The 129167-nt window shown below is 31.3% G+C and overlaps 9 protein-coding genes and 1 long non-coding RNA gene across 15 annotated transcripts; 8 read left to right on the top strand and 2 right to left on the bottom strand.

Annotated features, from left to right (window-relative positions):
* Positions 1–14135: 14135 nt before the first annotated feature.
* Positions 14136–18637, top strand: LOC122722492 (disease resistance protein RPV1-like). Of its 2 annotated transcripts, XR_006349410.1 has the most exons (5): positions 14136–14802; positions 14971–16039; positions 16226–16525; positions 17361–18407; positions 18495–18637. XR_006349410.1 is itself a non-coding variant. In XM_043953259.1 (4 exons), the coding sequence occupies exons 1-4, from the start codon at positions 14321–14323 to the stop codon at positions 18279–18281; spliced, it is 2772 nt and encodes a 923-aa protein (XP_043809194.1). In that variant the 5' UTR covers positions 14136–14320; the 3' UTR covers positions 18282–18441. The 2 variants fall into 2 exon arrangements, 1 of the variants encoding a protein (XP_043809194.1); XM_043953259.1 differs by lacking the exon at positions 18495–18637 and having other exon boundaries at positions 17361–18441.
* On the top strand, positions 18438–19318 carry LOC122722400 (protein SUPPRESSOR OF npr1-1, CONSTITUTIVE 1-like; the record flags this gene model as incomplete). Its single annotated transcript, XM_043953093.1, has 1 exon — positions 18438–19318. A coding segment is annotated over one exon (753 nt), but the record flags the coding sequence as incomplete, so codon positions are not given.
* A 1917-nt stretch (positions 19319–21235) lies between these two features.
* Positions 21236–26700, top strand: LOC110606215 (disease resistance protein RPV1). The gene is made up of 5 exons (XM_021744972.2): positions 21236–21963; positions 22422–23490; positions 23892–24212; positions 24404–25849; positions 25953–26700. The coding sequence occupies exons 1-5, from the start codon at positions 21362–21364 to the stop codon at positions 26604–26606; spliced, it is 4092 nt and encodes a 1363-aa protein (XP_021600664.2). The 5' UTR covers positions 21236–21361; the 3' UTR covers positions 26607–26700.
* Positions 26701–34134: 7434 nt separating this feature from the next.
* On the top strand, positions 34135–38543 carry LOC110605889 (SUN domain-containing protein 4). Of its 3 annotated transcripts, none has more exons than XM_021744564.2 (5): positions 34135–34344; positions 35125–35339; positions 35957–37101; positions 37205–37290; positions 38289–38543. In XM_021744564.2, exons 2-5 carry the CDS (start codon positions 35180–35182, stop codon positions 38533–38535), a joined length of 1638 nt encoding a protein of 545 aa, XP_021600256.1. In that variant the 5' UTR covers positions 34135–34344; positions 35125–35179; the 3' UTR covers positions 38536–38543. The 3 variants fall into 3 exon arrangements, with proteins under 3 accessions (XP_021600256.1, XP_021600254.1, XP_043809582.1); XM_021744562.2 differs by having other exon boundaries at positions 34136–34344; positions 35837–37101; XM_043953647.1 differs by having other exon boundaries at positions 34136–35339; positions 35837–37101.
* Positions 38544–46074: 7531 nt separating this feature from the next.
* On the top strand, positions 46075–55426 carry LOC110606754 (two-component response regulator ORR3). The gene is made up of 5 exons (XM_021745728.2): positions 46075–46455; positions 46589–46668; positions 52873–52950; positions 53478–53548; positions 54944–55426. The coding sequence occupies exons 1-5, from the start codon at positions 46308–46310 to the stop codon at positions 55137–55139; spliced, it is 573 nt and encodes a 190-aa protein (XP_021601420.1). The 5' UTR covers positions 46075–46307; the 3' UTR covers positions 55140–55426.
* Positions 55427–63346: 7920 nt separating this feature from the next.
* LOC110606136 (dynamin-2A) lies at positions 63347–82527 on the top strand. Its single transcript, XM_021744901.2, has 22 exons — positions 63347–63779; positions 65040–65090; positions 65186–65306; positions 65784–65876; positions 69959–70020; positions 70236–70353; positions 70600–70933; positions 73112–73259; positions 73924–74025; positions 74130–74249; positions 74738–74821; positions 75036–75163; positions 75591–75675; positions 75799–75922; positions 76822–76898; positions 77706–77762; positions 79933–80077; positions 80183–80346; positions 80667–80780; positions 80863–80930; positions 81187–81356; positions 81913–82527. Exons 1-22 carry the CDS (start codon positions 63633–63635, stop codon positions 82176–82178), a joined length of 2778 nt encoding a protein of 925 aa, XP_021600593.1. The 5' UTR covers positions 63347–63632; the 3' UTR covers positions 82179–82527.
* Positions 82528–86299: 3772 nt separating this feature from the next.
* Positions 86300–100189, top strand: LOC110606648 (eukaryotic translation initiation factor 2D). 3 transcript variants are annotated; one of them, XM_043953330.1, is made up of 9 exons: positions 86300–86676; positions 87111–87222; positions 88109–88249; positions 88399–88493; positions 88578–89009; positions 92399–92507; positions 95843–96488; positions 97929–98065; positions 99879–100189. In XM_043953330.1, exons 2-8 carry the CDS (start codon positions 87148–87150, stop codon positions 98048–98050), a joined length of 1620 nt encoding a protein of 539 aa, XP_043809265.1. In that variant the 5' UTR covers positions 86300–86676; positions 87111–87147; the 3' UTR covers positions 98051–98065; positions 99879–100189. The 3 variants fall into 3 exon arrangements, with proteins under 3 accessions (XP_043809265.1, XP_021601246.1, XP_021601245.1); XM_021745554.2 differs by having other exon boundaries at positions 88059–88249; positions 99894–100189; XM_021745553.2 differs by having other exon boundaries at positions 88059–88249.
* Positions 100190–105010: 4821 nt separating this feature from the next.
* LOC110606461 (disease resistance protein RPV1) lies at positions 105011–114239 on the top strand. The gene is made up of 6 exons (XM_021745264.2): positions 105011–105951; positions 106738–107827; positions 107958–108263; positions 108373–109152; positions 109463–109981; positions 113733–114239. The coding sequence occupies exons 1-6, from the start codon at positions 105470–105472 to the stop codon at positions 113742–113744; spliced, it is 3189 nt and encodes a 1062-aa protein (XP_021600956.1). The 5' UTR covers positions 105011–105469; the 3' UTR covers positions 113745–114239.
* On the bottom strand, positions 108400–110621 carry LOC122722377. The gene is made up of 4 exons (XR_006349356.1): positions 109903–110621; positions 109499–109804; positions 108641–109132; positions 108400–108540 (listed from the first exon to the last, which is right to left on the bottom strand). It is a non-coding gene; the product is annotated as an uncharacterized LOC122722377 (long non-coding RNA).
* An 11520-nt stretch (positions 114240–125759) lies between the features above and the next one.
* Positions 125760–126973, bottom strand: LOC110607138 (probable carboxylesterase 18). The gene has a single exon (XM_021746215.2). It carries the CDS (start codon positions 126920–126922, stop codon positions 125909–125911), a length of 1014 nt encoding a protein of 337 aa, XP_021601907.1. The 5' UTR covers positions 126923–126973; the 3' UTR covers positions 125760–125908.
* Between the last annotated feature and the right edge of the window lie 2194 nt (positions 126974–129167).

The raw sequence follows: 129167 nt of genomic DNA, 5'->3' as shown, positions 1-129167 counted from the left end.
ATACTAATCTTTATCTAATCCAACCAGCAGTCTAAATCTAACGTGTTTCTCCTCACTCTTACTCAATTCAATCAGCAGTTCAAGTTCAAACGTGTAAAATTTATAAATTTCGATTTTGATATATTTGAACTGAATTAATTTTTATCGGTTTGATTATATTCGGTTATATTTTAATAATCGATTTAGTTTGATTTCTAATATTTTTAAAATTTAATTTTTAATTTTTTCAATTTAATTCGATTTAAAATCCAACCGACTGATTTCACATCCTATTCCTATTAATTAAGTTTTAAAGTGTATTTAATTTGTTTTAATTTTAAATCACTTAATTATTTGCACGATGATTTAATTAACTTTGACAGTTTAATTTTTTTATTTTAATTATTTAACTATTTGACAATTAAATCTATTGGAATGGAACCAAGAATTTATTATATTAAATTTATTATTAATTTGATTGATTTTGAAATTTTAATGAAATTTTAAAATTAGTTTCGAATAAATTTAATATAATAAAATGAATTTAATTGTGATTAGTTAAAAAAATAATTATTTTTATCAAATGAAAAAAATAAAAGTTTAATGTAATAAATTTTAATTAAGAATAAATTATATTTATAATTTTATTATAATAATAAGATTAAATTTGATTGATAATAATAATAATAATATAATTATATAAAAATTAATAAAAAAATATATGAAAAATCATAATCTAAACAAGAGTTAAATAAATGTGTAAGACATGTTGTAAAAAATTAAAAAAAGATATTAATAAACTTATGCGTAGAAGGTTTAAAAGTCTAAAAAATGATTTTTTATATGTAAGAGAAATTTATTTTACTTAAAATTAAATTAATTCACTTCTTGATTGAAAACATATTTTTTTATTAATCGAAATTTATAATTCTAAATCTAAAAAAATAAAAAAAATATATTTTTTAAAAATACTTTTCATAAAATAAAATAAATCTGTATAATTAAAAGATAAATAAAATCTATATAAATAAAACATAAGTAATCCCATGGAACCTGTGTGTCCTAGAACATTAAAGTTATGAAATAAAACTATTATGTTTTTTTTTTCTTTATAGCATGTGAGCACTATTTTAAATTCTAATTTTTTTTTTTATACATAGGAGGGAGAAAAGAAATTATTAACTAAGGTTAACACTCTAGGCTAATTTATCCATTCTCTATCTCAGCATAAGAAATTAAGAGTCTCCTTTAAAGGGGAGTTCAGAATATGGTGGCCTGCATTTGCAGAGATAGCAAAATTTGTAAGATAATCCATCACACGATTTGTTTTTCTATAATAATGGAGTAACCGAACATGTCATGATCTAGATAGAAGAGATTTACACTGCAAAAATAATTCCTTCAATCGATATCTCAATATCACCTCCTAAAACAATAAATATAAAACCAACTCAGAATATATGTTCACTTTTGCCTAACGAAAATCCTGCTCCTACGCACAAGATAAACCATAGATAAGGTTCTATAACTCCCACAATAGCACTGCATACATCCAATCGAATATAATAGCCCACAACCCAGCCCCCATTTGATTACAAATTCCCTTTACTCGCCCCATCGTAATTAAGTTTAACCCACTCATCATTAAGAGGTTGTCAAAATACAGAAATAATAGTATGTCCTTGCTTACAAAAAGAGAAAGATCGATGCGACCAAACATCTATATTACAATATAGAGAATATAATAAAGATCGTAATTTTCCATCAAATTGTAGACATCAGGAACTTGTTGAAACACCACAATATTTTCTCATTTCCAAATCCACCACATTACAATAAATAAAATCTCAAGAGGTTGACAAACAACTGTTAAAGAAGATGTAAAACCAACACCATAGCGTAGCCAATCAACCATAGTCAAATTGAAAAAGGTTTCACATGTATCGAAGTCCCAAATTTGATTCCAAATATGTCGGACAGTAGGGCAATCTCGTAACACATGAAGAATTGTTTTCTCTCTATGGCCACAAATAGCACAAGTTGTGTTATTAGTAAATCCACGTTTAAATATTTTAGCATTAGTCATAATTTTTCCATGAGCAACCAACCAGTAGAACATGCGACATCGTTGGGGAACCTTGATCTTCCAAAGCAATTTTCACATAGCATCCATAGGCCAGCTATCAAATCTGTCTATGAACCCATATACAGAGTTAACTGAAAATGCACTTGAAGATGTGAACCGTCAGGAGACCTCATCACAAGCTCTAACAACTTGAACAATTGAAATAGGTTATAATAGAAGGCATGCATCCTTATGAAGGTAAGATCATATTAAGTCTTATGCCCAATCTCCCAAAGACCTCAACTGCGCAACATTGAGAGATTGGAAGGACTCGGAAACACGATTAATAGTCAAGGACAACAAAGGAGTATGACCAACCCAATAATCATTCCAAAAACTAGTCGGCACACCTAAACAGAAAGGGAAATGCCTTTTCAAAGCAAAGGAGCACTGTGAACAAGGCTACGCCAAATAATAGACGAATTGTTCTGTAAGACCCCGCTCGTTCAGGCATCGGAATTCCTACCGTCCGGTGGAATCTCGGATGTCGGATCCTTTTGAGGGGTGTAGCAAGGTTTTCTAAAAGGTTTTCTAAAATGTTTTAAAAGGTTTTATGGTTTTGAAAAGGAAAGGAAAAGAGTTTTGAAGAGAAAAAGGCCAAGGAGGAGTTTGCAGCTTCGGCCGCCGAAGGCAAGTTCGGCCGCCGAACATGGGAAGGCTTCGGGAGTGCTTTTGGCCTCTGAAAGCTTTGCTTGAGCGAACCAAGGTTCGGCCGCCGAAGGTGAAGTTCGGCCGCCGAACATGCATGAGTTTAGGGGGCGTGTTAGGCTGCCGAAGGTAGTTGACCAAGCCACCTATAAAGCCCCTTAGGTCGGTTCAAGAGGGGAGTTTTCTTCCTCTTCCCACCCAAGGTGAGCTCATGTCCTCCTTGATGTGTTTTCATGGTGTTGCAAGATCTTTCATGGATTTTTAATGAGTTTTAGCTTGTTGTTCAAGGTTTGAGCAAAGTAAGCTAGTTTTGGAGTTTGGAGCTTGTAGAGCTTGGTTCTCCAAGGTTTTTGAAGTTAGGATCACATCAGCCTTTGTTCTTCAAGAGGTAAGTGATGATCCTTATGTTTTATAGTGTTTTAAGCATGTTTTGTGAAGTGTTTTGGGGGGTTTAGTTGCTGAGGTTGCATGGTTGTGCATGAGAGGGTTTAGGGACCCTTTATGCCTATGTTGCTATATGTGTATGTGTGTTGTTGTTGTTGGGGTTTCAGGTAGTTTTGGACCCCTTTGTGCATATACTTTGGTATATGTATGTTGAGGAGTTGAGGTATGCATGTTTTGAGAGTTGGAAAGGAGTGAGGAGCTGGTTGCTGGTGAAGCTGAGTTCTGGATGAACTCAGGTTCGGCAGCCGAAGGTGTGTTCGGCCGCCGAACCCCTTGAGAGGTGGCTTAGGCTGCCACAGCTCACCCCCGAGAGTTTTGAGGTTCGGCTCTGTTTGGGGGATTCGGCCGCCGAAGGTGCCGCCGAAGGTTAGAGACTTTCGTCTCTGGAGTGTGTTTTGGCCCCCGAACCTTGCCCCCGAAAGGGTTCGGCCGCCGAAAGAAGAGTTTCGGCCGCCGAAGGTGCTTGAGTTTCGTCTCTGGAGAGGACATTCGGCCGCCGAACCTGCCGCCGAAAGTGTTCTGTCCAGCCCTCTTTTGCATGCTTTGTGTGATTGTTTATGAGTTTTTAGGGGGTTTTTGGGGAGATGTTTTAGAGCTATGCTAGAGTATGTTTGGTACCTCATGTGAGTCCATCTGTGTAGGATCGGACCTGAGACATCGAGGTGTCTAGCTGCAATGCTAGTTGGCCCAGAGTCTGTTGAGCAGTGGCTTCAGGTGAGTAGAACTAACTATGCATGTTTTAAAATAAATGTTTTTAAAGATTATGACAGTATGAGCATGAGACACGCATCATGGATGCCATGTGATACTAGATTGTATTGCATTAGAGATCACGATTATGTGCATTGCATTGCATTACCTATTGTTGATGGGATAGACCAAGGCGATCTCAGTAGCCCGCGACCTGCTATGCCTAGATAAGACCTGTGAGTGCTCCATAGAAGGGGGCCGGGCACTAGAGCATGTAGTGCTTTTGAGAGCTCCTTTAGGGGCCGGGCATCGGCAGAGGGAGTCCTGGGATCATGTCTAATCCGAGATGTGATATGTTTGTGCTGTGACACAATCCATAAAAGCATGAATGAATGAAAGAATGAACTATGAACTGTTTTATAGTTTCTACTCACTAGGCTCTTGTAGCTCACCCCTCCCTCTCACCCCAGTTTTGCAGGGCCAGAGTCAGTCAGCCAGAGGTTAGTCAGAGAGTAAGCTATGGGCAAGAAGAGCCTAACATGGGTTGCCATGTCTTGATGTAATAGCATAGCTTAGTTTTGTGTAAAGGGAAAGAATGTTGTGTAAGTTAAAGAGATGTAATGTTTATATGCTTGTAATGTTTGTATGCTTGTATAGTATAGTCATGGACATGATGCATGGACATGATAGATGGACTTGATGTATGGTCCTTATGTATATAAAGGATATGAAGGAATGGAAAGAGTAATGAGCTTGATGTAAAGAGATAGAGCCAAATTAAGAAAAGTCCATGCTTTGTGGTGTAGTGTTGTGCTTTGCCTAGTTTGGGTTGGTTAATCCCTTTAGTTGTGTTGGTTAATCTCTTGGTTGTGCATGATCGTTTGAATGACAAAGATATGCTTTATAAACGTTTTCATATTGTATGAAATGTTTTCAGAATGTTTTCAGGATAGCCAAGCTTAATGTTTCTCCATTGGGGTAGCTGGTATGGACTCCAGAGTGGGGAATGAGTGAAGTGGAAGTGCATGCACAAAGTTAAGCTTGGTAGTAAAAGTAAGAACAGTTTTCAGTTTCAGACCATACTCAGGGTAAGCCTGGGATATGGACAGCTTTAAGTTTTATGCAAAAGTGTGATCATGTATGGGATTATACCAGTTGTTCAGGATGTCTAGCAGGCTTGCTACGGGTTCCGGCGGCCTTAAGCCGATCTGAATTCTAGCGCCAAGCGGTTCGGGCCGTTACAAGAGGGGTACCGGTTTCCGGGCTGTTACATGTTCTTAGTAGGGAAAAGCATCTGCACTCCAATAAGTCACCCCATATTTACCTCGTAAAATGAGACTCTAGAGACTGTTGTCATTATAAAGAAGATGCTAGCCCAGTTTAGTAAGAAAAGCAGTATTCATCTCCCAACAACTATGAATGGCCAAGCCTCCGCGATCAATAGGCAATGTAATGATGTCCCAATTTACTGCATGGACATGCCTTTTACCAGCTTGATCACTCCAAATAAAATCACGAATTTTCTTATTAAGAAGATTAGAAACTGCTCGAGGGAGACAGAAGGACTACATAATATGATTAGGTAAAGCATTGAGAATAGATTTAGCCAGAGTAATTTTGCCCGAGAGAGAGATCATAGGAGTTTTCCAACCTGATAAAGTAGCATCCATTCTCTGGAATAGCGGTGCAAACATATGCTTATGTATATGTCCATGGATAATTGGAATGCCTAGGTACTTCCCAAGATCAGTAGTGATAGAAATCCCTGCAACATCAGAAATTAGCTGTTGTAACTGAGTAGCTGCATTCGGTGAAAAGAAGATCTTAGACTTTGAATAGTTAACCCTTTGCCAAAGCCAGCACAAAACTCGTCAAGACATTTTTTAACCATAGTAATATGCTCAATAGAGGCCTTAGCAAATAACAGGAGATCATCAACAAAGAAAAGATGAGACAGGGGAGGACAACGGCGAGACAATTGAATAGGAACCCAACTGCCATTTGCAACCAATTGAGTAATGAGATGATCTAACCTTTCCATGGCTAAGCAAACAAATATGGTGAGAGTGGATCCCCCTGACGAACACCTCTTGAGGATTGAAATCGAAGGGAAGGCTGATTATTCTATAAGACATGCATAGAGCAAGAGCACATGCAATTAGAAATAATCGTCACCTAATTGCTCGGGAAACCTGCCAGTCGCAAAGAGTCTAGAACAAAGTCCCACCTAACCCTAATGTAAGCTTTCTCTAAACCAATCTGTAAACTCATCCAACCATCACCACTCAAACGTCTCTACCTGGAATGAACCACCTCTTGGAGAATGATGACATTATCATGAAGCTGTCTACTGGGGATGAAACTACACTAGGTAGGAGAAATGAGAGAAGGCATAACCCTTTTCATACGATTCACAATGACCTTTTTTATGGCCCTATAGGTAATATTACACAGGCTTATCGGTCGAAATTGAGAAATAGAATCTAGACCTTGAACTTTGGGAATTAAAGTAATCAGGATCTCATAGATATCACTAGGAATAGGGCCACCCTAAAGGACATCCAGGACCATTGCTACTATTGAACGACCAACCACTTTCCAAGCTTTTTGATAAAAGCATGCCGGGAATCCATCAAGGTTGGGAGTTTTAAAAGGATCCATGCCAAAAAAAGCATATTTAACTTGTTTGACTGAAAAAGGAGAGGCCAACATATAACTATGTTCCACCTTCATGGAGGTGAAAAGATTGATCGAGTTGATAGAGGAGACATCAACCGACTCATCAATATAAAACAGTTTATAGAAAGAGAAAGCCATACGCGACAATTCAGCCTAATCCTAACACCAAACCCTATTGGCATCTTTAAGGCCCTAAATGATGCTTTTACCACTCTTGAGTACTGCATAAGCATGATAGTATTTGGTATTGCGGTCACCATCTACAATCCACTATTCTTTAGATTTCTAGAACTATAGAATTTCCTCCTAGTCCAAAACTGCATCAAGATCTTTTAGCAGCTTCTATTTCAGCTGAAGTAAGCCCACATGAGAATGGCTAAAGGAGCCAATAGCTGAATGCCATTGATAGGAGCCAATAACCTTCTCTTCTGAATATAAATATTTCGAAAAAATTATCGCTTCCATGAACTTAAACTACCATCGAAAGACTGAAGATGGTTAATAATCGATCCATAAGGGGGCCAAGCTTGAGAGACACAAGACAAAAATCCCGGATGTTTAAGCCAAGCAGCCTGAAAATGAAACTTTCCACTGTTATATGCCATTTGAGAGTCACTCAATGTAAGTAAGAGGGGGAAATGATTAGAGGTAGCTCTTTCCAAGTGTTTAATGCTAGCCTATGAAAAAAGGATATGCCAAGTAGCATTACGCAGACCCCCATCTAACCGCACAACATGAATCATATCGATAGAGCATCCATGACACCATGTGAACTTGCACCTAGCAAAGCCCAAGTCTAGCAACCCATGTACATTTACCCAGTCATGAAAGCTATTGCATTTAGTAGTAGTATCAGAGCACACATTAGTAGTTTCATCCAATGTTATTACACAATTAAAATCACCTAATAAAAGCCAAGGAGTATCAAAAGAGATTTGCAAGGAGAACAAACCCAAGAAAAGTTTATGCTGTAAATGAGCCTTTGGACTACCTATATAGCTATAAAATACCAAGAAACACTATCCAGATTATTGACCTGGCAATGCATAAACTGCGGATGAGTGGATAGGAGAGAAACCAAACCCACCAAGCTATTCTAAAAAATCCAAATGCCACCACTAAGACCAATTGTCTCCACCTAAACCAATGATCAAAACCCATCTTAAGACAAATCATATTAGCTTGGAAGCCACTAACCCGAGTCTCCACCAAAATTAGAATGGAAGGTTGAAAACGAGCACAAAAATCATAAAGCATACATTGGCTTATCTTGCCCACAATACCATATACATTCCAAGCTAAAGTAGATATAATACTAAGCAACAAGGGAGAAAACACAACCACTATACTAAGACAAGCTAAATATTACACTCAAAGATCAAAGAGAACCAGGTCCGAGGCCCCTTTCTATAGTAACATCATAAGCATCCATCAAACCAGAGTCACAAATCTGATGAGAAGCACCCACATTAATAATAAGAGCATTCAAAATATTCCGTAAGATCCTTGGATCATGAGACGGTGAGATACCATCTCTCGGATCATTAATCAGAGAATTGTTAGACACTTTGCAGCAATCAACTATACTAATGCTAGCCTTACCAATTACCACCACATGATCATCAAGTTCGACTGCGGAGATGGACTTTTTAGCTCTATGATGAGAGCAGGAAGAAGTACTTCCAGTATCAGCAGACCCAATAGTAGGGGTAGCTAGCACAGAAGGAGTCCTATGAACAGATGAAACTAGCCTAGTCTCAGGAGTAGTAGATTCCTATCGATGCCCAATAGGGATGGAAGAGCGAGTACCAGCTCGAGCTTTGGATTGAAGGGAGTTCATTGATGGAGAACTTAAAGGAATAGACATACAGACAACGTTATTATTACTAGCATCATACACTAGGACATTATTTAAAATATCAAAATGATTAACAGTATGAACCTGTCAAAAAGAGGAGCTAGTCCGACCATGATTACTTGAAACAGCCAAATCAACCGATTTCGCAGCCGATGGAGCGCCAGCAAAATGAGGAAAATTGTAGGGTGATTTCTTGGCCAGCATCCAAGGGCCAAATCTATCAACCACTTCTGCCCAACCACTCTCACCAGAAGAAACTATACCAGTAGTCTGCTCTTTATTTAACTCTGATGGATGGCACAATGATTCCTCACACATATCCATAGGAGCAACCCCTAGAAAGGAACTAGAAAAGCCTCCCTAACCGGCACTTCCTTAGCAAGGCAATTATCCATTATGTGGCCGTAACAACCACAACCAAAATAGACTAAATGGATCCCCTCATATTCAATACACCTAACTCGCTTACGCAAGCAAAACTTAGACAATGATGGTTTTGAGAAGTCGACTTCCATATAAATGCATGCGTACTTCCTGCGAGCAACTTGTAATATGACCTCATCAACCTTGACTAGGCATCCAATCCTACTACCCATTCGCAAAAGAAATCCTTTATCATAATATTCAATCAAGAGATTAGATAAGCGAATCCACACCAATGCCCTATCAATCGCTGTAGATTTAGGGCCAAAATTGGGCTGACATTATCAAACAGTAAGATAATGATCTTCAATTATCCAAGGGCCATCGAAAGCACCTATTCATACTCAGATTCCTTAGTAAATCGTATCATAAAGAAACCATTCACAAGATCAATCAAGTCAAATGGTGATTTAAGAGCCTATAGTTTCAATAATCTCTTTTGAAGGTAGCTGAACCCAATAGAACGACTGAGCAACTTGATAATGAGGGTGGATTGCCACGACTGCCGCAACAGACATTTCTCAGGTTTAGAGACCCTTATGATGGGGCAATCGTCATCAGCCATCACTCTCACAATCGGAGTCATCATCAGACAGATTAGTCGAACCATCTCTCGAATCCCACAGCACAGAATCACTTTGCAAGACATCCTTAAAAGATGATTTGCACCTCCCTTCGACTGCCATCCCCGACTTAGAACCATTCTCAAGAGGAGGCGCCACTGCTTCCTCCGCCATGCCATCGCATAGCTTGACCTTCTTAGCACTGTGGGCAAGATCAACTTTCTCTTCTTTCGACGGCTGCTCCAGAGAAAAAGTCTCCATCACGTCAACGATTGTTATTAAAAATTAATTTCTTAAAGTAATCTAGAAGGAATTCACACTTTACTTGAAGAAATCTAAATTTGAAAATTCATTAATCAAATATTCTTTAAGTGATTTTAAATTCTAATTAAAACATAATTCTTATACTCAATAAATATTTTTTTATTTTAAACATATCATTAAGGTATATATAACAATATTAAAATTAAAATACATTTTTTTTAAAAAATTAATATTAAGTCTCTATGAAAAAACTTATAATCTCTTAATTTTTTTAAAAAAAATATTAAAATACACTTATCATTTTATAAAATATATACTAATTAATTTATCTATTAATTTTATCGGTTAATATTTCAAAAAAATTTAAAATATCATCTATACAGAAAAAATAATTAGTAAACTGTTGACAAAATGGAATGACCAATTAATGAGTTTTTTAAATTATAAAGATTATACAATAAAATATTTAACGAATGAATTAATTAGTATATTTTTTAAAATATTAAAAATATTTTATTATATTTTTTTAAATTAAAAAATTAATTAATGAATTTTCTTATTATATAAAAATTAAATAATAAATTTTACAAGAGGTCCATATACGAGTTTTTTTTTAAGAAAAAAGAAAATTTTAAAAAGGAGAAAGAAGAGTATCACTTAAAATTGGAAAATGCTTCGCTCCATTCCATGGGGGAGAGGCCAAAGATTTGCTTAAAGTGGTGGTTTTGTTGTAATTGCCTAAAGGGATTCCATTGAAACGTCCACTTTAAGCAAGATTTGCTTTCTAACCTAAGACTTTCCTTAACCTATCTCCTTTTCTACTTGCTAGCTACGATCGAAAACCATTTGATTTAACTGTTATATTAATAATGAATAATTCACTGTAATAAATAGTTTATATATTTTAAATGTTTAATAAGTTATGTTTAACGATTATAATTAATATATAAAAATGATTAATAAAAATATATATCAATTTATTATATTAATAAAATAAATATAAAAATATTAATTTATTAAAGGAAAATTTACAATTTAGTACATGAGTATTGTCATTATTAACAAGTCAGTTCCTGTATTTTTAGAAATCTATTAAAACGTCTTTATATTTTCTCTCCGTCAACGAAATAGTCCTTCCGTCTATTTTTACCGTTAAAAATATAGTAAAAAACTAAATTACCCCCTTATTTTCCTCCTCCTCCTCCTTCCTTTTCTTCTTCATCAATTCTGCTTCTTCTCTGCTTTGGCTTCTTCTGCTTCTACTTCTTCTTCTTCTTTTTCTGCTTCTTCTTCTTTTTTTTCTGCTTCTTCTTCTTCTTCTCTTTCATCATCATCTTCTTTTTTTTCTTTGAAGAGGAGGAGGAGGAGAGACTATTTCGTTGATGGAAAGAAACGATAAAGACATTTTAATAGATGTGAGAAAAGATATGAACTATTTCGTTAATGGAAAGAAACGATAAAAACGTTTTAATAGATATGAGAAAAGATAGGGACTATTTTGTTGAAAAAAAAACGATAAGGAAATTTTAATAGATATTAGAAAAGATAAGGACGTTTTAATAGATTTCTGAAAATATAGGGAGGGACGATTTTGTTGATGAAAAGAAACGATGAGGAGAGACTATTTCGTTGACGGAAAGAAACGATAAGGACATTTTAATAGATATGAGAAAATATATGAACTATTTTATTGACGAAAAGAAATGATAAGAACGTTTTAATAGATATGAAAAAAAAAACGTTTTAATAGATTTTTAAAAATATAGAGACTGACTTGTTAATAATAGCAATATACAAGAATTAAATAAGGAGTTTTATTTGAGGGTAAAATTGAATTTTAAAAATTTTCTCTCTCCTCCTTTTAGGGGTGAGCGGTATTCAGTTCAAATCGAAAAAATCGACCGAATCGAATTAATTTGAAAATTCAGTTTGATTTTTTATTCAATTCGATTCGGTTCAGTTTTTAATTTAGAAATTTTAGTTATTTCAGTTCGATTTGGTTTTGATAAAAAAAAATCGAAAAAATCGAACCAAACCGATTAGTGATAATAATATGTTATTTTCAATAATATAGAGAAATTAAATAATATTAAGATTAAAATATTTTAATTAAATTTTAAAATATTAAAAATAAAGTGTAAAAAATAAAAAATTTATTAAAAATCGAAATCGATCAAACCGAATCAGATCGGTTTAGTTCGATTCGGTTTTGACCAAAATCAATTCGATTCAATTTTCATAAATATTGAAATTATGATTTTCAGTTTATTCAGTTTGATTTGATTTTGAACCAAACCGACCGAATGCTCACTCCTATCTCATTTATCTAATTTTAACGGAAAAGAGAACGAAAATACTATTTCGTCGATCAAAATAAAAATATAAAGACGTTTTAATAAGTTTTTAAAAATATAAAAATTGACTTGTTAATAATAATAATATCCAGACTAAATTATAAATATCTCTTTTATTAAATAACATACAAACTATTTAAAATTTATTTATTATGTATATACATAATTTTTTATTATATAATAATAAATATTATAACTAATTTAATTATTATTTATAGTATATTTAATTTATTATTATATTTTATAATTTTAAATAATTTATTAATATAAAAATTTTAATTTAAAAAATTAGTCCTTGCTTCTAGAATGCTTAACAACCCTGGGTGAGGTTATTCCTTAAATAATTGGCTGAAAAGATCTTAGCAACTCTAAGATAAAACTGTGCATAAAAATTACAGAAATAAGGAGGGAGGGCTAGCTTGAGGCAGGAGACCCACATGCACCCTAAATTAGGAGCCGACATGAAGAAAAAAAAGTCATAGAGAAGAATTTCGTCTCAACTGCTATATAAAGTTCTTTCCAAGGGAAGCTTTCATTCAACAACTGGCAGGAGAGAAAGCGCGTTCTTTAATGATTACATGCATTTTTGAAGTTCGTGCTCCACAAGTTACCACGACTTCTCTCCTAGATTTAAAACTAAAAAAAAAATATAAAATCCACGATACTTTTAAATATTTACAAATATTAATAAATACAACTATAAATTTATTAATAAATAAAAAATAAAAAAAATTTATAATTTAATTTCTGAATATTATTTTGTTAACGAGTTAATTTTTATACATTTAAAAATTTATTAAAATAATTCTTTCATCTATTTATAACATTAAAAATATAATAAAAAATTAAATTATTCTATCTCTTCTCTTTCTCCGTTTTTTTGCTTCCTCCGTCCTTTTTTTTTAAATAAAGAAATAATTTTTTTTCTTATTCATTATTATCATTTTTCTTTCCTTCTTGTTTTTTCATCATCATCATTTTTCTTTTTTTAAAAAGAAAAAAAGAATGAAAGAGTATTTCATTAATGAAAAGATATAATAAAGATATTTTAATAAATTTAAGAAAAAATAAAAATATTTTAATAAATATTTAAAAATATAATAACTAATTTATTAATAATAATAATATTTATACACTAAATAAAAAATTTTATTTAAAAATAAAATAAAATTTTAAAAATTTTCTCTTTCATCACTCATATATTTTAAAAAAAAACATAAAAAAATTATTTTATTAACTAAAAAAAAATTAAAAATATTTTTAAAAATATAAAAATTAATTTATTAATAATAATAATGACCGACTTATTAATAAAGATAATACTCACATTAAATAAAAAATTTTATTTAAAAATAAAATAAAATTTTAAAAATTTTCTCCTTCATCACTCATATATTTTTATATTTTAAAAAAAAATAAAAAATTATTGACGAAAGCAAAAAATAAAAATATTTTTAAAATTATAAAAATTAATTTATTAATAATAATAATATTTAAATATTAAATAGTAAATTTTTCAAAAAAATTTATAAATTCAAAATATTTTTTCTCTATTAAAAGTATATTTATAAAAGAAAATACAATCCAAATTCTTATTTTTTTACATACATAATTCTATTTAGAAATGTAAGGGAATAAATTCACTCTTTAAAAAAAAAAAAAAGACGTCTTCAGTCCAGAAGATGTGAAGGATGGCCACTCATTATGGTGACAAAGAAGGTGGACAGCCAACAAATAAGAAAAAGAAAAAAAAGGAAAGCATATGTTCTGTTTAGTAAATTTTCACATATTGAATAAGAGTGACCATTTAAAAAATAATTACGCTATTTTATAATTTTTGTTTTTTTTATTTTTTTATTATTTTAAAATTATTATTTATTTTTTTAAATAAAATTAATTATTACTATTTTATTTTTAAAATAAATATTTTTAGAAAGTTAATAAAAAAATTATTCTATTATCACATTTATAAAAATAGGGGGGACTAAATTTATGAGAGCCAGTGACTAATATTTATAATCAGTTCAAGGTTCATTCCGCGACGTTTCCATTTCCAAACAGATTTTTTAGAAAAAAGGATGAATGTGTAAAAGAAAATGTTTAATTAATTATCCAAAGAGATGACATTGAAACTTCCTCCAATATCCAAAATCTGGAAATTGGTTTGATTCTGCATCAAATATAAAATTACCGCCCAAGTTTAGCATGCTTACTGAGCTTTCTTTTCCTCTGCAATTCCTCTATTTTCTTTCCTACCAAACAAACCACAGCAGCAGCTTTTGTACTTGTCAAAATGGTTTCTTCTTCAGCTTTAGCCTTCTCCTCTATTAGTTATGATGTTTTCCTTAGTTTTAGAGGTATTGATACTCGTCCAAATTTTACTAGTCATCTTCATGCTGCTTTGTGCCGTAAACATATTACAACATTCATAGACGATAATCTTGAGAGAGGAGTAAGCATCTCGCCGACGCTTTTGAAAGCTATTGAAGAATCCAAGATTTCAGTTGTAATTTTCTCAGAAAATTATGCGTCCTCTAGGTGGTGCCTAGATGAACTGGTGAAGATAATTAACTGCAAGAAAACAATGGGGCGAACAGTTTTACCCATTTTCTACCATGTAGATCCTTCTGATGTTAGAAAACAGACTGGAAAATTTGGAGAAGCCTTTGAGAAAGTAAAAGAAAAAGTTGACCACAGCTTAGACATTGTGGGAAATTGGAGTACTGCTTTGATCGATGCAGCCAATCTATCTGGATGGGATTCTTGCAACTACAGGTTAGTGTTTTCAGATGTGGACTAAACTGAGCTAGTTGGATTGGTTAAATCAGAAACAAAATCAGACAACTGATTTGGTAGAATCCAATTTACTTTATTTGTTCTAATTGCCTTTAGAAAAACAAAAATTTCAAATATTAAATTGCTTTGTTTATCACGTTTTGCCAGGTCTGAATCGAAATTAATTGACAAAGTTGTCAACCAAATCACGAAGAAACTGTATCCCGTGTCCTTTAGTGCTTGTGATGATTTAGTTGGGATTGATGCTCACATCAACTTAATTGAGTCATTATTATGTATTGAGAAGGCAGATGTTCGTTTTATCGGAATTTGGGGAATGCCTGGCATAGGAAAGACTACCATTGCTGAAGCTCTTTTTAGTCGAATATCTGATCAATTTGATGCTTGCTACTTTCAAAGCAGCATTAGGGAAAATGCAGAAAAGCATGAGTTATTGCATTTACGTAAAAATATTTTTTCCAAACTTGTAGGGGATGAAGATTTGAGCATACAAATGCTCCATGTACTTCCCACTATTGTTCTGGATACACTTAGAAGAAAAAAAGTTTTCATTATTCTAGATGATGTCAGTGATTCAGAGCATTTAGAGGCTTTAGCTGGAGATCATGGTTGGTTTGGTTCAGGAAGTAGAGTTCTAGTCACAAGCAGAGACAAAAAAGTACTTCTTGGTGGAGTTGATCAAATATATAAGGTTGAGGGATTAAATTATTGGGATGCTCTTCAGTTGTTGAGTGTGAAAGCCTTTAAACAAGAGCATCCTCCAAAGGAGCTTATACAGTTGGCAAAAATGGTGGTAAACTATGCTAAAGGTGTTCCATTAGCCCTTAAAGTTTTGGGTTCACATCTATACAAAAGATCTCCAGAGGAATGGGAAAGTGTAGTGAAAAACCTAAAAAAATTCCCTCACTCCAAAATTCAGAAAATATTACAAATAAGTTATGAAACTCTAGAACAGACAGAAAAGGCTATATTTCTTGATGTTGCTTGCTTTTTCAAAGGCTATGATAAAGATTGGGTAGAAGATCTACTAGATGGATGTGATCTTTCTCCAAGTTTGGGAATAATTCGTTTAGTGGAAAAGTGCCTCATAATTATTGTGAATAATAAGTTAGAAATGCATGATTTGATACAAGAAATGGGTCAACATATTGCTCGGCATACAGGTAGCAGATTATGGAATTTCACAGAAATTTGTGATATCTTGACAACTAAAAAGGTAAGACATAAAATACCTATTCTGTAGTCTGTAATTATACAAGACAAGCTGATAGTTTTTCCCCCTTTTATAAGATCATTTTTCTAGATATTACTTTTATCGTACTTTTAATGAGATGTATGTGAAGTGGGATTCATTAATTCTTTTATCCTATATATATTCACAGTTTTTTATTCTCTGTGTTAGGTGAACAAGGCAGTCGAAGGGATATTCTTGGATATGTCTAAACTTGGAAAGACACGATTGAATCCTGCAAACTTCTCACGGATGCCTAACTTAAGATTACTCAAATGTTTTAGGTCTTCAAATAAAGTGTCTAGCTTCATGCTTAAAAAGAATCATCTGCAGCACCTTCCTAACAAGTTGAGTTTACTACATTGGGAGGAATATCCTTGCAGGTCTATGCCTCCATATTTTTTTATGGAGAATCTTGTTTTACTCAATTTGGAAGATAGTAAGGTTGAAAGACTTTGGAATGGAGATAAGGTATGCTTCAAATATTGAGTTTTCAATTTGATTAATAGAAAAGGTAAAAAAATATAGACAAGCTCTTAGAATATCTTTTTATCCAATTTTATGATAGATTAATGCTCAATTTTATCTTTGTACTTATTGGAAGAGTTCGTTTTACACCATTTCAATTTTTGGTTAGACCAATAGTTTCAATTTAAGCTCTCTATATTTTCAGAAATCAAGCTTGTTGATTTTTGGACTAAATTAAACTCAAATTGAAACTTCTAGACTAATGTTTAGCGAAAATAAAAAATGAGCTAAATTGAACTTTCCAATAAATTCAGGGCTGAAATTGAACATTTAGCCATTTTATAATTTTCAAACCAATACCAACAGCCTTCCACTTCAAAATCTCATTTAATGAAAAATAATTATAGATATGTTTGTTTTCTTTTTTGTTCACACATTTATTTACTTGTATGAACATTATGCTTAGTGAGAAGAAATCCAATTTTAAATATTATATTTATAGTCTAAACTAGAAGGACTCATTTGCATGAAACTGTTCTGTAAAAAATTAATGCTACATAATCATTTAAAATTGACTGTTTAGTTCTAATTAAAATGGTCAATATTTAGTTAATAAAGTCATTAGAGATTGATTGAGAAATTGATGACAATCACTAAGAATTCCAACATAATTATTACTACTAAAATATACATGGAAAAATTATGAGGTTTTTCTTTTCAGTGTGTGTGTGTATATACACGGAAAATTTTAGCTGATATAACATTTCTGGCTCATATGACGTTTCTGGCTGTGTGGAAGACTTATCTTATGTATATTTCTCTGTTTTATTTTTTGCAGTGTCCTAAAAAATTAAAGTCTCTCTGTCTTTCTGGATGCAAGAAACTAACCAAACTCCCAAATCTCTCTTCGGCTACAAACTTAGAGCAGATGGATCTTAAGGGTTGTATGAGTTTGCTCGAGATTCCCTCTTCTATTCAGTTCCTCTACAAACTTGCTTGTCTCAATCTTTGTGGGTGCAAGAAGCTAAGGAGTCTTCCGAGTCTCCTTCAGTTGAAAAATCTGAAGAGTCTTGATCTGTCCTACTGCATAAATTTGAAGATAATTTCAGAAATTCCAAGTTGTATTGAAGAGTTGACGCTAATAGAATGTGGAATGGAAGAATGGTCTGCATCTATTCAATCTCTGGACAACCTTAAAAACCTGCCTCTCGGTATGTGCAAAAACCTTAGAACGCTTCCAAGTAGTTTTCATTTGAACTGTAAAATTAGGGAACTTGATTGCTTCAGATGCTCAAATCTAAACAAGTTCCCTAATGTTACTGGAAATCTGAAAAAAATAGTGTTAGAAGAGACTGCAATTGAAGACTTACCCTCAACTGTTGGAGGACTCTCTTCACTTATTGAGTTACAACTGGGGAATTGCAATAGGCTACAAAGTCTCCCAGACAGCATTTGTGAGTTGAAATGCCTTGAAAGGCTTCTTCTCTGGGGCTGCTCAAAACTTGGCAGATTGCCTCCTTTATATGGTTTGTGGTCTTTGACAGATTTATACCTAGATGATAGTGCAGTTTCAGAAATCCCAGGTGATATTGTTTCTTTATCATCTCTAAGATTATTGAGTTTAAACAACTGCACAAGACTCCGATTTTTACCAGAGCTTCCAGAGAGAGCAAGAGTGCTCCAAGCATTTAATTGCACATCGCTAAAAACTGCCAAATTGCCTTTGTCCTTCGCACTCGTACAAAATCCCAATGAATGAAAGTGGGGAAATAGATATCTATTCAATTATTGCAACTGTGTAAATTTGGAGCATACTACAGTTGGCAACATTTTGGCAAATGCGCGACTAAGAATTGAAGAACTAGCTACTTCTAGGAATATCTCTGTAAGTCTCTTTGCTAACTCTGTCTAATAAAACCCAGGTTTTGTTCTAAATAATTTTTCTCTTCTCTGTCATATTCGCTTCACGCAGGGTTTTCGAGAACTTAGTGGTGGTCTTCTTGTTGGTTTACCTGGACGTGAAATTCCAGAATGGTTCAGCTTTGAAAATCCAGGATCTTCACTGGCTATTGTGCTTCCTCCCTGCTGCGTTAATGCTCTCTACATAAGTTTCGCCTTTTGTGTTGTTCTAGAATTCGAGGTTCCGCTTTCCATGAACAAGTTCGATCATTTGTTGCTTACATGTGGATCTCATCTGAAAAATACTGATGGTAATGAAATGTTCTTGCCGTTTGTGGCTCCTGAGATCAGTCATGAAAGTATGCGTATGGAAACCACCATCGAATCAGATCATGTGTTCCTTTGGCACAACCATTACTGTAGCGAGACTCGGCTCATACAAAAATTTTCTAATGTCAATGAGCTTTTGATGGAGTTTGAATTCAAAGCAGAACACAATATGTACAGTGCTGGTGGAGCAAGGCAGCTGGAAGTAGTAAAATTAAAGGTGAAACGATGTGGAGTCCACTTGATGTATGTTTCGAAAGATGAGGAGTACCAATGCAGCCAAAGCACAATCCATAGCCAGCACTGTTTGCAGTATGCAGCAACCGATTCTGAATTTATGCAACAAGTGATAGAAACCGCTCATACCAACAAGAAGAGAAGCTCCGATCAGGCCAATATCATTACAGATGGCAGACTTGATAAAAGGTTGAAAGATTTTTAATTTGTTTATTCTTTAAACTAGTTACTTTGACTTGCAATTGAAAAATAGCATCGAGTTTTATTTGTAGATTATGTTTTTCAAACAACTTGCATGTTTATTTATATATAAATTGGTTACAATAAAAACCGAATGGCTAATCTGAAAATCATAGTAATTAAAAGTATAGAATTGAGGTATGAGAGACTTAAGAGAATTGGAGAATTGGCAATTTAAAATTTGAGTGAATTGGATAAATGAAGATTTTAAATAATATTGTTGCTGGCTTTGTTAGCAAGGGAATGTAATGCAGTAAAATTAAAGGGTGAAAAGATGAGTAGCAGCAATGCAACCCCAGCATAATCCAAACCCAGCACTCTTTGCAGCTAACCCGTTTTCAGATTGTGCAGTAAGGATTGGAGAAGGACAATCACTTCCGCTTCAAATTTTATGCAACAAGTAATAAGAACAACGGGAAGAGAAGCTCCAGTCAGGCCAACATCATCGCAGATGGCAGATCTGCTAAAAAGATTGAAAGAGTTATGATTTGCTTACTCTTCAAGCGCTCGAGATGACACAGATCAGTAATTGGGTAGTTGCTACTATGGTAAATAATATATTTCTGTTAAAAAAAGCAAAAATCGATCTCATAAATTAAATATTTATATAAACAAAATGTCATATTTTCTCTTTAAATATAATAAAAAGCAAAAAATAAACAAAATGTTTAACTAAACTATGTTTTGCTTTTGGAGTTCTGAATTAAATTAGAATAAATTAAAAAAATATTTATATTTTCTTAATTTTTTCAAAATTTATGAATAAAAATTACTAATTTACAAACGTTTCTTTAATTATCAATTAGTTAGTTAAATAAAGTTAATATAGAATTAATTTTTTTAATAGTATGTAAATTTTTATATATAATATACTTTTTATATTTTATTTTATTTATCTTATAAATTCATTTATTTTTTTATTTTAAAAAATTATTTTTTAATGATATTATTATTTTAATTAATAATCTATACTATATATATATATATATATATAAGTGAGAATTGGAAAATAATGATAATTTTTAAATTATTTTTATTTAAGTTTAATAATTTTTAAATTAGTTAAAAAATAATATATAATTTTTATTATTTTAAAAGTTTACTTTATTTGAAGATAGATTCTTATTTAAATTCAAATTATATTTTTATCTATAATTTAATTTTAATTAGCTATATAATTTTAAAATATATAGAAATTTAAAGTCTTTCTTTTACTTATATTTAAATTCAACTTTAAAAAATTTTATTATATAATTTAAAATAAAATTTATAAAAAAAAGCTAAAACTATTAAATATTTTTTAAAAAAATATATTATTTCATACTTTATTAAAATATATAATTTAGTAACAATAAATTAACAATATTAATATATTTTAAATTATTATTAATAAATTTTAATAGCAATTATTCTGTCAATAATAACATTAAATAATAAAAATTTATACAGAATTTTACATATAATTGTTAATATTATTATCATAAAAATTAAAATTATTTTAAAAATAATTCTAATTATACCAAAAATTCTATTCTAATTTATAATTTAAAATTTAAATGATCTTATCATCTAAATTTAATAAGTAATATTAATTAATTTAAATTATTTTATCTATTAAAATAAAATTAACAAAATTATATATATATATATTATATAAACGTCATAATTAAATTATTAAAATTACTCATAATAATTTAAAATTATTTCAATAAAATTAATTATAATTAAATATTAATATAAATTTACTATTAAAAATTTCAAAACTATTATTCATCTACATAAATTTTAATTTTATTATATTTTTTATATAAAATTATATAAAAAAATAAATTATATAAAAATTAAAATTCTGTTATTTACAAAATAAATTATAAATATTAAAATAAATATAAAAAAAGTGCGTAATAAAGGCTAGTGTATAATAAATATATAAGCTTTAAAATTATTTAATATGACGTCATCTATGCAATCTTTTTTATTTAAAATCAAAAGTTAAAAAAAAAAGGTAATTTTATCAAATGCCACTTTCGCCGAAAGTTTGTCTCCCTGCTGAGAAATTCCTCTTTGCTTCTGTACAATTTCATCGAAACTTCCTGCCCGGAGGAAGAAGATCTCAAATGGGTTCTCAAGTTCTTCATGATCTTGATATGGGTGTTTGATTTTCTTGCCTCTGCTCTTCCTCCGTCCTATATTCCTCACTCGTTCCTCTCACATCCTGCAATTCCTCTAGTTCAGTTTCAGGGTCTTGTCAAAATGGCTTCTACTTCATCTTCCATTGTCGCTTCTAAAACAACCTATGATGTGTTCCTTAGTTTTAGAGGTCCTGATACCCGCAAAAATATTACCAGCCATCTTTATGCTGGTCTGCTTCGAAATCATATCACAACATTCATAGATGTCAGTCTTGATAAAGGAGAAGAGATCTCAGTAAATCTTCTGAAAACCATTGAAGAATCAAAGATATCATTGATCATTTTCTCTGAAAATTATGCTTCTTCTCGTTGGTGCCTGGATGAACTCGTTAAGATAATGGAGTGTATGAAAACAATGGGGCGGAAGGTTTTTTCTGTTTTCTATGATGTAGACCCTTCTAATGTTAGAAATCAGACAGGGAATTTTGGAGATGCATTTGGAGAAGTTAAAGAACGATTCAAGGACAGCTTCGACAGGGTGCAGCGGTGGAGCTCTGCTTTGACAGAGGCAGCCAATCTATCTGGATGGGATTTGAGCAAATACAGGTAACTATTTTTTAGAATGATAATTGCTTGCCTATTGTTTGTGATTCTTTTTTATTGAATTGCAGTAATAATTTACTCTTAGTCTCAAACATGATATTCTATATATATAAAAAAAATCAATTGTATATTGTCTGATTCATTTGTATCATTCCAGCTAGAGCTACAAGCAAGACTACATTCCATTTGAACATGCCAAAATTAACGCTTTTTTTTTTTTCAATTTGTTGCTCTTCCTCTGTGAAGTCACTTCTGGCCATTCAACACAAACACTTTAGTGGACATGTAGATGTGATAGATATGATTTTGTGCATGTTGTAAAATTATCAGCTTGTTATGAATTTATGGTTTATGTCTCCACTGCAAGTACAAAAAAAGGGGAGAATTTCCTATTGATTTATTGTTCGATGTCTAAGTTTTCATTGGACTAATACTTTTTGTTATTGATGGCATATTTTTAGGCATGAATCAGAATTATGTGATGCAGTTGTCAATGAAATTAAGAAGAAACTGTATCCTATGTCCTTCACTGTTTCGTCTCAATTAGTTGGGATTGATTCACATATTGCGGAAATTCTATCATTGCTATGTATTGAGTCAACAGATGTTCGTTTTATTGGAATTTGGGGAATGGGTGGTATAGGAAAGACAACCATTGCAGAAGCTCTTACTAGTCAAATATCTGATCGATTTGATGCTTGCTACTTTTTTAGCAGTGTTAGGGAAAAATCATCAAAGCATGAATTAGTTCATCTACAGAAATCCCTTCTCTCAAAACTTTTATTGGATGAGGATTTGGGCATACAAATGCTTCATGCACTTCCCACTTTTGTTATAGACAGGCTGAGACGAAAGAAAGTTTTTGTTATTCTTGATGATGTTAATGAATCAATCCAGTTAGATGCTTTAGCTGGAGATCATGATTGGTTTGGCCCAGGGAGTAGACTGGTTGTTACAAGCAGAGATAAAGAGGTGCTTAATTATAGATGTGATAAAATATATGAGGTTAAGGGGCTCAAATTTAGTGACGCTCTTCAGTTATTCAGTATCAAAGCCTTCAAACAAAAGCATCCCTTAGAGGATTTTATGGAGTTGTCAAAAAGAGCAGTAGATTATGCAAAAGGTGTTCCATTAGCTCTTAAAGTCTTGGGTTCCCATCTGTGCAAGAAGTCTCCAAAAGAATGTGAGATTGTATTGAGAAAACTAAAACAGTATCCTGATGGAAACATTCTAAAAATCATGAGAGTGAGCTATGATGGACTAGATCAGATGGAGAAGGATATATTTCTTGATATTGCATGTTTCTTCAACAGAAAAAGAAAATGTTGGGTGGAAAACATACTGGATGGTTGTGATTTTCCTTCAAGTTGGGGATTAATTCGCTTACAGGAGAAGTGTCTCATAACTATTGTAAATAATATGTTAGGGATGCATGATTTAATACGGGAAATGGGTCAGTACATTGCTCGGCAGAGATGTAGCAGATTGTGGAACCCTAAGGACATTTGTCATATGTTGGCAACTAACAAGGTAAGCAGTAAAAGTTTTTCCTTTTCGTACAAGAGATCTGGGGAACCATATAAACCAAGGGGATATCAATTAGGGGAAGGATTAGCTTTTGTAAGTAATGAAGGCTTGTCTAAACTTGAAGAGCTTAACAAGTATTAATGTGCAATGAGTTTAATATTTCCTCCATCTTCAAATTATTTTGAAATTTCCCCAAGTCTGACTTTTTTACTAGAAAAAAAAAATCAAAAGCTTTTAATATTCCAAATCATTGAATGATTTTTATTTTCAACATATCATAAAATTGCTAATACGAAATATGGCATGAAATTACCCATTTTTTAGTAAAGAATTCAAAATTTAAAATACTTTTGATGATATTATTTGCTCATAACCATTTATTAACTTTTGCACTTGATTGTTAGGGGAGGGAAGCAATTGAAGGCATATTTTTGAATGTGTCTAACATGGAAATGATGCAGTTAAGTCATGTGGCCTTCTCACAAATGCATAACTTAAGATTGCTCAAACTTTTTAGGCCAAGGAATTGGCCAGAGAACAAAGCTCTGGGCTCTATGTTTGAATCTAGTCAAACAAATCACCTTTCGCATCTCTCCAATAAATTGAGTTTACTCCATTGGGATGAGTACCCTTACAAATCTTTGCCATCTAACTTTTCTATGCATAATCTTGTTGAACTTGACATGGAAGGCAGCAGAATTGAGCAACTTTGGGATGGAGACAAGGTAACTATACTTTATATTTGTAATTGTGTTAAATATGTCAGTTAGAGGGGTATTAAATATTGGTAGCTAATGTGCATGTTTTGAAAAGTGTGGATTCAAGATTTTAAAAATAAATAAATTTTTCTAGTGATGGCTTAAAGGAAATTAACCTACATGATTTCAAAGTTGTTTTCTATTTTGTCCATGTGCAGTATCCTCAAAAATTAAAACGACTCAATCTTTCTGAATCTGTGCACTTGAAGAGACTCCCAAGTCTCTCTCTAGCAACAGAGCTAGAGTGGATAATTCTGCAGGGATGTGAGAGTTTGCTTGAGATTCCTTCATCTATTGAATGCCTCCAAAAACTCGCTATTCTCAATCTGCATGGTTGCAAGAAGATAAGGAGTCTTCCAAACCTTACTCAGCTGAGATCTCTTGTTGAATTGTGGCTTTCTTATTGCTCAAATTTGAAGATGCTTCCAGAGATTCCAATAGGTATAGAACTGTTGGATCTGGAAGGATGTGGATTGGAGGAGTTGCCCCTATTCCTGAAGGACCTCAATAGATGTCATTTAGAGATAAGGAATTGCAAAAACCTTACAAGTCTCCCAAGATGTCTTCACAAATGTGTCTGGAAACTTGATCTCAGTGGCTGCTCAAATCTCAAAAATTTTCCAGAGATCATAGGGAATGTAAAAGAATTAGTGTTAAGTCAGACTGCAATAGAGGAATTGCCCTCATCAATCAAATTTCTTACTTCGCTTGTTGTGTTGAACATGGAGAAATGTGAAAGGCTCAAGAGTATCTCAAGCGGCATTTGTGAGTTGAAACGCCTTAAAAAGCTTGTTCTTAGTGGGTGCACAAAACTTGTGAAATTTCCTACTTTATATGGTTTGTGCTCTTTACGAGAGCTATATCTCCATGATACTGCACTTGAAGAAATTCCTGTCGACATTTGTGAGTTAAAATGCATTGAAAAGCTTGTTCTCTCGGGTTGTGCAAAACTTGAGAAATTGCCTCCTTTATACGGTTTGTGCTCTTTAAGGGAGCTATATCTTGATGACACTGCACTTGTCGAACTCCCTACTGACATTTGTGAGTTAAAATGCCTTGAAAAACTTGTTCTCAGTGGGTGTGTAAAACTTGAGAAATTGCCTCCTTTATACAGTTTGTGCTCTTTAACAAAGCTATATCTTGATGGCACTGCACTTGTTGAAATCCCTATTGACATCTGTGAGTTAAAATGCCTTGAAGAACTTGTTCTAAGTAGATGCACAAAACTTGAGAAATTGCCTCCTCTATATGGTTTGTGTTCTTTGAGAAGCCTATTTCTCAATGACTCTGCACTTGTAGAAATCCCCATTGACATTTTATCTTTGTCATCATTAAGAACAGTATGTCTAAAGAATTGCAAGAGACTCCAAGGTTTGCCGGAGCTTCCATTCCAACTACAAAATTTGAATGCAATAAATTGTACATCACTGGAAACTGCAGTATCAACCTCGTATATTGCACCCATGGAAGAACACAAAGATGAGCGCAGAAATCATTACAGATTCAATTACTGTAATTGCATAAATTTGGATCAGAAATCACGTGGCAACATTTTGGCAGATGTGCAGCTCAGAATTGAAGAAAGAGCCATGGCTAATACTACTGTAAGCCTCTCATTGTTCCCCCCCTCGCCTCTTTCTGTCTTCCCCTCCAAGCCTATATGTAAAGATCTGATTTTATTTTCTTTTGCATCCCCTTTTCACGCAGAGGAATAGAAAAGAAGATTTCCCTAATTCTTCTTTTGGTTTACCTGGAAGTGAAATTCCAGAGTGGTTCACATATCAAAACTCTGGATCTTCAATAGACGTTCTGCTTCCTCCATCCTGCTTTAATTCAAAGTTCTTGGGTCTTGCTTTTTGTGTTGTTCTGCAATTCAGGGATACTGTGGTCACCTTATCGCATCGTTTAACCTTTACATGCAAATGCCATTTCAGAAACTCTGAAGGTAAAAGAGAGGTTAATATATTTGCTTTTTTATGGCCTTTAGAGACTGTCCCTGAATCAGATCTTTTGTTCCTTTGGGACAATTGTAATTCAAGTAGTGAACTAAATGATTGGGTCAAAGAAAACTGCTGCAATGTCAACGAAGCCTCATTTGAGTTCAAAGTGACATTGGATCTTCTCATGGGTAAAGAAATTGTTGAATTAAAGATGGAAAGGTGTGGAGTTCAACTGTTACATGCCAAAGATGAGCCACAACATGTTGCAGCCAATCCAGATTCCCTAGAACAAGTGATAGAAACCAACATCAACAACAAGAGAAGCAGGGAAAATATCTCCCAAGTTGACCAGAGCAATATCATTACAGCTGGTGCTCCTGTTCATGAAGAAGAAGAATCACATCCTAAAAGAGTAAAGTGATCATCCTAAAAATTATTGTAAGCCAATCTCCTTTCTTTATTTGTTCTTCTATGATCTTTTCTCATGCTTTTAGTAGCTATTCATGTTAATACATAAATTATATCTAAAATATTTTTTCTCAAGTACATAACTAATGATTTTTGCATTTGAACCCATAATTTTGGATTTCGAAGTATCTAACTCTGTGAACATTACGTGCCCTGTGTAAGAAAATGGACTGTCCTAAGGTGTTCAAATATTGTTCAATGGTTAGAATGCTTTGCATGATATGCTGACTGTTAGCAATTCTCTACATGTTTTACTGCTAGAGGAAGTACTTCTGAATCCCTCATGTTCAAATGAATTTTTATGTAAGATCTTGCAAAGCTGAAATATGAAAAGAAATCATCAGAAAGCAAAGCAAAATATATCAACTCTTAAGTTGCCTTTTATTTTGAAAATGTATTAAAATATTTTTTTGATATTTTACTAATTAGTCTTTTTATTAATTTTAATTATTAAGTTTTGTAAAAATAAAAAATTACTATTTAGTCTCTATATTATATGAAAATTCACTAATTAGTCATTTGATTTTAAAAAATCAATCAATTAAAATGTCTCTGAAGTTTTAAAATATGTACTAATTAAAATTTTTTTATGAATTTTAGCTATTAAATGTTGCAAAAAAGGTTTTAAATGCCCTCAATTCAAAGAGAATAATCAGTGGATATTTTCACAAAATTGAGAGGTAAACTAATGAATTTTTTCTCACCACAATGATTAAATAGTAAATCAGATAACGATTAAATTAATAAAATAAATAATTAATATATTTTTTAATATTTTAGTGATGTTTTAATATATTTTTAAAAATTGACGGATCAACTAATGAGTTTTATTATAGTATTTGGACTAAATAATAATTTTTTTTGTAAAAAATTTAAAATACCCTTAAAATGAAAGAAATAAATAATAGATATTTTTATAAAATTAATGGGCCAATGAGTTTTTTCATATTATAGAAATTAAATTAATAAAAAAATTAATTAATAAATTTGTTTAAACTTCAAGTAATTTTTAATATATTTTTTAAAATTAATAAGTTAATTAATGAATTTTTTTTATAATATAAGGATTCTTTAATAAAATTTTTTTTATAATAATAAAATAAAAAAAATTCATAAATTAATTGAAAAAACATATAATAAAAAAATGAATTTGATTTTATAAAGATAAGATCTTGAAATTGTTAATAATATTATTATAAAAAAATTTAAAGAAATATAATGATTTAACAGAATTTGTAATAAAAAAATCAATATTTGCACTTTTTAGTTTTTGATTTTTTGATTTTAAAAACACTTCCTAGCAAGTAATAAAAACAAAAACAAAACACTAGAACAATCATTTACCGTGAGTTTGACATTCATTTATTTTTTCTTTCCTTTCATAATTTTTATTTATTTATTTTAATTATTTTAAAATTATTATTCACTTTTTTTACATTATAATAATATATATATTAATTATTATAACAGTATTTAATTTTGTTTTATTTTTAAAAATCTTTCAATCTATCTATTAATATTTAATAAAATTTAATATTTTTAAAATCAATATAATTAAAAAAGTTAATAAAAAATTATCTTTTTAATATATATATATATAAATAAAATGAAGAAAAATATCTATACAAAAGGAATAATATTTTTTTAAAAAATTTTTAAATCTAAATAAAATTAATTTAAAAAATTATTACAATTACAATAAATTTATAAATTGAAATTTTTTACTATAAATATCAAAAATTATAAAATTATTATCCTTTTAAACCGCTTTAAATAAAAGTTATTATATTAATGACAATGACACTTTTACAATAATTATTAATTTATTATTTTTTAAAAGTGAAAAAAACAAACTAAATTCAGTAACATCATGGAATTTTTATTTTTTTATTTTTTGTAAAATTAGAAATATCTTTTTATTTTTTCTAAAAACTGTTTATTTAAAAACAAATAAAATACTATTTTTTTAAATATCATATTTAATAATAAATAAGAATATAAATAATTGAAATAAATTATTTTTATTAAATATGTAATATTATAATAAAAAAATTATTATTTGATTCTAGTCTTTATGTGACAATTGGTTGTATCCATTTTCTATCATGTAAATCCTCCTGATGTTAGAAACCAGCCGGAAAATTCGGGAGATTTTTTTTTTTTTTACAGGAATCTCAGGAATTGAAATTAAAAGGTAAAAAATGCTCCATGTGGTCCCCACTTTTATTAAGTATTCCCTCGAGAGAAAGAAAGTTCTTGCAATTCACTCATTAAACTCCTAAATTAAATATGAATTTATAAAAATCATATTAGTTAAATATAAAATAATTATATTATCAATAATTTATTAAAAAAATAAAATTTATGGTATATACTGATTATATTTTAGATTTTAAAAAAAAATTATCTCATAATTTTTGTTTAATACATATGCTAATATTTTTTTGAATTTTTAATTATATTTATCTTAAATACATTAAATTTTAAAAAATATTTTGAGAGGTTTATTGAAAGAAAAATAAAATTAAATAGAATTGTATATAAAAAAAAGAATTTTAAAAGATATTTTAAGAGGTTTATTAAAAGAGAAATAGAATTATATAAAAAAATAATAATAATTTTAAAATAATTAAAAAAAGATAAATAAAAATTATAAAACGGAGCAAAAATTAATTATAATTTAAATTATTATAAATGTTAATAAAATTTTGAATATAATTAATTTTTTTAATAAATTATTAATGATAAGATTAATTTATATTTTATTATTATGATTTTTATGAATTTTAAGTGTCGAACGTATTATAATTTCAGTATAATATTTAATAAATTAATATAAAATAATATGATGATGTAGAATTTATAAATAATGTAGATTAAAATAATATTTTTTAGAGATAATTACACCAAATTATTTAATATATTTTTAAATAAAATACAGTATTTTAATTTATAATAAAAAGGCTCATATATTTTTTTTTCCTTCAATACTATTAAATAGTACTGATAAATTATAATTTATTTCTTAATATTCAGTAAAAGTTATATTTTAGTTTCTGTATTTTTTAAATTTAATTTTTTAAGTTTTATTTGATTAATAAAATAATTATTTATTTTAAAATTTATTTTTTAATTAAAATTATTCTTTATAATTTTATAAATTGATTCTAATAATTACTAATAAATCCTTATATTTATAAATTAATATCTTTGTTGATTATATTTTAAAATATCATAGGTAAAAAACAATAAAGTAAAAAATTAAATAAAAAAATTTATTATTTTCTTTTTATTTTAATTAAATAAAAAATAATTGAGGAGGGAAAAATTAGAGAAAAAGAATTCTTAGAGTTAGAGGGAAAGAATTCTTAAAGTTTCAATTTAAGTGCATATATAGTGTGTGAAGATTCTTTGATTTAATTTTTATTTTATTAATTTTTATTAAATTTATTAATCATAAAAATTATTTATAAATAATATAAGTATTTATTTATAAATAATTATAATATTTAAAAATTAATTTATAAAAACATAGAGATGAATTATAATTTAAGAGATTATTTTATTATAAAATAAAATTTTATAATTAAATTTAGATATGCATTTAGGCATGTGATCAAATTTAAGAAATCATAAATTTTATTTTTTCAACTTTCAATATTCGTTTTAAAAAAATAAAATTTAAATATATATGAATTAAATTATATATTTTATAAAATTTTAACAACTAAAATATTAGAAAAAACTTCATTTTAATATCTTAAAAATATATCAAACACATAGTAATTTTTTATAATTACTTTTTTTATTTCTTTTTAAAAATTTTTTTTTGGAATATTACTATTACTCTAGTGTTATTTTATTTGGGAGAAAAATTTTGAAGTGAGACTCATTCCTCGAGTAACGCCACGCTAATAAGAGTTTTTTTTTTTATTTTAATTAATTATTTTTATAAAAATTTATTTCAGATTGTAATAAAAAGTTAATAAATAGAATATAATTATTAAAAAGTTATCTAACCAATATAAATTTAAATAGAAAAATAATTTACTTTATTAAACTGAACATTTTTTAAATAGCAATAAATTATAAATTTTTATCCATATTTTCTTATTGTCTTATTTATTTTTATTTTTACACTATAATAATATATAAATAGATTATTATAATTTTATTTTATTTTTAAAAGATCTCTTCAAACATCTCTTTATATTTAATAAAATTTAATATTTTTAAAATAAATATAATTATAAAGTTAATAAAAAAATTTTAAAAATAAAATAGATAAAAATTATCTCACAGAATAAGTATAATAAAGTTATTAAGTATTTAAAAAATTTAATAAAATTATTATAATACAATTATAAAACAGATTGTAGATAAAATAAATAGTATATTAATAATTAACTTTATCTTAATGGAATAAAATTTTAAAATTATTAATTTTATATTTTTATTTCACATAAAATTATTAATTTTAAATTTAGTTATTTATAATTTAAAAGTTATAACAATTTTTTATCGTTAATTATTTTATATAATCTTTATTTTTAATTATCGTAATGGATTATAATATAATATTATTGATTTGAAAGTATTATTAAAATATTAATATTTTTTTTAAAATAAAAATTAAAAATCGGAGTGTAAAATTTAAAATATTTTAAATTTATTTAAATATATTTATCATTAAATTAAAATTATGAACTTAAATATTAATATTTATTTATTTTAATATTTATCGTTAATAGTATTAAAATTTTAATTACTATAAATTAGAAACTAATTAATATGTTAATTTGAAAATCAACAAGTAAACGCTTCCACTATCTGAAGAGTAAGATGCTTTACTAACTTGAGAGGATTTTCTGTCTCTAGAAAAGTCTAGATAGAGATGTAATGCAGGTTGCAGAATTCACAGTAAAAAGAAAATTTGTGATATATTAATGGAAGCATGGCAGGTTGGCCCACATGACATGGCCGGCACATGTACACGCGTGAAAAGGATACAAGTCAGAATTTTGCTACTATTTAAATATGGGAGCCAATAGAACAATAGCAGCTCATCAGTAATAATTGGCTCACTGCACTTTGACTTCCAGTTCTACGTTGCTACTTTTCAAATAGTCCACGTAGTATATCACTGCTCACTGTCCTAAGTCGGGATTTCTCATCGTTTGGGACACGGCTAATATTAGCTTGCCCGTGCAGCACGGGATCCACTTCGCGTTTATCTTATCTCTTGGGACACCGACGCCATCATCTGAAGACTCAACTTCACTACCACGTCAACGCTCCAATTCTCTCACCAAGGTTGTCTTCCTTCACTGAAAATTTAAATCTTGTTTATTTGTTAAAAAAATAACTTTTACACGAAAAATATTTTTTATAAAACTTGTTTTACGTGAAAAATATATTTTAAAAAAATAATTTACTTTCTAATTTCTTTTTTATTTTACAGAAAATATTCTAACATTTTCTGATACTTAGATCGAGCACTAAAAAATAATAAATGTAAAATATTTTTTTACATCAACTTTAATTAATTATGTTCACATATAAGAGGATTGCGGACAATGTAAGGCGTTGAGAAGATGTCGGTGGAATAGGTTGGAGATGAGCTGAGGCTTTTGAGAGTTGAGTTGGGGGTATGGGTTCGTGATAGGGAGTTTACAAGCGTAGTTGCATGCTGTGACCATGATTGATTAAGTTGAAATTGAAAAAATTGATCAAATTGAATTGATTTAAAATTTTAATTTGATTTTTTATTTAATTCAGATTCATTCTGTTTTTAATTTAAAAAATTTTAGTTATTTTAGTTTGGTTAGATTTTAATAAAATAAAATTAAAAAAATTAAATTAAACTGATTAGTGATAATAATATGTTATTTTTAATAATATAAAAAAATTAAATATATTAATATTAAAATATTTCAATTAAATTTTAAAATAATAAAAATAAAATATAAAAAATAAAAAAAATTTATTAAAAATCAAAACTGATCAAATCGAACCGAATCAGATCGGTTCGGTTCGATTTGATTTTTAACTAAAATCAATTCGATTCAATTTTTATAAATACTAAAATTTTAATTTTTAATTTATTCAATTCGATTCGATTTTAAATTAAACCGATAGAATGCTCACCCGCATCTTCTCATGAATGCCCATAGCTCATGTCTTCTCACTGTGAGAACAAAGATAATCTAGATTAATGGGTATGGTTTGAATTCTCGGTGTGAGAAAATGAAAACTTAGATTTATTGATACAGTAGGTTTCTACTTTTCTGAATATGGATATATTTTTTAAATTTATATAGGAAATTTGCTTGTCTGGGATAATTTAAATTTTCTATGTTAAGTTTTTTTAAATATGATTAATAAAATTTATATAGAAAAAAATGTTTGTATTTGTATATTTTAATATATTTTTTTTAAATTATATATTCTAAAATTAAACAATATAAACATTAGAAAAGAAAAAAAAAAGCATGACAAGTAAAAAATCAGAAACAATAAACCAGTATGAAAAAAAATAATCTTAATTAGTAAAATAATTATTTTATTCTTTACTAAGCAGATTTTTTTTATTAAAAAAAGCATTCAAAGGGAAAATTATTTCCTTAACATTGGATATTTTCTTGTATATAAATTTGCATAAACATTTGACAATTACCTCATGGATTTATTTGAGTTTAACATAATTAATAATGTAAATATAATAAATAAAATATTTTTTATAAATTTTTATTCTACTCTACATAAATAATTGCAAGCTCTATGTCAATAATAATTTTTATATAATTTAATTATATATAATTTATTTATAATATAAAAAATAATCTCAATTAAGTTCATAAATTACTTGAATTAAAGATTATAATGCTTGAATTGATTCCATTTATTATTCAAATTATTTGAAATTTAATATGACTTAATTTAATTAGATTATTCTTTAATGTTTTATGAGTTAAATTTCAACAATTAATTAAATTATTTAATAAAAAAATTAATTAAATCCTTAATATTTCCATTTTAATTGAAAAGTTGATCTAGTTTGGAGGTATTTCCTTTCTAGAATTAAAAAAAAATTACAAAAATTCAATTTAAATAAATTTTCTTATTAATCTTTAATCTTTGTATTTAGAATAAAAAAGTATTTTTTAAATTAAAATTTTTATTTAATTCTAATAATTATGTACAAATGCAATTAAAACTTAATCAATTTATATTTTTAATTTTTATTATTGGAACAATTCATTTTATAATAGAAAAAATTTAAAAAAAAATAATTTTATTTTAGATGAGATGATTAATAAAAGAATTTAAATAAATTTTTATTTCTTAAATTAAAAATAATGAAAAGGAAATAAATCTTGTATTTTAAACAAGAGGATTAATAATTAAATTGATTTTTTTATTGCTAAGTGTGATTAAGGAAGAGATCCGTTAGCAAAAGATAGCGACACTAAGAAATATAAAAACGGCGACAATGGTAATGAAGCCACGGCACTACGCGCTCGGTCCCCTTAATCTGCGTCGTTGCCGTGTTCTTTCTTCTTCTTCTTCTGTACAAAATCCCAATTCTTCTCCTATCCTTTTTAATTCCATAATTCGCTTCCAATTCGCCTGCTGAATCTCTCCAAATTTCCTTCTACTATATTTCCTCTTTCCGATAATTCAGAATCTAGGTAATCTGTTGATTCCTGTTTAAACCAAGTGTGAGTGTGTGTATGTGTTTTTAAATCTTGTGTATTTAATGCTTTATTAAACATGTACAAGATCTCATTTCTGCTTTCATTGAGCTTTTTTTAATATATATTGTTCGGATGTCTTATCTTCTAGTTTCGGATTTTGTTGTTTAGTGAAATATTTTATATTTGAATTTTTTACATGGCAACAGCGTGGTCTATGCGTAGAATTGGGGAATTGTAATCTGGGTTTTCAATGTATGTTAGTTTGTGTTATTTCATAATCGATTTTGGTGAAGCAGTGTTTTCTTATGACCCTTGGCTATTTTGCTTTGCTGCTAAGGTGAATTTTCTGTATTTTCTAAAGATACCCATTTGTAGTTTATTGAGCTGGATGTAGATAGTGAATTTATTCGCAAGCTAATTACTTGTAATTCCTTGTTTAGACGTTTCTAAATCAGATTTTACTTTCCTAAATGTTGAAGTAATGCTTGTTTGCTTTTTCATTTTATTGGAGATTATGCTTTACTTGTCCGTTACAATGTACCTCTTGCTATTTTTTCCTATCAAGTGCTTCTGTTTGTCATTGAAGAATACGTGGTGGCAGTTCATTGAATTTCACGTGGAATAGCTGAATCTATAAGCTAAATTCACTTTTTTTTTTATTGAAGTTTGAGAATACACATGAGAGTATAGTATATTAGTGCTGATTTGGAGCAAAAAACTTGTATTCTGTAAATTGAAATTAACAAAGGCGAGTCCTTGTGTTATCTGATGCAGGGTGCTCCATTATTTTTTAATCTATAAGCTGTCAGGCTCTTTGGATTGATGTACAATGCAGAGATCACGTAGAGCTCTTCTTCAAAGAAGAGCTTTTGAGAAGGCTATCGGTGGAAGAACTCTGTTGTGCAAGGTTTCCCTTTCTTTGTTTCTTGTTTTATGGGGGCTTTTCTTCCTGTTCAGCTTATGGATCAGTCGTGGTGATGGTTATAGGGGTAAGATTTTAATCAACAATGCTATTTCTACTAGTTTCTCTTGAAAATAGGCTTTTAGCTGTCATATATTTATTATCAACTATGACCTGGAAATTTAACAATTTTCCATAATTTGCGTTATCTTAGTTTTCTTTTCCTTTCTGATTACAAGCAAGTATATTCTCTCTCAATGCCTTTATATTATAGTTTGTCTTCTTCAAATTTGTCAGGTACATGTTTCCTGTTAAATATTGTTGTGAACTGCAACTCCTGGGAAGTTTAGGAGTTGTAATATTCAATTTTATATATAACTTGTGAATCTTAGTTGGTTTAGATAGATTAGTCATTATTTTTCTTCTCTAACCTGACTGATTTTGGAAATGCCTCAACTTCAACCTCAGTTAATTGCTAGTTTCTCATCATTCTCTCTTTTATTTCTTTTGTTGAGATGAACCTGCACTTCATCCTGAATAAATTGCTAGTTTCTCATCATTCTCTCTTTTATTTCTCTGGTTTAGATGAATCTGTAGTGCATACAGCTGGCATATCAACTTGCAACGAAGCAAATTTGGAATGTTGTAAATTTTCCGAGTCCCTGGAAAAAGTTTTTTTAAATGAAATTTGTTCTGTTCGTTCAGATGAAAGTTTGTGTACAGATAGAGCTGAAACCAGGGGTTCCAACAATGAGTTACTTGGTAGTGAAGGAAACACAGAAGATGCCTTTGTTATGGAGCAACATGAAGCAATCTCTGTTTCAGATGTGAAATTTGAAAATTCTAAGATTAATAGATTATCTAATTCTGTACCCTTGGGTCTTGATGAATTCAAAAGCAGAGCATTCAGCTCGAAAAGTAAATCAGGAACTGCTCAAGCTGGAGGTGTAATTCATAGAGTAGAGCCTGGGGGTAAAGAGTACAATTATGCATCAGCATCAAAGGGAGCAAAGGTATTGGCTTTTAATAAGGAAGCGAAGGGACCCTCTAATATCTTAGGCAAAGACAAGGACAAGTACCTTCGAAATCCATGCTCTGCTGAAGAGAAATTTGTTGTAATAGAACTTTCAGAAGAAACCTTAGTAGATACAATTGAAATAGCAAACTTTGAGCACTACTCTTCTAATTTAAAAGATCTTGAGCTGCTTGGCAGTTTGGTTTATCCAACAGACTCATGGGTCAGGCTTGGAAATTTTACAGCTGCTAATGTTAAACATGCTCAAAGGTTTGCTCTTCAGGAGCCACAATGGGTGAGATATCTAAAGCTGAATCTTCTTAGCCATTATGGTTTCGAGTTTTATTGTACTCTAAGTGTTGTTGAAGTTTATGGAGTTGATGCTGTGGAAAGAATGCTGGAAGATTTGATCTCTGCTGAAAACAAAATTGTATATGAAGAGGGAACTGGTGAGCAGAAACTACCCTCTCAATCAGAGTTTTCATATGTTGATGATTTTGATCAGGAACTGAATATGGAAATTGAATCTGGCACTTCAGTTGGGAACTCAAATGTAAGGCGTGAAGTTCTGAAAAATAAAGTGCCAGATCCAGTGGAAGAAATTCGTCACCAGCAAGTAGGTAGAATGCCTGGGGACACTGTGCTTAAAATATTGATGCAAAAAGTCCGTTCTCTGGACTTAAGTTTATCTGTTTTGGAACGATATTCGGAGGAGGTGAATTATAGATATGGCAATATTTTCAAAGAATTTGACAAAGATTTGGGAGAGAAAGATTCTGTTTTAGAGAAAATCACATCTGACATAAAGAATATCTTTGACAGCCAGGAGATCATAGTATGTGATTTTAGTACCTTGCTAGTTTTTCTGTTTACAATTTTCTTTTATTCCAATTGGTCTCTCTTAGCTCAGAATTGTCATTTTGTAAATTCTCTTGCAGGCTAAAAATGTTGATGACCTTCTTTCTTGGAAATCTCTTGTTTCTACGCAGATGGATATTCTCCTCAGTGATAATCTTGCTCTAAGGTTGCTTCATTTTTCTTTGAACTATGATAAACTTCAGCTATTAATACACAATAGTTCTAAATTATTTTACAATTAGATGGTGATTTTTTATTAAAAGCACCCTTGAATTTGTATGCAGTAATCACTCTTCACTTTTTGATGGGTTATTTTAATTAAAAGGAAGAAGGAAAGAAAAAAAACTTTGGTGTATATGAGAGTGGTTTGTGACACAATGAGATTTTGGGGCCTGCTTAAGAAAAATTGGTTAGAGTTCCTGATCACTGTTGATTTTCTTGTGCTCTTTCAAATAGCATGAATGTGAATTATTAGAATAGACTATCATGTTAGAATTTTCTTTTTTTTTTTTTTTTTTTTGAATGAATGGTAGAAATTCAAACCCTTTTTTATATTCTCTATACCGACCTACTTTCTTTGATAGTTCATAACACGAGTATGAACATAAGGAGGATCACAAATCACAATCATTGATACAGTTCTAAAGCATAGTTATTGTGGAAAAAGAGCAAAGCAAGCAGCAGTGTAGATGCCTGGATACTGGACTCTCTGCTTGCATTAGGTTTCACTTCACATACGCACTTTTACTTGATTTGTTATAGTTTACTCTGGATGTGCAAAGTGCTTCTTTTGGAGACTTTTGAGGTTGATTGTGTGCTATTATGCATTTATGCTAGGATGTGACATATTCCTAGTGCACCAATTTCAAGATAGGCCATGAGCTATGCTTAGATATGACCAACACATTTATAAAATCAAAACGATGGGATGACTTTTGTCCTATCTTCGATGATACCATTATTACAAGTGGGATACTAGGGGAACATTAAGTTGTTTCTTCAAGTCAATTGCCCTCTGTATTTATTTCAAGTCATCAATTCTGTCTTTTGGGCACAAGTGCCCTCTCCTCTCTCTCTCTCTCTCCATGTATTTCTATTGTTGAGAATTTGACGTTTCTTGGTTTGGTGTAATTCTCATGCTAATTAGTGCCACTTTATGTACAGATCAATGGTTGAAGGTGTTCAAAGGAAACAAATATCTATGGAAAATAAGGGTATAGCTATATTTTCTATTTGCTTAAGTTTTGGATTTCTAGCTTTTGCAAGGCTATTGGTAGATATATGGTTGAGCCTTTATAAGGCATTTAGTGTTCAGAGAACAGAGAAGTCCAGGAAATTTTGTTGGATGAGCTCTTCCTGGCTCTTGTTATTATTCAGCTGTAGCATTATTTTGTTAATATTATCGTTATAATTTTGCAATATCTTCTTGTCTATGCATGTATTAGATTATTTTCATTTTTAGAGGGATAAATACTCATAAGGTTCTTGATGTTTGGACTAGTGAATATGAAGAGAGACTATTAGAAAAGGGAGATAAATGAAAGGCTTCTTTTTGTCTGCTGCTATTTATTTTATGGTACAGTTTTCTGGTTTATCTTTTGAATTTGTCAGAAGATCATCCAAATGGGAAACTGATTCAATTGAATGCTGATAACCTTTTCTATATGGGGACAGAAGGTTAATGCTATGTTTGGTTCAATTTTTATCTCCAAATATTTTGTCAGAGCCAAAGATTGGCGTAACTTTAGAGGTAAGTATTTGGTCGCTTTAGTTGAGAACTAAACCGAATTGCTAAATATCAAAGTACTGAACCGAATCAAAATGTTAAGGGAATCAGAATAGAACTGGATTGTACTGATTCAGTTCTATTTGAATTAATCGATTTGAACTGTGAACTTTTACGTTCACCAAGCTTTTTTTTTTTTTTCCGAAACTTTACTATCAATTGTTTGAACTTCAAACAACCAAAAAAAAAAAAAAAAAAAAAAAAAAAAAAAAAAAAAAAACTATTGGTTGTTTGAAGTTCAAACAATTGATAGTAAAGTTTCGAAAAAAAAAAAAAAAAAGACAAATCTTTTGTAAGTGGAAATTATGGTTCCATCAAACACCAAGAAGAGTGTATTAAACCTTTAAGAGCAATGTGGTCTAACGCATCAACCTTCAATCTTCAAATCACTAGCTTTAGCCTTCACGAATTGCTAAATATCAAAGTCACTAGCTTGAGCGAAGAGGACGCCCCAAGAACGAGACAGTTTATTTAAAAATTTAAATTTCAAGAGTGAGATCTTATAAATTATATTGAGAAATATCTCTCATTCAAACTAAAAAAAAATTTCCTATTAAGATTATAAATCATAAATATAACAATATCATTACTAGTCCTTCACATACTTTATTTTATCAATTTTTCATTAATTAAATTAATTTAATTTTTTTTTATTTAAATCAAATAGGGATCGATCTAGACTCCTCCAATCGCAACGGTCTTATTAGCGAGTTCTTTGTTTTTTACTAGCAAAGGAATTGCATTTCGATATTATAAGATGCAATTTATCTTATAAAAGCTATGGTAGTATGAATTTTCTATGAAGTATAACTGAATGGTGAAATATGATTGAAGGGACACCAAAGAATATTGTACAAAATAAAAAAATATGTTTTACACTCTATGTGGTAAATTTAACTGACAGACTGTACACCTGTTTGGTAATGTCATACACAATAAATTCTGCACTATTATAACAATGACAACAATAAGTGAATGTAAAACTGATTCTTCCCTATAATATTACAATTGAATTTATAGGGGTATTTTTGTCAAATTAAAACCAATTTCTATCCTTCACTTTACCTTATTTTCTCACTTCACACATTTCCAAGCATTAATTTTTATCTTAGACCGTCGGGTTTTTTGAAAAAAATATAAACTCATAGCATATCGGCATCCAACATCACATACTCCAGCTCATGACTAAAGCAGACCAGACTGACTATACATGCGGATCCACTAGAGGATAGGCTAGCCCGATGATATGAAGAGAAGTAGAAGAGTATGCCTAATCACCCCACAGCTCTATCAGCATGTGCGCCGGGGAAATTAAATAGTCGTTTGATAGAAAGAGGTACGCTGGCACGTACGGGTCTAAGTGAGAGGTAGGAGAGCAGGCCTAACACCTCGCATCTTTATCAGCATGCGCGCTGAAAGATTTAAATAGTCGTCTAATATAAAGAGATATGTTGGCACGTCTGTACGTACAGATCTAAATGACTGGAACATGTGACATTATAGCTAAGTGACCGGGACAAGTAACACTATAGCTAAGTGATCGGAACAGGTGACACTATAGCAAGGTGATTATGCACCACTAGAGGAGAACGAAAAAAGAATAAAAGATAAGAGACGTGATATTTTCAAAAAAAATTTATTCTCACACTGTAAACTCTATTTTTCATATTTCAGAATATCAATATGCTTATCATTTTATATTTCTATTAATTCTTATAAATTCTCTTACATGGAGACAGGCATCTCAATTTACAATTGGAGACTCTAGATGGAGGCAAGTCTCGTCTCTAAACTTCGTCTCAAGTAGCAGACGTGCTCATCTTTAGATTTGTGCAATCTTTTCATTTTAATAAGAAAATAAAGTTAAAGTCAAACCCATTAAATTCAATCTTTAATTTATGAGCTTAATTTGGATTAATATTTTCATAGAATTTAAAATTTTCAATTTAATTGTAATTTTTTTTAACGAAACATAAAAATCGAATATAACTGAAAAAATACTACTATTAATATTAATAAGTTTAATTCGTTATTTCTTATTAACAATAAATTTTAGCAATAATATTATTTTATGTGAAAAAATAGAGAGGTTGAATTTTAATCTATTAATAGTTTGAATAATAAACATTAGATATAAGATCAAGCATTTTATTTAAAATTTAATATAAATAAGAGAGATAAAAATAAATCGCTTATTTTAATTAACTTTATTTTAATACAATACAAATTTTAAAGTTAATAATTTTATATTTTTATCTTACTTAAAAATATTAATTAATTTAATTATTTATAAATAGAAAGTTATTAATGATTTTTTGACATATATAAACTTTTATTATTAATTGGGGAATTGCCGACACCAATCCAATTTGAACTGTAAATTAAATCGAATTTGAATTGGTCAAATTTGACCGATTTATTGGTTTTGAGTTCTTAATAGAAGCAAAACTTTAAATTACAGAGCATATTACGGCCCTCTCCTTAAATTAAAATCAAAATCTAACTGAAATCGTGGATTTAAATTCACAATTCGATTTAATTTTAATTTAATTTTGAGAAATTTATAATTTAGTCACTGGATATTGACATTATTAACAAGTCATTTCATATATTTTTAGAAACCTATTAAAACGTTCTTATGTTTTTTTTCTGTCAATAAAATAGTCATTCCGTCTTCTTTTCCGTTAAAATTAGATAAAAGAGAAGAGAGAAAATTTTTAAAATCTAATTTTATCCTTAAATAAAATCCTTTATTTAGTTCTTGGATATTATTATTATTAACAAGTTAGTCCTTACATTTTTAAAAATCTATTAAAACATTTTTTATCTTTTTTCATATCTATTAAAACATCCTTATCATTTCTTTCCGTCAATAAAATAGTTCTTATCTTTTCTCATATATATTAAAACGTCATTATCATTTTTTTCCGTCAACGAAATAGTCATTTCTCATCGTTTCTTTCCGTCAACGAAATCGTCACTCCCTATATTTTTAGAAATCTATTAAAACGTCATTATCTTTTTTTTTTGTCAACAAAATAGTTCTTATCTTTTCTCAAGGAGAAGAAGAAGGAGAAGAAGAAGAAGAAAAAGAAGAAAAAGAATAAAAAGAAGAAGAAGGACGAGAAGAAGGAGAAGAAGAAGAAACAAAAGAAGAAGCAAGAGGAAGAATTGATGAAAGAAGAAAAAGAAGGAGGAGGAGGAGGAGGAGGAGGAGGAGGAGGAGGAGGAGGAGGAGGAGGAGGAGGAGGAGGAGGAGGAGGAGGAGGAGAAAAATAATGGAGGGTAATTTAGTATTTTACTATATTTTTAATGGCAAAAATAGACGGAATGACTATTTTATTGACGGAGAGAAAAGATAAGAACGTTTTAATAGGATTTTAAAAATATAGGGACTGATTTGTTAATAATGGCAATACTTAGAGACTAAATTGTAAATCTCCCTTTAATTTTTAAAGTTTAAAATAAAACTATAAAATTATGCTACTTAATATTAATACATAAATCAGTTAAATTACAAAATAATTAAATTTAAATTTTTTACTTATAAAAAATATTATTTTCATTCAATATAATATTGTTTTTTATATTATATGTAATATTATTTTATTTTTTATATTATGTAAATGGATATATTTTATATAATTTACCAGTTGAATATAATATGTGTGACGTATATTTATTTATTTATATTTTATTAAATTTTTTACTTTAAAATTTTTTTGAATTAAAATCAAATTAATCTTTTAAAATTTAAATTTAATTAAAATTGAATTGGAACTAGAATCATAAAACTATAATAGTAACTGCTATAAAATTATATTGAAATCGTTAAAAAATTAAATTATTTTTAGACCGTTATAAATTAGTTGGTTCTAATTCGATTTATAAATTAAATCAAATAATCAATTTCAAACTGAAACCGAAACCAAGCCAGGATTAGTTGCTGTTGAAGCTTTAATTTTATATTTTATCTTTTACTTTGGGTGATTTTATTGCTCTCTCCACTGTGGACCCCGAATCATTTCTTAGAGACAAATGACGATGATGAACCCACGTCGGCATAGCTAAAGCTGAGTAATCACTTGCTCGATTTTAAAATTGAATTAAATTAAAAAATATCAAATAATAATTAAAATTAAATTTAATTAAATATTTAATTCGATTGGATAGTGAATTTTTCGGCTCCACTTGTCCTCTCCTAACTTTCAACCACATAATAATCAAAACATATAATCTAAAAAATTTAACATTCAGACCAACTCAATATATTTATAATAAAAGTAACATTACAAATAAAAAAGAAATGTCCAAATAATAAAGAAACATTCAAAACGTTGTGCTTGTACGACCGTGAACGAAGGCGCCACGTTGCTCTTGTTGTAGGAGGCTAGAAAGTCCGGAGTAAACGGTATTTAATTTAAATTAAAAAATTTAATTGAATTAAATTAATTTTAAATTTTAATTTATTTTTTTATTTATTTTGATTTATTTAGTTTTTAATTTTAAAAATTTTAATTATTTTGATTTAATTTAATTTTAATAAAAAAATTTAAAAAATTAAATCAAATCAATTAGTAATAATATTATATTATTTTGAATAATATAAAGACATTAAATTATATTAAAGTTAAAATATTTTAATTAAATTTTAAAATATTAAAAATAAAATATAAAAAATAAAAAATTTATTAAAAATTTAAACCAATCAAATTAAATTAAATCAAATCAATTTTATTTTATTTTTATAAATATTAAAATATTAATTTTTAATTTATTAAATTCAATTTAATTTAAATCAAATCGATCGACTGTTGACTCGCAGTCACAGCACAAAATGCCATTGATTTGATTCTGATTGAAGGCGGAAAATGCCGTTGATTCTATGGCTTTGATTCTGATTGAAGGTAGAAGAGGAAGAAGAGAAGAAGGGAGAAGATAGAGCCGTTAGAAGAATGGATAAAAAATTATTTAGAGTTTTTAATTACAAAGAATGAATTTATACTTAGAAAGTTAATAGTTGAAATTCATTCTAAATGGATGGTTGACATTAAAAATTCAAAAAAAAAAAAAGGTCAAAAAAAAAAAAAAAGATAAAGCCAAGGCTTGAAAGTCAAGACCTATTTAATCTTCCTAAGTGATAACTACCACCGAAGCAAATGAATAATATTTAATTATTTTTTTAAAATTATATTATTTATAATTCGATTTCATTTTATCCTACATTTCACTTTAAAAATCAAATCGAATTAATATGATTATAAAATTATAAAAATAAAAATTAAATTAAAATTTTTAAAATATTAAATTAAAATTTTAAATTATTTTAATTTAATTAAAATATTTTTAATATGATCCGACTGGCTTGTAAATATAATTTTCTAATAGAATTTTATCTTTCGGCTAAATTTAATAACCAGGTTGAATTGCTACATAGATTTTTAGGGTTTTATATTTTAGGGGGGGGTTTTAGGCTTTTTATTTTGAGATTTTTATAAAAATTGAATTTTATATAATTGGGGATGAACCATGTAAGCTTTCCAGTCAATAAATTTCTATATATTCCAATAAAAAATCTGAATATTATTAAAAATCATAATAATAATAATAATATTAAAAAGTTTTATTTAAAAAAAAAAAACCGTAATAAAGAAACAAGAGCGGTATAACCAATGGTTAAAACATCCACTGATTGCTGCTCCAAAAAGTTGACAAGCAAAAAAAGAAAAAGGCGAAATGATAAGAGATTCCTTATTGATTGACTTATTGATAAAATTAGAAGAAAAAACAACTTTTTTTTTTTTAAAATATACAAAGTTTACGTGGACTATATTGTTACACATACTATTTTTTTTTTCAACGTGTGTTTATTCATTATAAAATTATTTATTTTTAATAAAATTTAATACTTATTATTATAATAAATTATTATTAATTATTTTCATATAAAAAATCACTCTAATATTAATAAATAAAATTTATTATAAATTTATCAATAGAATCATCTATAATAAAACTTAATTAACAATTTTTTAATCAATTTAAATTTAAATAAGCTAATAATATAATTAAATAATTAATTTAAAATTTTGACATTTTAAAATTATTCTAAATACGCATGTACAAATATAATTCAATAAAAAATACATCTAAAAAATTTTAAATTTTACTTTCTCAATTCTCGATTTTCATTTAAAAAAAAAAATTCTAATTATATTTTATAATTATTTAAATGGTTAGAATAAATTATTTGATATGTCAATTTATTACCGTAACAACTGAAAAAACCTTATCTTTTACTTTTATTACAATTCAATCCTCCATTTTTTTAGTCCATTAAACTTTATTTTTTAATATTTTACCAAATGCATCTCATATTTTATCAAATTTTCATTATTAAGTATATTTAAAAATTATTTTTATATTATTATTATTTTTAAAGTTATATTAATAATTTTAGAATAATAATTTATATCGATTAAAATCATTCTCAATTATCTTTTTCTAAAATTTATCGTATATGTTTACTATTTAATATTATTTTTAAAATTATTTTAAAATAAATAATTTTATTAAATATATTAGTTTTGAAATATTAAAATTACTTTTGAAATAATACTTATTGATTTAATTTTAAAAATATTAAAATAATAAAATAATTTTATAACCTTTTCTCAGAATGATTTTCTAAACTATTCTTTTTAAGGATAATATTTAAATTATGCTAATAATCAAAATAAATTTTAAAAAAGTATATAATAAATAATCACCAAAATAATATTGTCTTTTTAGTTTTATTATAATTTTACTTTTTATTATTTTGTTCTAATTAAATTTTATACATTTAAAAATCTGAATAATTTATTTTAAATTTTTTAATTATTATTAATTTTATTTTAAAATTTTCTACCTTAGCATAATATGATAATAACAGTAACAATGCAATTTTATTAGTCTTTAATATAAGTAACGATTTGTATTTTTAATTATATATATTATTAATATTATTATATTTTATTAGAAAAGAATTAAAAATTTTCTGAATATAAAATAAAATAAATAAAATAAAATAAAATGTCGGATGAGAATGGGGACAAGAATATGTCAAAATCAGGTGAGAGACGGTCCGGAGTGAAAGATTCCCGACACTGCAATCTAAAGAAGTCTCGCTTTTCCTCCACTCTTTTCACTCTGCACACTCTCTTCCATCGCCAAATCGTCACCCTCTGATCCCACCCACCTTCTCCATTCTCTCCTTATCTCACCAATACTTCTCTTTCCTCTCTCTTCTTCTCCCTTATTAACCCTCGAGCACTTCCTCTTCCTCCTCCTTGTCCTACGCCCATTTGCTGGTGCACTTCAATTTTTTGCTTTACCTGCTGGTGGCTGAGCCTGTCATGGAGGAGGAGGAGAAGCAGCAGCAGGAGCACGAACAGGGGGGCGCTTGTGAGTCTAATAGCAACCCCATTCATGTCTTGGCTGTTGATGATTGCTTTTTTGACCGGAAAATTGTTGGGAAGATTCTTGAAAAAGCCTCGTTTAAAGGTTTTTGTTTTTCTGCATTTTGTAGGGTTTTTTCTTTTTCTTTTTTTTGGGTGTGTGAGTTTTTGAATCTTAGAACTGAAATGGGTATTTGTTAGGTTGATGGATTTGAAGGTTTGTTTTTAATAAATTGCAGTTACTAGTGTTGAGAGTGGAAAGAAGGCATTGGAGGTTCTTGGATTAAATCAAGACAAAGTGGAGAAATCTACTTATAATGTAAGTAATTTTATTTTTGTTCCTTGTTATCGATTGTTTCTTTAAGAATCTCATGAAAGTAGATGACATGAAACTGAGAAGATTTTGGTAAATCTGTATGTTTTCACAGAATTTGAATCTAGATACAAATTTTAGAATTGTACATCTCAATCAACTAATGGTTTATGTTAGTGATAAGGTTAAATATATCTGTTGTAATCTATATCTTTGTAATTCTGTTAGTATAGCTTAGCTGTATGGTTATCTATAGAGTCTGAAATACTGTATATAAAGACCCATTCTGTTAATAAAATATTAAGTCTTCTCCCATCCGTTCATGGTATCAGAGCCTTACAGGTCTAACAACCATGAGTACATCCGGAACCTCTGAAAGCTCTAATACTTCTTCTATCTCTTCGATGTCTTCTTCTCCTTCTATTCTTGCTTCTTTCTCTAATGTTCCGAACGTAAGTAATCAGCTTACGGTGAAACTGACCTCTGGTAATTATATACTTTGGAAAACACAGCTTTTGCCGATTTTGAGGGGTTACAATCTTGAGAAACACATAGATCCAAACTTTAGTCCACCACCACCTGTCGTTGATAATTCCCCAAATCCGGCGTTCACAACCTGGTATCTGGAGGACCAGATTGTCCTTGGTTGGATCAATTCATCTCTAACTGAATCTCTTCTTAACAATGTTGTTGGTGTTGCTTCTGCCTTAGAAGCATGGAGGAGTTTGGAAGCGTCGTTTGCTGCTGGATCAAGAACTCAGATTCGGCACTTGAAGAGTGCCATTCATCATCTTGAGCGGAATAATGAGCCTATTGAGACTTATTTACAGCGTGCTAGATCTTTGTCAAATCAATTACAGGCACTTCAGAGTTCGATCTCTGAAGAGGATTTTGTTGGGGCTATTCTAGATGGTCTTGGACCTGATTATCGCCCATTCACAAGGTCAATTGAGGCACGATTACAACCAATTAAGTATGAGGATCTTCGTGGTTTGTTGCTGGCTGAAGAACAACAGCTCAAGAAACATGAGGCTGCTGCTGCTATCTCTGCTCCTGTCACGGCGTTGTATAGCAGTCATGATTCTCATCCTCGGCCTGGTAATAATTCTTCTAGAGGACGAAGGGGCCAAAATCAGTCACAGCGTGGTGGACGATCCTATACTGCTTCAGAGAGGGGTTCCAAGAATTCAATTTCTGGTGGTACAATTACTTGTTCCAATTGTAATGGCACTGGCCATATGTCTCGTCAGTGTCCGAGTCCACGAAAATCTCCACAGGTTCACCATACCTCTACTGGTCCGGCTTCTGCGCAACCATGGATTGTTGATTCTGGTGCCACACATCATCTTACAGGGTCAATGAATAATCTGTCTCTTGAAGCTGAGTATCATGGACCTGATGAGGTTACAGTGAGCAATGGTAATACAATTCCTATATCTCATATAGGTAGCAATGTGTTATGTGACAACTCTAAATTTCGCTTGAATAATGTTCTTTATTCTTCAAAATCACCTTTCAGTTTAGTTTCTGTAAACTCGTTTGCTCGTGATAATTGGGTCTCACTTGAGTTTTTTCCTGATTTCTTTCTTGTTAAGGATATCCGCACGAGGAGAGTACTTCATAAAGGTCCAGTTGATCGGGGTCTCTACAAATTCTTTCAGTCTTCTACTTCGTTATTTTCAGTTAATCATGTTTCTTTTCCATGTTGGCACTCTCGATTGGGACATGCCCATGATCGAGCAGTTATTTCTACATTAAAGTTGAATAATGTTTTCTTCAATTCTACTAAGAATTCTTTATGCTCAGCTTGTTGCGTATCGAAGTCCCATCGTTTTCCATACTCCTTGTCTACCTTTACTGCTTCTGCTCCTTTAGAGCTTGTTTGTTCTGATGTGTGGGGTCCATCTCCTAGATACTATGTCTTGTTCTATGATCACTTTAGCAAATACTCATGGGTTTATTGTTTAAAAAATAAATCTGAAGTGTTTTCAACCTTTGTGAAATTTCGGGCTTTTGTAGAGCAGTTTTTTGACAAGAAAATTAAAATGTTTCAATGTGATTGGGGTTGGGAGTTTAGGCCGTTAGCTCCTTTTTTTAGTGAAAATGGTATTTCGTTACGATTGTCATGTCCTCACACACCACAACAAAATGGGTGTGCTGAGAGAAAACACAGGCATATTGTTGAATCTGGTTTAGCTTTGTTAAATCATGGGTCTGTACCTCTCAAATATTGGGACTTTGCTTTTGAAACTGCTGTATATGCGATAAATAGAGTTGTCACATCTTTGTTACCAAATTGCTCGCCTTATGAGAAATTGTTTCAGAAAAAGCCTAATATACATGAGCTCAGAACCTTTGGATGTGTTTGTTATCCACTTACAAGGCCTTATAATAAGAATAAGCTTGAAAATAGATCTGTTAAGTGTTTATTTGTGGGGTATAGCTCTATACACAAAGGTTACAAGTGCTTGGATGTCTCCTCCAATAGGCTATATATTTCACGTGATGTGGTATTTGATGAAGATTGTTTTTATTTTTCACAACTGCAGTTTTCAGCAACTGCTAATTCTCATTCGAAACCTGGGTTTACTGTGAATTCAAGTCCAGGAATACTTGGGCCACCGCCAGCACCTCTTGACAATACTGCTCGGATTTTTCCATCAACTGCTATTCCAGCTGTGCAGCGTTCTCAAATTGATGGTCCAAGTATGGGTTCGGAACAGGTGAATGAAAATATGGGCTTGATTGATGCTTCAGATTCTGGACGACAAACTGATGCAAGGGATTCCGACATTCCACTTGCAGTTGTTGACCATACAGAAATTCCGTTAGCTGTTGTTGACAATACAGAGTCTAGAGGTGATGACCAACCATTATTAGTTGCGCCTTTGCAAGCGGCAGCACCTAATAATCATCCTATGCTTACTCGCTCTAAAACAGGTCATTCTAAACCTAGAATCTTCGCAGCGGTGGTACCTCGGCAGCCTAAAAGTGTTGTTGAAGCGAAGAAGTATCCTGAATGGCGAGAAGCCATGGCCTCTGAACTTAACTCTTTGTTACAGCTTGGGACTTGGGAGTTAACAGAACCACCACCAAATGCCAACATCGTCGGATGCAAATGGGTTTTTCGAGTTAAAGAGAATGCTGATGGGTCGCTTGCACGTTACAAAGCGCGATTAGTTGCTAAGGGGTTTCATCAACGCCCTGGTGTGGATTATGCAGAAACTTTTTCTCCTGTCGTTAAACCCGCCACGATTCGAATGATTTTGAGCATTGCCGTTTCTCGTAAGTGGAAAGTTAAACAATATGATGTGTCTAATGCTTTTCTCCATGGAAAGCTTGATGAAGCTGTTTACATGGTGCAGCCTCCTGGTTTCGTTGATGCGTCTAGACCATCTCATGTGTGTAAACTACATCGTTCCTTATACGGATTAAAACAGGCCCCGCGTCAATGGAATCACTGTTTACGAGATGCTTTGATTGGTTGTGGTTTTAATCAATCTACATTGGATCATTCATTGTTCATTCTTCGGCAGGGAGCTTCACTTTTATATTGTTTAATTTATGTTGATGATCTACTTTTAACAGGGAATGATATGGCAATGGTTACAAAGGTTGAGACATGTCTTCAAGGCAAATTTTTGCTCAAAAATTTAGGCACTTTGCATTACTTCCTGGGAGTGCAAGCAACTTGGGATAGTGGTACTTTGTTCCTGTTTCAAACAAAGTATATAATTGATTTACTTCAAAGAGTTCATATGCATGAATCAAAGGACGTTGCTACACCAGCTTCGGTTACAAATTACAACACACCAGCAGCAACGACTGCCTTTCAAGACCCAACGCTATACCGAAGCACAGTTGGAAGTCTTCAATATTTGTCGTTTACTCGACCGGAAATTGGTTTCTCAGTCAATCGCCTGGCTCGGTTCATGCACTCTCCGACTGAACTTCATTGGCAGGAGGTCAAGCGTATACTGCGGTATTTAAAGGGAACTTCTAGTTATGGCTTAGTTATTCGCCCATCTGTAATTACTACTCTGACTGCTTATAGTGATGCGGATTGGGCTGGGTCTGTTGAAGATAGGAAGTCGACTATTGGGTATGCGGTTTATCTTGGTTGGAATTTGATTTCATGGAGCTCTCGAAAACAAAAGAGTGTTTCTCGATCTTCAACGGAAGCGGAGTATCGCGCAATTGCAAATACCACATCTGAACTTCTCTGGGTTCGGAATCTGTTACAAGAACTGGGGATTACAGTCGACACACCTGTGCTTTGGTGTGATAATATTGGAGCAACATCGTTAACTGTTAATCCTCTTCACCACAGCCGCATGAAGCATGTACAGATCGATGTACATTTTGTTCGAGATAGAGTTGCTTGCAAAGAATTAAATGTACGTTATTTGTCTTCCAATGATCAGATTGCGGACATTTTAACGAAACCATTGGCTAAGAACAGATTTGTTTTCTTAAGAGACAAGTTGACTATCGCTCCACACCGATAGTACAACTTGCGGGGGAATGTTAGTGATAAGGTTAAATATATCTGTTGTAATCTATATCTTTGTAATTCTGTTAGTATAGCTTAGCTGTATGGTTATCTAGAGTCTGAAATACTGTATATAAAGACCCATTCTGTTAATAAAATATTAAGTCTTCTCCCATCCGTTTAGTTTACTATACTGTAACAACCACTAGCAAATCCTATATTTAGCTAATTTTTAGCAATTATTAGTGATTGGATCATTATATTTCAAAAGCTTATATGCCCTTGATCTATGAGAATGCATCCCAACTTTAAATTTGCCAAATTAGTATATGATGGTTTTTGGACTTTATGATAGTATTAATGGCCCATGGTGCTAGTTCTGAGGTATAGTGTAGACATTGGAGTGCCCACACTACAGAGTTATGAATCACAAAATCCTGTTTCTTTGGTGGTGGTGGTGGGGGAAGTGTTGCGTATGATACAACAAACATAAGAAATTGGAGTGTCTGTGATGCAGTTACATTGATTCTTCTTTTCTTTCTATTATTTGACAAGATACTTCTGACATGTGTCATAAATGATTTCTGGTTGCATATTAGTAGAGACATAGTTGCATATTCATTGCATAAACGTGCGATAATTGAACGAATGAGGATAGTACTATATTTGTAGTACTAATTAAGTAATTTATTGACCTAGAGAGGGAATTGGATATAAAGAATGGCATAGTACTGTTGATGCAAATTATGAGTGCTTGATTTGATTTGGAAAGATTGCCTGCCTAGCATTTCTCTCATTCCTCTATTCTTCGCTTGGTCTTCCTTTCTTCCCAAAGTTAACTGCTAAATTAATTGTTTTACTGTTACAGGATATCCCACCAATTTCTTTTTCTTTTGTCATTTTAACTGTCTCTAATTCTAATTTTAAACCTTAAATTCCTCTCCTTTATATCTGAATCTTAAAAATTATCGATTACTTGAGGTTTGATTGCCATAAAAGCACTAGTATTGCAACTCTTCTGTGTTCCACACTGTTTGTTGATACTATGGATACTGTTTTCAACTAAAGAGATGTCAAATCTCACTAGATTTTGGAGAATTTCCATTTGCAAGTTTGCTTCATTTGCAAGATTAAAAGCTAACTTTTTATATCAAACTGTTCTTGCATTGTATTTGTATCATATTTGACAGATTATAATAATTTATAACCTTCGTATTTTATTACTCCTACAATGTTCCCTTCTTTGTCCATTGGGTTTTATGCACTGACATTAGAGGGTGACCGTCTATAGGTAGAAACTAACTGTAGTGCATCCTTTTTTTTTGTTTGTTTTCCAAAATATAAAATGAACTTTAACCATTAGACCTTGAACCTTCTTGCTGCAAACATCTAAGGAAGAAGTATAAGACAAGTTGCTGGGGTTTGGACCAGCATATCAGGTAGATTGATGTTTGCTTCCGCAAGTACCATAGAGTGGATCTGAATATCAACGATTATTGCACTTGAGTTCCTATCGATAATACTTTTCTTCAGTTTTTGGGGTCACATTTATATGAAATGATGCTGCTTTATGGCTACAATTTTGAGAATTGAGATGCATGCTTGCTGCCTAACTTATTGTATTTTTAAGTTGGTTGGAGATGAACTATGAAGTTGAAACAACTTTTCTGAGCTTACTTTTAACCATTCATCACATAACTTTTGTTTCAATTTTGCAGGACCAAAAGATCAACATAATCCTTACTGACTACTGTATGCCTGAGATGAATGGATATGATCTTCTCATGGCTGTTAAGGTAAAAAAGAAAAAGGGCATGATAGACTTGAATATTAAACAAAGGGTTCTTGGGTACCATTACCCGTGCCATTAAATTTAGATTTAAGGCTATCACTGGCTGTAGCTAATGTTTTAAACTGATAAATGCTGATGATGTCTAAGAATGATAGACTTGCTATCTTATTTGATATTTTTATGCTTATTATTTAGTTATATATCTTAGTTTCAATTATGTTTTTAAATATCTATCATTTCATGAACTTAGCAAATTTTATAAAAACATTTGCGCAGTATTGCCATTATATTATGGCCGTTACAGGCCTATTTCCATTGCCTATAACTGTGATTTAAATCCATGCTCTTGATTGTTAGGTATTTGGGACATGAGTATATTGTACTAAGAAACCAATAATAAGATCAGAATTTTCTGATTGTGATATTAAGTGTTTCATTTTCTTAAGTAACAGCTTACTGATTTCATTACATTTGAAGAAACCAGATCCCATAGGAACTTTCTATAACAGAGTCCCTCTTTTTTATCCCCAGGAAAATAGCAACGTGAAGTCCATTCCTGTTGTGATAATATCATCTGAATATGATCCACAGAGAATCAGCAGGTATTTCTCTCACATTAGTTTCTTTTGTTAGAGCACCAAGAAGATAACTGCCTGCAAGTCTACTATCATACTTGTTGATTGTTTTTGGATATTGTTTAATCAATCTTGGGTTTTTCTCCAAAATTTATTTGCTAGATGGCTGATTTGCAAAATGTAGTGAACTTCGATCAGATATGGTCATTAAGATATGGTACTTTGGTTTTCCACAAACAGGATATGCCCTTTTTTTTTAACTCTTGGCTAGCTACTGTGAGAGAAGAAAAGGAAAGGAGAGAAAATTTAGTGCTTCATTAGAATAAACTAGTAAAAGTGTTTTAAAATGAATGACGAAGATCATTAATGTTAAGAGAAAAGCTGGCAGCTTCTGTGGCTAAGCAGTATTTACTCACTTTTCCAATAATATACATTTATATTAAGATGGCACTTAACATTAAATTTGTTATTGATAAGGCACATTAACATGTCTACATCAATAGAACAATGGCAAAAAGGTCAAATTTGCCTGAGTTATCTAGCAGCAGCCAAAAATATCAAACTTAATCTTTAAGTCTAAATTTATTTCTGAACTATTTGGACCGAAAAGATGAAATTTGATATTTTTAGCCACCTGCTGTCTAGTTCAGGGGCAAATTGGCATTAGTCCATAGAACAATCATTCCCTTATTGCCAACCAATTTTCCAAAAGAGAGACACGAGTACTTTGTTCTTTGCTACCGTTGCCTTCCTTTCAGTTGTAGGCAGCCTTTGGAGTTTGATATGATTTGGCATTTTAATCTTGGATATCCGTTATGAAGTTTCTGTTGTGAATCTGGTTTAATCTGCACATAAGCTTTCATTTGTGTTGGCTATTATATTCCCGTATATTTGGTTTAATCAGCAATCTGCATCTACAGTACATCAATATGGTGCCTTTTGCATCTAAATATAGGCACCAAGAAAATTGCTTGTCTCTTTTAGCGCTAATTTGATGGGGCTTCTATTCATCAATAACTTTTGGGCTATGTTTGGGAGAGATGAAAATGTAGAGGGAGGGAAATGGGATGTTCGACCTCATGGTAAGAAACAAACATATGGGCCCTTGTCGCATTTTCCCTTCTCCCCATCTTTTCTTCCTCTCCCAAACCTCCTTAGTGATCTGAGTGTTGCTTAGAACTCTTCCAGTATTTGGAGATCCATCTTTTCATATATTTGGTGGAAAATTAACCACAAATTTATATGAAATACTTTGTTTAACCAATGGGGAAATGCCAAGTTGCCCACCTAGCTCATGGTTGTTCAATAATCGGGCTGCATCTTTCATTATCAAGTAGTGGATTACATAATATAAAGTTGCATCATAGAATGGTTGGTTCACAAGGCCTTCCATCCTGTACTTGATTGTTATGTGCTCCGCAGGTGTCTTGCGAGTGGTGCTGAAGCTTTCCTTCGAAAGCCACTACAACAAAAAGATCTGCAAAAGTTGAGAAGCTATGTTAGGCATTCAGCACCTGTACCCAAGACAGGGACAAAAAGAAAAGTCACACTGGACTTAATACCAGAAACCGGTACAGCAGAAACGCGACCTCGCATTGCTGGAGTTGCTGTGGCTTAACCCTCTATTGGCATTACGCGCTCTCCCAGTCGTTTTCTATTGGCAGGGGCAAGTTCCAAGCAGCCGTGACATACTTCTCTGCCGAGTAAATGATTAATGTCTGCCTGGAAACCTGGTTTTGTTCTCGAGGCAATAAGTTCTTTGCGTCGGCTCTAAGGGATCCTAATGTTATGGAATAGAAATGCAGCAGGCATGTTTATACAATAGGCCTTATGGTTCTGCAGACGAATGTACTTGCTAATAATTAATTATGAACGCAATCCTTCTTATGATGGATTTACAAATCATTCCGACTCTCCCTCTCTAATTCTTTGGTACTGAATGTGGAGATTCTTGAATGAAATATCAAAACAAAGTAGAGCTAAAACTACTACCATTAAAGAGTAAGCACCTCTTATAACAAATCAAAGGTGTGAAAATTACAGAAAGCTTCTCGAACTGCTGCGCTAGGTTCTAACTTGGAGTTATAGTTTTGCTTCCCATTGTTTGTTAGCTCAGAGCCAGACCACTAGGTACTGTGAACAGCGATACGCAATGGAAATCACTTGTTAAAGCCAATGACCGGAGAGCGGTTAGATTGACCTGCTTCTTGCTCTGGAACATTTGGAAGGCAAGTAGGGTAACGATCACCGCCAATAGCAGCTGATGATGAAAGACGGATGGATTTCTGTAGGCTTGGCCATGGTCCGAAATTGGACTGATGAACCGGTTTCAGTTCTTGAATTTGAAACTTTATTTCAGAAGATCGGTTGCGAGTCCTGAACTGAAATTAGTTGGTTCGAATCGACAGTCTGATTTGGTTTAAATCGAAGGTCTGATTCATTTTAATTTGATTTTGAATTTCTAAAATAATCTAATAAAATTGTGTATTTAAAATTAATATATAGGGAAGTTAATTGTCAAATAATTATGTTCAAGTTATTTTTTTACTAGTAAATAATATTATTTTCATTTAAATATAATATTAATTTATTTTTTATATTATGCACCTTTTATACAGTTTATTTATATGTTTAATTATCAATTAATAATATTTAATATTTTTTATTTAATTTTATCTAAATTTTTTTAATGTTAAATTTTTTTGAACTGAAATCAGAATGACCATTTAGAATTCCAACTTAATTGAAACCATATACGGAATCGTAAAAAATTGCAATTCATAACTGTAAATATAACCGCCCTAAAATCAGACTGAAACTATAAAAAATCAACTGTTTTCAAACCTAGGTCTATGTGATAATGCAATTGCAAGGTGGGTATGATTTGATGAAGTGAAAAAAAAAAGAACTTAAGTTAGAGAACTGAACTTAGGATGAGTATTTATCAGTTTAGTTTAAAATTAAAACTAAATTGAATAAACTTAAATTAAAATTTAAGTATTTATAAAAATTAAATCGAATAGAATTAGAGAAAAAATCAATTTAAATTAAATTGGTTTGATTCAATTTGATTCAATCAATTATATTTTGTAATTTTTTATTTTATTTTTTACACGTTAATTTAGTATTCTAAGACTCAGTTGAAGTATTTCACTATTGATTAGTTTTAAAGCTACGTCGTTTTACTGCTTATTGTTATTGTTTTATATTGAACATCTAAACTATGTCGTATTGTTGATATGAACTGAATTTTTTATGCACGTATTGTGCATATGGTGCTGTTTGGTATAAAAGGAAGTGATGCTTCCAGAACATAAGTATAACGTCATTTTATTGCATTTGAAATAAAGCTCTCAATTTTTCTCTCTTTCTCCTGCTTCTGCACATGGTATCAGAGCCTGAACCCTAATTCACGGCGGCGCGTCACCAGTTGTATGCTAGAGATCCTTAGTCTTTTAAAAAGATCTGGTCATGGCGAGCAGTAGCAAGGAACAAAAGGCGACTGGAGCTTCAGAAAAATTGCAGATCATGAATACGGGGATGGGAGACCCCCTGAGTCTTCAAACATCTGACCATCCAGGTATGAGCCTAGTCTCTGCACCTCTTGTAGGACCTAATTTCAGATCTTGGAGTAGGGCCATTAGAATAGCCCTAGGAGCCAAGATGAAATTAGAATTTGTCGAAGACACTACTTCGACACCTAGTAAAGACACTGAGGGATGTGAACAGTGGAAAATGTATGACTTCATGGTCACATCTTGGATTCTCAACTCCATCTCTAAGGAGTTAGTTGATGGGTTTATATATATTGCCTCTGCCAGAGATCTCTAGCAAGAGATCTGCGAGAGATTTGGAGAGTGCAATGGTCCTATGATCTATGAGTTGCACAGGAAAATATCCCTTATCTCTCAAGAAAATCAGTCTGTGTCAGTGTACTTCACTAAGCTGAAGAGGCTGTGGGATGAGCTTGGTTTAGTAGAACCTCTTCCAACATGTACCTGTGGAGCCTCTAGGGCCATAACTGAAATAACGAACATGAATAGACTCATGCAATTCCTAATGGGTTTAAATGAGGCCTTCGGGTCTGTGAGAGATCAGGTATTGGGGATGGACCCTTTACCAATAGTAAACAAGGCTTACTCAATGGTTGTAAAATTTGAGTCTCAAAGGGAGATTCTGGGGACAATGAATGACAACTCAGAATCTCTTGCCCTATTGAATAAGGCTCAAGCTCAGAGTCTGTCCAGACCAAGAAGGTCTAAGGTCAAGAAGGATCACTGCACCTTCTGCAACATGGATGGCCACACTCGAGAAGGGTGTTTTAAACTGATTGGGTATCCTGATTGGTTTAAGGCTAAGAATAAGGTAGGAACCCAATCTTTCAAAGGAAATAGAAGCACCAAAGTTATGGCTACTATTGAAGGGAACAAATCAGAAGAGGATAACCCTCTAGAATATCTAGACACATCAAGTAGAATACATGAATTGACATCCATGCTGAGCTCTTTAAAACAAGAAGTCTCTCAGCTTGTAAAGGGGAAAGGAACTCTTGCCCAAAGCACATCTCATGGGCCTGAGGCACATTTCATGAACTTTGCAGGTAAGCCTACTCTCTATAACACTTGTAATGCTGAAATGCAAACTGACTCTGATTAGATCCTAGACACTGGAGCCACAAATCACATGTGTTCAGACAGCAGCCTGTTCACCACTTTGCACCCACTACACAAGCACATTTGTGTGTGCTTTCTAGATGGGAAAACAACTCATGTTACTCAATATGGAAAGCTAAATCTCTTTGGCAAATTGATTCTAGATGATGTTCTTTATATTTCACATTTTCAATATAATTTGGTTTCTGTTGGTCAATTAATGAGTAGCCATGGCTACTGTATAGTAATGTGGAAGGGTTATTGCCTTATACAGGATCCACTGAATAAGAAGGTGGTGGCCATAGGCAAGAAACAAACAGGCCTCTTCAGGCTGAATCAAATGAGCTTTTCTCATTCTGATGTAAGAAATTGTTTGTTTGAAATCATGAACTCTAATGCTGATCTTCACAGCTTTGTAAATAGCACTCCCTTGCAAATGGATTTGAATAAAGAACATTCCATGCAACTTGAACAGACACATAAGCATATAGTGACCATGAATGATATGCATGATAGACTAGGGCATGCATCAGTAGGTAAACTCAAACATGTTAAAGGCATGAGTATCAGTAATGAGGCTATGAAATACTGTCCTGTATGTCCCCTAGCTAAACAAGCCAGATTACCTTTTCCCAGAAGTCACACCTTAGCCTCAAAACCTTTTGAATTAATTCACATTGACATATGGGGGCCATATAAGACCAACTCTATCACTGGAGCTAAGTTCTTCCTCACCATTGTTGATGATTATAGTAGGGCTGTATGGACCTTTATGATGCACTTAAAAGGTCAGGCTTTTAGCTTGACTAAACACTTTATACACATGGTAGAAAATCAATTTAATACCACCATCAAAGTCATTAGAAGTGACAATGGAAAGGAGTTTCTAAGCCATAATTATGGATCTCTGCTTACGAGTAAGGGAATTAAGCACCAAAGATCTTGTCCATACACTCCACAACAGAATGGAGTTGTGGAGAGGAAACACAGACATATACTTGACACTGCTAGAGCTTTGAAAATGCAATCACAAGTTCCTATTCAATTCTGGTCTGAATATATCTTTACTGCTACTTACCTAATTAATAGAATGCCTATGGAACATTTTGATTGGTCCACGCCTTATGAGAGGCTCTATGGGACCTCACCTGACTATTCTCACCTGAGAAAGTTTGATTGCTTGTGTTTTGCTACTTCTATGGGAACTCAGAAGGACAAATTTCAAGAAAGAGCCATTAAAGCTGTGATGATAGGTTATGCCAGCACACACAAAGCCTATAAGCTTTATAACATCAGTGATAGTACCTTTTTTATTAGTAGGGATGTCATTTTCCATGAAAACATATTTCCCTTCCAAAACACTAATCTGATTGAGAACTCTGTGGTTCCTATTCCTGTGATTGAGAATGATTGTCCAGATGTTGATTTCTGTCCATCTGGTCACACCAGTGATGACCTATAGAAATATACTTCAGCTAGAAGGACTCAAAGACATAGACAAGCGCCTGTCTGGATGCAGGACTATGTAAATTCCCAACAAGCATCCTTCATGACCTCCCATCCCTTACATCAGTCTTACATTTGCAATATCAACAAGATCACTGAACCTTGTACTTACATTCAAGCATCTAAGGATGCACATTGGGTTGAAGCCATGAAGCAAGAGCTTCAGGCCCTGGAAAATAACAACACTTGGGTGCTCATTAGTTTACCTAAGAGAAAAAAAGTAATAGGCTGTAAATGGGTCTATAAAGTGAAATTTAAGCCAAATGGGGATGTAGAAAGATATAAGGCTCGGTTGGTGGCCAAAGGTTACAACGAAATTGAGGGGTTGGATTACAAAGACAAATTTTCACTTGTGGCCAAGCTTACAACTGTAAGAATTTTCATTGCTCTTGCTACTTTCAGACAATGGCCAATTTTCCAATTGGATATAAATAATGCTTTTTTACGTGGTTATCTTGATGAAGAGGTGTACATGACACCTCCCCAAGGCTATCACAGAGCTCAGCCAGGGTAGGTTTGCTTGCTTAAAAGGTCCTTATATGGGCTTAAACAAGCCTTTTTAAACAGTGGAACATTGAATTTACCAATTTTCTCAGGGGTTTGGGCTTTGTGTAGTCCCCACATGATCATTGTCTCTTTACCCAGCACACTGGTGCTGTAACTTTGATACTGCTTGTGTATGTTGATGATATTATTTTAACTGGAAACTCCATTGATGCCATTACTGAGTGCAAGCTTGCTTTACATTTAAAATTTACTATCAAAGATTTGGGACCTATGAAATACTTTTTGGGACTAGAGGTTGCTAGATCCTCTCAAGCAACTTTACTTAGTCAAACTAAGTACATTTCAGACATATTGAAAGATGCAGGCATGTTTCATTGTAAACCTGCCTCTTGTCCTTTGCCTCAAGGCTTGCATTTGTCTCCTGACTCAGGAGAGCCTTTTGATAAACCTGATTTATATAAGAGACTTCTTGGTAGACTTCTTTATGTTAATCTCACAAGGCTTGATATATGCTATGTTGTGCAACACTTGAGCCAATTTATGAGCATGCCCCAAAAACCTCATTGGGAGGCTGCTTTACATGTGCTTCGCTATCTTAAGGGTTCCTTACATCAGGGGCTTTGTTTTCCTGTAGATACTGATTTATCTCTGAATGCTTACTGTGACTCTGATTGGGCAGCTTGTACTTATTCCAGAAAGTCACTCTCTGGATATTGCATATACTTGGGACCTTGCCTTATTTCTTAGAAAATAAAGAAACAGCCTACTGTTTCTAAATTCTCAGCTGAAGCTGAGTATCGTGCAATGGCTAACACTGTATGTGAACTCCTCTGGATTAACTATATTTTGCAGGATTTGCAGGTTCACATTCAATTGCCTATTCCACTGCACTGTGATAGCAAAGCTGCCAAGCATATTGCTGCCAATCCGGTCTAACATGAGCGCACGAAGCATATCGAGATAGACTGCCACCTGGTCAAAGATTAACTTCAATAGGGATTTATATTACCTAACCATCTCACTACTGAAGAGCAGTTAGCCGACATATTCACCAAGGCCTAGCCTCTCGCCATAGCACTCTAACCCGCAAGTTGAATCTTTTGCCCCTACCAGCTTCAACTTGAGGAGGGAGTGTTAAAACTACATCGTTTTACTGCTTATTATTATTGTTTTATATTGAACATCTAAACTATGTCGTATTGTTGGCATGAATTGAATTTTCTATGCACGTGTTGTGCATATGGTGTTGTCTGATATAAAAAGAAGCGATGCTTCCAGAATATAAGTGTAACGTCATTTTATTGCATTTGAAATAAAGCTCTCGATTTTTCTATCTTTCTCTTGCTTATGCACAATTAGGATATGCTCTTCCTATATTATCTTTTTTTCGAAATGGGTTCTTTCTATATTATAAAAAGGTATAATATTATTAATTAATCAGTTTAATTTAATTTTTTTAAATTTTTTTATTAAAATTAAATTGAATTTAAATAATTAAATTTTTTACTATTAAAATTAAATTAAATCAAAATAAATATAAAATAAAATCTAACTTCTGAATTAATTCGGTTGAATCGATTATTTCATTTCAATATCTCTAAGTTTTTAAAATCATGCGAAAAATTCTAGCTATGATCGTGCCTCTTTAGATATACTTTCAATTCGGGATATTTTATATCACCGCTTGAGTTATCTTGATCTTGCATATTTTCTTTGTGGTGCTTTTGAATGTAGCCTTCATTTATATCGCAATTGTCGTATTGTCCAATCCTAATAGTCCATGTGTGGTCTTCAACGTGTTTATGGCGTTGTTGGTACCTCATTTACGCAATGATGGAAAGGTTTAATGAATTGTTGCGCTGTAGATGAGCTCAAGCTGCTTTTCTTTGTTACAATACATGGTACCAATGAAATTTGGTATCTACTTTCTTTCTCTCTTTTTTTTTTTTTTTTTTTTTTTTTTTTTTTTAATATTATAACAATATATAAATTAACTATTATAATTCTATTTAATTTTCAAAAAATTTTTAAAAATATTTTTTAATATTTAATATAATTAAAATAAATATAATTAAAAATTAAAAAAATTATATTTCGTATAAAAAATAAAATAAATAAAAATTATAAATGGAAGAAATACTTTTTAATAATCAATTATAACAATATAAATTAATTAGACTTAGGCTTTATAAACAAAACTACTATATATATTTAAAATTAAAATAAATTAGTATAACTCTAAAATAATTTAAATAATAAAATTATCATTTATTTTAAAAATTAAAATTAAAATAATAAAATTATTCAATTACTTTAAAAATTAAATACTATTGTAAATTTAATTATTTAAGGATAATATAGACATTTAACCACCAATATTTATCTAAGTTTAATTATTTAATCTTTAAACGCAATATATATCACAATATGAGTGCTTCGTCCTATGACTTTTTAATTATATTGTATAAAATCTAAAAATTAATTAATTATATTTTATAAAATTTATAGTGTAAATAATTATAATTTTATAAATATTAATTATTAATATTAACATAATATAATATTCATAAAATATATCATAAATCGTCACAATATAATAGAGTTATATAATAAATTTTTAATAAATATGAAAATTGATTATAAAAATTTCATCCATAAAAAAAAAATTCAAAGATCATAATAATTAATCCTAAATACATATAAAATTTTACTTCGATTATAATTGCAATCAGCGCAAAAAGACATAAACGTGGGGTTTAAAATTACAATTTAGACATAATTATAAATTACTGCAACGTGTAAAAAGTAATAATCCACTTTGAAAAGTAATAATGACCTTTCTTAAAAATATCATCGGAAAAAGTAATAACCACTTAAATGTATTTTTTATTATAATATAATAATGCAAATTTTTTAATTAAAATTAAATTAAAAACTATAAATATTAAATAATTACAAGACTTCTTTCTAATTTTCATTAATACAAAAATAAATCGTTAATTTAAAATTATGAATCAAAATTTAAGTTGGCAAAGGAGAAACTTCTTCTCCGTTTAAGAAAATAAAATAAAAAATAATAATAATAAAAAAAAACTTCTGTGAGACTAGAGGACAACAGTAAAGAGAGTTGAAAAAAGATTCAAAATAAAGACGGTGGAAGAGAATAGAAAACTCAATTCAAAACGCAAGGGGAGGTGGTGGTGGCTCTTTTCAAAAAACAAACATTTCTCTCCGAGGAGACTCACCTCACCTCTCTCTTTCATCTCTCCTTCTGTTTTCAAAATCGTTGAAATTTCAATTCTGATCTCCCCCGACGCCATTAGATCTCAAACTTGTAGGGTTTTTGCATTACTTGGATCGCCTTAGCCTTTACTCGGAACAATTCTTGGCTCTCTTACTTCTTTTAGATCCTTTTCGTCTTGGAAATTTTGTTAATTTCAATTTACATGGAGGCGATCGAAGAGTTGGGGGAGCTCTCAGAGTCCATGAGGCAAGCGGCGGCTTTGCTTGCTGACGAAGATGTTGACGAGAAGCCGAGCTCCACTTCTAGAAGGACTTCTACTTTTCTTAATGTTGTTGCCCTTGGCAATGTTGTAAGTTCCTTTTTTTGGTATATGTGCACACCTACATGTGTCTAGTGATTGGATTGGATTCAGAGGATTGTAGTAGGATTCAGCTCTTTGGAGTTTGCAAGAGTTCTATGTTCTTTGTTTTGTGTGTTTAAATTTGATAGATCTTTTTAGCTGCTTTTTTTTTGTATGCTTGAAGTGACAGTACTTGGATTCTTTCTACTGGGGTGTGAGTGACTAGCTGATGCATCCAAGTATATTTGTGTTAGCTTCAGCAACGGGAAGTAAATGATGTAAATATATCTCAAAGCAAAAGGAACTGAATTTAATTGCTACTAATAATTCAGCTGGATTCAGCTAAGCATTAAATTAACCTAGTTAGGGTAAGCTATGTGGATCACTTTTTGTCATAATTCTTCTTAGTTAATCCCGACCTAGTTGAGGTCAGCGTCATTTATTTTCGCATACAGGTTCGCTTATTTAAGGATGACATTCTTGGAACATCTTGTGATTACTTTTGATAATCATCAGAAATTGAATCCTGGAGTCTCGACAGCGTTTAGACGAAACTCTCTTCTGTAGCTATCTTTTAGAGAACGAATTGTGGGGTTTACATATTTGATGTTGCTTAAAATTTGTTCCCCTGTGTGTGCGTACAAGTCGACCTGACCATGAGTCAGAACTGCAGGTTTGAGCTGGAAGCCAGCTCAGACTGATTCCGGCTTGAAAGGTTTGAAGCTGTTTGATGCGGTTCCAGTTCAGCCCTGGTTTGATGATCTTGGTTCAGAACTATTAAAAATTACAACGATATTAATCTTCTATCCATTCTAACTATTAACCTGTAGAATTTATAAGATATAGGTTTAAGGACTTTATTTATTTAGTTTCTAATGTAAAAATATTAAAAAAAGGAAACAATATAAATTAATTATTTTGAATGGCACTGATTCCAGGCCAGTTTATGTTTATGAACTGGAACCATTGACATGGTCAGGTCCCAGTCTAGTTCATAGTATGAACTGGGGGGGGCAAGGCCGAGGGTTCTATGCAGTACATACAAGGAACTAGTGAAGATGATTAAGTTTATTACAGTGGCATTTCTGTTTTGAAGTAGTTTGTGCTGTTGCTAATTTTCTATGAGCAATGAGTAGCACTTGAAGGGACTTAACTTCTAGTTATTAAAATCTGGCCTCCTTTGTTATTGTAGTTATTATTTTCTGCTATGCAAGCATTTTTACTATTTTTTGATCTTTCCCCCCTACTTTTTGTGGAAAATCTGGTTAGGGTGCTGGTAAATCTGCAGTTCTAAACAGCTTAATTGGGCATCCTGTTTTGGTAAGTTATATGCGAAAATTCTTGTATATTCTTTTGCTTGGTACTTCCCTTTTTGCATTCTAACCAAATAAATTTTTTTCTTTTTCAATGTTCAGCCAACTGGTGAAAATGGTGCTACCCGTGCTCCTATAAGCATTGACTTACAGAAGGATGGCTCTTTGAGCAGCAAATCAATACTTTTGCAAATTGACAATAAATCCCAGCAAGTTTCTGCAAGTTAGTATCTTCAATTGATTGGTTTATATTATGTCGTACATTTTATTGTGCTTTTGTCCTCCCTCACTCTGTATCTTTTTGTTGCTTAGTTGAATGAGTAAGAATCAGTTTTAAAAATAGACCTGACAGGTTTACATGCTATTGCTGACACTAGTTTTAGAAATGTCAGTAATATCTAATGTGTCAATAGCTTTATGATTCTCTGCATGGTTTATGATCGATGCCCACCTGAAAAAGCTATCCATTGTACTTATGGGCATTGTTAATTACTTGTTTGGACATAGGAGGCCTAATGATAAATATACAATTATTTATGTAAATATAGTTGATTGTAAGACAAGATAGACTACTTAATGGTGATGTTAGAACTCTTCTTGTCAACTAAAGGGTTGACTATTTAACATGATTGCACATGTATAGGTTCCTTTCTGACATTTAGATTTTGTATAAATTGTTATTATTTCTGCTTGTTTGTAGGTGCATTACGGCATTCTTTACAGGAAAGGTTGAGTAAGGGAGCCTCGGGCAAGAGTCGGGATGAAATATATTTGAGATTACGGACAAGTACAGGTTGGTTCATGAGTTACAGCTGTGGTTTGTGCAATGGATTCTGAGAAGCATTATATAAATATTGCTGTCTTGTGGAAGCTTGCTAATATACAAAATAAAATACCTTCCTGAAGTCGTTGCTGGTATAACTGCACCAAATAGTGTTTGTGAAAGCGTCTACGGTAGAATGACATAAAAGAAATGAACATTGAAAATAATATTGTATGACAGCTAGTGATGTCAACAATGTTCTGGTGGCTGGAGACATTTGGATCGGTTTTTCAATTGCAGATCCTTGATAAATGAATTATGGTGATGCTGGCACCTCTTAATCGGCTATAGACTTAGTTTATTTATAAATGAAGATGGGGGTTTTATTTTTTTTTATTTTTTATTTTTATCAAACTCTGGGTCTCGATAATAAATAGAGCATTGAAATCCTTCTATTTTAGAATTGAAAGATCCACTTTGGGGTAAATCCCAAAACACTAAGAGAAGGAAGAAATAATTCACTTACCTTACAGCTTTCACTTCTTTCAACCGTGATCCGATTTTCTCTTGTGAATTGGATGTTTATACTTCTTTTCCTTGACTCTCATGGATATGCATTGCAAGAACTTGATGCATTAAGAAATATAAAGGGAAAGGAATAAGAAGGTGGAAACTTTACTCTGAAAGGTATAGTAGACCATCCTTATATGTATGGCAAACTCAAGTACCCATTGGATGGGGATTTTTATTTCCATGGAGAAATGCTGCCTTTACTATACAACTTAGGGTATGTTTGACTTTGTTGTTGGTGTTGCTATTGAAAAATAAGCCCCTTAAATATGTTATTTAATTGATATTGTTGGGAATGTATATCACACATCAGGAAAATATAGAAGTGAAAGGATAAATGCAAATGATTGGGTTGTAAAATTGAATTGGCTAGTTATTTTAATGTGTACTCAATCATTTATTTAAATCCAGACTATAATGAATGCATGTCTAATATGCCCAACACTCTTTTTGAATTAAATATGGTATCAGAGCATCTCAGGCTAAAAAGTCCATAGTTTGAATCTTGGCTATCCCATCTTTTAATTTCATATTTCATAGGAGATAAAGTGGGCATTTCCTTGTTCATGCTTCAAGCTTAGTGCGCATTTGTGTGAAGGGATGTGTTAGAGATATAAGATTATTCTCGAGGCCCTCACCTACAAGATTAAGCTTTTAGGTTGAGTGCTTTCTCAGCATGTTTTAGAGCCTATCCTTGCCTTGATGATGAGCCACTTGCAAATGTTCATGCACGTGACTCTACGCTTTAGATATTCATGTATGGGCGTGAGGAGAATATGTTCTATCTCATGGTTTCAGACAAGGATTTAGTTGCAAAATAGGACTTGGGCAATTCTTCTCCCTTGAGTTAGCTTTTGGTGTAAAGTTATGCTTTATTCCATTATCTCAAACATGGTATTAGAGTCCAATTTGAATTGTGGGCTTTAGCTGCCTATAATGCTGTGTAATTGGGTCCGTGTTAGGTTAATACTAACCAACTATCAAGTGGTACATGTGGTTACACTTGAGGCAGAAGTGTTAGGAATGTATACCGAAATGGGAAAATATAAAAGTGGAATAAATGTTAAATAGTTGGGCTGTGACATTGAATTGACTAGTCATTTTAATGTGCAAAGCATCTCAATCCTTTATATGAATCCATATGAAAATGAATTAATGCCTACTATAGCCAACACTTTCTCGGAATTCAATAGATATTAAAAAATGATTTAAAGTTAAATTTGATTTATTTTAGTGATAAGAATACCAAAATAACTAAATAACATTTTTCAACGATATCTAATTTCTAAACTAGTCGTTGTTCAAAAGTATTTCTTTGGCCTCCCAACCACAATTTTGAGTAGAGCCTTAGTATCAGTGTTAACCACATCTCTTTGACAGATAAATCCTTACACAAAATAGAACCAATTTTTTCAGTGTTATCTTTCCTTTATGGTTGAAAGGATGTTCATTGGTTACCATGGTTTTAAATAACGATTGTTATGTTATGTAACGGCCATTATGTAACAGGTTTTGGGGGGCTGTTACCAAACCACTGCAAGTCTATACCCGATTCAATCGTGGATCCAAGTCAAAGCAGCCACATATTGAGTCTCTGAATTAGTCAAATATTTCAGTTATCTTTCAGCTATCTATTAGTTAATTGTGTTAATTATTCCCTGTTTGTATGAGGGTATTCCTCCACTTTTTATTTTATGTGGTTAGTTGAGGAGGGTGTTCCTCCATGTTGAAGTAGTGCTCCTTTGATGTAGGAAACAGTTATACTTCCTTTCTGTATTTAAGCAATAACATCAATGAAGAGGACAGCTTCGAAAATCAGATAAGTCTTGAGCGCTTTAAGTCTCAGAGGTTTCAGGTTCCCTCTTTTAGAGCTTGAATTGTTAATGACCAGAGGTCGTAAAAAAACTCTTAACCCAAACACTCAAACTCCTGCCATACCCTTAGCCCACAGATCCATAACCAAATCCACAAGCCGGGACCATAACAGAGGCCTTTACCCATTACCCCGTTATACAACGGTCCCTCTTGATTTGAAGATGTAATGGTAACGGCCGATATCGATCGTGAAATAACGATAATGGCCGTTACCAGAAACTGAAATTCTTTTATATTCTTCCTCTTCTATCTTTTATTTTCATTTTCATTAGTTTCTACACTTTTCGCCAACTTCAAAGGCTATATTTTTTAAGTTTTCTCTTCCCTTTATCTTTCAAATTTCAATCTTCCCTGTATATTTCTCATATAAGCTTAAATCCATCATAAACTATCATATTCCAAGCTTATTTCTTCTAAAAAGCTAATTAAATTTTATGTATTTTAGTTTTTAGTTGTTTTTTTCCCTTTTTAAAAAAAATTTTTGTGGATTAAAATGTTAATTTTGAGTTAAAATTGTATTTTGAGCTATTAGTTTACTCGATCTACAAAGATTATTATTATTTTTTTATTTTAAACTATATGATGTTTAACTTAAGTTAAATAATCTATATTTCATGTATTTATGTTTATTATGTATTTGTATGCATTGTTCTGAATTAAATTTAATCAATATCATTTCATTTATGAACTTTGCAATTTTTTTTGAAAAATTTGCATAGCGTCCATTACTCGCGACTGCGACCGCGATTTAAAACCATGTTGGTTACTCCCATGCAATTCTTGTTTTCCTCTTTACTCTCATGTCCAAATAAACCCGCACATAGTTGACTCGATGATATTCTCAAAGGGTTCCAATATTCCATATCATTCCTGCAAATGCTTGATATCTCAAGGCTCTAGCTCAGAGAAAGGCCAAAAAGAAGTTTGTGACTAGTTTATTAGATTTTACTTAAGTTAGCCACTTAGTTGCCCAAAATTGTAGTAGAATACTGCCTGAAAGTATATAAATAAGAATGAACACATTGGTTTACAAGCTCCAAGGTATACACTAATTTCTTTCTACGAGACTTGCCCAGCATAAATAAGTGATGAGTATGTTATTAGAAGGGTTGAAGTTAGAAATTTCATTAATAACTTATGGATGGTATAATTTGTTTGCTTGGAGTAACATGATGCTAGCGAACAACATAAGACTATAGGGAGGACAAACGCTTCATAAAATGTGATGTGATGTTTTTTAATGTTATACTTTCTTGAAAAGTTTTTCATGTCTATGCATTTTATGAACGACAATAGTAATGTAGGCCGTCACTCTAGTAATTAGGATCGAGATTTTATTTATCAACTCTAGTAGTTAGGATCAAGGTTTTTCATAAGATGTTTAGGCTGTCATACGAGTATATCAAACTTGGGCTTATGCTAGATTGTCAAATTAATGCTACAAACTTCTATTACAACATTGTGTTTGCATGCATCTTTACCAAAGCATGTATGATCTGCTAATAAAAAATGAAATGTTTATTTTAGTATAAGTTAGTTGTTCATGTTAGGACATGAGATATTCAGTTGACTGATTTATTTTAACCTCATCCTTTGTGCATATTTTTTCAGATAAATTGATTTCCTTTATATACATCTTACCATTATTTTGTATGATTTGTTCTCAGCACCTCCCCTGAAATTGATAGATTTACCTGGCCTGGATCAACGTATCATGGATGCGTCTATGGTAAGAGTTGTTTAATGGTTCTGGACCTTCATTTAATTTAAGGATTCATACTTGCTATGGTTCGCCTGTTAGGAAACCAATGCTAGTTCTTTATGTGCTCATGAAAAAACAGCATTTGGCTGGTCAGATTTGCTTACTTATTCTTTTTGACTTTTAATTCAATAAGGCACCTGAAACAGTGCGTGTTAATATGTTTTGGAATGGCACTTGCTTAGGTTAGTGACTATGCTGAGCACAATGATGCCATCTTGCTGGTTATCGTACCAGCAGCCCAAGCATCAGAAATTGCTTCCTCTCGGGCCCTTAGGGTTGCCAAGGAATATGATGGAGAAGGTAAATGGCTGATAGTATTAACCCCTTTTTTTTTGGAAAATAGTTTGGCTAATTTTAAATTGTTCTAAGATCTCCGTTATGGTCTATTATTTTCAAGTTTGATCGACAAATTGATATTAGATGTGTCTCTCTTATTCTGTGGCACATCTTTCCATTATTGTCTCCCTAGTCTTTCTTTTTTCTTTTTGCTTTTTCATGCATAATTGTTAAGTGAACCGAGCATACGTATTCTGACATTGGTTGCAGGTACCAGAACTGTTGGTGTAATTAGTAAAGTTGATCAAGCTGCTTCAGATCAGAAAGCTCTTGCAGCTGTTCAGGCTCTCCTGTTGAATCAGGGTCCAGCAAAAACTGCTGATATCCCTTGGGTTGCTTTAATTGGTCAGTCAGTTTCAATAGCTTCTGCACAGTCTGGATCTGACAGCGCATTGGAAACTGCATGGAGGGCAGAAAATGAAAGTCTTAAATCAATATTGAATGGAGCTCCTCAAAGTAAACTGGGCAGAATAGCTTTAGTGGATGCTCTGGCACATCAAATTCGCAAGCGTATGAAAGTTCGGCTTCCTAACCTTCTTTCTGGGTAATCGTTTTCCATCTTCTGCATGAGTTTTTGTGCACATGTTTGGAAGATAACTTGCCTTCAAATGCTGCTTCTGCTACACTTGGCCTGTAGATTGCATTGAGACCAATAAATGCAGAAATGAGCTTATCACATTCACCCGCATCTGTCCACACCTGTATACTAGCCATTTTTACTTGTACTGCATGTGATGCTTAATTTTTTAAATGCTTGAATAGTTGTGTTAATTGCAAACATATGTTCCATGAAGGTAAGCGACTAATTGAATTGTTTATAAAGCATTCTCTTCTATGCTAGTTAACAAAGTTTTTGTTATCTTGTTGGGGGCTAAGCTTAGAGTCGTCTCCTACTAAAAAAATTTGACAAAATAGAATACAATCAACTAAGGGTGCATTTGGATACATTGTAGTTTTCTTGCTTTTTAGTTTGCCAAAAAAAACAAACTACTTTATTATTTTCAGTTTTTTTTTTAAAAATTTAGATTATCTCTATACATCTGCCTCCTCTGTACTTACTTATTCCTCTGTCCTTCTATCCATTAACAACAATTTATCACTTAAATCTTTTTTGGTTTGCCTTTTAATTTCTCTCTTCATCTTTTAACAAAAAAGTAAGCCACTAAAAAAAAGGGTCCCACTGCTGCCTAAAATCACTCTACCTCTAATATCACATTTCTGCATCATAACCATCAATGTTTTTATGACCTCAGAGAGACTCGTCATTTTCATGTTTCCTGTGATCATGTATCCTTAGATTCATGATTTTTATATTACCTTATATCCATGATAACCGACCCAACTTTTATGCAATCAAAAGAACATCAGAAGTTCTAGAAAATATATGAAGTTCTATGTTTGACAGATTAGGAGATCAGTGATGTGGACAGCCTAAAGATAAGGAAGACAAGGGTTGATTAGCAGAAACAATGAAAAGAGAAATGGAGAGAATCAAAAGAGAGGGTGGAGATTGGTGAGTGAGAGAGAAAGGAGTATAGAGTAGATGATGTTCATATTTCGAAAATAGCAGCAATAATATGAAAACTGCGGATTTGTAGTTTACTCTTTATTGTTCTTTGTTTTTTGAGAAATGTTGCAAAGTGGTCAGAAAATAAACACAACTTGTCTTGCTGAATATATATATATATTTTTTGTTTTTTCCTTGAAACAGAAAACACCAATGATAACAAAACACCTTTGGGTATTAGGGGAAATGGCCAAACTTGCACTTTGCAGTCTCAAAAGTTTGATCCTTTTGGTTTAGACCAAAGAAAAACAAAGCAGTGCATGGTAATGTTAGTTCCAAATACCTGCCAAAAAAAGAAAGAAAGAAAGACGCCATATGATTAATTAGCATATGTGGCTGCTGCATAGAATTAGCTTCATAGGCCTTAATGGATTACTTTGAGGTATGAAGAACTGGCAACCAAGACGATGACTAATGCTTTTTTATGTTGCAAAATGAGAACATTTGAAACTGCAACAGAAAAAACTAAGCTTTAAGAAAAAAGAAAAGGCATGTAATTCAACCATAACAGATAAAGGGTTACATTAGTAGTTTATTTTTCTAGGATTCATGCATGAGTAGAGTTTCAAATAGGTTAGAGGTTATATAGGTCAATTTAGTAATATAAAATATTAAGCAGTCATATTTTGTTTGTTCTGTAAATTTAACTTATACTTTTGGTTGATATAGGGCTTGTTTCATATTCAGTCTGTTTTTTTATTTTGGCTTTTCGTCGCGCATTTGTCAAAGATCCTTGTATAAATAAAATATGTTTACTTGTTTATGTTTGAAAATAGAAAACAGGTTGTTGCAACATAGGGAAACAATGAAAGTGTTTTTCTTGGATTCAACTTTCCAAAAAACTGGACAAAAAATTAAAATAAATAAAACAGAAAATAGAATTGATGCCGTATTTCCCCTTAAAATTCCTCCTCTTCTGACTGTGAGTTCATTTTTGGTAATTGTCCTTTGTCCATACTGTAAATTCAGCTTTTACTTATTTGTCCATTCTAAGATTCTCTCACCTTCTATCTATCTTATTTTACATATATATATATATATATAGAGAGAGAGAGAGAGAGAGAGAGAGAGAGAGAGAGTTCTGATCCTTAACTTCTTCGTTTATTTAGATATGATTAGTGGCTTAGCTTTCCTGAAACTTTTGCATCTATGCAGGTTACAAGGGAAGTCTCAAATAGTTCAGGATGAATTAGTGAGGCTTGGGGAGCAGATGGTTGAAAGTGCTGAGGGCACAAGAGCTATTGCATTGGAGCTTTGCCGTGAATTTGAGGATAAATTTCTCCTGCACATTACGACTGGCGAGGTGAGTGTTCATTTCTAACGCATGCTCTGGTTTTTGTGTATTCAAAGTACACTACCTTTTGTTATTTGTTATTAAATCTACTGTTTTTCCAAATTCCTGTCATTCTTTTCACACTTGTAAAACGATACTGCCCAAAATAAATAGAATGCAAAAAAATTTGTAGAAGTGTGAACTCAGCTGCAACCATTGCTTCCTGCTGTGCAGAATTCGATGCAAACCTAGTTCTAGCCTGTATTGTGGCTTAAGCTGTTAGTACTCGAGTTCAGGAAGCTTATTACTGTTCTTGTAAAAGATGTGATTCCTATTAGGATATTTCACACTTTACCTTAATGCTATTGCCTATCATTTGCTTCTCCCCCACCCCCACGAACTTCGCTTTTCCCTATTTATTTATAAAGCAGGTGCTCCCAGAAATAGCTCTAGTATCTTGCTCTTGTTTTTGGTTGAGGCGGTTTCCTTGTGGATACACTATCTGGCAGTGTGCTCATTTTTGTGTAGTGTCTTGCTTATATTGTTGTTATTATTCATTATTGTTCTGTTCTTGGAGTAGTTCCAACTGCTAAGTAGTGTACTTAATTAATTTCCTCTGACGAGCACAAGTTCTGCTGAGGTCTTGTTGAAGTTTGGTAACAAAATGCTTAAGCTGCACGGCACTGTACTGCAGGGTGCTGGTTGGAAAGTTGTTGCCAGTTTTGAGGGAAATTTCCCGAATAGGATCAAGCAGCTTCCTTTGGACAGGCATTTTGATATCAATAATGTCAAGAGGGTAACTATGCTTGCTGCCTTTACCAGTTCTCTTCTTGGGGATTATCTTGTATTGCTTTCAGGAATTATGTTTTGTAACTTATTATTCTATGCGTGTTCTATTAGATTGTATTAGAAGCCGATGGTTATCAACCATATCTCATATCTCCGGAAAAGGGTTTGAGGTCTTTAATAAAAGGAGTTCTCGAGCTTGCAAAAGAGCCATCACGTCTTTGTGTTGATGAGGTACTTCTCCCCAATTCTTCCATTTTAAAATTAAAAATTTTTTTGTTGGGTTTAAAATTCTGATCTCTTTACTAGTCCTTTACTGTCATGGGTCAATGGCATGCAGTGCTGCTGAAAGATTGGATTGGGCAGTGAAATAATGTGCTTTTTATTTTCACTGGATCTTTTTGCTTGTAAAGTATTACCATGTTATTGATGATATTTTTTTAACAAAAAGTCTTTCATCATTTCATTTTATTGGATCTAACCTAAACTGGACGTAAGATTGATTTCTTCATCATACACAGACATGCACACATGCATGCACGCACACATGCATGCACGCACGTGCACACATACACACACATGCGCACTTGCACACCCACACACACACACGCAGGCAAGAGAGAGACTAAGTATAAATGTTTCCACCTCTTTGAAGTCTAATCACTTTTGCAACCCTACTCAGTTATATGCTATTAAAGGAGTTCATGCCTTGCTGTAAACAGGTACACCGAGTCCTGGTAGAAATAGTTTCTGCTTCTGCAAATGCTACACCGAGCTTAGGAAGATACCCTCCTTTCAAGAGAGAGGTATTAGCATGATAACTTGATTTTTTCTCTCATTGTAGCCTTGTGAAAGTATTTGCATAATTTAATGACCTCATTTTTTTATTTATCGTGTTAATCATTTTCAAGCTTTTGCAATGATGCAGCTGTAAAGCAATTTGCAAGTATTTTCCATAGGTTAACTTGCTCATTTTTATTTTTGTGATGTTAATATGTTATCACATTCTATCTTTTAAAGGTCGTAGCTATTGCTACTACTGCTCTGGAGGGATTCAAGAATGAAGCAAAAAAGATGGTTGTTGCACTAGTGGATATGGAGCGGGCATTTGTGCCTCCCCAGCATTTCATCCGTTTGGTGCAAAGGAGGTATTTAGACATGTTTTCTAGTATATTATTGATTCACTAATCATCCTATAAATGCTCAATCTGGTGGAATTACTGATACAAGGAAGCAAAAGAATGTGTCATGCATGTAATGTTGTCATATGCTTCTTTTTAGACTTCAAAAATTGTCATGTTTTCTCTCTCTACATATATTTGTGTACCAGACTGGAGTGTCATGCTATTTTTGACACTAAGGAAAATGCTGGAAAAAGTTAATGTCGTCGTATGCTTCTTTTTAGACTTCAAAAATTGTCATGGTGTTCTCTCTCTACATATATTTGTGTACCAGAGTGGAGTGTTTTAGTGTTGTCTCTCTACGTGGATCTCTGGTGTGTTGGTAAATGTTTTCTACCTTGGTATTTCTGAATATTTACAGTTACTTCATATCTGTTCAATTTGATCTACTCAGGATGGAAAGACAGCGACGAGAGGAGGAGCTTAAAAACAGATCTTCTAAAAAAGGTCATGAAGCTGAGCAAGCAATACTAAATAGGGTAGGATGTTTATCTTCTAATGTATATGAAGAATAGTTTCAAAAAAAGAATACATAATTGCTGATATGTGTTATTTCTATTCTGTTTACTGCTCTAATTTTTATTTTACAAATTCTTTTTCAGGCAACTAGTCCTCAAACAGGGGGAAATTTGAAATCAATGAAAGAGAAATCCAATCAGTCAGAAAAAGAAGTGCAGGAGGCCTCTGGCTTAAAGACTGCAGGTCCTGAAGGAGAAATAACTGCAGGTTTGACTGGTCACTCCGTTTTTTTTTTTTTTTTTTTTTGAACTGGGAATTAGGGATTGGAAGAGTAGAACCTGAGACCTCATAGATTTACTCAGATGCACTTACTACCAAGCTAAGCCCTGTGAGTGCAGGTTTGACTGGTCACTTGTAGTCTCTTTCAAACATTTTACAGCTGTCCTGTGCTTGTGTTATAATTCAATAAATTTTGCTGTTCTAGTGTTGATGGCTTTTGTAATTAGATGCCATTTCTCTTGCCTTTTGAGAGTTTCCAGACCTTCTAGGTCCAGGAGATATGAAACTGCTTCACTTGTTTGCTGTATCTTTGAAATTGACAAATAGGGAATCATTCAGTGAATTATTTGTAACATTAGTTCCAATATGGAGTACTATCACCTTTCCTTTCAGGAACTTAATTTCCCCTTCACTTTGCAATTAGTTTTGATGTTACAGAATTACTGAATGCATGAGCAGGCTATAAGTCGGGATAAACTTTTTTGCACAAGTACATGTGAGATTTTTAATCTAAGGTTCCTTTTCAGCCATCAAAACTCTCAAGGGCTTAAAAGTTGGCTTGCTGCTATTCTTTTGGATGACATATCAAGGAATTGATTTTCCAACAGCACTTAACAAAGTTAGCAGACTGAATATTATTACCAATTTGGGTATTTTGGAAAGGAAATTTTCATGATTTTGTCCATGTGGAAAAGCTTCTGAGTGGACAACACAATGAATTTTACTGAATTTGGAGTATGTTACCAAAATTAGGAGATGCCTTTGACCAATTTGCATGTGCTGTCCTTTGTGTGTATGAAAAATTCCTGATGTAAAAGTTTCTGATTCTTCTTCCATTTTCTCTCTCTCTCTCTATGTGATAGTTCCTAACATCCTATCATCTGCAGGCTTTTTGTCAAAGAAAAGTGCAAAAAATGATGGATGGAGCAAGCGATGGTTTGTTTTGAATGAGAAGACTGGGAAGGTTTATAACACATTGCTCTACTTCCACCTTTGTTACTTTACTTATATCATGTTTAATGTGAATATCTGCTTTTTTTAATGTTTGTAAACCGGTATATAGTTTCATTTTCTTTAGAGGTGGTCAGGAAGATTAAGCTTAGATTTTGGTGCCTAATGGCTAAAAGAATTTAAAACTTTCGCGTGTTTTTGCAATTGTATTCTAAACTATTAATTTTTGCAATTTTATCCTATTGATAAAGACTAGAAAAAAAAATTCATTCTAAATGTTAATGGATAAAAATTTCATCATAGCATGTGGAATGACTTGCATCTATTTTGACTAATTTAAATTGTTGATAAAAGATCAATTTTATTTAAGTTTCACTGGTTGGACAAAATTGCAACTGAAGTTTTGAAATCAGGACAAGATTTTCAAGGACTTGGGAAATTTCAAAAACAATCAAATTTTATTGTTTTGCCGTGAAACATTTATTTTATGATACTTATATAAGTATTCTGTACTCCTTTAACGTTGGGATTCTTTTAGATGATTAAAAATTATATTGGAGTTGCAGAATACTGATTCTTTCTTTCCTTTGGATTTTTATTCTTTTGTCTTTACCACATTAGAAAGTTTTGGAAGCAAGCCTTTTTTTTCACCCTTTTATGCATATCTACATCGAATAAAAGCAGTGTAGGATTTGAAAACCCAGTAGGCAAATGCAATTAATCTTAGCATGTACATGATTGTTTGATTTCAACCTTACTTTTAATGAATTCCTTAATATGTGGTCCCTGGGTTCAATCTTAATCATTTCTTTTTTTACAGCTTGGTTACACAAAAAAGCAAGAGGAGAGAATTTTTCGTGGTGTCATCACATTGGAGGTATGGGAACACAACTTCTATTTTTTTTTGTGATTTCGCTCAATTATGCAGTTGAACATTCAGGAATATCCCAATATGTTTATATTTATAAGCTTGGCAAACTTTATTGGATGCGTAAGAAGTTCTGCAGGTAAGAAGTTGTATGCCTAAACTAGAGGGAAGACATCCCCCCACTTCCTAAATTAAATTTTGTTCTGTTATCAAAATTGAAGTATTGTTATATAAAGTAGGAGTTTTCTAGAAGTATGGGTTATCTAGCGTTGAGGGTAGGGGTAGGATGCATAACGATTGAGTTTTAGCACACTGTACGTGAGGATGCATATGAATCGAGTTTTAGCAAACTCTTAGCTTATTTGTGGGGGAAACTTTTGGAAGCTTAGCGTCAAACTCATTTATTAAATGGGTCAAGCTAGGTCTAGTGTGACTTTATTCTTAATTTGTTTGTTAAACGAGTCAAAGTCAAGCTGAGTGTTTATCTGTAGAGTTATGTTGTAAATAAATCACTTGAATTGACATATGAAGCTTGTAAAATATATTCTATATGATTTTGTTTTGACCAACCTAGCTCAAATGTGCGTTATTTATTTGACGAGCCTTTAGAGTAAGTATTAACTTAGAGAAGGGAAGAGAATTGCAATAGATTGCTTGATTATTCATTCCCTCAAGTTGTTGGGATTTTGTAGAGGAAAATGTGGAAATATTACTATCAGTATCTACAATTACTCTTAAGGTGCATGACTCTATCCTTAATAATCATAATTCTAGGCTAAAATGCATAATGCAATTCCTTAATCCTAGCCTATAATTTTACAGTAAGCTTGAGCTTAATTCATTAGCCTTAAGGAATGAATTCAAAGAAAATTTTATCTATATAAGTATGTCATGAACAATTTGGCTCATGTTTAGCCTTGAAACCATGGTTTTTAAAGCCAACCTGGTCTAGGAACCGGTAGAGTTAGAGGGTTAAAGGATTAAGGTTATACCATGATTGAATATATGTACACTGTCATTCTGAAATCTGAATACTATTTTGCAAATCTTAAGTTTATATATATAATTAATAATCTTTTATATAATCAATGAATGTTAAATTTATATTATGTAATTAATGATTTTTTTTATAAATCAATATCAATATACCAACATCAAATTAGATTTTGTTAATAAATGTAACCTTTATAAATTAATTTCGAGTATATTAACTTATGCATTAGAAATATGTTATTTAAATATTTAATTAATTTGTCTCGGTTACTTTTGGATTTCAATTAATTTTATTTAATTTTTAATGGACTATCATTCTTGACCATCGAGTATGTAAAACATCAATAATAAAATTATATTATTCATAACAATAGTTTAGACTTGTCATTTAGGGAAATCTACATTACTGTTGCGTTTTGAATATCAAAAAATTAAAAACAGATTTTATCATTTTATAATTTCTTCTGGCTGGTGTCACTAATCAATGTTGTCATGTACAAAAAATGACTTTTAAAAAAAAAAAAAAAAAAAGGATTGAAACCTACTTGAACCATGTAATCTCCACTGGGACTACCAGGTTTGACTAAATCCAGGTTTTTAGGGGTAAAACCTGGATCGGCCATAGGTCTGGTTTCCTTGTTTTTCTGGTTGAGTTAGGCAAGGCGCTCCAGGTTCGTACAATGCTTGAACCTATTATGTCCTTTCTTCAATTACAATCTTTATGAAATTACCCACTCCATCCAAAAGCATATTAAAATTTGAAGCTGTTATAACCATGTCAGAGTCAATTATGTTGGCATAGTTGAGATGGTATGACTATATCTAGACACTAACACAAGTAGGTTTAAAAGGTGAATCGAATCGAGTCAAACCCAGGAATGGACTGGGTCAACGTTTCTGGTTCATAAATCAACTTGGAACCATGCAATAGGGGCTGGTTACAACTGCTCCTGAATCAAGACTATAACTTGTCGGTTCCAATTTGTTTTAATTTTTTATTTAAAAATCCATGGGACTGCTCAGGAGGCGCCATGTATCCTGATCATCATGTATTATAACAGTGACTGAAGGTGTTGTGTCCCTCCTATAATGGCACCTTCATATACATCATGCAGCAGGCTGGTAGAATTTTTAAAATCATTTGATATGGCATTGCAGATCATTAATTTTTTCATCCAATGGACAGGAATGCAATATTGAAGAGGTGCCAGACGATGGAGAACCTCCCGCGAAGAGTTCAAAGGATAAAAAGGCCAATGGACCTGCTTCTACAGCACCCAGCCTTGTTTTTAAAATAACTAGCAAGGTCCCCTATAAAACTGTTTTGAAAGGTATTAGACTTTTCCTTGGTCATCAAACTCCACTTTGGTGGAATTTTCCTTGGATGTTCTTTTAAAATGCTGACTGTTTTTACTTAACCTCCTTTGTTATTGCAGCCCACAGTGCTGTTGTTTTAAAGGCTGAAACTATGGCTGATAAGGTTGAATGGATAAACAAGATATCAAAAATTGCGCAATCTTCCAAAGGACAAATTAGAAATGCCTCTCCTGAAGGTGGTTCTACTTCTACATTGCGGCAGAGTCTTTCTGATGGTTCTCTAGTATGTGATATGTTACTGACTCCTTAGCTGCTCCATTTTATTTTCTTAGATTTTCCTTTTTTTGGTTGTTTGGCCAACACTATTCCTTGGATTCAGTTTCATGGTGCTAACAATAATGACTTGCTCTACTTTGGGGTTTGTTCTACTTGCTTGCTTCTCCATTATTTGACAATCCTGTAAATGGCAACGGTTGCTGGCAGTTCTTTATACCTGCTAATGTTTATCTTCTGAGGGGATAGCCACTAAATTTAGAACATTTATGATTACTTTTTCTCAGTACTCAAGAAAAACGTAAAAAAAATGGTTTGTGGTTTGTGCAGGATACGATGGCTCGAAGGCCAGCAGACCCTGAAGAGGAGCTTCGGTGGATGTCTCAGGAAGTGCGTGGTTATGTTGAAGCAGTCTTGAATAGCTTGGCAGCTAATGTTCCCAAAGTAAGTTTGCTTCTTAATTTGTCTTTTTTGCTGCTGTAGTCGGCTCGGATGGAAACCTCTGTTAACACACTTGATACTGCAGGCAGTTGTTCTCTGCCAAGTTGAGAAAGCCAAGGAAGATATGCTAAATCAGTTATATAGCTCTATCAGGTTTGATGTGTTATCTCTTGCTTCTTTTGATTTTTGCATTGCTAAGAGATCGTAACATGGCTATTATTGGCTTCATTCATGGTTGTCTATTGACATTTAGCTCCATTCATGTGATTTTTGCATATAATATTGCGGTGGTGTCTTGTGCATATTCTGTGTAATTAAATATTGTGTTTAGAAGCAACATCATATGCAAAAATTGAAGGGCTGAAATTCATCCCTAATCAACAATTTATTCTGTGTTGATTATGGCTAGTGCTCAAAGCACGGCGAGGATTGAAGAGCTGCTTCAAGAGGATCAGAATGTAAAGCGCAGGAGAGAGCGCTACCAAAAACAGTCTTCGCTCCTTTCTAAGTTGACACGTCAACTCAGCATTCATGACAACCAGGCAGCTGCTGCTTCCAGTTGGTCTAATGGTAGTGCAGGTATGTCGCTGACAGTCTGCCATACCTGAAGTCTTAAAAGCTCACATTATTTGTTAAGGATGAATACTTTCTGTTACTGAGTTGTTTTATCTAATCCAGCAAGTTACATCAGATTAAGTATGAGCATTGTATTCTAACTTCTTGTATAATTTCTATGACTTTGCTTTAAAGAAATATTGGGTGGTCATTTGAATAGCCTGCCTGACCAACTAAAGCTGATTATTTTTTACTGCTCAGCTTCTGTGTTAATGTGTTGTTAAGTTCAATATTATTGGCTTGGCCTCGAACCAAATTGCTTCCTCTGTTGCATGATAGATCATACAAAAGGCTCTTCATTGTAGGATTCCCCCTGTGATAATTGATATTATGGCTGATCTTCTTATTAAATCTTCAGTCTGATCTGATCTGGTTTGCTCGATGATCTTTTTTCAATAGTGACCTATGGGAATAGTGCATATTAACTTGTGTAGAATTTGGAAAATTGTATTGATGGTCATTTTTTGGTTAATATTTTGACAATGATGTTCTATCAATTCTCTGGAATACCTAATTGCAGAAAGCAGCCCGAAGACAAATGGTCCATCAGGCGATGACTGGAGATCCGCATTTGATGCAGCTGCCAATGGTTCTGTGGATTACAGTACATCTAGATCATCATCCAGATCTTCATCCAGATCTTTATCTAATGGTCACAGTCGGCAATACAATGGCTCGGCACAGAATGGCGATATAAGCCCTGGTTCAAACTCGAGCAGTCGTCGTACTCCTATCCGGATGCCGCCTGCACCCCCATCGTCTGGATCTTCGGGTTACAGATTCTAACAGATGTTTGATCGATTTTTCATTTACAATTCATATATTCACTGCATTTTTGGTGGGTGAGATTCAACCTCTGATTTGATGAGTTTGTCATTCAAAATTCTATTATAGAATCTCTTGGGGGGAGAAGAGAGGGTGTTTGTGTATATAAAGACTAGAGTTCCTCTATGTCAGGTTTTAGTGGGTTGCCTTAGTAGTAAGAAACTTAGAACAGTGGCTTCAAGGTGTTCTTGAAATCCATTATCTTATATTTTTATGCTAGCTTAAAACCCTAATCAATTCAGTGGGAATTCCTTTTTATATAATTTTTCAATTATACTGTTTAATGCAATGATGTTCAAATTAAGTGCCATTGAGGTTAAAAAGTTAAGTGTTCATGTGTTTTGATGATTTTATTTAAATATTTTAATTTTGATAATTTATTTCAAAATTAAAGGATTTTGTATAAATTTTATACTAATTTAAAATAAGAATATAGAAATACGCACTTAATGATGTATTATAAGTAGTTTTTTTTTTATTAATTAAAATGTGAATTTTATTTGACACACAAGTAAATGATAATTAATATTAAAAGATTGAATTTTTATGTATTTTGACTATTTAATTCAAAATTTTTAATTTTAACAATTTAATTTAAAATTAAAAAGTTTGAATAAATTTTACTTTAATTTGGAAGCAGATTTAGGGAGAGTGTGGTTATGCTTATGCTGTATGACATGTGGCTTTTTTTTTTTTCTTTTTTCTATTAAATGTTGGTTTCATTTTACATTTAAGTAAATCTTGCTGACCTATAAATATTATTGATTTGTCTCTCATCCTTCAGTTTCTTTCTTGATTTCCTTTCAATTTACAAATTGGAAATTCTAAAATATAAAGTTCACTATTTTGGTGAAGTAAAGTGAGGGTAAGAATGATTCAGTTTCGGTTTTGATTATTTATTCATTAATTACATTATTTATTATAATAATAAAGATGAAGAAGGAAAATGAAAAATATGATATAAATGGAAGAAAATTAAGAGAGAGTAACGAATTCAAAAAAGTTAACAATATTTTTTATTTAATTGAAATATTTTTTTTCTTGTTTATACATTGCAAAATAGATCCATATTTAATAATAAAAAAATCAAATGTAAAGTCATATTATCAATAACACTTTTTTTCTTTAATTGTGATTTTAAATTAAATTATTAAAATTAAAATATTTAGATAAAATTCAAAATGTATAAATATTTAATTTTTTAATATCAATTATATTTTAATTATGTGTAATGGAACCATATTTAATAATAAAAACAGTTGCATTACAAGAACACAAATTTCAAATTAAAATAAAATTACATAAAATTTTTCAATTTTAAATTAAATTATTCGAATTGAAATATTTTGATAAAATTATCCAAATGTATAAACTTTGCTTTTTAAACTGAAGTAATTTTAAGGTCAATTTAACTCTTAGTATTTCTTAAAAAAAAAAAAAACTTAGTATTGAAGTTGAATCAATTAGGCTTTGAGAAATCTTAGTTTCAGCTCAATTTAACTTACATTGCACCTAACTGCAATTAACTTCTATTTTGTTTGTTTTACAAATTTTATCTTTTAAGGGTCAATTAAGATGGAAGAGAATTCAATGTTGGTTGACCATATTTTTTTTTTTTTGAAATTAAAGATATATTTGATTTAAATTGTTTATTTTTTAAAAAGTTTACATCGCAAAAAGTAATTTAATTTGGTGAGAAGAAATTATTTCGCCTGAGAAAAAATACTTTTAATTTTTAAAAAGTTAAATAAAAATGCTAACCAGACATAGTTTTAATATTTTTTTTAAAAACTTAAAGTTTCCTAGTTAAATTATTCCCAATCAAATAAAGGCTAAAAATTTTATTAAAATTTAATTTAATTAATTTTTTAATACTATATCTGTTTCATATTTTTTATATATATTAAAAAATATAATTTTTTTTATTAAATATTAAAAAATATTTTAAGAAATTTTTTGAAAATAAAATAAAATTAAACAAAATTTTAATTTTGTTACAAAATGAATTATGCCGTGAGTAGTATTCGGTTCAAATTGAAAAAATCGATCGAATCGAATTAATTTAAAAATTCAATTTGGTTCAGTTTTTAATTTTAAAAATTTTAATTATTTAAGTTCGGTTCGATTTTGATCAGAAAAAAATCAAAAAAATTAAATTGAACCGATTAGTAATAATAATATGTTATTTTCAATACGATAGAGAAATTAAATTATATTAAAATTAAAATATTTTAATTAAATTTTAAAATACTAAACATAAAGTGTAAAAAGTAAAAAAATTATTAAAAATCAAAATCGATGAAATCGAATTGAATTAAACTAAATCAGACCGATTTAATTTGATTCAATTTCTAATTAAAATCGATTCAGTTTAATTTTTATAAATACTAAAATTTCAAATTTTGATTTATTCAGTTTGGTTCGATTATGAATCGAACCGACCAAATACTCAATCTTATACCGATGAGAACTTTATTTTTACTTTTAACTCTATTTTATTTTTTAGAAATTCGTTATATAAAAAAGGCGAGGGGCTTTAAAATTGAACTATTAAAATTAATAAATAAATAAATTATTAAATTTTTAAAAATATCAATAATATTTTAATATATTTTTAAAATTCAAATAATTAATTAATAATTCTTTTTTGGTTCAAAACTAAATAGTAAAATTTTCAGAAATGTTATATCTTGCTTATAAGTTCGAAACTTAGAAAATACCTTGCATAACTGTGCTGGTTAGTTTAAAAGAGGAAAAAAAAGAGAGGTTGTAAAAGTATGCTACTAAGTAATAGCTTAATAATAGGTGAAAGTCTCACTAGACTCCGGCCTTCTGGAATTTCCTTTAGGGAGGTTCAATCATTTGGTTGAGTCTACTGTCAGCGGAGTTCTGTAAATTCTTCCTTTTGTTAGGGATGGTAATGATGTTGCAGGTGGTTGCGAGGCAATGATTTCCTTTATTCTGAGATTTGCTGTTGAAGGCAATCACGGTCGACAGTTTGGAATTCTGCATCCGATATGGAAGCTTCCTCTCAAAGCAGATCTATTTTGCCCATTCGCCATATGTAATTTCTAATTTTGGCCGGCACGAGGCTAAGCTTCTTTCTCTACGACTATGCTTCTTCCTAGTGTCGTTCTCTCTGCTTGGATGCTTAACACTCTGTTTGGGAGGAATGGAAGGTTTTTCAAGGCTTAAAACTGTGTTTGGGAGGGAATGATAGATTTTCAAAATAAGGTTTTGGAAATTTTTAAAAAACTCAAAAAGTCTTAAAAATCTTATCTTATAAAATCATATTTTAAAAAATTTTATTTTACTCTTCCTCTCCTAAATAAAGTGTAAGTTTTCTCTTCTCCACCTTGAAGAGGATTTTTCTGGAGATTGAAACGGAAACACTAATTTGATTTCCCTAGATTCGGGTCAACAGTAACTAGTCTGATTATCAAATTAATAATTTTTTTTTTCATTAAAATTTTGATAATTATAAATTTTTATTATTTTTATCCCAAATAATTTTTAAAATAATATCTTTAAACATATTTATTTTATTTTTGTTATTACAAATATTAAATTATTCTCAGTCTCTTCGTAATTGTAAATTATATATGAAGCATTATACTGTTACACTACTAAATAATATTCTGAAAAAAACGATAATCATTTAAAAATAAAAAAATTTCATCTAATTTCAATAGAAATGTTAAAATTTAAATATAATTTAAATTACATTCAATAAAATTAATTAAAATTTTATCATTAACAAAATATTATAACATTATTTTAAGATAATATATAGAAATTAATATAAATAGTAAACTATATTACAAAAATACTATTTCTGTCTTATATTATACTTATTTTTTACAAATATTAAAAATACAATTATAAATATTAAACTATATTACAAAAGCAAAAATTCAAAAATATGCATAAAAATAATAAATAATTTTTTAAATAAAAATGAAATTTTATTATAAAAAATAATATTTTTATTATTAAAAAAAGTTATATTAAGTCAGATTTTTTAAAAAATATGAGTTTAATTATACTTAATTCAGATTTGTAATTTAGTGCTCATTCCGTCTTTCCTTTTGGCGGTGCGCAGCACATAGGACATTGCGTATGCGTATGTGATGGCTTCGTAATGCCTCATTGCTTTCTCTCCAGCCATTCTTGTTCTCTTTCCTGAACCTTCCTTTCCCAGAAGCCAAACAAGTACTTCACTCACTCATTTCACTCTCATCAATCATTTCTTCTTATTTATTTTCTAATTTAAGGAAACAGAAAGGATTTCGATTTGTTTCGTTAGAATAACGAAGGCGAAAATATGTTTAAGAAGGCAGTAGAGGCTAAATCGCATCAGAGACTCTCTGGAGCCGACAGAAAGAAGCTTAAACGAACCATCAAAGATAGGTTTCCTCGCGCTTCTGACGCTGATATCGATAATTTACTCCCTCCTAAAGTAAGGATTTTTTGTTCTTTTTACTGTTGTTTTTGGATGAGCAATGATAATGGATTCGTTTATCTTGATGGGTGTTTGATTATCATTTATGTTTGAAACCCTTCTATTTTGTTACTTGTTATTTGCTTAATATTGATTTGGATATTTGGTATGAATATTATGCATTTCTGTTGTCTATGTGAAGCAGGCTTCTCTTGTAATTTTTTTAAAAGTATTTACCTTCAAAATAAGAGTGCTTGAAGGTTTTTGTTTATGTCTGGCTAGTTGGTTAAGGTTGTGTAGGAAAGGAGTCTGGCTGCAAATTTGATAGTAGAATGCTGTACTTCTTTCCGATTATTTTATTTACCTTGGTTTTTTGGGGGATAGCAGCAGATGGTTATTATTTTGATTGTTGCTGATAATCTGATGCTTTGTGCATGATATTTGTCTTTTAGGTGGAGATAACTGTTGCAAAGTTTCAAAATCGTGTCCATGTATTTGGTGTTGAAGGCGGCTTTCCTATGTTTTTTGATGTTGATGGGCGAGGCACTGAAATTTTTCCCGCAGGTTGTTGAAAACTTTTTTCATGTTCTTTTCCTTCTTGTTTTAATTGGACTTGTATAAAAAAGTAGTTCTCTGAAATGCGCTGATAGTCTTTCCCTTCTCATGCTTAGTAGTTGGATTGTCATGTTTTTTGAACTGGAAAACAATAATTGTGCTGTGAGTGGCATCAATAAAAGAGAATATTTTTGGAATTTGGTGGTGGGATACTGCAAAATGAAGTAATGTATAGGAACCTTCAACTTCGTGTGTGTGTGTGTGTGTGTGTGTAAGCCAACTGGGTCTCTCACTTTAAAGGAAGAACCTTGCTGGTTCAAAAATGAACCTTCAGGTTGCAGTTCTGATTATGAATAATTCAATTATTTAGAATGGAATCTATGTTAATAAGGGCAATATTAATCTCTGAACTAGTAGCTAAAGTTCATTTGAGTGCTTACAATAGAAAAAGTCTAGTTAAGTCCTCCAATTGGGCTATTAACTTTTCTTTAACTAGATTGATAAAATCACTTGTATCAACTACCTTTGTATGGGAGAAAAAATTATTATCATGTTTTAAACCAAATCCACATCCAAACCTATTTATTGTCATTTAACCTTTTCATCCACCAAAACAAAAGAAATATGAATTATTAATTTTCTTTTTCCAAACAAATTCAGATAAGAAACTGGGCAAAAAATTATGATGTGGTCAATTTAAGTCAAATGTTCGACAATAACTCAAATTCAAGGAGGCTGATTGCACATTTTATAAATTTAAGGGCCTGGTGAATACTTGCTGAATTCAAAATTTTTATCTTCTTGAAGGATATTAATTTTGTTTTCCCTTCCCTCTCATCATGCAGTTTTTGCTCTCTGGAAGGTTCCTGAATTGTTGCCTTCTTTTATGCTTAAGGGTGGTGAGGTCTCTAGGTTTGTCATTGGAGGGGCGGATTTGATGTTCCCTGGTATTAACATACCCGACGAAGGCCTACCCTCTTTTTCATCTGGGGAAACATGGGCAGTAAAAGTTCCTGGCAATGCAGCACCTATTGCAGTAAGCTTTTTGTATCCTTCCCCACTCTCTCTCTCTCTCTCCCCCTCTGTATGTGTGTTTCTGTGGCTGGCTAGCTTGGATAGTTGTAATATCTGACCTGATAGTTGATCTATGTTAGTAATCATATTGGAAATGCTTGCTTTATGCAGGTTGGATCTACCACTATGAGCAGCACTGAAGCCAAAAAAGCTGGATTTCGTGGGAAGGCCTTAAGGATAACTCACTATTACCGAGACTTGCTTTGGTAAGTGTAGTTTGCTGGACACTCCTTGGGTGATTGATTACTAATTAGTTCCATCTTTGACATGCTATCAGAATTATCTGTCAGGGAGTCGGTTGAGGGCCATTATGTGCCAAATGCAGGTTTCTTTGAAGATGTTGTCTTTGAGGATCCTGCTTTCGCAGCATCGGTTCATGTCTCTGATGAGTGTCATGCTACTAGTGATGCTCCATGTGAGCAGCAGAATGAGGTTGAGAGCAAAGAAATTGGGGAATCTGCTGATACAAATGATGTTATATCAGAACCTCATTCCTCTTTAATTGCAGAAGTTGATTCTAAAAATGATATTATAGAACAAGTCACTGAAGATGCAAGTAATTTGAAAGTAACAGAAAATGCTGTGGCTGATGAATCAACTACTGAGGAGCAGTACACATTGTCAACTGCAGATGTGGATGCTTATTTGGATAAATGCCTGTTGCAAGCCCTGCATACAACTGTTAAGGACAAAGATCTTCCAATGCCCGGTAGCACTTTATGGTAAGATGTTTGCACGTCTCTCTCTCTCTCTCTCACACACACACACACACACACACACACACACATATTATTTTGTCAGTGAACTGGTCATGTATGTTTCTTTATGGTGAAGTGAACCTATGAAATGAATGTTGTCTTAATGTAACTGCAATAGTATGCATATTAGTATGTGAAATTTGGCAAGGGCAGTTTCGAGGGATATGTGGTTTTGATTCGAGGTCTATGCAAGAATCGGAAGTGGAACCATATTGAACTTCTAGTATTATTTCGGTTCAGTTTAGTTTGGAACAGTTTTATACAATTGTTCTCATGGAAAATCCTACATGGATTACCGTTTTAATAAACAATATATATAATATATCTTTAGTTATGTCTTGATTATGTAGTTTTTAATTATAAATATATATATAATTAAGGATTAGAAAATATGCATGATATACTAATTAGGGGTAACCATTCAATTGGTTCGCTTTAAATCAATCCGAACCAAAATAATTGAAACCAAATTTTATTAAAAATAGTGCTGAAGATGCCCGACCGGTCTGTCGGGGGAGTTTCATGGGCTTTGGGCCGATACTGCCTTCTTGGGCCCGGCCTCCTCCTGGGGCGGTGAAGCCTGATGGTCATCAATAGCTATTAGATGATCTATTGTATTTGTAGCTAAAAGTATTTAGAAAAGTTCAGAGATATAAAAGATAGTATCAAGTTGTATTTATTCCACAATGAAATTTCAATTTTGTTCTAATTTTAGTTATTGTTCTAATTTTAGTTATTAATGAATAACTAGAATTGAACCAAAAAAATACAATTTCGATTTGGTGAAGTATGCTTATTCGAATTAGTTCAGGACTCCAAGAGTTGTGCGACCCTATTTTTTGTGGTTGCTATTTGTGTCTTAGACTTTGTGTGCAATGAAGATTCACCCATAGAGTTTAAGATTGGGTCTCCCTCTCTTTATCTCTCTTCCCCCCCCCCCCCCCTCTCTCTCTCTCTCTCTCTCTTTATATATATGTGTGTGTGTGTATATGTTGCTTAATTTACATTGGAAGTTATTTAGAAATGGACATATTTTGTTGCATGTTCATCTAGATGATTGATTCATGTGGAGTCTTGTTGGGAATCCCACATTGGAAGTTTGAAATGAAAGGTTAAAATATAAATAATTGGATTGTCACGTTACATTGGCTACCATTTTGACATGTAAAGCAACTCAAATCACTTGTATAAACTTCTTTTGTAAATGATTTGTTATCTTATGTGCTTAACATTCTCTAAATTTAGCATCAGAGTCTGGTTTAGATTGTAGGTTTCAATTGCCCGTATGATTGTATGGTTAGAATCGTATTGGGTTAATAATAATTAGTTGTCACGTGCTAACCGTATGATTGGAGTTGAGGGAAGAGTGTTGGGAATCCTACATTGGAAGTCTGTGAAATGAAAAGCAAAATATGATCATTAGTCATTTTGATTTTTAGACCAACTCATTAACTTATGTCAGCCCATATTATAAATGAATTAATAGTAAAATGTTTAGAATTTTCTCTGAGTTTAAGAAGTCTAATGATTGAATATTGTCTTTGTGAACCTTGGGAGAAAAACAATAGACCCACTATACCAACTGCATGCTCTTCCCAACCTTAGGGTTGGTAAGCATGCATTAGGATTTTGTGTGAATTGAGGGCACATTTTAGATGATTCTCCGCAGGAATAGAAATCTTCATCTTGAGACAAGATGTTGGAATGAACTATTTGTATATGTTAATCCCTCTCTCTCTCTCTCTCTCTCTCTCTCTCTCTCTCGCTTTCCCTCTCTCTCTATATATATCTCTCTCTCTCTCTGTGTGTGTGTGAAGTCTGAAGAATCCATCTCTCATGGCGTTCTGAAATAACACCCAAGCTAATGATTTGATTTGTCATTTCTTACTCGGGAAATCTTAAAGGTTTGTTGGAAGTCTCAAAGGTGACTTTCCATCATAATTTTCCCCTTTCAACTCGAAGCGTTTTGTTATGAATTCAAGCAAAGAGCTGAAGAATAGCAGCATTAGCCCAGTAGTTGTGGATTTATGCCCAAGTCTACAAGTATATTGCAGAAAGAAGAGGAGCGAGACAGGGAAGGTATTCTAGAAAAGTGCAGCTGGATGGATTGGGTTTATTAGAGGGAATTAAGAAGGGAATGCCACCTGGAGATGCTAATAAGAAGGGATCCAAATTTATTATATATAGGAGGCTATCTCAGCAGCAACAGGGGGCATCTTCTCTTGTTGAAATTGCAGCTACAAGCTGAGGCTAGCTTTGCTGGTTTGGGAATTGAATTCCTGGGTGTCTGCACGATCATTTTAATCTTTTCTTCTTTGATTGTATTGTTCAGTTGTTAACCCAAACAATATATCGAAACTCACTCTGCCATTTTTATTGACTATAAAGCATTACATATCCTCCATTATTCTTCTTTCTCTTTTGAAATACATTCATCAAGTTCCTAACTCTTATCACATTTATTGTGGCTAAATTTCTCATGCACCCTAAAACAACTAAGTCTTAATTCTAAACTTGTGGTGATTGGCTATATATATCATCTTTCATCATTCATCTCTTTTGTTTGGTTTTATTTTCCTCCATATTGTTTGAGGTCTTCCGCATATGATTCTCTATGTTGGATACATTTATATATCAACATCCTCTCTTTTTATCGTAAATGTGTTCTATATGAATTAAATAACAATTGTACTCATTCTTAATCTTATCCATTATCATGCTACTGGACGTCCATTTTAACACCCATATTTTTGCTATATCCATTTTGAGGATTTGTTGAACTTAAATGCAGAACATTCTCTTCGATTAAACTAGATGGCTTGACCGCAGATAAGACTTGCTTTGCAATTCCAGGATAGTATATTCTTCACACCCCTTCATTTCATCCATAAATGAGGATACTTTCAGCGGTGTTTCACATCATGTAGTGCATTTATTAACATGAGCTTTCTATAAGAACCAGATCGGTTTTCTCCAATGGAGATCACAGAGAGAATTTAGATGAGAACAGAAGAAGGAAGTAGAATTAGTTGAGAAGAGAATGGAGAGAAAGGTGAAAAGAGAACTGAGAATAGTAACTTCTTGAAACCAATTCTGTTACATTCACCTTTTCCCTCCAAAACTAACCTAACTTCCCATAACTGTCACTGACTCTTCTCTTTCTCCTTCTATAGTATGTAACACTTACATGCATCAGCTAAGCTTGATATTATAGTAGCTGAAAATTACAATATATGTCACATGTATTTCAGGTCTTGAACTTAAGTTGCTAACCTTTTGGATGGAAAATTATTTGTCATAATTTGTTCAGATTTTCAAAAATAAAAATTGCCGCTTGTATATTGTTGGTGCAGGTCCAACCATGTTTTACCTTGTAGGCCATCTGGTATGATGCTAGATATCAAGAAGTCATCCCACAAGAAATTATCTAAGTGGCTACAATCCAAATCATCTGCAGGATTGGTGCGTATTCCATGCTCTGTCTCCCTCTGCTGCTCTAAGATACTAATATTCTATAAGTAATTGCTTAATTATTTAGAAGTTGAGAACTTAGTGAACTTGTGGGCCTAATTCCACAGTTCAATAACAGAAGCAGACATTTTTTTCTCGATGAGGTAATATTGAAGTGAGGCTTTTTTTTTTCTCCTGTAGAAAGTTTGTCAATATGTTGTCTTCTTGATTGAAGAGTATGCATGTATAATTAGTTTATCATGTGAGCGTATGAACTTTATCATTTTGATAAAAAAATTGATCACTTTCCCACCAGGGTGTTACTCTTACCATTTAGGTAAGGCATCATTTGCAAGCTTGTGAAAGTAATAATGGTAATTGCTATTTGCTCATAATTTAAGCTTCTCAAAAGTTTTTGGTTAATATAAAGAAATGTTGAAGAATTGTTTGCTCTTTTATTTTGAATGGGTTGAAGCATCTTCTCTTAGTAGTTACGTGGTTGTCATTGTTTTACTTAGGTTGAAAGGTGCATATGAAAATGAGTAGGATGGCGAATGAAAAAATGGTGTAACAGTTCTATTAACTTCTCTTTGGAATAGACTTTTAGTTTGTTTGGAAATTGCTGGAAACAAAGTAGCATATCATGTGAGTTTTCTAATATAAGCTACATAAATTTACTCATAAGTAGAATACTAGGTGAAGTGGGAAATAGCACATCTGCCATTCACATTCCAATGCACCTACAGTTTTTAGGGCAATTTTCTGGACTTATGTTTTGTTGGGAGGATTTATGATAGGAAGTGCATTTAGTGTCCAACTCATGGTTTTAAATAACGGTTGTTACATAACTTAGAAGCCGTTATGTAATGGGTTTTGCGGGCTGTTACCCGTTATCTCGTTATACAATGACTTCCCTGATTTGCAAGCGTAATGGCCGTTACGTAATGGTAAAGGTCATTACTGTTACCATAATTAAAATTCTTTTATATATTTCCTCTTATGCTTTCTATTCTCATTTTCATTAGTTTCTACACTTTTCAACAGCTTCAAAGGCTATATTTTTTAAGTTTTCTCTTCCTTTTCTCTTTTAAATTTCGATCTTCCCTGCATATTTCTCGTATAAGTTTAGTTCCATCATAAACTATGTTTCCAAGCTTATTTCTTCTAAAAAGTTAGTTAAATTTTATCTATTTTAGTTTTTAGTTGTTATATTTTACATTTTTAAATTTTTTTTTGTGGATTAAAGTGTTAATTTTGAGTTAAAATTGTATTTTGACCTATTAGTTTACTCGATCTATAAAGATTATGTTGGTTTTTCTTATTTTAAACCATATGATGTTTAACTTAAGATAAATAATCTATATTTTATGTATATAAGTTTATTATGCATTTGTATACATTATTCTGAATTAATATCATTTTATTTATGAACTCTGCAATTTTTTTTGAAAAATTTGCATAGCGTTTGACCTTTACCATTATGTTATCGCCTCTACGGGCCTGTTTTTGTTATTCGCTGCCATGATTTAAAATCATGGTCCCGTTAGAGGCTTGCTTGTTTGTCTAGGTTCACATGATTTACCTCAATTACCATTAGAATGGGCTTTTCTTTAGCATTTACATTATGTAAAATAATTTATATTATTTGAAAAAATTACATTTTAATTTAAGATCACGTTCTTTTTTATACTTACTACTTATTTTTCGTAAATTTTTAATCTTGTACATTCTATGTTTATGTTTTATATTTAATACTTAGTTATCATTTGTTATAACTTACACGAGTATAAAACTCGTTATGATATTAGGTTATAATTCTAAACTTGTACATTTCGAATATAACATTCTAACTTTTAATTTTTTTTAAATAACAAGAACTAACTTTTTGCTCGATAACACTTGAAAACCACTTAGTATCTTGGATAATTTGAGCTTTTCAACACAAGAATTTGTAGAGAAGTTGATTAATAGCACTTGAAGAGTCTTAAAGCTGAGAGAAAATTTAGAGAAATTGATAGAAATAAAAAAGGGTAAATTTTGGCTTGGGAGGAAAGTGGAAGGCTTCAAAATGTGAAGAAAAAAGTGTCTTCTACCTTCTAAATCCATATACTACATTGCAAGCAGTCTCCTGCAGAATTCTTAAGTTTTCTACCCATTAAATGAAGGTAATAGCCTTTATAGCCGTTAAGTCGCAGCCAATAACGGCTGTGATCGTTATATAATGGTCGAAATGGCCGTGATTGACACAATTTATCACCGTGAAATAACGACCTTAACGGTCGCGGCTTCTTGGAAAACCTAGAAATAGTGGCCATTATGTAATGGCCATTATTTAAAACCATGTATCTATCCTTGTTATATGCAAATTCTTGTAACTGTCTCTTCGATTTGAGCAAATAGCAATATGGCGATAAATAAATACATGATTTTTGTGAGAATATTAAAGGTAAGATGGGCAACTTGCCAAAAGATCGTAATGCAAAATGTGATGACGTAAATAGTATTCCCTCCATTCATAATTTTTGTCCACTTTGCTTTTTTATATAGTTTGAGAAATGATTGTTATTTTGGTTAAAAGGCATTTTCTTTTATTAATTTTTCAATTATGCCCATCTTTAATATAAAATGAGGACATTAAGTTTCAATGAAACAATAAAATCATTATTGATAATGTATGATTTGAATTAAATGCTAAGAGATGGTTGAATTCGCATTTGGAAAAATGAACATTTAATGAAGGATTGTATTGAAAATAAGATAAAATTAAATAGGTTTATAATAGTCAATTTATATGCTAATCATAATGTAAAAATAGAAAGTGGACAATATTTTGGGATAGCTTAAAATGGAAAGGTGGATAAAAATTATGGGACGAAGTTACGGCTAGGGGGAAGATAATGAATTGAAACCGGCGGGTGCGTGTGGAAGCTTTGCTACATGTGGTGTACAATATGGTAGGGCTATAGTTACTAAAGAATGGGAAGTGGGAACTAAGCAACTATTTGTATTTTATCATGTTTACTATTGTTGGCCAAGTTAAATCCTTAGAGGGCTACATCATGTTCTTGATGGTGTTCTTCTACCTTTTGTTCTTTCTCCCCTTATTTTATTATTTTTATTTTTATCTTTTTCACTTTTCACAACTTAAGGTAATATAAATCTATAAAATTTGAAAAGGCAAATATGTAACCAAGGCTCAATCTACAGACAAGCAAAAATTTGATTTTCTTGTTGCAAGTTCTATGTTCAGGTTATTATTATTATTGTTTATTTGTTTATTTTTTAATTTTATTCGTGCAAAATTGATATATTTTTGGCAGTAAGTTTAAAATGATCTTTTCACCCAGATCGCAGTAAAGGAAGACAAATTTAAAAAGGAGACTGTCCTAGTTTCTGTTAATCGCAGTCACCCAGATTTCTTGTCCTTCAAGCCAGAGAAGAGGCAGGAACAAAAGGTTGATCAGGCTGTTGACCAAGCTACTAATGAAAGTCGTCAAAAGAAAATGCTTGAAGTGGTAGAAATATACAAACCAAGTGTTCATGTCAATCCCATTTTTGCTTCTGTTGGTGCAGATACTGGGAAACTTTATAGTGCTTCAGAAGCTTCTGATATTGTCTTCAAGTATATTGAGAAAGAAAATCTAGTTAAGCCAACCAATAAGGCCTTTGTAGTTCTAGATCCACCACTATGTGATGCTTTGTTCAAGGGAACAGTTAAGAAAGGATCGACGTACCCTACAGAGATTCACAAGAAAGATCTGGGATTGACATTTGTAAGCCGGATGCAAGCCCATTATGTTGTGTCCAGGGGAAGTGAATCAGTTGTTCGTAAAGGTTCACTGAAGACCATTCAAATTGTAACAGAAAGGCGACAGGGTAACAAGAAGGTGACAAAAGTCTCAGGTGTAGAAACATTTTTGATGGATGCTGAAGCATTGGCATCAGAGCTGCAGAAAAAATTTGCCTGCAGTACATCCGTGCAAGAGCTACCAGGTATGGTGTTATGCATGGGTCTTGTTGATTTGTTGACGGTGGTTGTCTAATAAATATTTGAGCTGCTGCTGCACGATCCAGTCCTTTCGTTTTCAATGTAGTGAAGTTAAAAATGGCTCAAAGGCACTTGTGCTTATGGGATGCTTAAATGCATGGTGCTTTTGCATTTTCATCTTCGTCTTCAACTTTTTTCAAATCATCTTATGTATTAATGAATTAGTTTGTTTTCTTGAAATAAATGATGCACCCTCACTAGCATGCTTATATATTGCATTATTTACTTCAACATCCCTCCTATTGGCACAAATACTCCATTTGCTGCCTGGAATTGGTATTCTATTGTAATTATTGCCATGGGCCATGTCCATGGAGTGGCATTTTCTCCTATCATATAATTTATTCCAAGATAAAGTATTATTCTTCTTTGCTTAATTGTCTTTCAAGTGGAATATCTTATTTATTTATGTATTTTTGGTGTCAGTAGGGCTTTTGTTTTGACTTTGAATTTTTCTTCGGGGTGTAGTGTCCTTTTGTATCCTCTTTCTCTAAATCTACTTTCTTGTTTATTAAAAGTAAAAAACCATCAGCTTATTTGAGTACCCTTGTCCTTTGGGTGTCAAATTTAGCACCTTTTGGTTCAGAAAGATGGCGTTTTTCATTTCTGAATTGGTAAGAAGGCGGCTGTGTTCCTTTCTCTATGCAATATATGGGTTGAAGGGCTTTTGTTTGGGAGCTTGTTTTGATTGGTAGCAATGGTATTATATCTTCAACAGCCATGCTGTTAGTGGTAGTTATCACTTGAAGTTGGTTATAATTTTAGCGAGATTAGTGGTGATCAAGCATATTGGTAGAAGTGGTAATAGCAATGGCTGCACTGGTGAAGTACTTATCTCCCAAAAATTGGGGCATGGTGGCAGGGTTTGTTTTCTGTTGAAGCTGCTGTTAAAAAAACAGTTCTTTATTATATTAGTTAGAGAATATTAAAAATTGATTTAAAATTAAATTTGACATGTTTGTCATAAGAATATCAAAATAGCAAAACTTGTCCAAACTGCCGTTTAAGATCATCCGAAGTACTGTTTTCTCTAAAGAGGGTTGTTTTGGATCAGCTGCAGTTATGAGCTGATATCAGGCAGACCCTGGTGGTGGTAGGATGAGAGCTTAATTTAATTTTATGTTGAAATCTCATCTTAATAAAAAGTTTGGCATTTTGCTTACCTTTACTGTGTTGACCTATTAATATGGATATGAGAATAGACCTGTTTGCTAAAATGCCTGAAATAGCCTGCTTTATGTGTAACATTGTAATGGAGCAGGATCAGATTATAATGTCAAAAGATGTTGCCATTATCATAGATTTTTCAAGTCTTTCATCTGTCAAATGCAGACTACCTGCATTAATTTGCCTACTGAAGTTTTCTTTTCCTGTTGTACTCTTAGGCAAGAAGGGGCAGGAGGTTCTCATTCAAGGTGGTGTGATTGATGATGTAGCACGGCATCTGGTTGAACAATATGGGGTTCCAAAGAGATATATTGAGGTTCTTGATAAAACCAGGAAATGAGAAGTGAACTTAATGGTGAGTTTTCTTTAAGCAGTTTAATCATATATTACACAAGTAGGGTAATTAATATTCACATAAACGTAAATGTGGCCCTTTGAATTATTTATTAATCTCTATTTTTTTTTTCTAATTTTATATTTTTCATTTATATTTTTTTATTTACTCTGTTTTCATTAAAGACCTAAACATGCTATCTGATTGGTTAATTTATTTCTCCATTTGCACTTGATGATTACCGCATATATCCATGAAAATTTGTAATGACTAATGAGGTACTACTATTGTAGAAAAGCAATTAAAATGATCGGATTCCTGTTATTCTTTCTTCTGCATAGCGCCTTAGTTGGCACTGGCTACCGCAAAAGCGCCTACTGGTTGCCTCCTATCTTAGCATGTGATCATTTTATGTATCAGTAACTAATCTAAATTGTTTAGAATTGACATTCCTCATCGTTGGATTTAGAGTTGTGCATTTGCCAGCCAACAGTTTATACCCTTTATATCTAATGGGTTGATGCATGAGCAGGAGCCTAGCCAGTTATATCTGTTTGATCTTAGGGCTTATTTGGCATAGCTTTTACTTTAGCTTTTAAGCAGTAGAAGAAGAGAAGTAAAACTTTCAATTCATGTTTGGGAAGTATAATATAAAAGAGCTTTTATGACCTTTGAATTGAATATACCCAAAACTAATATAATATGAATAATGACTATTACATTATTTTAGATTTTAAAATAAATTAAAATATCTCATTACTTAATAAAATATTTCCTAATTTATTTTAATGATGTTTCTAATAAAAAAAATACAGTAAATTAAAAATTAAACATCACAAATAAATATAATAAATCCAACAATATTAAAATTATGCTATGCTTTAATTTAATAAGATCATGGTATCTTTAAATATAATATTAATATCATAAAATGAAGCTTTTTAAATAAAAATAAAATAGTTATAATTTATAAATTATATAAAACTTGTCTACGATAAGAAAAACAATGATAGATGTAAGAGAATATGAAAGATTGTTATATCTTATTTAGGATATAGATGAAATTTTTTAATTTTAATGTACAACTATTTGGATAAACTTGGAATTCTAAAAGTTCCATTAAAAGGGTGTAGTTTCCTGTGTTTTGTTTAAAAGAGCTTTTATAGGAAGCTAAGTTGAGGTGGCTTTTTCCAAAAGAGTTTCTAATTATTAGGAGTTTTTGAAATTTTATCCAAACACTCTAAAAGTGGTTATTAGTCTAAAAAGTCACTTTTAACCTTTTAAAAGCCCTCCCAAACGGGGCTTAATGTGCTACTTATGGCTTATAGAGGGAGATGCTTGAAATGAAGTTTCCTTTTGTAATCTAAGTGCATACCCTTTTTTGCTAGTAAAGGGCTTCATCTAAATCTTGTCTGCATTCAATTGGCTGGAAGTGCCTCAAGTGAGGACCGAAGCGGCTAAGTCTTGATTTTGTATTAGCTCTAAGTAACATAGCTGGTGAAGTTTGTGGCTGTGACTTGACCTAATTATTAGGATTTAGGTGATGCTCATATTGGGAATGACTAGATGAGGGTTTGAGAGGAGCCTATTTTTACTTTGAAAATTGCCATATTGGGAATGGCCATGTTTGCATGTTACCTTCTGTTATTTATTTATTCTTGTTTTAGTAATTTGGAAATACAGATGTTTTACAAAGTCAGAATAAATGAGGGATGAACTAATGTGTTCTCCAGACTTAGCCTATTGTGCTCTTTTTATTTGCTTTTTGATAAAATTGAGATGCAGGTTTATTTGTGTGAAATTGTGCATTTAAATCTTCTGTTTATGCTCTTAGGTGGGTTTGATGAGGGGTGGAAGGTGCAATTGCTTAACTACAACTTACAGCCTTATGAGCCAAATTGGTGATTTATAGTTTTGATCTATCCCAGAGATAAATGCTTGAGGCAGGTTAGAATTGAGTTTTTCCTCAATTTTTTTTTTTAATACCAAAGACCAAAAAGAAAAATAAGAAAAGGTAGAAAAACTTTCTTCTGGGACAAAATATCAGTGTATAAAGTTTGATAAGTTGGTGTTTGTAGTTGTATTGATTATGATACATTTGTTTGTAAATTTTCATTCTAAATGCTCTCTGCTTTCTTATACCAACTGCAGGTTTTGTTTTTTTGAAATGTTAGAACTTTGTGTAGTCCAGTTTCCCTCTCTAGTTACCAGGTTCAGGAGTGACCTTGTATCTCTTACCAAAAGAATTATTGATTTAAAATAAATTATTTATTTTAAATATTAAAATTAACTTCCATTCCATACAAAAAAATTATAAAATGTCAATTAAACAGAAATTGACGGTGGAATGGAAATCAATATTAAAATTGAAATTATGTAGTTCCAAATAAAATCGTTAATTTTATCAATTTATCTTAGTTGACATGTGAAAAAATGAAACATTAAAAATAAGGGTAAAATGGACTTTTCACTATTCTTGACCGCAATAAAAGGTATACTTCTTTTAATATATAGTAATAATATTACAATTAGTAAAAATAATTGAATGCATTTAGATATAGTATTTTTAAAAATTATTATTAAATTTTTGAAAAACGGTATTTAATTGTGTAAAATATATCAACAGAAATAATAAAAAATATATAAAGTTTTTTAAAAATTTAGTGGAATTAACTATTTAGTTATTTTATTTTGAAATCGATTCGGACAGGTTTCAAATTAATGGTTGGATTTGTTTTGATGATCGGAATTCGGTTTAAAATAATTTTAATTTAATTTTGATTAATTTTAAAGTGATTGTGGTTATAATTATTAACTATTGCAATTTCGATTAAAACTCAAATTCTAAACAGTTTAATTATGTTTTAGTTCGATTTTAACTTAGAAAAATTTTTGGAGTAAGATAAAATTGAATTCATAATTGAATAAAAAGAAATAAATGGAAGAAAAGGTACCTATTTATATGATATAAAATGTAAAATATCGGTGCTTTGACTTATAAAATTATTTTGTGTTTAAATTTTTATTTTTTTAATCATAAATTTCAGCTCTAATTTAATCATTTAAATGACATTTTTGCCTAAAAAATGCGAATGTCTTTTCATTTATTACAGAAATGTTGATGTTGAAATTCTTTAAAATTTTTTACAACATTTGATAAAATTAGAAAATATAAATCCATATTATTACCACCATTCAACAAATAGAATAACTTTTGTTACCAAATTCAAAATTAATACATAAATGAAAATCAATTTTAATTATTTTTCAATGCGCATTTTAATTTTTTTTTTATCTGTAATAAATATTATGAACCTCTTCTTACATCAACAACAGATCTGTTGTTGATTAGTTATAATTTCTTTCATCAAAGATTCTCTACTCGTAATAATAGATGTTTCGGCTCTTATATGACTCATACATATGACACATTTTGTCTTAAGTTACTATGTTGAGTGCATCAAATTAATATTAAGAGCATCATAGTAATAAATTTAAAAAAATTCATAAATTTCACCTATTTTAAGTCTAGGATCAAGAAATTCAATAACAAGATAAACCATAAATATCTCTAATCTTTAATTTTATAATTTTTTTATGATTTTTTTAGTATATAAATAATATTAAAATATTAAATTAAAAACACGTGCCCTTATCAAAGATATAAAAATGTTTTATAATATTATTAAAAACTTGTAAACTTCACAAAAACTTCAATTATTTACATAAATAATGAAATAAAATTAATACATTTGTGCTTAAAAAAGTTTAATTTAAACATTTTGTAGGTGAAATTTAATAATATTTCATAAATTTTATAGATTTTATGTTATTGTCCCTATCCTTCCATAATTTTGATGTATAACCACAAAAAATTATAATATATTTTTTTTATTAATATTATAATTTTTTATAATAATAGGGTATATTAAATAAATCTCAATAAGGTTTTATATCTATTAGAGAAATTGTTTCTACGTGTTGTATAATTTAAGATTTCCTCAATTCGGATGAGAAAATTATTTTCTCTATTAAGTTTCTTTTTAGAGGGATTCTCTCCTTTGATTTTATTTTTCTTCCCCTTCTTTACAGTTGATTTTATTGCTCCTTCATTTTTACCGTTGGGAGAGATGTAGATAATTTTTTTTTGTTTTGTTTTTATTTTTCTTTCGATTCTTTTAGCAAATTTGCACTGAAAAAATGAGAGCATTCTTGAATTTACTTGGTTGTACGGTTTTTCATTTCTTGCATGCATGTGTTTTTCTTATAGATTGCCATGGCCGACCTTAGGATGCGTACGTACATGCCTGGTTACATCTTTGAAAGTTGAAGGTTGGCCATCTCAGAAATGTTGATGGTGTCATGTCTAATTACCAGTGTCTCCGTCTCAAAGGCTACAAGGGATTGTGATTGCTGGAACTCTACCATGTCGTTCTCGGTTCTTCCTCCTTGAAGAACCTTTCTGTACTTGGACTTTTATTTGGCAAGGTTTCCTGGATTTTGCTTGTAGTGACTTTGACTCCTCTAGTGACAACTCTCTCTCAAAAAGGAAGTTACAAACCCTTTTCTCTCCTAGATCGAATTGGGCTAAGGCAATATGAGGAGTAGTTTTTATGGGTTGGGTTGTCTGCTAAGTGGGCTTTTCAGTTAGATCTTAGGCTAACTCTAAGCTTATGGGCTTATATTTTTTTAAAGCTAGTAGGTTGAAGGCTACGGCTTAATCATTTTACTACCCTTTCTTCAAATGAGACAAAATTGTTTCAAAAGTTCTTACAAATCAGTTGAAGTGCCTATTACCCTGACTTATTTCTTACAATCAATATGCTTTGGTTCCTAATAGATTGATCACTGATGATGTAATGGTTGCATCGAGATTATACATTATATGAAAAGGAAGACCTGTGGTAAAAAGAGTGAAGTTTCTTTGAAAATTGATCTCTAAAGCCTATGACAGTATTGATTGGCATTTTCTCTGAGCGGTGATGTTAAAGATGGGATTTGCAAGGTTAATGGATGGTCGTCCATGGTTGTAGGAGTATTCAGACTGTTCTAATGCCATCTCCAACACTATGCCAATTTTCAATTTAGCGCCGGAGATGGCCCTCCAACGCAGCACCAAAATCCCTGCGTTACAACCATTTTATTTTATTTTTAATTTTTTTAAAATTTATATATAATCCAAAACTTATATATATTTTCTCTAATTTTTTTCATTCTCATAATTTATTATATTTTAAATTTATTTTATATTTTTATAATTATTAAAATTTAATTTAAATTAATATATTTTTAATTATAAATAATATTTATAATAAATTAATTTATTTATAATTATAAATAGTATTTAATTTAAATTAATATGTTTATAATTAATGTTTAAGTAATATTTTTTATCATTAATATTTAATTAATGCATTTTTATAATTAATTATTTTTATTTATTTATAATATAATTGAATATTTGAATATTGGATGAAATTGTAAAATATATAACTTTTAAGGTGAATATATAAAGTTATATGAATTTTTTGAGTAAAATGTATAAATAAAGTTTAAGTAAAATAAATAATATAATATTAAAGAGAGAGGAATATAAACAGAATATTCTTTTTGGTGTTAAAAATGGTGCAGAAGGTTGGAGATAATATTGCGTTATTTTGATATTTTGCATCAAAATAGTACAAAAAATGGTGTTTAGCGTTGGAGATGGCCTAAATATTTTTCACTTATTGTTCGTATATGATTGTTTTCTCTTTTTCTGAGCTTTAAAAAGGGAACGTTATTCCATTAAACATATTTTGCAACAGTTTGAGCACACTTTAGATCAAATGAATTTTCATAAATTGAGTATTTTTTGAGTTTCAATGTTCCAATTGATATTTAGAATTTGATTAGTAGTGAATTACAAGTTTTCACTCCTTTAAATCATAACTCTTATTTGGGACTTTCATCTCTTGTTGGCGCAATAGGAGATAAATTTTCTCTTTTTAAAAGATAATCTTAGTGAATGATTAAATGGTTAGTAAAAAAATTTTCGTATTCGGGCAGGTAAGGAGGTGTTATTGAAATTAGTAGCTCAGTCAATTCTATCTTATTATATGAGTGTTTCAAATTCTAGTTTCTATTTATGAGGAGCTGCAACAAATGATGATTTCATTATGGTGAGGCTCTAAGAAAAAATGGAAAACGAAGATTGCATTAGTATTTATGGGATCATATGTGTGGTTCGAAGCATTCTAGAGTAATAGGTTTTTGGGATTTGTCTTTTTTTAATTTAGCTATGCTTTAAGCAAGATTGGAGGTTAATAGTTGATCAACACCCTCTGATGTTTCGAATTTTCAAAATAAAATATTATCTTTCGAGAGATTTTATTAATGCCTATTTGGGGCATATGGTAGTTTCATTTAAAAAAGTTTGTTATTTGCTCAACTTATTATCTGTGCCGGCTTACGTTGACGAATTGGAAATGATTTCAATATTAATGTTTGATATGATTCTTAGCTACATAGTGAAGATGTTCATGTTTCATCGCTAGCGGTGCCAAGATTTGAGAATTTACTAGTTCGAGATTTATTTTTCAATGATACATGTTAATGGAACTACTTATTATGCGGTTTAATTCTATTTGGGGATGTGAAATTTTTTTTATAAATATTAATTTATCAAAAAAATTTGAAAGAATACATTGAGAAGTCAGATTATAATATCACATTATCTTTGACCCGCTCTTTTAGGTTATTATCTTAACCGGGTGATTAAAGTAAATTTTGAGTAATATAAATATCTTTAAAAATAAAGAATTTTATGTAGTGTACATTACATAACTTTCTTCCTACTACTAAAGACAATTTGCATGTTCAAGGAGTACCTATTGAGCTTCATTATCTTTTTTGTTATCGTGGTTCAAAATCTGTTGCTCATCTATTTATCCATTGACCTTTTGCCGAACATTGTTAGAGGTTGATTGGTCTTCAGGATTTAGGATGGTTGTCTCTCAACCTACAGATGTTGCATGTCTTCGAAGTGCTGTCCTATGGAATCTATGAAATAAACGTAATAATATTCTTTGGGATAATGCAACGGTGTCGATACATCAAGTGGTTAATGGCTCCAAGTTGGTCTTGCATGATTGGGCTGCATCACATTGTTGTTCTTCCTCTCAAGTTGATAATCGTCCCACTGCATCCGATCTTCCGCGATGGACCAAGCCAATATAGGTGCTTTAAAAATTAAAATCCAATTTTTAAAAATTATTATTAAATCACATTTTCACCAAAAAAGCCAGAGTTTATTAATAATTAAATAGAAAACGTCTATTACAAGAAACACAGCAACGATGACAATGTCAGCAGAAGCTTTGATTTTCTCGGCGAAGAACTGCTTATATGCATCAGTAGTAACTTGCTTTCATCAACTCAGTTCCTATGGCTTCTTCCTCTGGTTCTTCCACTCCTCAATCCAAGTATGAAGTTTTCCTTAGTTTCAGAGGCGAAGACACCCGTGATAATTTTACGAGCCATCTGTACTCTGCCCTGTGTCGGAAACAAATTAAAACCTTCATAGATAATGAACTTCACAGAGGAGAGGAAATCTCACCAACCCTCTTGAAATTCATTGAAGAATCAATGGTTTCAGTTATCATTTTCTCGGAAAATTATGCAGATTCTCCGTGGTGTTTGGATGAACTGGTAAAGATTCTTGAATGCAGGAAGGTGGCTGATCAAGTGGTATTACCCGTTTTCTACCGGGTTAATCCCATGGATGTGGCTGAGCAAAAAGGGGCTTTTGGGGATGCTTTTGTCAAGCTTGAGGAAGGTTTCAAGGAAAGCATACATAAGGTGCAAAAATGGAGAGCTGCGTTGAATGAAGCTGCTAGCTTATCTGGGTGGGACTCGCTTGTCATAAGGTTCCTTTGATTTTCTCTTTAATTTCTCCTCTTTCTCTCTCTCTCTGTGTGTATTTAAATTTATTTTGATTGAACTGTAATTAGTGGATTAGTAGTCTTATTTGTTAGATGATTCAGACAAGATTTCCTTGTTGAAGGGATTAGATGATGAATAAGGATTTCATTTATTCATTGATAACTTTATTTAGATTTAAAGATTATATAAAATAAGGATTTCAAGTATTTGGTGGGCATGATTAGATGGATTTATGACCGAGTCTACTCATTGATTTATGAAATAATTGTTTATATGGCTTCATTATGTTAGTGGGATTAGCTCAATGAATCAGCTCTACTTGTATTAATTTTGTATCAATATTCAGAAAATGTAAACATTTTTTTTTTTCAAGTTCTCCCCCTTTTCCTCATCACTCATTCCATCACCATTCATACTGCCTAAGTTGGACATGGTGAAACTAATTGATCCTGTCTCATTTTATCCTCAATCTGTTCAACGTGCATCCTCTGGTGGATATGCTCATTCTTAATCTTATTGATAATGGTAAAATCAGATATTCAGCTGTCTTCCACATTTCTGTCTTAAGCATCTTATAGATATGTTGTATCTTCGATGTGCAACATCAATCACCTGGAGTTTATTTTATGTGAATAGACTAATAAATTCTAGGTGAGTTTATGGAAACATTAAATGGAAGTAAAGTTTTTGAAAATTAAGTAGATTATACGCATAAATAAGTTGATTAATTTCATATGAACTCAGAACTGTTTCTTTTATATTTTTGCTAGGCCTGAATCCAAACTCATTGAGGAAATTGTTCTGGATATTTTGAAGAAATTGAATTATAAGTCATCTTGTGATTTTAGGGGTTTGGTTGGAATTTATTCACGCATTCAGAGAATTGAATCATTGTTAGGCATTGGATCTATGGATATTTGTATTTTGGGAATTTGGGGAATGGGAGGTATTGGTAAAACAACCATCGCTGGAGCTGTGTTTGATAAGATCTCTAGACAGTTTGATGGTTACTACTTTCTGGCTAATGTTAGGGAGCAATCAGGAAAGTATGGACTATATCAGCTACAAAGGCAACTTTTCTTGAAAGTATTAGGAGAAGAAAATCTCGACATAGATGCATATGATATCGGAACAAGTTTTATTAGGAGAAGACTTCAACGAATGAAGGTGCTTGTTGTTCTTGATGATGTGGATAATTTCAGACAAATAGAATTTTTAGCAGGAGAGCGTGAATGGTATGGACCAGGAAGTAAAATCATTATAACAACTAGAGACAAGGATGTTCTTAAGAGTGTAGTTAATGAAGTCTATGAAGTTGAAGGATTAGATTACCATGAAGCACTTCAGCTGTTTAATTTGAATGCGTTTAGACAAGACCAACTGAGACAAGACCAACTAAAGCTATCAGAAACAATAATAAGTTATGCTAATGGTAATCCACTCGCTCTGAAAGTTCTGGGTTCTTTTCTACACCGTCGGGGTACTCAAGAATGGAAAAGTGCATTGCATAAGCTAGAAAGAAATCTCAACCTAGAAATTCAGAATATATTAAGAATAAGTTATGATGGATTGGATCTCGAAGAGAAAGACGTATTTCTTGATATTGCGTGTTTCTTCAAGGGGGAGGATAAGGATTTTGCAGAAAGAATACTAAATGGCTGTGGCTTTTCTTTTGACATTGTGACAAGTGTTCTTATTGATAAGTCTCTTGTAACTATTTCCAACAATAAGTTGGAGATGCATAACCTATTACAGCGAATGGGTTGGGAAATTGTTCGACAAGAATCCATTAAAGAGCCTGGGAAACGCAGCCGGTTGTGGACTGCTGAAGATGTTTTTCACATATTGAAGAAAAATACAGTAAGATTGAAAAGCATTAAAATTTCTTTTTTATGAGTAAAAAGCTGTGAATTCCCAAGTTAATTTTCGTCAAGATATTTTATACTTCTGTTTCCTTCTTGTTTATGTTTTAATTGCATTTGTCTATTAGGGAACTGAAACAATTGAAGGTATATTCTTTGACATGTCTAAAATGGGAGACATATTGTTAAATCCTAAAGCCTTTTCAAGGATGGACAACTTGAGATTGCTCAAATTTTATGATTCTTCCACTTTTTATTGGTTGAATAGCCGAGTGTACCTTCGACAAAGTCCTGAATTTTTGCCAGATAAGTTAAGCTATCTCCAGTGGGATGCATGCCCCTTAAGGTCCTTGCCACTGAATTTCTGTGCTGAGGAACTTGTTGAACTTAAAATGCCTTATAGCCAAGTTGAATCGCTTTGGGAGGGAAACCAGGTATTTCATGAATAGTACAAAGGTTCCAAATATATTTGGTCCATATAATTATCTGTAACACATAAATTCATGGATATTCTTATTTTTTAAGTTGGTCTACTTGTTGCAGAATCTTGAGAAGTTGAACTCAATTGACCTCAGTCACTCACGAAACTTTATCAGATTACCAGACCTATCACAGGCCCTAAATCTTGAATGTATCAATCTTGAAGGCTGCATAAGTTTGCTTCAGGTGCCATCATCCATTAAATGTTTCAAGAAGCTTACTGTCCTGAATCTGAAAAATTGCAGAGAGCTAACTAGTATTCCTAGCTGCATTTATCTGCAATCACTTCACAGGCTCAATCTCTCTGGATGCTCAAAATTAAAGAACTTACCAGAAATCTCGAGATGTGTAGAAGAGTTAAGTCTGGATGGAACTGCCATAGAAGAATTGCCTGCATCTATTGAGCATCTCTCTGAACTTTACTTCTGGAGTATGCGTAACTGCAAACTTCTCAAGGGACTTCCAAGCAATATCTGTTCAATGAAATATCTAACGAGCCTTTTGATTTCCGGTTGCTTAAAGCTGGAAAGCATACCTGTCAGTATCAGAAAACTTTCTCAATTACAAAAGCTAGACATTAGTAGTTGTGAAAGACTTACATCTTTACCAGAACTTCCACCAAATCTTAGGCTCTTAAATGCCAAGGGTTGCATTTCACTTGAAACAATATCATCTTCAGTGACTTTATTTAAGGAGAAAATGTTACCAAAATGTCCAAATAATCAGAGGTATTGCTATATTAACTGTCCAAGATTGAATCAGAATTCACTGCACATCATTGAGGACGATTCACAATGGAGGATTCAGCACACAGCAGCTGCAGCTGTAAGAGATTATTATCAGGTCTCTCTCTCACATATCTAATAACTTTTGTTTGAGAAACTTTTGAATAGATGATAATTCTTGACTGAATTGTAGCTTCTTAAATGCATTTCGCATTTTAAAAGCTTCAATTCAGAGCTTTGGGATTTAGCAGATAAGTTTCCCAACAGCTAACTGCTGCAATTTTAAAGTAAGAAAAGAAACACTTGTTTTTTGGATTGTTTAGGATAAACTGCTAACAGCTACTCTGAACAGCTAAACCAAAATTGCTCATAGATGTTATTAGTTATTACTCTTAGTAATGACCACTATATACATATACTTGATGCAGGGCCTTCATTCATTGCCATCAATTTGTTTTACTTACCCTGCAAATGAAATCCCAAACTGGTTTGGCTGTCGGAAAAAAGGTTCTCATATCACTATCAAGCTACCGTCTAATTGGCGTAATCCCAAGTTCTTGGGTTTTGCTGTGTGTGCTGTTGTAGAATGTACAGGCTCTGCAGATGTCAGTGACATTTATGTTGTATGTAAATGCAATTTGACAACCAATCATGGCGATCACCATGTTGTGAGTTGCACTTTGCGAGGTTTGGCTAACACGTCGGATGAACTTGGACCCTGTTTTGTTAGATCCAATCATGTCTTCGTGGGATATGATTTCAGCTTATATCTGAGAGCAATTGAGGAAAACGGGCCAGAGAAATCATGTTATTATAGTGAAGCTACATTTACTTTCTATTCAAGGAAAGAATATGGGCACTCGTATACCTTGCGTGTTATAGGTGCGTGTGGTGTCCACCTGCTATATGCTCAGGATGAGGGGGCACAAATCAGCGCAGTTGACCAGGTATAACTTCACCATTAAACTAATAGTTCAATGGTCAAGTATGCATCTTGTAGTTATTATTTATAAAAAAACAAGGATTTCATTAGTAATGCATGCAATATGACGAGATAGGCATAGGATAGTGGATTGGATTATTCTACAGCATTGATAATCTCAACATCCATCATTATTAAATGGTGGATTAAACATATTCTTATCCTTAAATTTCATCTTTCAGAAGTAGCTTAACTTGTCTCAGGGTGGGTAATTGCATCTTTTTCTTCATGTACCCACTTTCTGGGTTCTTTTCATAATTTTCCTTCTACATTGGGTTACAATCTTTTCCATCCTCAAATCCATGGCGGTAGCTCCCTTCATCTGTTCTTTCACCTATGTTATCTGTGTTCTAACTTGTATGTCTGCTGTTCGGCTTTTTCCAGTTACTATCTCCAAGAATACCATTCCATAGCTATAAATATCTGCTTTGGAGGTGATGGACAGATTGAAAACCCACCTGGAGCAATATAACCTCTGCGTTCTCTTATCCTTGAAAGCTTTGTACTTCCATTGGGTATATCGCTTTTTAGTGGATAAGAGAGGCCAAAATCTGACTCCTTTGGCTGGTAATCTAGGAGTGTGTTTTGAGGCTTTACCACAGTGTGGAACCCAAGCACTCTTCATGTAAAAGGAAAGGCCCTCGGCTCTACCAAGGCAATATTAAACCTCTACTCCTAATCAATTATTTTTTTAGAGAGTCTATGCTGCATGTACTCGTAAACCAAAACCATGTGCTTTCCCGTTGGGCAACATCCCCACATCTCAATCAGGTTCATGCGACTAATGTAACGACCCGGAAATCGAACCGTTACAGGCACTAGGATTCAGGTCAACTTAAGGTCACCGGAACCCGTAGCAAGCCTACTATACATTCTATTATACCTGATATAATCCCAAACATGATCATAAAAGCATGTAAAAACATTTTCGTCTCATGAATCGAAACTGAACTTGTACATGTGTCATAACTGAAAACATAAAACCTATACTAGAATTTTCATCAAATGCTCTAGTATGGTTAACATTATATGACTCAGTTTGGTTTAAACATAGTTTAAACTTTAAAATTTTTACATAAAAGATCATAAACAAGAGATTATATAAAAAAAAGGACTCGGGCAAGGCATAATTCTAATCCACAAAATGAATTTCATATCCACAACTATACTATGGCTTCCCAAGTTAACTCTGATCCTGTAAACCTGGAGTTAGGGAAAATGGATAAGTTACAAAAGTTTAGTGAGCAGTAACATAAATAAAAATATTTTAATAAAATATATGATCATATGAACGTGTCGCAACATAAATAATTTACATCAAAATGGACTTGTCACCACTAGTAACCCTTCATAATTCCAATAGTGTCCGGCCCACAACGAGTACTCATTAGGACTTCCTCTTAAATATAACATAATATATCTATAGTGTCGGGGGCATAGAATGGACAACTCTGATCTTTCGCCAGGGGCGTAGAATGAGCAACGCTCGTCTTTCTCTGACATAATGCCTTCCAAGGGCGTAGAATGGACAACCTTGGTTTTTTTCATATCCGTCATTACATATCGTAGCATAGTCGAGGGCTAGTGGGTCATCCAACATCCATCCATAACAGCAATTAATTGTGCAATGCATTATATTCGTGAATTCTAATACAAAACAATCTAATCATATACACATGGCATTCTTAATGCATGAGCATGCTTAATACGTTTTATTTCTTTAAAAATAATAGTTTAGTTTAGTTCTACTCACCTCTGACTAACGCAAGCCTAGTTTTGAAGCAGTTATCTCACTGTTGATCTCTACTGTCTCCTAAATCTGATTCTATACAGATGGACTTAATTGAGAGACTAAACATAACTTTTACAACGTTTGAAACTATCCCAAGAAACCCCTAAAAACATATAAGAAAACATGTAGAAAACGAGCTGAAAACGGTTAGACAAAATACTTTCGGCGGCAAGTTCGGTGACCTGAAGTCATGGTTCTAAATCGCAGTCACGGTCGTGGGTAATGGAAACAGGCCTGTAATGTAATGGTAACGGTCGGCGCTATGCAAATTTTTTTAAAAAATTTATAAATTTCATAAATGAAATGATATTGATTAGATTTAATTCAAAACAATGTATACAAATGAATAATAAATATAAATATTTAAAATATAACTTATTTAACTTAAGTTAAACATTACATAGTTAATAAGAAAAATCAACATAATCTTTATAGATCAAGTAAACTAATAACTCAAAATATAATTTTAACTTAAAGCTAATATTTTAATCTACAAAAAATTAAAAAAAAAAGGAAAAAACAACAACTAAAGACTAAAATAAAATAAAATTTAATTAACTTTTTAGAAGAAATAAGCTTGGAAATAGAGTAGTTTATGATGGATCTAAACTTATATGAGAAATATGCAGGAAAGATTGAAATTTAAAAGAGAAAGAGAAGAGAAAACTTAAAAAATATAGCCTTTGAAACTGTTGAAAAGTGTAGAAACTAATGAAAAATGAGAATAGGGAGTAGAAGAGGAAGGATATAAAAGAATTTTAATTACTGGTAACGGTATTACGCCTGCAAATCAAAGGGGCTGTTGTATAACGGGGTAACGGGTAACGGCCCCCAAAACCTGTTACATAATGACCTTATGTAATATAACGGCCGTTATTTAAAACCATGCCTAAAGTCCCCTTACAGATCCAAAGGTCAAACCTTTGAAAACACTTTTGGCGGCCAAAGATGACTGCCTCATGTGCAGATTTGGCGACCGAATATGGGTTTTGGCTTCATGCCAAATCTGATTTGCTTCTGCAATCCAGCACCCAAACCCAAAAAAAACCAATACGTAGGCTTATAAAACTACTCAAAAACATAATTAGGATCACAAAACAAAATAAAAACAAGGAAATGAACTACATGCATTCATTAAATATTGATTAAAGCACAATATTCAACTTTAAATCCAAAACATTTAAAAGACCTTGCATGCATAGCCAAACCCTTGAAATAACTTATGGTGCTTTTAAAAACTAAGTAATAGAAGAAAGACAAGGGTTTGCTTACCTCCTTGAGATGAATCTACAACAGCAAGAAGGATTTTGAGAGAGCATAAAGAGGTTTGAATACCTTTGACTTTAAACTCTTAACTCAAAACATTGATTTTCAAAACCGAGAGAAAGAATTGTGAATTCCTTGAAGAGAAAAATGAAGGGCTAACTCAAAATCATTAAAAAGGGTGCTTGGACTTGCCTCTGCCCGAAAATGAAGAAAGAGTTATGAGTTCTCTCCTTTTCAGGCAGGAGAAGCCACATTCGCGGTTGAACTTGAAGGTTTGCCGGCCAAACTTTCAAACTTTTTAAATTTTTTTTAAACACATTTTAAAATGCTTCAAATTTATTTAATAAAAACCTATTTTACCCTTCTAAAGTTTTCGGTTCTAAGATTCCGGATTGCAATAGAGATTCCATCGGAAAGTTGGAATTCTGACACCGGAGTTTAGCCGAATATTACAATTAAGCTTCCCAATCACGTTTAACTTCTGCACAAAATTGTGTTTCTTCTCGGCTAGCTTCTCATTCATAGTTAGAATATAGGATTTTAGTGCATGTTTTATTTAGTTTTTCAGTAGTTGTCAATTTATTTTGTGGTAACTTTAATCTAAATTTATTTAAGTTTATTTTATGTTAATTTATTTTGTTAATCTTTGACATTCTAGGTGAATCAATAGGTTTTTATTTGAGTTGGGTGCAATTGAGAAGAAGAGGCAAAACTTGAGTTTTTTGATGAAGAGATTGTCTATGTGAAGTACAGCCAAGACATGGGCAAAGCCAGCAGCCAAGACATGGCCAGGGCCATGTAAGCAGTTGAAAGAGACATGGGCACAACCATATACGCCAGCAAGGTTAGACATGGGCAGTGCTCAGTGCCCATATTACAGACATGAACAGCTTCAAACTTCCTTATATTAGTGAGATTTCTTTCCTTTATAAGAAATATCAAAGGACATAAAAACCCATCTTTAGAGCTGGAGAAAAGCATGATCATTGGAGCAAGAGGATAAAAGATTGTCTGCAGAATGAAGCTTGCAGACCATCTTCACAAGAGTTTGATTTTTCTTATTTTTCTTTAAGCTTTTCATGAGGTATTGAAATTGAAATATATATATTTTTTTATTTCTTGTGACTACTGGCGAATATGTATAGAAAAAAGTACGCATTACATATATAATTAATTAATTCAACTGAGAATTTATATTTAATAATCTTAGAATTAAATAGGACAATTTCTTTTGAATTATCTAAAATAATAATTATTATTATATTTTAAAATTTAAACAGTAGCAGTTATAAAATTATTATCTTTATATTATTAAAATAATAATTTAAAATTGTTATAAAAAATATATTTTTTTTATTCTTTAAAATAATATATTATAATAAATAATTTATTTTATATTTAATAAAATAATAATTTTAATTGTATTTTTATTTGTTATAAAAAAATAAATAAACTGCCATATTATATCAAAAAATGAAAGTAAGTTGCAACGATTCTCATTAATTTATGTTTACACTTGGGTATGTAAAACAATAATTCATATTATTATTTTAGATAATTTTTATAATAGTGAATATTATATTTTATTAGAATATAATAGATACGAGTTGAGAAAGAGCAAGGGCCTACAAAATTTCTTGTAAATGAAAATATTGTTATATATTAGTTAGGAATGAGGCAAGATTGAATTAATTTTTTTTAAAAAAAATATATTTATATCCCATTTATTTAGAGAAAATAATTTATATTTAAATTTTTTAATAAATATTTTATATAAAAAATATTTTTTTTAATAAAATAATTTATTATATTAATTTAATTTTAATTTAAAAAATAAAATATATTAATAAATTTATATATGAAAGTGTTAATAAAATCTTCACAATTCAAAAAATAGCTTCCTAACTTTTAAACAGAGGAAGTTAGTTTTTTTTTTAAATTTCTTAATATTATTTTTAATTAAGAAACATATTTTCTGTTGATTAATATTTTTAAGTATTTTGAATAATAAAAAATATAAAAAAAATTTAAAAAATATTTTACGAATGAAGACTTAGTATGATTTTGTGTCCATTAAAATAAAAACCTTATTATTAGTCACGGATCCAATAGCCATCACTAAATATATTATTTTATAATTCTTTTAAATACGAATTTATTAATTTTAGTTTTTTTTATAAAATTTTATTTTTGATTCTGATAATTAAATATAATTTAAATATAAAAATAAATCTTTAATTAGTTTAAATTTAAATAAAAAATCAATGTAATATAATTAATTAAATTAAAAAATTTTAAATAAAATAAATATGTAGTTGTTAAAGTTATGTAAGGAAAACTTTGGCATAAAATTTATGCCTATTAACTTAGACAATTTAAATGTTTTCATCAATTTCCATTTATTTTAACTTTTAATTTTGAATAATTGAATTGGACTTTTAATATTTATCTTCAAATTAATTTTAATTAAAATCTGAAATATCAGTTATTCTATTTGATATTTTATTTTTTTTAATTTATATTTTTAGTTTATTAGATAAAATAATTTAATTTTTTTTTTGTAAATTCACATTTATATTTCAACTTTTTTAATCTATTAGACAAAATAATTTAAATCTTTCTATATATTCATATTTATATATCAATATTTCAATGTTGGATACTTAGGAATATAATTATCAATACACTCAGAAAATCAATGGTGGCATTCTTGGCCAAAGCATCAACAAAATAGAAAAACTAAATTGATTCATGATTTCTTTCGCAGCTTTGGCCAAAGCATCGACAGAATATAAAAACTAAATTGATTCATGATTTCTTTCGCAGCTTTGGCTAGACAAGGCTTGCTTGAATGCCGAAGCCACGCTTAAGACTCCTTAAAGTGGCCAACTTCGAAACTGGCAGTTCTAAGGGTAATGGATAGGATAGAATATAAGGGAATAATAATAATAATAATAAAAAGAAATAATGGGTAAGAGAGACTAATTTAGAGAAAAAGATAGTTAGAAAGAGAAAAAAGAAATAATGAGTAAAAGAGACTAATTTAGAGAAGAAGATAGTTAGAAAGAGATAGATAATTATTTTCTTCTCCAAACTATCTCCCTTATACATTACTTCTTTTTCATTGCTATTCTGTTTGTTTAGATTATACTATCTCCCTTGCTATCAAAGATGCAAAGAAAATTGCCGATCAATTTGGTTTTTTCCTCTACATCGGTGCGTTGGCCAAGCATGTGGTCGCTATCTTTTGGGTGTCTTGATAATTGTCTTACCACTATTCAAGATGGAAAGATTAGGATATTAATGTAATCGAAAAATAGAGTTGTACTGTAATTGGTCAATCAAATAGAGCTGTGTTGTGATTAGTCAATCCTGCAAGAGAGAGAAAGTGAGGTAGTTGGCACCTACGGTATCCACTCCGATGCTCAAGTTAGTAAGTTGAAGAGAAGGGTGAGAGAATTCTAATGCTTAAAACTCAAGAGTAGTTGTGTAAGAGAATAATGTCCCTTTGTCTTTGTGATCATTGATTTTTATACTGTAAAAGAATAAAGTTAATTATAGTATTTCCTGAAAATCCAGCAATGATGTAGCCGGTTTGCTGATAAGGAATCTCTACGGTCGGAGATCCCGTGATTACGGGCGAAAAAGGGATATGCTATACTGTAACTTTATGGAGTCTCGCCCTGTAGTTGAGAGGGCGAGTCTTGACGAACTGAGCCGACCTTAAGCGCTTGGGTCTTCTTTTCTCTCTATGGGACCAAGTATCATCTGATCAGACACTTGCCACATGACTCTTTCTTCGAGTGCCAACACATAGCCTTCTTTGGGCGATTATTGTGTAATATTAGAAGTCTCCCCCACTAGTCTTCGATTCTTTAGATTCGAAGATGATTATCGTCTTCACGATCTGGGGTACATGGCTCATTTAGATTGGCTTTTCCTTATTCGCGTCGTTTTACCTACTCCTACCCATAAATGACAATTGCCTTGTGGCTATAAAAATTAAAAATAATAAATCGAACTTAACACCCGGTCATAATAATGACTTGAAAATTTTGTTAATCAGGGTTGACCCACGGTCGTTGGCCTGGTGGATACCCTCCTAGTGACTTGGTTGAAAAATGTGTCACTGTCCTAGAGTATAAATCACACTAACTATTCCAAGTGGCGTCTTTAGTTCAATTCGTCGAACTAAGTTAGCTTCCAAGCGCACTCTGTCTTTGCTTCCTTCTTACTTGCTCTTCGACCAACCTAGTCCAAGATCTTATCCAGCGCCTCGCCAAAATTGATTAGAGCGATATAGTAATGCCTTGGCGTGTTTCTAGGCTTTTTCCAGCCCTGACGAGCTTCTAGGCATTTTTCAGCCCTACTGGGCTTCTAGTATTCTCTAGCTCTGACAAGCTTCCGAGCATTTTTCAGCCCTATCAAGCTTCTGGGCATTCTCTAGCCCTGACAAGCTTTCAAGCATTTTCCAACTCTAGCGAGCTTCCCTGCATTCTCTAGCCCTTACAAGTTTTATGGCATTTTCCAACCCTGACGAGCTTCTGGGCGTTTTTCAGCCCTGGCGTACTTCCGAGCATTTTCTTATCCCGACCTGTCCTAACGAGCTTCCGGGCATTTTCCTCCTTGTAGACTTCATTCGTTCGCTTAGCAGTCCGTCCCGCCTTTGTCAAAAAGTCTTGCCCACCTACAATGGACATTCTTCCTTCTCAAAAAGTTTTAGATTTTTGGGAGTGATTATAAGAGCAGTAACAAATGCCTTGGGGAATTTTTGCAAAACGGAACAACCGCCTGGTCGCATGGCCTGGCTCATACCCTCCTGGTGGCCTGGGCATGAAATGCCTTAGAATCTTTTTATGAAATGGGACTAACACCCAGTTGGTCGACTTGGTGTATATCCATATTGTGGCTTGGGCATAAGATGCCTTGGAAACTTTTTTGTTTAAACAGGACTAACACCCGGTTTGGTCGGCCTGGCTAACACTAGCCTTAAGGCCTGGGCATACAATTCCTTTGAAACATTTTAGGAAGCGAGACTAACACTATGTGGCCTGGCGGATACTCGCCTTATGGTTTGAGCATAAAATTCCTGTAGAAACTTTTTGTTTAAATAGGACTAACACCCCGTTGGTCGGCCTAGCTAACACTCATCTTAAGGTCATAGCATAAAACTTTTTATTTGAACGAGACTAACACTCGGTTGGTCGGCCTGGCTAACACTCGCCTTAAGGCCTAGGCATTCAATGCCTTTGAAACTTTTTGCGAAGCGGGACTAACACCCGGTCATGTGGCCTAGTGGATACTCGCCTTATGGCCTGAGCATAAAATGCCTTTAGAAACTTCTTGTGAAGCAGAATTAACGCTCGGATACGTGCCTGACGGATTTTCGCCTTGTGACTCACCTGGCAGATACCCGCCCTGTGGTTTTGGTATGAAATGCCTTAAAAAAATTTTATTTATTGGGACTAACACCCTGTTATGTACTTGGCAGATACCCACCTTGTAGCTTTGAAACTTTTATTTATTGAGACTAACACCCAATCATATGCCTGGCGGATACTCGTTTGTAGTTTTGAAACTTTTTGTTTATTGGAATTAACACCTGGTCTTCTGACCTGGCGGATTCGTGCCTTGTAGTCTGTCATAAATGCCTTTGTTTAGTGGGATCAACGCCCAGATTATGATCTAGCGGAAACTCGCCTTGTGGCCTAGCATGAGTGTATTGATTAGTGGGTCCAATGCCTAGTCTTGTGTCCTGGTGGGTTCTCACCTTATGGCCTAGCATGAGTGCCTTGATTAGTGGGTTCAATGCCCGATCTTCTGGCCTGGCGGATTCTCGCCTTGTGGCCTAGCATGAGTGCCTTGATTAGTGGGTTCAATGCCTGGTCTTGTGGCCTAGCAAATTTTTGTCTTGTGACTTGGCATGAGTTTCTTGATTAGTGGATCCAACGCCCGGTATTCTAGCTTGGCGGGTTCCTACCTTGTGGCCTTTAATGAATACTCTTTAATCATTTTTTAATAAGGTAACCCCCTCGTTCTTTGTCACTGAATAACACATGAAAAATACATCGTTAACTGTTATTGTTAAAATTTTCTCAATTTATAAATATTTCAGGAATGGGGAATGACTCGGCAATCTAACTTGGTTAGCTTATAAGACCTTGGATGAATAACTTTCGGGACCTTAAACAGTCTTTTTCAGTTTTCGCCCAACTTACTAGAATCAGTATTTGTTGCATCTGTTCTTTTAAGGACTAAGTCCTCCACATTGAAAGCACGTCACATTTTGCTTCTGTGAACCGCAATTCTAGTTACAATATTTTCTCGTAAACACTCGGCTTGATTCAAATTTAATTGCATTTCTCCAGGACTTCCTGAAATCTCAAGGTGCTTGCATGCGCTTCACATCGATGACACCTCTGGACAAGCTCTTTTGTATATTTCATTATCATTGGCTAATAGTATCCCTATCTGAATGCTTATCGGGTGACCGTCCGAGCTCTTTCGTGGTTTTCACAATTACTTTCATGAATGTTTTTTAGGATTTCTCAATCCTCATCTTCCGTTACACATCGTAGCTATGGTTGAGTTGAGGATCTCCTATACAATCGACCATTAATTAATATGTATTTAGAGGATTTTTTATTACCTGCTTAGCTGACCATTCATCGGTCGGCAGATCATCCTGTGTCAAAAACTTGTACACGGATATCATCTACGATTCCCCTTCCTCTGCTGCCGCCATTTTGGCCAGAAAATCGGCCTCTTCGTTATCACCTCTAGCCACCTAGTGAAGTTCACAGTTGCCCTTATTGGTAGTAACCTTAGCAGCAACACGTGAATCATCGGTCATTTAGAGAGAGAGAAAAGAAAGATTTCTTTTTAAGTGAAAAGGGATAAGAGACTGGTTTTAATTTAAATGAACAAAGAGAGTTCAATGGACTTTTCAGCAAAGTAACTAAATAATGTACCGTAAAATAGAGTTGTGTTATGATTGGTCCACCAAATAGAGTTGTATTGTGATTGGTCAATCTTGCAAGAGAGAAAAAGTGAGGTGGTTGGTGCCTATGGCAGCCACTCCGACGCTCAAGTCAATGAGTTGAAGAGAAGGGTGAGAGAATTGTAATGCTTAGAACTCAAGAGTAGTTGTATAAAAGAATAACATCTCTTTATCTCTGTAATCGTTGGCTTTTATATTGTAAGAGAACAGAGTTCATTTTAATATTTTCTGAAAATTCGATAATGATGTGGTCGGCTCGTTGATAAGAGATCTCACCGGTTAATTGGTCGAGGATCCCGTAATTACGGGCGTAAAGAAGATTTACTAAATTGTAACTGTTAACGGTAACTTTCTATGGAGTCTCACCCTTTAGTTGAGAGGGCGAGTCCTGACAAATTGAGCCGACCTGAAGCATCCGAGTCTTTTTTTTTTTTCTCGGTGAGACCGAATATTATTTGATCAGACTCTTGCCGTAACCCTTTCTTCGAGTGCCAGTACATGGTCTTCTTTGAGCGGTTATTGTGTAATATCAAGTATAAATGTGAATTTGTGAAAAGACGTGAATTGTTTTGTCTCATACACAAAAAGATTGAGATATAAATGTGAATTCATAAAGTTCTTGTTTGGTATGCAATTATTTTAAGAAAAGAATTGAATTCTATCAATAGAATTCAATTCTTTTCTATTTATAAAAAAATTGATTTGTTTAGATATAATAGAATTAATTCAAAAAATTAATAATAAAATTCAAATTGATTTAATTTATATATCATTCTTATTATTTTTAAACAAAACATAAATATTTATTCTTATAAATAACAATTATTTTTATTACATTCATTTAAAAATCATTATTAATATTTTTATAATATTTAAAGTCTAAGTTTTACATAATTTTTTATTATTAAAAATATAATTTTATATTTTTAAATTAATAAAATAATATAATAAATTTTTAATATTAATTATAAATGCATTAAATATTAATAGTTATTATTAAATTAAAAAAATTAAAAAAAAATAAAAAGAATTTTTAATGGCTAATTAAATAATTTTAATGTAAATAATCTTAGCTAAAATTATTTGTTCTGAAATTTTAACAATTTTAGTAAAATTTATTTTCAATTCAAAATCAATTCTCATGAATTCTTATATTATTGGGTTTATCAAATATAAAAAAATTTTAAAAAATTTATTTCTTTTGAATTCTTTTAAAATTTGACATTCTAAAAAAATTTAAATTATTTTATTTAATAAATAAAAAGTATAATTATTAAAAAAATAAAAAAAATCACATAGTGTAACATGTGACAATTTCATGTTGATCAAAATTAATTTAAATTCATAATTAAAATTAGAATAAATTATATTTTAATCCTTAAATTTTAGCATAATTAACAGATCGATTTCTATATTTTTAAAACTGAACACTTAAATATTTCTATAAGCATTCCATTCAAATTAAATATCTCTTCATCTATTTTTACTGATAAAAGTGTGGAAATATTTTTATTATTTTTTTAAATGGATAAACTAACTTGAGTCCTTAAGTTTTAGTATAATTAATGGATTTGTCTTGTATTTTTAAAATCATACACTTAAATGCCTCTATAATTAGTTCATTCTCATATATTATAATTTAAATATTTTACATAAATATTTTATTCATTCATTTTTTATTTGAAAGACCACTTAAGTACACATTAAATTTTATTTATAATATATCATTTAACTAATTTTTAATATTTTTTATTCTTTAATTTTCATTTATTAAAATATTTCAATATTTACAATTTCAGCTATTTTTAAGTGGTACCAATTAACTTTTAAATAAATAGTAAACTTTTATAAAGAGTATTTTAAGAAAAAATTGTACCTTCAGAAGAAATTTGACCATCCACTAGTTTTGAAATAATGTCTAAAATAGATGAAAAAATTATAATTTTAAACAGATTAAATATAGAAAGATTTAAGAATTTAGTTTTAAAAATATAAAGACTGATTCGTCAATTATTTTAAAATTTAGAGATCAAAGTGTAGTTTATACAATATAAAATTCTTCATTTATTTTGAAAAGAATTTAAGTGTTTAGGAGTAGGGCTGAGCAGTATTCTGTTCAAACCGAAAAAACCGATCGAACCGAATCGATTTGAAAATTTAGTTCGATTTTTTATATATTTCGGTTCGGTTCGGTTTTTAATTTTAGAAATTTCGGTTATTTCGGTTCGGTTCGGTTTTGATCAGAAAAAAAACCGAAAAAACCGAACCGAACCGATTAGTGAAAAATAATATGTTTTTTCAATAATATAGAGAAATTAAATCATATTAAGATTAAAATATTTTAATTAAATTTTAAAATACTAAAAATAAAGTGTAAAAAATAAAAAAATGATTAAAAATCGAAACCGATTAAACCGAACCGAATCGAACCGAATCAGACCGGTTCAGTTTGATTCGGTTTCTGACCAAAATTGGTTCGGTTCAGTTTTCATAAACATATAAATTTCGGTTTTCGATTTATTCGGTTCGGTTCGGTTTTGCACCGAACCGACCGAATGCTCACCCCTATTTAGGAGGGTATTTTAGACATTTAAAATATTTATTCTCCCTTTGACCGGTTAAATAACGGAATTATGGAGGAAAGCATTTTTAATTTGGACGGATTATTTATATTGGAATTTAAATATTTGATTTTAGAAATGTAATGAATGATTTATTGATTATATTAAAACTCAAGAATTAGAGTATAATTTAATTTTAAAAGTTTAATTTATTTATTTAAAATTTAAAAATTTAGAACAATAATGAAAATATTTAAATTATTTCGATTAATAGGCTTATAATTTAATGTCATGAATATTTATTAAACTCAAATTCTTTATAATTTAAATTTAATATATCATCAATTTAATTTTATGAGAATGTGTAGATAATAATAGTAGGAAACTAACAATAGTAGCACATATTAAATTTTAGGCTTATTAAACAGAAAAAATAAAATATTTTGACTAATTCACATTAATATTTTAAACACTAAATATTTCAACTAATTTATGTTAAGCTTTTAATTTTAAAAAATTAAATTAAATCTTTAATATTGATCATCAAATTAATTTTGACCAAATATCAAATTTGACACAAATTTTTTATTATTTATTTAATAATTTCATTATCCAACCAATTAAGCTACTACTAACGAAGATGAAACCCTCAGCTACTAATCAAATTAATAACTCAGCTGTGCTTCTTCCTAAGCTTAAACCTAACTTCACCATTACATTTAAACAACAAAAAATCCACAATCGGGTAATTAATTTGGTTAACGAAAAACCAAAAGAACAAATTTGAACCTAAACCAGCTAGAATTACAAGAAAAGGACCAATTTTCACATCACAATAAAGTGAAAATTTTTCTCAACGAAGCTTCAAAAGTTTATCAAAATAAGAAAAAACAGAAAAGAGTTCATCATCATTAGTATCATTGATAATATGCACAATTATATAATTTTAATATTCTAAAATATTTAAATATTGATTTTAATTTCGTTTAAAACAGATTAATTCGTTTAAATTTTGTTATCTTGGTAGGATTGGAGAATAATAAGAGAAAATTTTAATTTGAATTTTATATTCTGAAATGAAACGTGGTTATAATCAAATTTATAGAAGGATAAGGAACAGAGTAATACTTGAACTCTAATTTCCAAACGATCAAAATCCGAAAACTAAACAGATAACTCTCATTTGTCAAGATGTACTCAACTTTAATTTTAATTACTTGTATTTAGGTTAAATTATGACTCTTAGCACTATAAAAGGGAGCATTCTGATGTATGTAACATCTTATCTCATCTTTCATCTCCTATTATTAGCCATGAACATTTGTGGCTAAGTTTCTTCTTTTTTGTTAGAGGATAATTAAAGTTCCAATTCAATTGGTTGTAAAATTTATGTGATTCTATTGTTTTCTTAATTATTTTTGGTATTTATATTATTTCTGTATTTATTACTTACTATTATTCTATTGGTTGTTGCATTAAAGCGTCAACGCATAACTGATAGAATAATATATTACTATTCAGATTAATTAAATCCGTAATTGTTTAATTAAACTAAAATAAGTAGTGAATTAGGTTGCTTCAGCCCTTTCTAAGGAATAATATAATCTAATTTAAATAAACCGAGCATTTCGCGTTTGTTAGTTAGAATCGAGTCTTTTTAATTCTTAATACAATAATTGGATTAAATTCTATGAGTATCTGCTACGATTGTCCAAGAGTTAGAACTAGTTAACGAGCGTCTCTTAACTAGTTTAAAATCTAAAAAATGATTGGATACCTGAAACATTTTCGATATCTAAAACTGGATTATCAATAATTAAATTGAAATTATTTTATATCTGTTATCAACCGACAAAAACTGGAACCAAAATTATTCCTTTAACTGAATGTTTTTTTATCTTGATTTCCTCTCTTAAATTTAAATTATTTTTTCTTTTGAATTGATTTTATTTATTTCTCTACATTAAAAATCTCCCCATTTTATTTTATTTTATTTATTTTATTTCAATTCAGAATTAACCTATTTATCAATTTCTATAGGATTGACTCTAATTACCATTATCGCAAGTTTTATTTAAAATGAGAAATTTATTTTTGATAATTTTCACGCTCATCAATCATATTCTTCTTTTGTTCCCTTTTCTTTTTTAAGTCAATGTAAGTTATAAATGGGATTGATCATTGTAATCAAACGACCAATCCCAAGTCATTAAGAGTATGAAAGAAATTAAAAAGGGAATAAAAAAAAATAGAAAAACAATATGTAAAAAAATTTGGTTGTTTTCTTTTCATCTATGGTAGTCTACTCTAAAGGTGAGCATTCAGTCGGTTTGGTTCAAAACTGAATTGAACTAAATAAATCAAAAATTAAAATTTTAGTGTATGTGAAAACTAAATCGAATCGATTTTAGGTAGAAGCTGAACAAAATCAAACCGGTTTAATTCGATTCAATTCAGTTCAGTTTGATCGATTGAATTTTTTAATAGATTTCTTTTTTATACTTTATTTTTAGTAATTTAAAATTTAATTGAAATATTTCAATATTAATTATTATCTAATATCTCTATATTATAAAATATATATATATATATTATTATCACTATTTATTTCGATTCGATTTTTTTTTATAAAAATTGAACTAAAATAACTAAAATTTTTAAAATTAAAAATTAAATCAAATCGAATCGAAATGAATAAAAATTAAACCGAATTAATTCAGTTTGATCAATTTTTCAATTTAAATTAAATACTGCTTACCTCTATTTAAGAGTAGCGAAAATTAAATGCTAAAAGTTTGGAGGCAAAGAGAAGGGAAGAGGAGAAATAATATAGAATGTCAAGCTGGAATGTCATGGGACAGACTTTATATTTAGTTAAAATTGATTTGGTCATTAGATTATAATCGTGACTGATAATAAAGGTTTAATTAAATTATTAAAAATTGAAAATTTAAAATATTAAAGTGAATTAACGAAAATGTTTAATTTTTTTTTTCTATTGAATAAGCGAATATAATTTTATAAGTAATAAATCAATTTTTTAAAATAAGCTTGTATGCGTACACACATATCGCTAAAGAACACATCTTGAATTTTTTTTTTTTTTGTAAAAAAAAAGCTTAAGCCTTGAATGCTAAAGTAAAGGGGTTTCATAATATATGGAAAAAAAGAGAGGTCATGAGAGAAAAAAAATTTAGAAAAGCGAGAAAATAAAGAATGGATGAGAGAGACAAGGAGGGTGAGAAAAAGAGAGGAAAATAAAAGAAAGTTGCATCATATATTAGATGATTCTAATTGCTGTTGCATAAAATCCTTCATCTCCTTCATCAGCAAATCAAATTCAGGCAGCTCAGGAAAAACGTAAAATGAGTGAAAAGCATTGGGAAACTCAACCAAATGCGCTTCTTTTCCAGATTTCTTCAATCCTTCACAGTACCTCTTTTGCCAGTCCTGCAAATGATCAAATCCTCCAACAAATATGATCGATGACGGTAACTTAACTCCCGATATATCAACCGAGTTAGGCCCAAAAACATTCGCCGCTTGGTGGTCCCGGTTTGAACCTTCCGGCAAGAATGACTTCCACATCCAGTCTGCAAGCTCCACGGTCAAAAATGGAGCTCGAGGTAACCTCAACTCAGATTCAGTTCGTTCTTCTCCTCCAAAAAATGGTTGTATTAATATGTTTCCGATGAAATTTAGATTAGAAAACTCATGTTCACCTGCGTTTACTGCTATGTGATGCACCATGTTGCCTCCTGCGCTATCTCCAGCAAGAAAACACTGTCTGAGGTTGCCTGAAAAGCCTTCAAGTTCTGTGGCGTCAATGAATTTTAGAGTATCAAAACCATCTTCGTATTGGGAAGGATAACGATTCCCTGGAGCCAGACGATAGTTGACGGAAATGATGATGGCGGAGAGTTGCCTAGCTAGGCCGCGGCAGAATTTTTCAAAAGGTAAAGAATTGGGTGCAAAGAAGACAAAACCACCGCCGTGAAAGAAGAAAATAACCGGCAAACCAGCAGTAGCGGCGTCATCACCAGTGTTGGTGGGGGTGAAGATGCGGAACCAGAGGTTTCGAGATTTGTCAATGGTGATGTCAGTGGTTTTAACACCATTGATGGGTTTCTTAGACGGACAGGTTTTGAGGTCGAAGCAGTTTATGAGAAAGCGGTAGAGGGTGTCATTATGGCGACCGATGACGTTAAAGAGGAAGGAGGAAGCCGAACTGGCGAGCTTAATGTTACATGGGAGTTCCGGACTCTGTGGAACATCGTTTTGGGCCATTTTCGTCTCTCTGGGAGGAGAATGGTTATATGGGAAATGGACTCTGTAGAATATATATTGAGAAGGATGAAGGCTCAACACCAATAAATTTCTTATAATTGGAAAATTTATAATTTAATCCAAAATTATAAAAAATTTATTAATTAATTTTTTATTTTAAAAAATATATTAAAATATATTTAATTTTTTAAAAAATTTACTAATTAGTCTTTATTAATTAACTATTAAATATTATAAAAAAATTTAAAATTCATGGACTCATATAAACTAATTAATAAATTTTTTATAAAATTAATAAATTAATTAATAAATTTTTTATAAAATTAATAAATTAATTAATAAATTTTTTTAAATTATAAAAATTGAATAATAAAACACTTAAGATCTCTTCAGCTTTTATTTTAATATTTATAAATACATTATTTATAAATTAATTTGATCAATTAATTATTTTATTTGTACTTATAATCTACTTATAAGTTTATCGTATTATTATAAATAAATGAATCATTTAAGTTTTAAAGTTTATAAGTTGGTTTGATTAATTTATAAGTTAAGTCAAATATAAGAAATTAATTAATAAATATTTTAAATTTAAAAAATATTTTTTATTTTTTTAATAAATTTAATAGACTGATAGCCACCCTAACACTTAAATCAATAATAAAATAAAATAAGTGATAAAAATTATAATATAGAAAAAAATTAAAAATTTTATAGAATAGCTAATGCGATGAGATTATTATTTCCATAACATCCATAAATGTTACGTCCAATATCTTTTTGACTCTACTTATGACTTTGTTCTACCATTGGACCACTAATTTCCAAGGGAGGTGAATTTCACCCATAATAAAAAAAAAAATTAACAAATTATTTTAACAGTTAATTAAATTTAGTTGTTCTTATAATAATATAGAAATATACTGAGTATTTAAAGTAAAAATTTATCATAATGTTGAATTTATGTGGATTATAGATTTATATTTATATTACACAATTATATATAAATGGTATATTATACTTTATTTTTATTTTAAATGTGACATATAATTTTTAATAAATCAAATAGAGTTAAAATTTTATTTTTTTAAAAAAATTCATTTTTTATTAATTTGTATACAAATAAGTTTAACGAGAAATTTTTTTTTCATTTATTTCAAAAAAATATTTAATGTTATATTACATGGTAAAATTATTATTTTGATTTTTCAAGTTTTATAAGGTGGAAGTAACGTTTTTAAAATTTTAATCAATTTTTTACAAATCCATCTAATTTTAAAAGGAAAAAGAATGTTTTTTATTTTATTTTTAAAAAATATTTAATGTTATATTACATATTAAAATCATTATTATAGTTTTTCAATTTTATATGGTGAGATGAAATTTATTTTTTTAATTTTAATTGATAATAGTAAAATAAAAACTTAATCAAGAGAATTTAATTACAAAACGATTAAGTTTAGTATAAACTTTATAAATAATTTAAATAATAAAAAAATTTATTTTTACGTCTTCAAAATATGCCAAAATTAATATTTATGTCCATTTTCTATAATTCAACATTTTAATCTCTACATTTTGAATTTATCAAAATAAACGTCCCTATGTGAAAATAATATTTATTTTTAATTTGATAAAATTAAAATATAGAAATTAAATTATTTATTTTTGGATTATAAAAAAATATAAATGTTAATTTTGATATAATATAAAAATTAAAAAATATTATATATTTAAGATTATTATGATCATTCCATATGATAATTAACTGAGATTTAGACGGAATGTTCCAATTTGACGAAATTAAAATATTGAAAACGTTTATTTTGACACTGATACAAAATTAATTTATTCATAATAAAAATTAAAATTAAATTAATAAAACTAATTCTTTTCATAATAAAAAATAAAAGTAAATTAATTTTATCAGTTAATTTAAATTTATTCTTTATTACAATAATATAAAGATATAATAGGTAACTAGTTAATTCTTTTATTATTCTCTCGAATATAGATTATATACCATAAAAAAATTTAACCAAAATAAAGACCATAAAAATATAAGTAACAACACATTGAATTTTATAATTAAATATTTAGAATATTATCAAATTATTTTAAAAAGATATAAATTTATAACTGTTAGTTAATTTATTAATTAAATAAGTTGATATTTTTATAGAAGTCACATATTTAATAAACTTTATACTTTTTTAATTATTGTTATAAAATTTTCTTTTAA

Source organism: Manihot esculenta, chromosome 18, assembly GCF_001659605.2.
Source record: "Manihot esculenta cultivar AM560-2 chromosome 18, M.esculenta_v8, whole genome shotgun sequence".
Classification (NCBI taxonomy): Eukaryota; Viridiplantae; Streptophyta; class Magnoliopsida; order Malpighiales; family Euphorbiaceae; genus Manihot; species Manihot esculenta.
This window is presented reverse-complemented; position numbering and strand designations above follow the sequence as displayed.

What these genes read in the sequence shown, in the direction of transcription:
- LOC122722492 (XM_043953259.1), top strand. Translation starts at nt 14,321, where the DNA reads ATGGTTTCTTCTTCAGCTTTAGCCTTCTCCTCTATTAGTTATGATGTT. An exon ending in ATATCTTGACAACTAAAAAG is followed by an intron (nt 16,040 to 16,225) that starts GTAAGACATAAA and finishes TCTCTGTGTTAG; the next exon opens with GTGAACAAGGCAGTCGAAGG. An exon ending in GACTTTGGAATGGAGATAAG is followed by an intron (nt 16,526 to 17,360) that starts GTATGCTTCAAA and finishes TATTTTTTGCAG; the next exon opens with TGTCCTAAAAAATTAAAGTC.
- LOC110606215 (XM_021744972.2), top strand. Translation starts at nt 21,362, where the DNA reads ATGATCTTGATATGGGTGTTTGATTTTCTTGCCTCTGCTCTTCCTCCG. An exon ending in TGGGATTTGAGCAAATACAG is followed by an intron (nt 21,964 to 22,421) that starts GTAACTATTTTT and finishes GCATATTTTTAG; the next exon opens with GCATGAATCAGAATTATGTG. An exon ending in AACTTTGGGATGGAGACAAG is followed by an intron (nt 24,213 to 24,403) that starts GTAACTATACTT and finishes GTCCATGTGCAG; the next exon opens with TATCCTCAAAAATTAAAACG.
- LOC110605889 (XM_021744562.2), top strand. Translation starts at nt 35,180, where the DNA reads ATGCAGAGATCACGTAGAGCTCTTCTTCAAAGAAGAGCTTTTGAGAAG. An exon ending in TCGTGGTGATGGTTATAGGG is followed by an intron (nt 35,340 to 35,836) that starts GTAAGATTTTAA and finishes TCTCTGGTTTAG; the next exon opens with ATGAATCTGTAGTGCATACA. An exon ending in AGTGATAATCTTGCTCTAAG is followed by an intron (nt 37,291 to 38,288) that starts GTTGCTTCATTT and finishes CTTTATGTACAG; the next exon opens with ATCAATGGTTGAAGGTGTTC.
- LOC110606754 (XM_021745728.2), top strand. Translation starts at nt 46,308, where the DNA reads ATGGAGGAGGAGGAGAAGCAGCAGCAGGAGCACGAACAGGGGGGCGCT. An exon ending in TGAAAAAGCCTCGTTTAAAG is followed by an intron (nt 46,456 to 46,588) that starts GTTTTTGTTTTT and finishes AATAAATTGCAG; the next exon opens with TTACTAGTGTTGAGAGTGGA. An exon ending in GATCCACAGAGAATCAGCAG is followed by an intron (nt 53,549 to 54,943) that starts GTATTTCTCTCA and finishes TGTGCTCCGCAG; the next exon opens with GTGTCTTGCGAGTGGTGCTG.
- LOC110606136 (XM_021744901.2), top strand. Translation starts at nt 63,633, where the DNA reads ATGGAGGCGATCGAAGAGTTGGGGGAGCTCTCAGAGTCCATGAGGCAA. An exon ending in ATCCCAGCAAGTTTCTGCAA is followed by an intron (nt 65,307 to 65,783) that starts GTTAGTATCTTC and finishes GCTTGTTTGTAG; the next exon opens with GTGCATTACGGCATTCTTTA. An exon ending in GTGGTGTCATCACATTGGAG is followed by an intron (nt 77,763 to 79,932) that starts GTATGGGAACAC and finishes TCCAATGGACAG; the next exon opens with GAATGCAATATTGAAGAGGT.
- LOC110606648 (XM_021745554.2), top strand. Translation starts at nt 86,542, where the DNA reads ATGTTTAAGAAGGCAGTAGAGGCTAAATCGCATCAGAGACTCTCTGGA. An exon ending in CCAAATCATCTGCAGGATTG is followed by an intron (nt 92,508 to 95,842) that starts GTGCGTATTCCA and finishes CTTTTCACCCAG; the next exon opens with ATCGCAGTAAAGGAAGACAA. An exon ending in ATCCGTGCAAGAGCTACCAG is followed by an intron (nt 96,489 to 97,928) that starts GTATGGTGTTAT and finishes TTGTACTCTTAG; the next exon opens with GCAAGAAGGGGCAGGAGGTT.
- LOC110606461 (XM_021745264.2), top strand. Translation starts at nt 105,470, where the DNA reads ATGGCTTCTTCCTCTGGTTCTTCCACTCCTCAATCCAAGTATGAAGTT. An exon ending in ACATATTGAAGAAAAATACA is followed by an intron (nt 107,828 to 107,957) that starts GTAAGATTGAAA and finishes TTTGTCTATTAG; the next exon opens with GGAACTGAAACAATTGAAGG. An exon ending in CTGTAAGAGATTATTATCAG is followed by an intron (nt 109,153 to 109,462) that starts GTCTCTCTCTCA and finishes TACTTGATGCAG; the next exon opens with GGCCTTCATTCATTGCCATC.
- LOC110607138 (XM_021746215.2), bottom strand. Translation starts at nt 126,922, where the DNA reads ATGGCCCAAAACGATGTTCCACAGAGTCCGGAACTCCCATGTAACATT.